This window comes from Lytechinus variegatus, chromosome 2 (genome assembly GCF_018143015.1).
Source record: "Lytechinus variegatus isolate NC3 chromosome 2, Lvar_3.0, whole genome shotgun sequence".
Classification (NCBI taxonomy): domain Eukaryota; kingdom Metazoa; phylum Echinodermata; class Echinoidea; order Temnopleuroida; family Toxopneustidae; genus Lytechinus; species Lytechinus variegatus.
In genome coordinates this window covers 35,623,278-35,767,456 of record NC_054741.1, presented here as the reverse complement: position 1 = coordinate 35,767,456, position 144,179 = coordinate 35,623,278, and the positions used below count along the sequence as shown (strand labels likewise).

General features: G+C 36.5%; 6 protein-coding genes across 9 annotated transcripts; 1 reads left to right on the top strand and 5 right to left on the bottom strand.

Moving 5' to 3' along the window:
- Nucleotides 1-4,723: 4,723 nt before the first annotated feature.
- Nucleotides 4,724-6,573, bottom strand: LOC121409444 (histamine H1 receptor-like). Its single transcript, XM_041601376.1, has one exon. The coding sequence runs from the start codon at nucleotides 6,569-6,571 to the stop codon at nucleotides 5,675-5,677; it is 897 nt and encodes a 298-aa protein (XP_041457310.1). The 5' UTR covers nucleotides 6,572-6,573; the 3' UTR covers nucleotides 4,724-5,674.
- A 19,118-nt stretch (nucleotides 6,574-25,691) lies between these two features.
- LOC121406790 (muscarinic acetylcholine receptor M5-like) lies at nucleotides 25,692-26,804 on the bottom strand. Its single transcript, XM_041597661.1, has one exon. The coding sequence runs from the start codon at nucleotides 26,802-26,804 to the stop codon at nucleotides 25,692-25,694; it is 1,113 nt and encodes a 370-aa protein (XP_041453595.1).
- Nucleotides 26,805-35,422: 8,618 nt separating this feature from the next.
- LOC121407965 lies at nucleotides 35,423-80,071 on the bottom strand. Its single transcript, XM_041599243.1, has 14 exons — nucleotides 79,612-80,071; nucleotides 72,350-72,583; nucleotides 47,955-48,061; nucleotides 46,754-46,845; nucleotides 46,247-46,276; nucleotides 44,654-44,743; nucleotides 44,045-44,158; nucleotides 43,694-43,720; nucleotides 43,252-43,533; nucleotides 42,852-42,910; nucleotides 39,623-39,735; nucleotides 37,767-37,996; nucleotides 37,131-37,341; nucleotides 35,423-36,084 (listed from the first exon to the last, which is right to left on the bottom strand). Exons 1-14 carry the CDS (start codon nucleotides 79,807-79,809, stop codon nucleotides 36,012-36,014), a joined length of 1,860 nt encoding a protein of 619 aa, XP_041455177.1. The 5' UTR covers nucleotides 79,810-80,071; the 3' UTR covers nucleotides 35,423-36,011.
- On the top strand, nucleotides 49,252-66,518 carry LOC121407966 (endoglucanase E-4-like). 4 transcript variants are annotated; one of them, XM_041599246.1, is made up of 9 exons: nucleotides 49,252-49,342; nucleotides 53,625-53,685; nucleotides 56,119-56,292; nucleotides 57,429-57,776; nucleotides 58,299-58,410; nucleotides 59,778-59,928; nucleotides 63,974-64,124; nucleotides 65,248-65,416; nucleotides 66,211-66,518. In XM_041599246.1, the coding sequence occupies exons 2-9, from the start codon at nucleotides 53,643-53,645 to the stop codon at nucleotides 66,422-66,424; spliced, it is 1,362 nt and encodes a 453-aa protein (XP_041455180.1). In that variant the 5' UTR covers nucleotides 49,252-49,342; nucleotides 53,625-53,642; the 3' UTR covers nucleotides 66,425-66,518. The 4 variants fall into 4 exon arrangements, with proteins under 4 accessions (XP_041455180.1, XP_041455178.1, XP_041455181.1 ...); XM_041599244.1 differs by lacking the exon at nucleotides 49,252-49,342 and adding an exon at nucleotides 49,501-49,622; XM_041599247.1 differs by lacking the exon at nucleotides 49,252-49,342 and adding an exon at nucleotides 50,218-50,382.
- Nucleotides 80,072-83,380: 3,309 nt separating the features above from the next.
- Nucleotides 83,381-107,520, bottom strand: LOC121407964 (cathepsin Z-like). The gene is made up of 8 exons (XM_041599242.1): nucleotides 107,487-107,520; nucleotides 106,474-106,635; nucleotides 95,208-95,356; nucleotides 90,637-90,816; nucleotides 88,667-88,817; nucleotides 87,719-87,797; nucleotides 85,564-85,653; nucleotides 83,381-84,951 (listed from the first exon to the last, which is right to left on the bottom strand). Exons 2-8 carry the CDS (start codon nucleotides 106,593-106,595, stop codon nucleotides 84,838-84,840), a joined length of 885 nt encoding a protein of 294 aa, XP_041455176.1. The 5' UTR covers nucleotides 106,596-106,635; nucleotides 107,487-107,520; the 3' UTR covers nucleotides 83,381-84,837.
- Nucleotides 107,521-115,019: 7,499 nt separating this feature from the next.
- LOC121407963 (glycine receptor subunit alpha-4-like) lies at nucleotides 115,020-138,218 on the bottom strand. The gene is made up of 8 exons (XM_041599241.1): nucleotides 137,871-138,218; nucleotides 133,106-133,173; nucleotides 130,067-130,293; nucleotides 121,677-121,759; nucleotides 121,073-121,213; nucleotides 119,398-119,633; nucleotides 117,360-117,497; nucleotides 115,020-116,485 (listed from the first exon to the last, which is right to left on the bottom strand). The coding sequence occupies exons 1-8, from the start codon at nucleotides 138,136-138,138 to the stop codon at nucleotides 115,970-115,972; spliced, it is 1,677 nt and encodes a 558-aa protein (XP_041455175.1). The 5' UTR covers nucleotides 138,139-138,218; the 3' UTR covers nucleotides 115,020-115,969.
- Nucleotides 138,219-144,179: the final 5,961 nt, after the last annotated feature.

Sequence of the window (144,179 nt, the reverse complement as noted above, 5' to 3'; positions counted from 1 at the left end):
AATTTCAAACTGGCTTGTACAAATTTGGTTTCCGTTTCCCGGACAAGCCCCCAAAATTATTTGTTACGATACTGCAACAAATAACAATCAAGAAATTGATGTATAAAGTTTAATTTCCTCTCTTTTTTATTACAGGAAATAATTATACATAAATAAAACAAATAATGATCTTACATAAATCTCTTGAAGTGTCCGATGTAAAATCCCGAAGTGATGATACTATATCCAAGTAATAATTCCAAATGATAAAAATCCCAGTTGACTGGCGAAAATTCACAATGATGGCGATGATGAAACTGATGTTGAAGTCCGATGAATAATAAGAGTCACTGCAACGAGTTGAAATGTCCGTGAAGACGATGTTGATGATGATTAACAGTCAATTTCAGCAATCCATGGGTTGAAGCGTGTTCATTGAACAGGTTGATGATGTTGATGATCTCGATGAGAACTGATAATTTCTCAAAATAACTGCAAACAGTTCATTGATGCATAAACTGCTCTGATCTGATCTGGTGAAGTGATCTCATATGATGTGATATCCTGGTCTCATATGATGTGATGGTGTGATCTAATATGATGTGATGATAATCTTGAAGAATCCACCAGCTTTATATAGTTTGCAGCTATTCTTCTAGAACTCACTATTAAGGAAGGTTCTAGCATTTTCTTTAAAAAAACTTTCTTCTTTCAGGAGCAGTCAAAATCCAGAAGACTCTTGAATGACCTCATTGAAATCAACAGTGTGTCAATAACATAGCTAAGCCTATTGTTCCTAATCTCTATTCAGAAATAACAATACAACTCCTTGGCCTTTTAAATAGGCAAGGCCTGCATAATAAAAAGACATTCCTGAATGTTCTTTACAATTCTTGGCTATCCTTAAAGGGAAATAACTAATAGATGAATGTAATTGCTTTTAAAATTCTTTTACAATTATTCTTATATATAACACCTGCATCACGCGATTCAACATAGCAGCAGTGCTGACTTTGTAAACTACTATAACTCGCACAAGATGTTGAGTGATACTTGGTTACTCTTATTTCCACGTTTTATGAACTAGACCAATACACTTACAGAGATAGGATGGTAATTCAACAAATACCCCCGATGTGGCCAAAATTCATTGACCTCACATGACCTTTGACCTTGATCATGTGACCTGAAACTTGCACAGGATATTCAGTGATACTTTATTACTCTTATGTCCAAGTTTCAAAAGTCAGATCAATAAACTTGCAAAGTTATGAAGGTAATTCAACAGAAACCCCCATTATGACCTTTGACCTTGGTCATGTGACCTAAAATGCACACAAGATGTTCAGTGATACTTGATTACTCTTATGTCCAAGTTTTATGAACTAGACCAACACACTTTCAAAATTATGATGGTAATTCAACAACAAAAAAAAAACAATTAAGCCAAAGTTCATTGACCCTAAATGACCTTTGACCTTGACCATGTGACCTGAAACTTACCCAGGATGTTCAGTGATACTTGATTACTATTATGTCCAAGTTTCATGAATCAGATCCAAAACCTTTTTAAGTTTTGATTGTAATTCATCATATACCCCTAATCGGCCAAAGTTCATCGACCCTAAATGACCTTTGACCTTGGTCATTTCACGTAAAACTCATGCAGGATGTTTGGTAATACATGATTAACCTTATGTCCAAGTTTAATGAACTAGGTGTATATATTTCTTAAGTTATGATGATATTTCAAAATCTTAACCTCAGGTTAAGATTTTGATGTTGATTCCCCCAACATGGTATAAGTTCATTGACCCTAAATGACCTTTGACCTTGGTCATGTGACGTGAAACTCTGATAGGATGTTAAGTAATACTTGATTAACCTCATGATCAAGTTTCATGAACTAGGTTTATATACTTTCTAAGTTATGATGTCATTTCAAAAACTTAACCTTAGGTTAAGATTTGATGTTGACGCCGCCGTCGCCGTCGGAAAAGCAGCGCCTATAGTCTCACTCTGCTATGCAGGTGAGACAAAAAGAAGTAATAAAAATAATACTAAATAAAATTGTTACCCTACTTCTCATACAGTGGGTGGCAAAAATAGTCAATCATGACTTATTGCCAAATAAAAACATGGAATGGAATGGTTATCCCCTCTTGTTAGAATGTTTTTCTTTTATATAATATATCATAGATCGTCAATCAACAACTTTATCGTTTTCGGGAAGTAATCCCCTATTGTTTACTGATATCTTATTTCTCAGTTTTTTTTTTTCATATGTATTTTAATGTTTTGTTATTTAGGTTTTTTCAAAGAAAAAAGGAAGGAATATACAATAAATTACTTTTTTTAAGGACAAGTCCACCCCAACAAAAACTTGATATGAATAAAAAGAGAAAAATTCAACAAGCATAACACTGAAAATTTCATCAAAATCGGATGTAAAATAAGAAAGTTATGGCATTTTAATGTTTCGCTTCATTTCGCAAAACAGTTATATGCACATCTCGGTCGGTATGCAAATGAGGAACTGATGACATCACTCACTCACTATTTCTTTTGTATTTTCTTAAATGAAATATGAAATATTTTTATTTTCTCGTCATTGTCATGTGAAATGAAGTTTCATTCCTCCCTGCAACACGTGGAAATTTATCATTTTAACATTTTGTGCTTTAGGCAAGGAGGTCCTAATCGTCAAATTCGTTAAAATTGAAATAATGTATAATTCAAACAATGAAAACCAAAAGAAAGAGTGAGTGACATCATCGACTCTCTCATTTGGATGTAGCTGGCTCGTTCATATAACTATTTTGTTAAAAATAAACAAAACTTTGAAATGTCATAACTTTCTTATTTTACACCCGATTTTGATGAAATTTTCAGCATTGTGCTTGTCTGATTTTCCTCTATTGATTCAAATCAACATTTTTCTGAGGTGGACTTGACCTTTAATGGTTGCAGGGTCTTTGTTTTGTTGTTGTTGTTGTGTTTTTAATGACTTTTATAACTGGGTCTGACAGAAAGACTACGCTACATTTCCATGTTATTCAACATAAATAGGATCGTGGGTCTTTGTTTTTTTTATAATTATTATAATTTTTGAAATAAATGGGTCTGGAAAAAAGACTTTGGACTTATATTATAATTTTTTAATTAACCGGGTCAGGAAAAAAGATTTCGCATTTATGTGCCATATAAACACATTACTATAAAGTTTCAGCTTTTAGTTACCGGGTCTGGAGCAAAGACTATGCTTGATTTTCAATTTACCATTAGCGTCTGGAGAAAAGATTCTCATTTTTATTCCACTGGAATATCATTAATGTATCTCATTTGGGACTAAAATTATAATTTTTGAAACAACCGGGTCTGGAATAAAGACTTGGGCTCATATTATTATTTTCGAAACAACCGGGTCTGGAATAAAGACTTTGGATTTATATTATAATTTTTGAAACAACCGGGTCTGGAATAAAGACTTGGGCTCATATTATTATTTTTGAAACAACCGGGTCTGGAATAAAGACTTTGGATTTTTATTATAATTTGTTAACTAACCGGGTCGGGAAATGAGACTTTGCACGTTTGTGCTAAACGAACGAATTACTATACGATCTTAGCTTAGAACGGATTTGCCAAAAAATCCCTTCAAATTTATTACATTTGTGGGTAAAGTCATTATTACATTTGTGGGCGATCAAAAATTATTACATTTGTGGGTAAAGTGCATTATTACATTTGTGGGTGAAATTATTACATTTGTGGGTAAAGTGTTATTACATTTGTGGGCGTTATTACATTTGTGGGTAAAGTGTTATTACATTTGTGGGCGTTATTACATTTGTGGGCGATTATTACATTTGTGGGTGTAACAGGGGTAATGAAGTAAATTAGAAAGTAAAGGTCGTTTTTCTCGCAGGAAATTTGATAAGCAAAAAAAAAAGTTCCCTACAAAAAAATGAAGGTCTTTTGGGTCCCAAGAAATTTGACAAGCAAAAAAAAAAAAACAAAAGAAGTGTTTCAGCGCAAAATGTTGGTAATTTTCCTTACATTTCTTCAATTTCCCAAACCTAACATAATTCCAAGGCCATGTGAATGTGAAACACATCGCGGCCATCCATATATTTTAACTGGAAATGAGACATGTGGTACATGAGCTGCTCCTATCGAATGATTTAGATTTCTTTTATTTCCGTTCAAACAAATGATATAATCCAAGTAACAATGTAAATACATGTTTGAAATAATACATACACAAAATAATATAGTTCTATAACATTTCATAACAAATATTGAAGATAAATTATCTGAACGGAGGGACTTGCCAAGAAAAGCAGAGCTTGTAAAAAAAAGGCAAGTCCCTGAACTTAGTTCCAATACTAATTAACATAACTTTTATACAAATATGATTATTAGATGATTTGGTTGAAAAGCAAACTCGGATTAGAACATGTGGGATGAGACCAAACCGAAAGTAGACAAAGTGGGTGTAGACCAGATGGCATCTTACCAAATATAATCATCAATATTCTGATGATAAATGTACATTACATTGCATGCGCATATTAACATTTTCCAAAACGCTGTAAGTAAATGCCAATTTATAGATTTAATGTTGCCTTTTATAAGGCCACTAGGGATGTCACAATCACATTGATGTTATTCACTAAACGTTTATCATGTTCACTAATATAATTCAATTTTCTTATTTTTTTCATCCCAAACCTTTTCACGGTGGATATCTCCTCGAAGGAAATTTATGATAAAGATTATGGTTTTCCGAAAACACGATAGGCCTACCAGTCACCAAATATACAGTGGTTGCTAACATATAGGGGTTTATAGCTAAAGAAGCCCATCCCCATCATACGCCATCTAATTTAAGCATAAGAAAAGAAAATTGGATAACAGACACCCCCAAAACCAACATCAACAATTTCGAAAAGTATTTCTTAGCTTAAAAAAATACATCCTAAGCTTTAAAATAACTTGTCAAAATTGATCAACAACCTAATAGATATCTCTTAAAAAGCAAATACAAAAAGAAGGATGAAACAAGTTTTGACGTTCCGGGTTCTCTCAAGCGTGAGATGTGGACAATGCAGTTCGCAAATTATAGTGTCAAAAAAATCCACTATATCTTGTCTTTTATTCAACTTTCTAACTTTAAATTTTAACAGCATGAACAAGAAAAATCACACCCATAAGTAAAAATTTCCTAATTTGGCTTTTTGAAGACAAATTCATTATTTTTGCGATATAAAAAAAAACATTTCTTGAGATCTTGTTGGTTTTGATGTGGCTGGTCTTCTTTGTTATCGTCGAAATTTCAGAATCCTTAGAATGTTTTCACGAAAAATAGGCTGAGCCAAAGCATAGGAGATCGGGTTAATAAGGCTGTTGAGGTAAGTCACCCAGCGAGAAATTTCAGTAAAGACCACATTGTTGGACGCCACATAGATATAGATAACGTTAATACTGTTGGGTAGCCAAGTAATGAAAAAGGCAGCCGTGATGAAGGTCAGTGTCCGCATGATCTTGTGGTTGTCACGAGTGGAAAGGCGATCTTTTTGGCTTCTGGAGAAGCCCTTTGAACGTGATGGCATTGATGTGGCGTTGCCTGATTTTTCTAGTTGATTAACTGAACTCGAGTGGACATTGTTTTGTCGCAGAACGGCGGTATCATTTAACGTAAAAGGTTGTCTTCTTGAAGAAGCTTTCCGACTGTATATATCTTTGGCATCGTCGACTCCGTTGTCGTTTGCACTTTTGTGATCCTCATAGTCTGCCATGCAGTTTTTGCACTTTGTGAAAATTGTATCGTCGCAACAGTATTTCCTCTTGTTTCCCTTGTTTCCTCTTTTGCCTTTAACTCGAATCTATCTGACAGATACTTGCTTCCCGACCCTTTTACTCGGATATAAATCTTCAGATAAATGGTTGCGATGATGATAAATGGAATTGCCAATCTACAAACTGCAAGTGCCACAGCAGAGTAAATGTATTTACTGTAATTAGGAGCAAAGGGGTAATTTTCATCCTCCGCTGGAGGTGGTTGGACAAAGTCCCAGATCACCGCAATTGGTAACCAAAAGGCCAATGACACCATCCAGATAATGGCGTTAACCATGTATGCTACTCTATTTTTCTTACGTTGGAAGTGGCGAATTGGGTGATGTGTCGCAACGTAACGGTCCAAGCAAATAGCAATAATTCCCAGGACTGATACTCCAAGAACTATATTCTGGACACCAATAAATATGATTCCGAGGGCATCCCCAAAGATCCATGTGTCGTACAGGATAATTGAGCACCGAATGGCCATAACAAACCCCACTAGGAGATCAGAGATGGTGATGTTTAGGATGTACTGGTTGGAGTAGGTACGCAACCGTTTATCGATGTGAAACGCCCTCAGAATCAACAGGTTCATGCCGATGGTCATCACGGACAACAAAAGTTGGACGCAGAAAATAATAATGGAATTAAGGGATGGGTGAAAATGCCATAGTGTAGAAGCTGGCATAGTCGTATCATCGAACCAGCCATTATGGCCAAGAGAGATGTTCGTTGTTTCTTCCATGGCCACTTTTTTCCACGAAATTCTGCAAGTAAAGGAATGACGCGAAAACACAAGTTGTGTGACTATTAAATTAAACTACGATAGAGAGACACATTATTTATTATTATTTGAAAATATCTATTCAGGATAAAAACATGTATCAGCACAATGGCTTTTTTTTGTCATGGTCCTGAAGGACAAAATAAAATCAGTAAAATAAATTTAATATTCATGAGATGAACATAGTGTGTATTTGAGTTTTGTCAGACGTGTATCAATCAGATATGATTATTTACGTCTGGGACCGACCTTTAACGTCACCATCCGAAAGACGTGACCAGGGCTCGAACCTCGAACCTCTGCATCAATTTGTAACTTCCCACAGCTTGGATTACAGGCGCACGCCACAACGCCCAGTTGTAGTAGTAGCAACAAAGCGAATATAAAATACAAACAATGTAGCAAAAAGAAATAAGATTGCGACAAAAAAGTTTAAATCAAGATAAATGCGACAAGTGGAATTTGGAAGTACAAACAATCGTTCGAATGTCTGAGTAATAGAAACATATGATGAGAATAGGCCGTACGCAGTAAAATTCACCAAAAGTATGCACAAAATCCAATAATCATTATTGATCTTCGAGCACCGAATTGATGTTCGACACAGGGGGGCGCCGTATTGATGTTAAACCTAGAGGCATCGAATTGAAGTTCGACATGTGGGCGCCGAATTGATCTTCAACCTCGGGGCGCCGTATTGATGGTCGACATGGGGGACGCAGAATTGATATTCAACCGAGGGGGGGGGGCACAGAATTGATGTTTTACTTAGGGGCGCGGAATTGATGTTTGACAAAGGGGCGCCGTTTTCAGGTTCGGCACGGGGGTGGCGCCGAATCATTAACCCAGGGAGCCACCGAATTGATGTTCTCCCTCGGACATATAAGAGCGCCGTATTAATGTTCGACCTAGGGGTCGCCGAATTGAGGTTCGACATAGGGGCGCCGAATTGATTTTGAACATAGGGGACGCTGCATTGATGTACGGCCTACGGGGCACCGAATTTATGTTCGACATAGGGGCGCCAAATTGTTGTTCGACATAGGAGGCGCCAAATTGATGTTCGACATGTGGGCGCAAAATTGATGAATAACGTAGGGGCGCCGTATTGATGTTCGACATATATAGGGGGGGGGGGCAAATTGATGATCAACCAAGGGGCGCCATTGAAGTTCGACATAGGGGCGCCAAACTGATGTATAACGTAGGGGCGCCGTATTGATGTTCGACATATATAGGGGGGGCAAATTGATGATCAACCTAGGGGACACCGAATTTATGTTCGACATAGGGGCGCCGAGTCAACGTTTTACTCAGGGACGCCGAATTGATGTTCGGCATGGTGGGGGAGGGGGGGGGGCGCTGAATTCATGTTCAACCGAATGGGGCATCGAAGTGAAGTTCAACCTAAGGGAGGGGGCTCCAAATTCATCTTTGACCCTTTATACGACAATTTAATCTTTGTCCTGGGGCGCAAAGTTCATGTCCATACTAGGGAGGAGAGCCAAACTCATATTCGACCTTTGGGGCGTCACGGTCAATTCGATGTTTGTTCTAGGGCGCCAAATTCATGTTCAAACTAGCATACCTAGGTAAGGAGGCGCCAGATCCATATTCGACCTTTCGGGCGCCAATATGATGTCTGACTTGTGGCGCCAAATTTAAGTTTCACATGCGGGCGGGGGCTCCAAATTGGTGTTCGACCGGAGAGCACCAAATTGAAGTAAAATGAAGGGACACCAAAATTACCTTAATCTCATGGGGGGGGGGGTAAAATGACGTTTGACCGGGGGCGCCAAATTCCTGTTTCACATTAGTTTGGCGCTCGCGCTCGCATCATATGCATAGCAAAGGCCTCCGAATACCTTACTTCTCAGCCACGATTTGATTTTGAAATAAAACACATTTTGCTAATCTCCGGAAAATGTGAATGAGAAGTATTTTTTCAGTTGACATTTTGTAGCAAAGGCAGAAATAGTTTTAAATCGTAAGCCAATCGTGTGATTGCTACGATGTCATTACGACTTAATATTAAATTCGCTTTTATTCTAATAAGGATGATACCATAGTCACATATGTGAACATAGGAATTCGTATGATTATTTCGAACATCACACACGGGCAGATCCAGCCTTCACCAATAGGGGGGCCCGGAATTTTGTTTCAGCCATATGTTCTCCGATCGGCCGCTCGAAGATGATTTTTGTTTGTTTATTTGAAGGGGTAGTCTTAACAGTCACTTCTTAGCTTTTTCTTATAAATCAACATAATATATAATGTCATAATCCTTATTTATATGATGTGACCGCGAAACGCGACCTACATTTTTGGGAAATTTTGTGTATTTTTTCCTAAAATTTTAACATTCTGGGCAATGTTTGTTATCCTGAAAAAGATATGTATGCAGCAAAATAATTACTACGAACGCGATGCGCGAGCAGAAATGAACTCATGGAAATCGTACCTGTTAAAGACTGCTTGCTGTTAGCCATGATGGCGTTACATTCTTCAACAACTAAAAATGCGAGCGCGAAGCGCGAGCTGATTTTTTTAATTACTTCTCATAAAGAATGGAAATTCTAAGTTTTTTTTGTAACTTTCGAGATTTAGTCTTACTGAACGATACCTGCACACCTAGTCGACACACTCCCCAGTACTGGAATATTAGTATTAACTACAAAAGACTTAATACTCCTCCAGATGAACAGAAACTAAAGTTAATTTCAATGCCGGCCTGATGAAGGCCCCACTGGCCGAAAGCTAGCAATAAAAGAGATACTTGGAAGCTACGTTTAGCGTCAATGAATAAATTATTTACGCCGATACATAGAACATGACGCGCTACAATACACGTTGTGCAAAGGGCCCTCTTCCTTTAAATATATGCATGTATAGATAAATATATATATATATATATATATATATATATATATATATATATATATATATATATATATATATATATATATATATATATATATATGTATATATTATATATATATATATGGATATATATATTGTAAGAAATGGATGAAGAGAACAATGGTAGGCGTAGCTTAAATCAAGGTTCCCCAGAGCTATCTACCCTTTGGAAAAATTGGTGATGCCGAAAAAATGTCTCTGCCGGGAATCGAACCCGGGCCCCCAGCTTTGAACGCCGATGCCTTAACCACTAGACCACAGAGACGGTTAGTAGCTAGGGCGAGCCCGATCCGATTGACCGTCAGATAGACAGATTTTCGACACTATACCAATTATATATTCCTTTGTCGGGTGAAGGTGAGTTTTGAACAATGACAAGCCGCCATGCCTCAGCTGGATCAAAGCTATTGCTTCGATACAGTACACATATGGGAGAAGAAAATACAAATGTGTAAAGTTATACATGTACAACAGCTATCCAACACATATGGATATATATATTATAGATATAGATATAGATATAGATATATATATTGTAAAGAAATGGATGAAGAGAACAATGGTAGGCGTAGCTTAAATCAAGGTTCCCCAGAGCTATCTACCCTTTTAGTCGATTTGACATTTTCCAAACCTTGAAATGTTCTTTCCGATGAAGTTTTTTTTTTTGATTCGTGTTCCTATGGGGTCCTAGAACAAATTCAGCTTGGTTGCCAAAAGTTGCCGTTTGGGCAATTTTGCTAATTTGCATAAATCCAAAATGGCCGCCAGATGCCATCTTGAAAACCTAACTTTTGAACCCCTGTCCACAAAATGATCCCCTGTCCACAAAATGATGGGTAATGACTCGTTTTAGGGGTTTAGAGATGTGTAGAACCGATTTCTGTAATCATTTTTGCAATATAAGGTCATCTTCAGGTCAAATCCAAGATGGCCGCCAAATGCCATCTTGAAGAATTGACTTTTGTTCCCCTTGCCCCAAAATGACGAGTAATACTTCTATTTTGGGGTTTTGGGGTGTGTAGAATCCATTTATGCTTTCTATTTTGCAATATAATGTCATCTTCAGGTCAAATCCAAGATGGCGGCCATCTTGAAATATCAATTGTTGAACCCTTTGCCCCAAAATCATGAATAATAACTCTATTCATGAGTCATTCGGTATGTTGATTCAATTCATGCAGTTATTTTGCACAAAGGATAATCTTCAGATCAAATCCAAGATGGCCGCCGACCGCCAACTTGAAAAATTACTGTCCGAGGCTTATACGTGTTAGAACTAATGTAAAGGGATTTCAGTAAGAATACTGAATCTTTTATCAATTCTCAAGTTCAAGGTCAAGGTGAAGTTACATCATAGATGTCAGATTTCAACATTTATTGCTCAACTTAGAATGAATCCTCTTTAGGTTTGGGCTATGATCCATTTCGAGAGTATTTTTATTTTTTTAAGGTCCATCCATACCCTTGTACTGAAGAGGCTTTTAGGGTCTTATTTGAATTTGAAAGTGTTTTATCAATATTTTTTCTAAATCAATGTGTCCAATGACTGGTAGGCATCAGTTCGCCTTAAAAGACGATGGCGTAGCGCTAGACCTTACATTTTCGAGAGTGACTACAGAGCTACAGAGACCACAGAGTCTCTAGAGCAAATTTTTACAGATGAAGGAGGATGGCGCTGAGACACGTTTATATAGAGATGCTGTCCTAGCCTTCCTAGTAGGCCTTTGGTCTGCCAATTTAGCATTCCGATTATTTTCTGACGTCTTGACCCCTGTACTTAGTAGCTCTCCATAGAATGGCGACTATCATCTACACCTTCATAAGTGTTAGTGTCTATGCCGGCAAGTTTTATGTCACGTTTGCAGGGGTATTTATAACGGAGGTGTGATCTACCAATGGGGTGAGACCAATCACACAGCTCACCTTACCTTGGCGAATCCAAGAAGGGATTCGCCAACGTTTCATTCGGCAAACATGCCCCAACCACCTGAGGAGACTTTGGCTAAGGAGCGAGAATAAGCTTTTCAGCAGGTACGCTGAAGGGCCTCTGTATCTTTCACTTTGTCCTGCCATTTAACCTGCATGATACGTCCGAGGCAGCTGACATGGAAGGTGTTTAGCCACTTTTCTTGGTCGGCGTACGTTTTCCAGGACTTACTTCCGTGCAGGAGACTGTGGACAGATGTCTGATGCAGATTTTAATCCTGATGCTTATGTGCTGGTCCTGTGAAAGGGGGCAAGAGACATATAGTCGGGCCAAGGTAGGTGAGGAGTCCACAACACACCAGACAAATGTGTGCTGTTGATATACACATCTGGAAGACAGTCGGTGTCTTGAGTCTATCAGGATTTCTGACTGTCTCAAAGGCTGATGGATGATCCAAACCCCTTACATGCACAGGACAGGCAGCTTTTATGTATATTCCTCTTGGGAGGCAGGGGCGACATCGTTTCCGTAAAACATTTCACAAATGAAAACAATCCTGACCGTGGAACAGTCTTGGGGGAGCCTATCTCTGCAGGAGGCTAGAGAATGCACTCCTGCTGACCAAGTCAATGGCTCTTGTGAGGAGGAGAAAAGTCCAATAATAATTATAAAGGAAGTTAATAAGTTAACTAATTTTTTTGAAAAAAAATTAAGGAGAAATCACTTTTCAATTCAAATAATAAGTCATTTCACTGGAAAAGTATGGTTGCACAGAAATAAAAAAGGATCAAAACTCCCGAAATCATAGCCCAAACCTTGAATGGTTTCATTCTAAAGTAAGCGGTTGATGACGAAATCTATCAACCATCTGACCATCTTAGACATGACCTGACCTCGAACTAAAAAAGGAGTGATTAAAAGAAATGAATCATCTCACTGAAATCCCTTACATGAGCTCCAATACATAACAACCTTATTAGGGAGAGCACTTCTTCGAGGTTCAATAGTCTCGGAAGTAGTTTTTTTTCTTAATATGGCGTTTAGTTGGCATGTTGCATTATTTTGACCTGGAGATGATCCTATATTGCAAAATTATTAACAGAAATGGAATCAACATACCAAATAACTCACGAAAAGAGGGATTATTCATGATTCTGGGACAAAAACTTAAGAATTAATAAAAGAAATGAGTATTCTTACTGATATCCCTTTACATTAGTTCTAACACGTATAAGCCTCCGAAAGTAATTTTTCAAGATGGCGGTTGGCGGCCATCTTGGATTTGATCTGAAGATTATCCATTATTCAAAATTACAGCATGAATTGAATCAACATACCAAATGACTTACGAATAGAGTTATTATTCATGATTATGGGGCAAAGGGTTCAAAAGTTGATATTTCAAGATGGCGTCATATGGCGGCCATGTTGGATTTGACCTGAAGATAACATTATATTGCAAAATAGAAAGCAGAAAGAGATTCTGCACACCCCAAAACCCTAAACAGAGGTATTACTCGTCATTCTGGGGCAAGGGGATCAAAAGTCAATTTTTCAAGATGGCATCTGGCGGCCATCTTGGATTTGACCTGAAGATGACCTTATATTGCAAAAATGATTACAGAAATCGATTCTACACATCTCTAAACCCCTAAAACGAGTTATTACTCATCATTTTGTGGACAGGGGTTCAAAAATTATGTTTTCAAGATGTCATCTGGCGGCCATTTTGGATTTATGCAAATTAGCAAAATTGCCCAAACGGCAACTTTTGGCAACCAAGCTGAATTTGTTCTAGGACCCCATAGGAACACGAATCAGGAAAAAACTTCATCGGAAAGAACATTTCTAGGTTGGTGTATTGAGCCTATGAGACTGTCAAATCGACTATTTTGGAAAAATGGGTGATGCCGAAAAAATGTCTCTGCCGGGACTCGAACCCGGGCCCCCAGCTTTGAACGCCGGTGCTTTAACCACTAGACCACAGAGACGGGTTAATGGCTAGGGCGAACCCAATCCGATTGACCGTCAGACAGACTTTCGACACTATACCAATTATAATTTCCTTTGTCGGGTGAAGGTGGGCATCACCAATTTTTCCAAAAGGGTAGATACATGTAGCTCTGGGGAACCTTGAGTTAAGCTACGCCTACCATTGTTCTCTTCATCCATTTCATTACAATATTTAAATTAAAAAAAGAGTTGCCAAAAGCTGTTGTACATGTATAACTTTACACACTCGTATTTCTTCTCCCATATATGTACTGTATCGAAGCAATAGCTTTGATCCAGCTGAGGCATGGCGGCTTGTCATTGTTCTAAACCCACCTTCACCCGACAAAGGAAATTATAATTGGTAGTGTCGAAAATCTGTCTGACGGTCAATCGGATTGGGTTCGCCCTAGCCATTAACCCGTCTCTGTGGTCTAGTGGTTAAGGCGCCGGCGTTCAAAGCTCGGGGCCCGGGTTCAATTCCCGGCAGAGACATTTTTTCGGCATCACCAATTTTTCCAAATGGGTAGATAGCTCTGGGGAACCTTGATTTAAGCTACGCCTACCATTGAACTCTTCGTCCATTTCTTTACAATATTTAAATAAAAAAAAGAGTTGCCAAAAGCTGTTGTACATGTATAACTTTACACACACACACACACATATATATATATACATGTATATATATAGACGTAAAAATAATCCAGGCATGGACGCTTTCAATCGTATCTAATTTAATGGCTTGCTTTCGGCCAGTGCAGCCTTCATCAGGCCTATATAACAAAGAACAGCTTACCTTTTGATGCAGCACTATGGTTTATATTTTGAGGGGTTTCCTAATAATTATTAAATACTTATCACCGGAAAGCTATAGCAATACATGCGCCGAAATAGATGAAGTTTTAAGACCAGCACACGTGTTGACTCAAATTCTGGCTCGAGAGCTCAAGCAGAGGTATTATATACTAGTTATTAGTCCAAAAGTCGCAATGCCTTTTTGAAAAGGGCATAACCTTCTCGGATATGATTACAGGATTAACTTTGCAGAATATGATATCTGATTCGAATGTCCCCAACCCTCAGTCCCGACTACCATGATTTTGCGAGAAAGCAAGTATTCTATTGACACATCGGTATCATTAACCCATCTCGTGTTCATGCTAAAAAGTGAAAATGAATGAGCAAAAATCTAATATAATGAATCTGGAAGTATAAAAGTATCGAAAGACTGATGAAACTCAATCTAGCGAAGTCGAGGAGTTGTTGGTTGGCATTATGGTGAAATTTGAAATGGAAGAAGAATCGCTTTTTATTATTTTAGCTTGCTTTTAACTGACTGTTTGGTTTAGAAGTGCTGCGTCAAAACTGTAATCTTATACATCTCAAGTTTTTAATAAGCCTCAACAATATATGGTCTATCCGTGTTCTTCTTCTGTATGTATATGTGTATATATATATATATATATATATACATATATATATATATATATATATATATATATATATATATATATATATATATATATATATATATATATTTATATATATATATATATGTAAACTCCTCAAAAAAAGATTGGAAATCTGGTTTTGATCGATAATTCCTCTTTGGTTTTAGTAAATATCAATGTGTAATTAATATCAATAAATAACAACTAACCGGTCTCTGTGGTCTAGTGTTTAAGGCACCGGCGTTCAAAGCTGGGGGCTCGGGTTCGATTCCCGGCAGAGACATTTTTTCAGCATCACCATTTTTTTCCAAAGGGTAGATAGCTCTGGGGAACCTTGATTTAAGTTACGCCTACCATTGTTCTCTTCATCCATCTCTTTACACAATATTTAAAATAAAAGAGTTGCCAAAGCTGTTGTACATGTATAGCCTCACACACACACACACACATATATATATGTGTATACATATTATATATATAATATATATATATATATATATATATTTATATATATATATATATATATATATATATATGTATACACATATATACAGTGCGTCCAAGAAAAAACGAAATCGAGATTCAGCGACAATTTATCATAACTTAATCACAAATACAATAGACAAATGACCTTTCAATGTAAAGCTTAAAATCTCCTCTTTCATCTGATAATTTCTGTATTTTGATATCTAAAATAGCCGCCACTTGCGTACAATGCGTACAATGGCGATGGGGGCCAAAAATTCACAAGAGTGATCACTAAAATGCATATTATTAATATTAAACAAGTGGAATACTGACTAAAAACATAATTGAAATATATTATTAATATGCCATGTATGTGATGAATGTCTTATTTTGATATTCAAAATGGCTGCCAAAGGCCCTAAAAGTATTAGGCACAATGAGAAAGAGGAGCAAAAAAATCACAAGAGAGAGCACTAAAATGTATATATGTTATAAATTAATGGGATACTGTCTAAAAACATATTTTCTAACGAAATATATAATTCAGTTTTCAATTTTGTGTTAAATACTGTATTTTGACTTTCAAAATGGCCGCCATAGACATTAACAGTATTATGTAAAATGCAAAGTGGGAAACCAATATTCACAGGAGTGAGCACCATAAATGCACGTAATAGTGATTTATGTGTAAAATGATTGTCTGAAAGCAAAATTTCTATTAAGATATATCATTTATTCTGCCAGTTAGGTGATAAATACTGTCATTGTGAATTGTCAAAATGGCCGCTACAGGCCCTTATGGTATTATGCATAATGTGAGTGGGAACAAATTAGTTCAACAGAATTTGGCTTTGCTTGGCCAAAAGATGATGTATGAGTGAAATATTGTCTGAAAAGATGATTTATAACAAAATATATCATATCTTATGTAATTTAGGTGATAAAAAATGTATTTCAACATTCAAAATGGCTGCCATATGCCCACTTTGTGAACATTGCTTATCTCCACTCAAATTGTATATTGAACGATAAGGGCCTATGGTGGCCATTTTCAATTTAAAAATGCAGCGTTAATCAACTTTATTACACATGATATAATATATCTCGGTAGAAACCATGGTTTTAGACAATATTTTTAACCCTTTCACAATTCACAATTCACAATTTTATGCAATATTTAGAGTCAAGCAAAGCCAAGTTCTGGCCCAGTCGTCGATGATATACTGACAATTAAGCCTTGTTTTACACACTTTCTCAAGAAATCAGTGTTTACTGCAACTACTGGAATTTCTCTTTAATTTCAAAGGCAAAATTTAAACAATAAAGCGTTGGGGGAGTTTTGAATTTGGGCTACAGGCTAAAAAGTGCATGTCGCCGGTAATAATTTTTCATGTTTTTCAACTTTATTTGAATATATAAGCACAGAGAAGAAACTTAATCATTGCTTTATAAAGGCAGCTAAATGTTCCATGAAATATACCCATTTTTTTTAACTAACCGTTTTTTTTTTTCAAATACACCGCTTGAAAATGTGTCTCCGGATCTACTGAAACCTACGTTACCATTTTTGTACTCAACATTCGGCTATGATATTACAGTGAGAACTACACCACTACATTGTTTTTCTAACCACAAGGGGTAAGTATATATATATATATATATATATATATATATATATATATATATATATATATATATATATATATCCGCTACCATTTTTGTAAAAAGTATGAAGGTCCAGAGCTGTCAATCATTACTCATGAGTTGAGACTAACGGAGTATAATCTCCCTTCCCATGGGGGTCTTATTATGTTGCCAACTTAACCAATTTAATCCACAAATGTAACATACGTTACAACACAATCGGAAATATCTATATTAATCACTGATTCAATAAAAATAAACATAGTTGAGGCGCCACCTGCGAGTAGTCATTAGAAAGCTTAGCAGAAGCTTCCCAGGAGTATTGACTGTGCAAAATACAATTGAACCTGCAAACAAGACGTGTTAAAAAAGTTGGGTGAGTATTTCAAGTTGAAAATACATAATTGTTTTTGTTATATAATCATGTTTTTATGTAATTGTTGTGGATTTATTTGGTATATAGCTCCCAATTTATATAGAATCGTTACTTTGAAGTGCAGGTATATTATTTCCAAATAAATCACTGAATTATCAGGTAACGTAAGTTTCAAATTTTGGTAACGTAAGTTTCAAAATGTAGCCACATTAAAAATAGATAATCCACAGAAAAGTATGTTACTTTGGAGCAATTTGATTGTTGCAGCTAAGATGTAGAACAGTTTCTGTATCAAACCATGTTCAATTGTGTTATTTTATATTAATTGTTAGGGGGGTTCAGTGGAAGGTAAATAAACATAACTGTCTGTTAAATAATTTGATTTGTAAGTTTTGTTGTTGAATCTGGCTTAAATATTATCATACTTGAAGTATAAAGGGAAAATGTACATTATAAAAAGAAAAATTATTGAATAAGTGATGAATAAGATTATCAAGTTTTTCTTTAAACATTAATGGATCAGGCATCTGTAATGATGTGGTAACGTAAGTTTCAACAATCCTGTGTCATTTAAAAGACCGTTTCAGAGATTATGCATGGATAAGAACAGATTTTATTGTTCTAGTATAGTTGTTAGTTGGCTTCTCTAGGGGAAGAGTTGTATTGAATAATATATATCTTCTATGATCGAATACTAATTAGGGAATTTCTTACATGACCATTTGTAAACAAAAAATATCAATGGAATTAGTGTTGGGAATATCTTGTTATCTCATAGTGAAGAAGAAAACTATTTTAAATGAAGAAAATACAACAAATGCTATGAAAATACATGTTTCAACGATTATCCTTGCTCATCATGGACCAAACTAATAAACTCATAATATAAACCCTATAGTGACGTAAGTTTCAGTAAGTGACGTGGTTCATAAAACTAATTATTTTTTTGCATTCTTCTCTTAATTTTTATACAGTTGCAATGGGTAGAAGCAGAGTTGGGATACAGGCCGCTTATAGGGCACGTAAGCGCCAACATATTTTATTCTATATTAATCTGTCGGTTTACAAAGAAAGAAGCGAAGTCAAGGAATTCACAAACGCAAGAGTAAAAAGGCACAGGGAACGAGTTCGCCGAATAGCTGGTGTTATACATTCAATTGCATTGAAGACTGAAGTTATCATTCGCTATCATTGTTATTAATACATTGTATAACTTGTAATGTAGCAATTAGATTTTCACTAAATTTATGACAAAGTCGAAACATTAATCCAGGAGACAGATTCATGTGGGCATTAACGACTGATATTTTTTCTCACATATTTGCCATCAATTTCGTAATATGGGTTAAGATACATGTTTTAAAATGTTTTAGGCCCACTTGTATGTAAATAAAGACGTCTACTAAGTGTACACGAAAGGATTTCCTCCATCCTACTAGATTTTGTGAAACTTAGAAATGTGATGTTATTTCTTAGGCTATTGACAACCAGCTGAGGTGTCATTGATTAAAAGTGACAAATTTTTTTTATTGTTTACCTTTTCCTGTATAGTTCTTCTTCAGCAAGTTCATGATAAGATATTATATTGTGCATAGGGCGTTATTATTCATGTTTGAGAGCACATATAACCTAGTATCTCATTTGTTGCCATTTCTTGTTGTTCCATGCAAGGGTTTGGAATTTTTCGACTTCTTTGTACAATATTGCAATCGCTGTTCTCTAGAGTGTTCCTGCATCAAGTTTATTGTCGTTTTATTCAATCGTTTAAACAGCCTATGAAAGCGACTGGTACTAATGGATTCAGAACATTAAAGATAACAAATTGCAAGATGATTGATACGTATACTTTCATGCTGATAAAATCAACGTGAAATCTACGTTACCAATTTCTCAATTGAAATCAAACGCAAAACATGGCATACTTATCCCTTGAATAACGAAATAGCATTTTCCCAACTCTCGTGATTTTATTGGAATAATGAAGAGTGCCTCAAATTGTCTTTACATCTCACAGGTTATGGATTATTGTTCTTGTGTTGAGTATATACACTGACAAGTCAGAAAGTTTTAGAGTTTTATAGATATTCGAAGTGTAGTGTTTGATAATTTTATCTGCAATTCATTGGAACATGGGGTGTTATATACGTTCACTTACAATTTATGACAAATTAATGTATGAATATATACCAAAACAAAATCACGTATGATTATATTACCCATGTAACTTACGTTACTTATAATATGTAACTTACGTTACATGGAAACCATTGAATATAATTCTAAGTACACAGTGTCACTTGCGTCCGTGATGTTACTCAATAATTGTCTGGCACGTTGGTACTCCTAAATGATGAAAATAGTTTCTGTCGTAGATTCAGATGTCAAATAGAAAGAAAACTCATAAACCTAAAATTAAGTATGTTTATTAAAATATGACACGCTTATGTTTCGTATCTCAGGTAGGTCATTGGTCATGGTATAATCTGGCAGAAATGTTTACAAATATTACAGCCGATGGTTACTGCCCTTCTGGTTTATTATGTTCTCAATTCTTGACTGTAGTGACAGATTTAGAAGCATTTGTAATTTAATGATAGTGGTAACGTATGTTACAGAGGGAAATTTACATCCCTTGAAAGAAATTGTCCCACTTTGATAACGAAGTAACATTATGTGCTCATATTTTTCAGCTATAAAATTGAATATATGTCACTTTGAATGTTAATAAAATTAATCCTATTTCGTTCACTTTATTTTTGCATTTTAAGTACACCAATCAGATTACAGAATATTCTTGGGAGTTGTATAATAATTTTTCGATTGTCGTTTCATATTCAACATCATCGCAAAATGCTGAGAATATGTCTGGTCACATGATGCTATTTAATCCAATCAGAATACAGGATTTGATTTATGTAGGATATGATAGAAACTAAGTACAGTCGTCATTCTGTGCAATGCAAGTGATATACATGTATATTTAAAAAAATAAGGATACATGCCAAAATGTGCATGGTCTAAATAAATTTCGTCTAAATGACTAAATGTCAAGCAAATAATGATATTATTAAGATTAGATTGTGGTATTACTTTCACTCATCATCCATGACAATTTTCAAAACTATTTTTTCATGCTAATTAAAAATGAATTAGGCCCTACTTACTTATTCCTCCTTTTTTCTCTGTTTTCCTTTTTTTTTACCTCTCCTCTAGAATCCTTCAAAGCTCCCTGTCTCTCTTTGTAATTAAGTGCATCAATATACGCATAGTTGCGCGATGCCAGCAACTGTTTGGGGGATACGCCCTACCTGCCACGGGGCCTTCCTATTGGCTAGAAGGGCTCCCACCGGGAACTAACGATGATTTTTATTGGTTTGCTTCCAAAAAGATGGGCGGGAACTTTGATAGATAAGACAATGTTCAGAATACCGATTTGCGACAATCATAACGGTGTCACATCTCGGAGAGAAATGACAAAATTTATGACAGTGTTCCAGAATACCACCCCAGGCTTTAGCCCCGCAGCCTTTTTACAGCGCGGTGGCATTTCAAGGAATAAACTCCTGCCATGTACCCATTTACCTAACTTGGGTCGAGTGCAGCACAATGTGGCTAAACTTCTTGCTGAAGGAAATTACGCCATGGCTGGGATTCGAACCCAGTACCCTCTGTTTCAAAGTCCGAAGACTAATCCACTGGGGACTTAGATATTATTACCCTGGCTTTAGCCCAGCATCCTTTTCAGCGCGGTGGCATTTCAAGGAATAAATTCCTCACCTTGGTTGAGTGTAGCACAATGTGGATTAATTCCTTGTTGAAGGAAATTCGAACCCACGGCCCTCCGTTTAAAGTCAGAATACAAATCCACTTGGCCACAACGCTCCACAACGCGCCAGCGCCGATGTACATATACCTATGGAGGATACTGAACGTCTTTAAGACTCTGTACTCAGCTCTAATTCCTTCTCCTCTTTAGGTTGTCCGGATCATGTCCTAGTAGGTCGGCGTCATACTGGTTCACATCTCCAATACTTATTAAGTCCTTACTGCATGTTAAATGCTGTGGACACTAGGGTGCATTAACTAATTCATCACATTCCTTTCTTATGTAAAAAAAAGAAATTACGTTTGTTAGTGACTGACCTCGGAATGTACAATTATTTCATTATGACTTCTAGTAAGCCCGTGCACCTGAACCAAATCTGGGACTACCTCCTGGTCATACCTGTGAAATAACTTGTATCATAATCTCTTCTCGCGCGGCGATATGTCAACGTAGGAAGTATTAAGTGAATCAATCTTTGTTCGTATGGAAGTTTCTTTATCTCAGGTGCCAATTTAGTGGCCTTTTGCTAGTGTTTGAATAGTTTTTTTATTAAGTATGGACTCCACGCTGCATGAGCATACTCCAAATAAGGTCTAATCAATGCTTGGTACAGGAGTAAAACGTTCTTGTGAAGATAAGCAAATGTTCTACTTGTTAGATTCATTAGCCTATTGGCTTTATTTATCTTTGACTGACAGTGCTGGCAAAAACTAAGTTTTGTGTCAACTATTACTCCTAAATCTTTACTGGTATCAAATTATTTGTGTCATTACATGTATCATGTGTTAGTGTACAGTTATTAAAATCATCATTTTTTTCCAGTTGTGAGTACACATCATTTATCCGGGTGGAACTTTAATAGCCACTTGTCAGACCATGAAAGAAGACAATTTAAGTCTGCTTGTAATAAGTCAACATCATTGTCATTTTTACATGCTTGTATATATATCAGTGTCGTCTAGATAAATATTACTTGACGAAGTCTGGTCTGGCAAATAATTGATGTACATTACAAAAGTAGGGGTCCGAGGACGCTCCCTTGCGGTATTCCGCTGGTTACATCGGCCCAGTCAGAGAACACCATTTACTAGAATGTGTTCTGACAAGAATGGTGTTGTTGACCAACAAGAAATGACTTGACCCACTTACATATTCTCAGCTTAGATATGCCAAATTCCTCCATCCACTTAGGCTAAAATCCTCTGGTAAGGGACTTCATGAAATCTAGGGTAGATGACATCACCTGCGCCTCCAACATATTGTGCACCGTTATGGATCGGCCGGATACAAATCAAATTGTGTTGCACTGAGAAGTTTGTGATACTCGAATGCAGTGGCGGACCGTGACCCCGTGGAGACAAAGCATTTGGGGCACGGCATTGTTCACAAACAATGCAGTGCCCCCCCCCCCTCCCCAATGCTTTGTTTCTCCGGGTCACGGTCCGCTACTGCTCAAATGTTTTGCAAGACCTGGAGCCAATTCACGCAAGACACAGGGATGTGACCCATCTGGACCTGGTGATTTTGATACATTAAGATTTTCTAATTTCTTTAATACACATTCTTCAGTAATAATCATTGTGCCTAAAATAGAAACATCATGATTCAGAACAGATGGGAGAGGTCCATCAGGATCTATAGTAAAGACGCCAGAAAACTGTCTTAGTGCATATGATTTCCCTACATTTGATTCTGTCAATGTTTTACTACTTCCAGTACCATCCTGGTACATTGGTGGTTTTCCACTTTTTACTTTTGCCTTGAATTTTTCGTTCTGCCAGAATTTTTGGATGATACTTTACTTCTTTCGCAATGTTTGAATCATTTTTTTTACAATGTGTTGTCGCTGCATGCCTTCGCATTATTTCTGATTGTGTTAGCCGATAAGTTTTCTTCTGTTCTACAGTTTTGTCCTTAATAGGCTACGTATATCTTTCCCAGGCTCTGTGCTTTTCCTTAAAGGTAAAGTCCACGTCAGAAAAATGTTGATTTGAATCAATAGAGAAAATCAGACAAGCACAATGCTGAAAATTTCATCAAAATCGGATGTAAAATAAGAAAGTTATGACATTTCAAAGTTTAGCTTATTTTCAACAAAACAGTTATATGAACGAGCCAGTTACATCCAAATGAGAGAGTCGATGATGTCACTCACTCACTATTGCTTTTCTTTTTTATTGTTTGAATTATACAATATTTCAATTTACGAATTTGACGATTAGGACCATTTTGCCTGAAGCACAAAACGTTTAAATAATGGAATTCCACGTGTTTAGGGAGGAGTGAAAATTAATTTCACATGACAATGACGAGAAAATAAAAATATTTCATAATTCATATAATAAAATACAAAAGAAATAGTAGGTGAGTGATGTCATCAGTTCTTCATTTGCATACCGACCGTATAACTGTTTGGTGAAATGAAGCGAAACTTTAATATGCCATAACTTTCTTATTTTACATCCGATTTTCGATGAATCTTTCAGTGTTATGCTTGTGGAATTTTTCTCTTTTATTCAAATCAAGTTTTTGTTGGGGTGGACTTGTCCTTTTATCAATTTCAAGGTGTCACAATCCACTGGGAAATCAATTCCCTTGCCCAATGCATGTTTACCCCAATGTACTACAGAAGGAATAGACTCATAATCAGCTTCATCAATTATACCCAAAACATGAGACTGCTGCTGATCGACATCATTCATAGCTGAAAGTTTGTCTTCCCAATGTACGGTGCTTAGTTTCTCTCTCATACTGTTCCTCCATAGTTACCTTTATCATACACAAACCGTTTTTTTTTCTCAATTGAATTACAATCAGTATGACAAAGCAGATCAAATTCCAAGACAGAATTATCACTGAGTCCTAAAGGGCTACAATGTTCTAGATTGGCAACCATGCCTTCTTCACTCGTAAAGATCAAATCAAGGACATTTGGTCTAGAATTGAATCGAAATTTTGTAGGATTAGAAACATGACAAAAAAGGAAAACATCCCTAACACTTTCAATAAATCTAAATTCTTCACCAGCTTCACTCTTTAAAGTAGCTCGGGTACTGAAGTAAATTAGAATAAAGGTCGTTTTTCTCCCAGGAAATTTGATAAGCAAAAAAAAAGTCCCCTACAAAAAAATGAAGGTCTTTTGGGTCCCAAGAAATTTGACAAGCAAAAAAAAAAAAAAAGGGTTTCAGCGCAAAATGTTGGTAATTTTCCTTACATTTCTTCAATTTGCCAGACCTACCAGAATTCCAGGGCCATGTGAATTATTAAACACATCGCGGCCATCCAAATATTATAACTGCAAATGAGCCATGTGGTACATGGGCTGCTCCTATCGAATGATTTAAATTTCTTTATTTCTGTTCAAACAAATGATATAATCCAAGTAACAGTGTAATATACATGTTTGAAATAATACATACACAAAATAATATATACAGTTCTATAACATTTCATAACAAATATTGAAGATAAATTATCTGAACGGAGGGACTTGCCAAGAAAAGCAGAGCTTGTAAAAAAAAGCAAGTCCCTAAACCTAGTTCCAATACTATAACATAACCTATATACATATATGATTACCAGATGATTTGGTTGAAAAGCAAACTCGGATTAGAACATGTTGGATGAGACCAAACCGAAAGTAGACAAAGTGGGTGTAGACCAGATGGCATCTTACCAAATATAATCATAAATATTCTGATGATGCATGTACATTACATTGCATGCGCATATTAACATTTTCCCAAAACGCTTTAAGCGAATGCCAATTTATAAATTTAATGTTGCCTTTTATAAGGCGATTGGGGATGTCACAGTCACAATGATGTTATTCACTAAACGTTTATCATGTTCACTAATATAATTCAATTTTCTTATTTCTTTAATCCCAAACTTTTTTCATGGTGGATATCTCCTCGAAGGAAATTTGTGATAAAAATTATGGTTTTCAGAAAACACGATAGGCCTACCAGTCACCAAATATACAGTGTTTGCTAACATATAGGGGTATATAGCCGAAGAAGACCACCCCCATCATACGCCATCCAATTTAAGCATGCGGAAAGAAAATTGGATAACAGACACCCCCAAAACCAACATCAACGATTTTGAAAAATATTTTTAAGCTTAAAAAAAATACTTAAGCTTTGTCATAATTGATCAACAATAAACCTAAAAATATTTCTCAAAAAAAAATACAAAAAGAAGGATGAAACAAGTTTTGACGTTCAGGGTCCTCTCAAGTGTGAGATGTGGACAATGCAGTTCGCAAATTATAGTGTAAAAAAATCCACTATATCTTGTCTTTTATTCAACTTTACAACTTCAAATTTTAACAGCTTGAACAAGAAAAATCACACCCCTTCAGGTATGCTAATTCCCTAATTTGGCTGTTTGAAGATCAATTCAGTATTTTTGCTATATAATAATATTTCTTGAGAACTTATTGTTGGTTTTGATGTGGCTGATCTTATTTGCTATCGTCGAAATTTCAGAATCCTTAGAATGTTTTCACGAAAAATAGGCTGAGCCAAAGCATAGGAGATCGGGTTAATAAGGCTGTTGAGGTAAGTCACCCAGCGGGAAATTTCAGTAAAGACCAGATTGTTGGACGCCACATAGGTATAAACAACATTAATACTAATGGGTAGCCAAGTAATGAAAAAGGCAGCCGTGATGAAGGTGAGTGTCCGCATGATCTTGTGGTTGTCACGAGTGGAAAGGCGATCTTTTCGGCTTCTGGAGAAGCCTTTTGAACGCGATGGCATTGATATGGCGTCGCCTGGTTTTTCTAGTTGGTTAACTGAACTCGAGTGGACATTGTTTTGTCGCAGAACGGCGGTATCATTTAACGTAAAAGGTTGTCCTCTTGAAGAAGCTTTCCGGCTGTATATATCTTTGGCATCGTCGACTGCGTTGTCGTTCGCCACGTAGTTCTTTGCATTTATAGTTAGTGGACATTGTATCGTCGCCACGGTATTTCCTCTTGTTTCCCTTGTTTCCTCTTTTGTCTTTAACTCGAATCTATCTGACAGATACTTGCTTCCCGATCCTTTTACTCGGATATAAATCTTCAGATAAAGGGTTGCGATGACGATAAATGGAATTGCCAATCTACAAACTGCAAGCGCCACAGTAGAGTAAATGTAATAACAGTAATTAGGAGCAAAGGGATCATTTTCATCCTTCGGTGGAGGTGGTTGGACAAAGTCCCAGATCACCGAAATTGGTAACCAAAAGGCCAATGACACCATCCAGATAATGGCGTTAACCATGTATGCTATTCTCTTTTTCTTACGTTGGAAGTGGCGAATCGGGTGATGTGTCGCGACGTAACGGTCCAAGCAAATAGCAATAACTCCCAGGACTGATACTCCAAGAACTATATTCTGGACACCAACAAATATGATTCCGAGGGCGTCCCCAAAGATCCATGTGTCGTACAGGATAATTGAGCATCGAATGGCCATAACGAACCCCACTAGGAGATCAGAGATTGTGATGTTGAGGATGTATTGGTTGGAGTATGTACGTAACCGTTTGTCGATATAAAACGCCCTCATAATCAACAGGTTCATGCCGACGGTCATCACGGACAACAAAAGTTGGACGCAGAAAATAACAATCGAATTAGGGGATGGGTGAAAATGCCATAGTGTAGAAGCTGGCATAGTCGTATCACCGAACCAGCCAACTTGGCCAAGAGGGATGTTCGTTGTTTCTTCCATGGCCACTTTATTCACGAAATTCTGCAAGTAAAGGAATGACGCGAAAACACAAGTTGCGTGACTATTGAATTAAAATACGATGGTGAGAAACATAATTTATTATCATTTAAAAATATTTATTCAGGAAAAATACATGTATCAGCACAATGGCTGTTTTTATCGTGGTCCTGAAGGACAAAATAAAAGCTGCCATGCCTCAGCTGAACGCCAGTGCCTTAACCACTAGACCACAGAGACATGTTGTACATGTATATCTTCACACATTTGTATACTTTCTCCTATACGTGTACTGTATCAAAGCAACACCTTTGATCCAGCTGAGGCATGGCGGCTCGTCATTGTTCAAAACCCACCTTCACCCGACAAAGGAAATTATAATTGGTATGGTGTCGAAAATCTGTCTATCTGACGGTAAATCGGATCAGGGTCGCCCTAGCAACTAACCCGTCTCTGTGGTCTAGTGGTCAAGGCACTGGCGTTCAAATCTGGGGCCCGGGTTCGATTTCCGGCAGAGACATTTTTTCCAAAGGTAGATCGCTCTGGGGAACCTTGATTTAAGCTACGCCTACCATTGTTCTCTTCACCAATTTCTTTCACAATATATATATATATATATATACATATATATATATATATATAGGCGTAAATGAATCCAGGCATATACGCTAGACGTAGCTTTCAATTGTATCTCATTTAATGGCTAGCTTTGGGCCAGTACAGCCTTCATCAGGCCTATATAACAAAGAACAGCTTACCTTTTGATGCAGCACTATGCTTTATATTTTGAGGGGTTTCCTAATAATTCTTTAAAACTTATCACCGGAAAGCTATAGCAATACATGCGCCGAAATAGATAAAGTTTTAAGACCAGCACACGTTGACTCAAATTCTGGCTCGAGAGCTCAAGCAGAGGTTTATATACTACTTATTCGTCGAAAAGTCGCGATGCCTTTTTAAAAAGGGGCATAACTTTAACGGATATGATTACGGGATTAACTTTGCAGAATATGATGTCCAATTCTAATGTCCCCAACTCTAATTCCCGACTTCCATGATTTTGTGAGAAAGCAAATATTCTATTGACACATCGGTATCATCTCGTGTTCATGATGAAAAGTGAAAATGAATGAGCAAAAATCTAACATAATGAATCTGGGAGTATAAAAGTATCGAATGACTGATGAAACTCAATCTAGTGAAGTCGGGAGTTGTTGATTGGCATTATGGTGGTATCAAAAATGGAAGAAGAATCGCTTTTTATGTGAGCTTGCTTTAAACTGACTGTTTGGTTTAGAAGTGCTGCGTCAAGATTGTATTCTTATACATCTTAAGTTTTTGATAAGCCTCAACAATTTTTATATGGTCTATCTGTGTTTTTCTTCTGTATGTATATATATGTATATATATATATATATATATATATACATATATATATATATATATATATATATATATAAATATACATATATATATATATATATATATATAATATATATATATATATATATATATATATATATATATATAAACTCCTCAAAAAAGTTTGGAAATCTTGTTTTGATCGATAACTTTAGTAAATATCAATGTGTAATTAATATCAATGAATAGATCATTTGATTTTCTTAACAATGATGATGGAGGTGCAGTGCCTTGAAATGTGGGGCAAGGTCAAAATTCAAAAGTTGCAAAATGACACGATATTGAATGTCACTGTTCTTTTTCCGTGGTGATGAGTGAGATTCTCAGCGGTTTCTTTTAATTATTTTCATGCACCTTAATATCAACATTAACATTTAGATTTTAGATTTTATTCATTTTCCGTTCACAAAGCACAACAAAATCAAACAATACATAGTCAAATTCAAAGTACATCAATCGAAATAAGGTATAAACAATGAGAATTAATGCAAACTAAAGTAACTTTGACTATAATAACTATATAAAACAGAACGGAGGGGCTTGCCAAGAAAAGTGAAGCTTGTATGGGAGGCAAGCCCCCGTAACTTAGTTTCAATACGTATATTACAACATGGAATCAAACACACCTCTGCACAAGCAAAGACATAACAAACAAACCATCACTACATAAACTACAACAAAACATACAAAATGAAGAAGCAGGGGCTTGATTTGAATGGATTTTCATCTATATTAGCACAGACAAAAAAATCATGTTCTGTATTGGCCCTTGGAGAGAGAAAGTTAGATGCAGATAAAATTCACAGACATGATCTTCACTAATTTATTCTGACGTCATTTACGACGAGATTATCTCCTTCTTCTGACCAATCTACTAATCAAACCAGTCTTACTAATGGACGCATGCCCAAGGCAATTCACAAAATACAGGTAAAGGTTCATGGTTTTAAAAAGACTAATATACCCTCGCCTGCAATTTATTTTGTCCCATTTACAGCATGAATTGCACATAAGACACCTTTAAAATAGTGAGTTTTTTATAGAATTTATATGATTTTAAATCTTTTTATCAGGTACATTTTGATTAGCATGTTAAGAATATTTTATATACAAACTTTACCATGATGCAGAATAGAACGCCGCAGCAACAAATAATGACCCTGCCTAAAATCAACGAGTCGTGTAAATGGACCGTATATAGGCTAATTGTGGAAAGTGGAGGGGGGTATAGGATTCGAGGTGATGTTTCATTTTGTTTTACCCAAATGTGTACAAACACTGTCCAGCATTTACAACATAGCCTACTTGAGCATACATACATACATTTTAGCATTTGTATAGGTTTTTTTTCATATTAACATTGGCAAGCGCTTTATAAAGAATAGTTTTACTCTCCAAGTAATGACAATGATATAAATAGGATTTAGGAGAGGAAACAAATAGGTTTTTAATATGTTTATGTACAGAAGGACATTCTTGAGAGACTTTTCATAAATACTAGGAATACTGAACCGCGTATTAATTTTACAGACCTAAATGTATAGGGATTACAAAAATCAATAGAATCGTATTGTATTTATTTATTTATTCATTTATTTTTTTATTTATTCATTCAATCACGGTAATGCATTTTATTCAGGTATCCGTACAAAACAGGTAACAGTAAGATAATGCGAGCATATTTAAAAGTTAATTCATGCAACACATAAAATTAAACATAAAATAAGGACGAAAGAGAGAAAGAGATAGAGATGGAATATCAAAATTGTCGCCATGATCTGGATGTAATAAGAGTATTTTATAATTTTTTAGAGGCCTATACATTCAGATCTAACCCTAACCATATATGATTTTTTTACCTATCTGCATGTATTGACCTTTATGAAGGATAAAGTCCTATACCCGGAAATAATGCTTTATGGTATAGAATCTTGGGTGAAGTTATATCATTAGGGCAAAAATATTTAGTCACTGGCGTATGTAGCTATGTCTATATGTAAATCCTTAATTTCTTTTTTCAACTTAGAATGTCTGGATGAATGATGATCATCATAATATAGATCATATATCAATTGATGAGTATACTTTCCATAACGCGAAAGCCTCTGACCCCAAACTTTACAGGATATGTCAGAACTGCATGTCTCCACCCCTGCCTGTGATGAGGAGCAGAGCTAATTATTGTTCGAGTTTGATAATTGAGGAATCATGGTTTCTATACTAATCACGGGACAGATAATTGCTATCAAGTCAATCTCAATTTTGCTGGACCGTGAGAAAAGATCCATTATGACCAACCGTAAATATTGCCAACATGAGTCAACACATTTAATGGAGAGTCAATATAACATCTGATTTATTTCTGACGCAGAAAATGTAATTCGGTATACATTATTCAAGCCATAATGATGATTCATGAACTGCTTCATACTTAGATTATATTTTCTAATGTAATTCGGCTTTTTCTATTTTTCCTCTCCATTGCTATTGATTTGTTTTCTATTTGTTTTAACATTCATTTTCAGAACGAGAAAGAACAACGAATAACTATCAACGGATGGAAAAGTTGGTAAGTTGCAAATATGAAAAAAAAATGAATTGAAGGCAAATGATTAATTCATTATCCATCCGGTCAAGCCACTTCACCTCCAAATGTATATATATATATATATATATAATATAATATATATATATATATATATATATATATATATATATATATATATATATATATATATATATATATATAATGAGATGAGGCGAGGCCAACTCAACACATGACGCAGGACACCATTTATTTGCTTTAGCTTTCGTCTTTTAATTGAGACTTCTTCAGAAGCGTCTGAAAAATATAAGGAGATACAACATCCAAGTTTGTTTTGCATATCAATCTCCTTATATTTTTCAGACGCTTCTGAAGAAGTCTCAATTAAAAGACGAAAGCTAAAGCAAATAATTGGTGTCCTGCGTCATCTGTTGAGTTGGCCTCGCCTCATCTCATTATGTTTAATATTCACAACTTAACAGCTAGTGGTAATAGTAAACTTATCATATATATATATATATATATATATATATATATATATATATATGTATATATATGTATTATCCTTTCTCTCTGTAATACCTAGTCTGCTGTGCAAACCCTTCACTCGAGTAATGGGTCTGAATTGCAGCCTACTCATGCCTTGTGTACTGAAGGCCCTATCGCTCAGGAATAGCTGGTTTTGCATGTGCTAGTCTTTGCGTGGAGGCACACTTGTTGATCAAAGTTCCAATTAGGGTCTGTGCCTGCAGACTACTAAATACCTGTCACCTATTTCTCCTCTCATCTCAATCTGTATTCCCGTATCTCCGTATTCTTCTTATGCCAATTAAAAAATCTTTCTCGTACCATGCTCAATGTGCAAATTGCCCTAACAGTTCGCTTAACTCATTTTTCATATTTGATAGCTTTGACGTCTTTTCGATAGTTGGTTTTTATTTCATCACGTGATGAAATATCCATCTCTTCAATTAACGATCCTCATATTAATTTCTGTAATCTCGTAAACGTGTCAATCATGTATCACCGTTCTGTATCACGCATACACTACCATCTTCATCAATCTCTTTCATTTTCCTTTACTATGTCCATGATATTTACCTCTCTATATTATAACTCCTTTCATTTCCATTTCATTCTACTCGGTTTCCTTCCCTTCTATTTCGTTATTTCCATGAAGTTACACATTTTCCAACCCCTCCCTTTCTATCTCTCTTTCGCTTTTTATGCTCATCTAAAATACACTTATTAAATCATGATTTCTATTCTTTTCTTGTCTTTCTGTTATTCCTTCACACTTCATTCCATATATTTATGTACATGTATATGTATATTCCATATATTTATATAAATTATATGTCTTCTGCTTGGTTGTTTATTCCAAAATTAAATTTATTAGTGTAGGATGGTTATTCTGTCATTTTGCTATTTTGTTTATTTCCTTTGACTTTGTTTTCTTCAGGTGTTTTACATTTCTGTTCTGTCTAGACTTTAATTCATTTGCATTTCTTTTCAGCACTGCCCTTGCAGTCTGAACTTAGGTTATATGAGTTTAATTATATTCAGTTGTCATTCATTCATTCTTCTCTGAATGCCTTTCCTCCAACTCTCTTTTGTCATCTTCATTCCTTCTCTATTCTCTATTCAGGTGTTCCACTCATTCCATCCCTCACCTGACTCCTTAGTTTCTACTTCCATTATTACATAATCACCAGACATCTTTGTCATCTCATCTCATTCCTTATTGGTTTATCTTATGAATTGGGTTCTTACATTTTAGTTCGATCCTTCCATTTTCTTTAGTTTGATTGGTTGTTATTTCTAATTTAAATATTTATGTAAATTATAGAATGATTTGATTTTAGCTGAGGCAAAGCAGCCCAGATATTAAACAGTGCACTACCAGACTTCTTCGGTTACAGTTTTATTTATTTGCGTCTTAGTTTCACTATTTCTCCTTCAGTTTGATTATTGAGATGGCTGACTTGAACTTTATTTTCTACCTCCATACTTGTAATTTTCTCAACCTTACACTGTTAAAAAACCCTGATTTTACAGAAAAATAAAAGAAGATTTTGCAGAAAGCAATACCAGAATCATTCTTTAAATTCATGAAACAGGAATTTTTCTGCAATTTAACAGAACAGGTCTGTTAGAAAAAGGGGAAAAGAGTGTTTTATTTAAGGAAATTTGTAAGATTACAACACCAAATACCAATTTCCTGTAAGATTACGCAATCTGGTAAGATTACAGGTGTTCTCGAGACTCTGCTGCAGGAACTTCTTTTAGTTTAAGGATAAATTTTCTAACAGTGTACATTAGTACTGTTAATATATTGCCTTATGTTTTAACAATCACTCATCTTTTTTAATGTCTTTATCATAATAATCATAGAGCCTTGGGGAAGACCAGATTTTAATGTTTGTGTTGTGCATATTTATATTATGTATCTTGCCATTTGCATCTCGCAACATATTCTCGTATTTTTACCTTTTGTTCTTTTTTTCTGTATCTCATAATGTCCTGTTACCATGGTTACTATGTTTTTCATATATTGTATGTTTTTATGCTGATCAGGCCACCCTGTTTGAATATTCGAGAATAGCTATATTTATTAATTTCCTTTAATTTCCTTTCCTACCCATACACAAATAGCGATCGTGTATGTGTTGACGAGCTTTGATATTCTTGTACAAATGCATGAGTTTATTAGAATATATTTTGATTACTCTAATTTTCAAAATATCTAGAAAGCCACCATCTCTATTTTGTTTGATGCACTTATTTATTCTCTCGAATTAGCATTACGTCAATCCAGCCAGAGTTGTGCTTAAAAGTTGGTGAACCCTACCACAAAATGCACTCATTCATGTTGAGTGTTGAATGTAGACAGCGCTACTTGTACAATGTTTGGTGAGTCCAGAGGAACAAACCTTATTGAATGTAAGGTTTCACCTGACTTCACAATTAGATATGTAAAATATGGCAGAACTTGAACACTTTAAACATTTTAATGTTCTGGTGGGGTCCACTAATTTTTGAGCACCACTGTATGTCTCTGTTCACAAGGCGAGAGTCAGAACCATTACACCACGGCTCATCCATGCACGCCCCATAAACATGATAAATGTAATGAATACTAATATGGCACATCCACAAATGAGCGCTACACATTCAGCAAACAACTATAATGCTTTTAACATTATTTCAATCACGAATCATATCAAACACTTTTGTCCTGCGATTTCATATTACAAGAATCATTATGATAGACTCGGAAAGCGAGTCGATGTTTGAAAAAAGGGCAAAATCATCAATCATGATTAAAAAGCAGAGCAAATACATATCAGACGCGCGCATGACATCACTTTCACATGTAAATATATATAATAGAAGATATATTAAACTTCTCTTTTCATGGGATGATGGATAATAAAGAAACCGTCAAGTTTGGGATGTCAGGATCGATTTGTTAATAAAAGCAGCTAGAACTGTTCACGAAATGAATAGACTCGATACTTGGATTCAGGATGAAATGAGCTACGCATTAGTGTTATATTTATGTTATATTTGATCATCAATGGTAGAATATTGATCCAAAACATAGTTGCCTGATCACGAAAAAATCTTTCGTCTAAAAATGATTTAATAAAACATAAATATATCCTCGTATTAAGTCACCTCTGATCATTATTATTTTGGTAACGTTAATGATTGAAAAGTCTTTTTCAACTTGAATAGACAATATATAACAAATAAAACACTGTTTTCAAAATATGTCACAGTTGCACTCTAGGTGTGAGCAGATTTCCTTTCATTAGTGTCTAAATTCATTCACCATGTTAAATACTCTGGATTTTAAAGGACAAGTACACCCCCAACAAGATATTGATTTGAATAAAAAGAGAAAATTCAACAAGCATAACACCGAAAATTTCATCAAAATCGGATGTAAAATAAGAAAGTTATGGCATTTAAAAGTTTCGCTTCATTTCACAAAACAGTTAATATATGCACATCTCGTTCGTATGCAAATGAGGAACTGATGACATCACTCACAAACTATTTCTTTTGTATTTTATTATATGAAATATTAAATATTTTTGTTTTCTCGTCATTGTCATGTGAAATGAAGTTTCATTCCTCCCTGAACACGTGGAATTCCATTATTTTTACATTTTGTGCTTCAGGCAAGGAGGTCCTAATTTTCAAATTCGTAAATATTGAAATATTGTATAATCAAACCATAAAAAAAACCAAAGAAAAAGTGAGTGAGTGACATCATCGACCCTCTCATTTGGATGTAACTGGCTCGTTCATATAACTATTTTGTTCAAAATAAGCGAAACTTTGAAATTTCATAGCTTTCTTATAATACATCTGACTTTGATGAAATTTTCAGCATTGTGCTTGTCTGATTTTACTCTATTGATTCAAATCAACATTTTTCTGAAGTGGACTTGACCTTTAACCTACAGAACCTTACGAGGGTCTGACGGTGATTTTGCTCCATCCAAATATCAAGGGAGATTCAGATGGTAGAGTAATATAAATAAGTGAATGAAAAGAATCAAGAAAGGTGAAAAAACCGAGTAGTCAACTATTGAAGTTTATATTTCTTGAACAGGTTTAAAACCCATTTTCAGGTCTGGTAAGTACCCCCATAAACCATGCCACTATTCCCATAAATTACCATACTATATAAATGTGTCTGCCCTAAAATATGTCGCGTATGCATATTATATCCTATGTTAGCATTTAAGAGTTAAATATGACTGAGGTGTGAACACATCGGATCTATACCATGCAAACTTTTTCTTCGAATACACGGTGCACATTCTAAGGCGAATTATAATATTGAAAAAGAGTAAATGTTTATTAATCATACTAAAAGAATCTCTTTTCTCAAGTGCTCCCTGTGTTGACCTAAATCATTCACTTTCACTATTTTACTATTAAAATGAACTCCTATACATTGCAATACTTTCATGGTTTATAATAATAGAACGTGCTTTTCTTGATACGATGAGTCATTTACCTATACTTTTCAAAAGTTAATTTTAGTATTCTTATACTTGAAGGTGGGATATTATTATAGACTTATGCTAAAACTGTGAGCTAGATAGGGTGTGTGGTTTCCGTTTTCCTCCTGAATTCTTCTTCGCGGAGTCAGTATTCCTGAAGATAATGAAATCAAATAGATTGGGATTTATGTAATACAGAATATGAAAAAAATACCAGTTACAAGGTGTTATACACTTCTACATGCATCAATCTTCAAAATACACACACTAAAAATGTTGGGCAACATACTGTTAATTGAGTTGGGTAATGTACATGTATGTTGGTAATATATATGTATTTTCTGTGCAATTATTATCCAGTTGAGCAAATTCATTACCCAATTTCGTTTTATTACCCAATTTGGGCAGATTTTAACTAATAGGTTTGTGAACAGCATGTTGCCCAGGGTTGCTTAAATTTTGGGGCATTTTTCGCCTTACTATTTTAAGAGTGCACAGATAACAAAAGTCTAGTATATGACCCGACAAGTATGATTTGGTGGGACGTTTTCCGTACGAAATAAATGGTTATTTTCACTTAGTTCCGTACGCTGCTAAGTGAAAATGTCCTAATATGTAGCAAAGGCAGAAATTGTATCATTCATGTTGGCTAAAAAGTTCGGATCTCGAACCAATCATAATTTATGAACCTTTGAGTCGGTGAGGGGTTTACCCCCCCCCCCCCACAAAGGGGTTCCACCTAAAACCATTTCCCTTATCTGTTGACAAGGGTCGCGCAATCAGGATTGTGGGCCTTGATGGCGATCTACGGGGGGATGGGTAGGACGTAGTACGTCACAGCTCATAGCCATTAGGTCAGACTAAACTAGTCAAGCCCCCTTCTTAGTAAAAAGCTAGACTCACCACTGATTATTATACCAAAGTAAAGAGTTTGTGAAAATACCACGGGCGACATCTTAATGTGTGAAATGTCTTCATGGTCTTTAAGACCTGAATGATTGTGACCTTATTGGTATACACTTTAAATTCAACCTGCATTTATCAACCGTATGGTCGTTTTGCCTCAAATGATCGTTCGCACTCAATTAAATAATACATCTATAATGTGCAATAGATCAGTCCCAAAATTACCGTTTCATCTTCACTAATACGTGGTTGAATAATTGGTTTTCAAAAGTATGTTGCAAAAAGTAATATTACCTTCCCCAACAAATGGTGATGATTGCTAAGATGATGGCCAGGGCTACGATGATGGCAATGATGATGATGAGGACGTATTGGAGTTCTAACAGAACTTCACCTTCCTCGACGGCACCCCTGGTCACCTCCAAGACCGTCACATTGACTTCATTTGCAATGGTGTCGATGTTAGCAGAGACTGCTTCATACAGCGCTCCTTGGCCCAAGTAACCTAGAATGTGATCAAAGCAAAGGTAGACATGATTATTTTGTTCTTATTTTACCACGTAAATGAAACATGAATCTTTATATCAAATATAAAAGGTTTTTGTTAACTTACATTCAAATGGTGGATTAGTGAACGTACAAATCCAGGTTATTTTTTCAGGAGGCCTTCTGAACCTCAGTTCATGAGTACACTCGAAAAAGGAATAAAATAACCAATAGATTTGTGAATATGTGCCCGAACCATAGATAAAGACGGTCAGTATCATAAATTATAAATTGCTTGATATTTACCATTTTTGTCGGTCGGACACATATCAACCAAAGTATTGTTTATTTCCACTAACCCTAAAAGTGCGTATGTTGCTATTTTTTATTATTATTATCATTAATCCTAAGCATTTATCCAATATAAGAATGTTGTTAACATACCCTCCGAAGAAGTTTCTGTCTGCCTTTTGTCCCGTACTATCACTTGCGATTGGGCATCTCTTCTTTTTCGACCAAATGCCCAGTTCTCCATGCAAAGATCACTTGGTGTTGGGGGCGTTATGAGCAGCATGACCGCGAAGGCTTCTATTGGGTCGTATTGAGGGCGCTCTTCGGGGTAGCCATCTGCAACGGACACGTGGCTACTGTCGACATAATTCAATGTCAGGTCACTGTGATGTATGGAGGTTGTGGAAGAAGGAGGAAACGTTTAATGCCAACTATTTTTCATTCGTGTTATTTAGTTAGCCAATTGAATATTTTTTAATAAAATTATAATTAGAAATATTCAACATCATTGTCAAAGAAGAAATTTTTGGCACACAAGAGTCGAAGCATGTGTGTCGACTTCGGGACTGAGTGACATAGAGTGGTTGAGATTGCAACAAATGAGGTTCTTGTTTTTCACTAATGTGCCAAACATACTGACTGAAGCTTCAATATCTTAAAAGAATCATGGTCATCATCTTACCCTCTTAAGAAGACAGTCAAAGATAAAAACGTGGTTGGTGCTCAAGTTTATTTCCTAATGAACGCTCGCATTGATCCTAGTTTCCAGACGTACGGTTGCTAAATTTGTAGATGGATTGTGGTCTTAAATCCCTAAGCATTCCTTATGAGTGAGTAAGGTTTCTTTATTTGGTGTTGAAATAAGTACTACTTAACATCTACATTTTTGGCATCAGCTTGTACTTGCCGTTTCTAACTCCCCTTATGGATTCGGAATATCTCCAATGCTGTGGTACGAATATTTGAATTATTGTTACAGTGCAGTTTGTATAAAAGACCGATATACATATTATTGTTGCTACTGAACTGATATAGGCATAACCCCTACACCGAAATAATTATTTGAGAAATGAGCAGAACATGTTGATCTATCTCTTGGCCTGAATATTTGGAATGTCCTCAAAATCCAATTAATGGTTGACAACCACCTTGCATTTTTAAAGAGATATCAAAGTGCTCGGCATTGACAGTATTGATCATTGCGAAAATAGTGGATCTATCGCATATATTGACCCGAACTTTTGAAACGCTCGTAAGATAAATTCACATTATGAGTAGAAATCACTTCACGAGAATAGCCAAATATAATTATCTGCATTCTTGGTTGTTGCGTCCCTCTTCTGTTTAAGTCCCCAAAAAGAGTACTCAAAAGTCACTGGAACTTTATTTCTTAAAGAACTGTTATTATGGTCACCTTGACTTTGCCAATTATGGCACCATGCTAGCAGGGCCAAGCAGTCAATCAAAATCAAGGTTCCAGTAATATAAGTTAGTAGTTAACATAATAGAGTACCGAAGCGATGACGCCACTTGCCATGGTGTCATGGCGGTCTGGTTCTAAACAAAGGAACCCGGGGGCCGTTTCACAGAGCTGTTCGTGAGTTGGGAGCGACTGGTGATCCTTAAATACGCGTTAAACCATCGCCAATTTATTATACCATTTGCCACTAACAAGAAAGGATCACCAGTCGTTCTTGGAGTCGCTCTTGACTTGCGAACAGCTTTATGAAACGGCGCCTGTTATGACTCTCAGAATGATGGTAACAACCAGGGACAAAACACATCGCCATTTTTGCATATATAAATGTGTATAGACAATCGTGCAGCTGCGACTCAGTTTAGAACTAGCCGGTTGGTTGTCATGACATCGTGAAGTCACACCCGGGATCACACCTCGTATTCTGAGGCAAAGTTACCAGGAACACTGGTCTGTAACTAATCAAAGTGCCCCTGAACAATACGGGCTTTCTCAGCATCGGGGTAAACAATGATCATGATATAATACTTACGCATCTTTTCCGGTACTTCCTGGGCAACAAAGGGGGTAGAAGTTATCGCCATTACAGACGTCTGTGACCAGTCGGCTGACTACCGCAAAAAGTAGATCGCGAATTCGTGGGAACTGCAGCAAAGACAAGATGCATTTTTTGTTAATTTGAATCAGTGAGGAATTCGAAATTACTGTCTTCACACTGGCCACACGTCCGACTGTACCGGGACTGTCCCGAGATTGTAGCGGTGTTGCTTTAAGTGTGAATTCTCGGACCAGCAATAAACTACCCCGAGATAACGTCGCCTCGCTATAACTCCGCAACCTATCGCCAGGAAAGCCATAGCAGCGGGACTGCCCCGCGACTGTCGCGGTGTTCCTTCAGATTTGACAATAGGCACCTTTCGCAAACCTCTACAACGCGAGATTAGAGTCGGGTAACTCAAAATTTAACGATTAATCATAGAGTCGATTTTCTAGATTGATCGTACATAACAGTCAATACAATCAAACGTAGAAAACTGTTCTACAATCATTACTAAGCTTTGTGTTACAGGCCCTATAGATCTTGCTTTTCGTTTGCAAAGCTACGTTACCAGCATGCCATGCCATTTTCCTGCCTGAGCTCGCGGCGGGACTGTACCTGTATCATGGCTATGACTCCAGCTGGCTGGAGACATGCGAAATGTAGGTTATGACATGGATAAGAAAGTGGTTTTTCAAACAAATCGAGTACATATTGAGTAAGGAAAAACTTACCGAATTAGAGCTTAGATATAGATCATTACAGTCCATCGAATCGATATTGCATTTAATGTGCATTATTGGTGGATCACTGGCAATTGATATCATGGGTCAGATCAACTCTCAAGCCGAACCATTTCGCATGAGTTGACATGTACACAGCATCGGGGAAATGGGGGATTTCCCGGGGAGGGGGTACACTTCCATTGATGAGTGGATACCAGGCGCGACCATGGGGTTTCAAAAAGCACCCTAAACAAGGGATGTAAGTGTTTTCCAGATTTTGAAAATGCGTCTCTTAACAAGTATTTGGGTTGTGACACCCTACAAGTATTGGAAATATATCCCTTTTTTTCAGTATTTTAATCATTGTTTTTCAGAGCCTTATAACGCTACATAGGCCTGTACGTAACGTACTTACCCACTCTTTCCCTTTTTACGTGTGGTCGCGCATGGTATCCACCATTCAATGGAAGTGGGCCCCCGGGCGGCCTCTCGAGCTCTGGGAGGAAGCAAATTTGGATTTGGAAAGTCGTCCTAAATCGGATATATCGCTGTTACCATAGTAGCAACCAGAATTTTGCACAGGAAACGCAAATTGAATGTTTCTGTTCCAGATGCAAAACGGAAAAAAATCTCATGTCACACAATTTGCATTGCAGGACAGAGTTTTACGACCATGACGACGGGCCCAAAAGTCTCTTCCAAAATCAACTACCGTCGCAAATAAGCGTGCGCGTCCTTAAACGAAAGGTCGGGATTAAGGACGTTTGACATCAGCGCTCTGTTAGCGCCACTGGCGTAAATCCCGGGGGGATGGGGGGATATATCCCCTCCCCCACTTTTCGAGAAGGGGGGATGGCCTGTACAAACATCCCCCCACTTTTTACGGAAGAAATGAAAAAAAAATCACAAGAGATAATTGTTTTGTTGGTGAAAATTCTTCCTAAAATACCGCATAACAAATAAAACAATATTATTGGATCAAACTCCAGTTCACCATTTGCAAACGAAATACCCGGGGGGGGGCACTCAGTATATAATGCATAGTGGGTATGTGCCGCGGAGGGGACCCCCATTTTTACACCCAAATTTCCGTTCCAAGGCATAGCATTTTTGTCTTATCGAGAAAAAAAAACCAAAGAAAGCCGCTCCAAGGCATAGCATTTTGTTCTTATCGAGAAAAAAGAAAGAAATCCGCTCCAAAGCTTCGCATATTTTTCGTTCGTTACGCCGTTCCAGTCGCATTGATCTGCTGCAATTTTGGTGAAAAGCGGCCAGTGGATTGGTGAGATATGTCTGCTCTTCATGAATTCCTCCAAAATTCTTCCAAAATTCGCGCTCGCATCAAGTTGGTTAATGAAATTCCTATATGGTCCTAGTTAATTCCTACAAAGAAACCTTAGAATGCCCCACTTCAGGTCTGAATTACCTAAATTTTCAGCTCGCGCTTCGCGCTCGCAATATTTGATTGGTGAGATGCGTATGATAATCATGATTGCAAAGACTACAAAAAGTGTTTCATGTGTTCAGATGTAATTCTAATAAAATCAGCAAGCGCTTGGCACTCGCATTAGATGACTATGGTGAGATATGCATACTCTTAATGGATTCCTAAAATATATTCCTTAAAATCTTGCTGTTTGGGGTCAAAATATACGAAAATTTCAGCTCGTGCTTCGAGCTTGCATTGTTTAGCAAGACAGGTACCTATCATGATTACATAAATTTGTATCATAATGTCCCTTTTTAGGTGTGAATATAAAAATTCAGCTCGCGCTTCGCGCGCTCACTCAGTGATTCAAAAAATTTGCTGGTGCCCCCACAATGCCGTGACCCACGGAACGCCAGTGTGGACATATCAATGACAATTCCTTGCATATCTAAAAACATGATTGCAAAAAAATGCAAAAATATTTCAGTCATCCCCCCCACCCATCAACACGGATTTACGCCAGTGGTTTATAGCGCTAACAACGTTTCTGCGCCTCCGGTGTTGATTTCGTGCGACCGCCTGGAACAACTACGATCACTCTCAAGGCAATAATATTACCCAGTCACTTTCAAAATATAATGAATAAATATACAAAAGTCATTTTATAGAGTGCTCTTCATTAACGTTTCACGACGCTTTTCAACATAATGTTATTAATTATTAAAAAGGAATACATCACTTAAATCTGATATTCACAAAATAATATACATTTTTATCAATTCACATACAATATTTTGTCAGATATTATTTCAACATAATGTTATTAATTATTAAAAAGGAATACATCACTTAAATCTGATATTCACAAAATAATATACATTTTTATCAATTCACATACAATATTTTATCAGATATTATGATTATTACTTTATTCAAATTCAAGTCATTTCCTATGTCTTTGGTGAAAATGTTTCGCCTTATCATTGAATACACACGAATAAATAAAATGTATACTGTACATAAAATGTTATAATAATTAGAAATGAATGTGTTTCAAGCAATGACTTACAATGCTTATATCTGCAGCAATGGTGAGTTCTACCCCATACCGGACCTGAGACTTTAAATCTGCGAGAAAGTGAAAGCGAGAAGGGGGTTGGAAGGGTGTGAAAAAAGGGGTGGAGATAGAATTAGGAGGGTGATATTAACAAATTATTTTTCATGGAGTCTAGCGAATAAGGGGATTTAAGAATGGCAAGAAAACAAGTTCGTCGAGCATTCGGGTGGTGATCCAAAACCACTACCATAATCAGAAGGGCACTGGACAGCCACGCCCATTCTATACTCAATATCATCGTAAGTCATGTTGAGATTTCAGGTTAATTTAAAATGTTAATTGGTTTCGATAGGTACATAATTCTCCGGGATACGACCATTATGAATGATAATAAATCTTTGTCCAAACCTACTTTGGCACCGGCTTCCCTGGTATTGTGAAAGGCAGTTGCATGTACACTGACGTGAATCCAGTCTCCCGCCATGCAGACAAGTCAATGTGCATGGCGGTTCCGTTGTTGTAGCGACAGTACTAGGTGTCGAAGGTGCTTCTGTTGTGGGCATGCGTGTTGACATGGGCGATTGTGCAGCAGCAGTTGTTGCTTGTGGTGTATGTGTGGTAGTTGTGGGAACTTGTGTAACCCCTGGAGTTGTTTGCGGTAGTGGGGTGGTGGTTGAGGGGGTCGTGGTTGGTGCTATTCGCGTCGTTTGATGAAAAGAACAAACGAAATTCAATTAATTACCGTACATTTCATTCAGCATTTCTAACCAACAGTGATCTAGTAACTTTATAAATAGATATAACATGGAGATTAGTTGGTGGAAAAATGTATTTTGTTCATGAATCGTACTTACAACATATGAAATCCGGATCAGCTGGATCTGTTAAAGAGAAGATAATAAAAGAAAACGGTTTACATGGTTTCGGAAATAATGCCCATTAATACGTCATGTTGTTGTACAAACGGTTTACCATTTTCTCATATCTTTGAAATAATAGGGAAATGTACGTTTATGTCAAAATACTGTCAAGTTACTGCTCGACGGAAGTCGGGTAATTGTTTTATATTGTTTGATATTCACACAGGTTTTGTCTGAATTCGACCCGTATGATAGAAAACACAGGTGCAGCGCCAAAGGAATGGACTCTTCTGATTATTTTGAGTAGTGAAAATGAACAGCAGAAGACGAAGGAGGCTTACTTACTGCAATAGCCACATAGGAGATGACAAGCTGCATCAACAAATGGAAACAGACTGTCACCGCACCAACTTGTTGGCCATCCATTACCGCATCGGACGTCGGTGTTCTCACATTCTCCTAATTATGGAATATAGATGTAATGGTAGACACATCCATGAGTAAAATATCCAAGATAATGTTTTAGCAAGCCACAACTCCGAAATATCAAACATAATTCCTTAAATGTTTCCGATTGGTTTAAGAATGACTTTTATTTGATTTATGAACTTTCGTTAATTGAACTTAAAATGAAAATCGTGTATTGTCACTATGATTTATAAAAAAAAAAACAATGGTACTTACGTACTGCAAATAACATGACTAAAAGAAGGGGGATTGGTAAAGTTCTACAACGAAACAATAATATGGAACTCCTGCAACAGCTTTGCTGAAGACAAATTTCCCAAAGTTCTAAATCACTTGTTTTGTCTTTATTTGTGTATGGATTGATGAATCAATATTACACTCCAAAAAGATTGAGTAACACTTATGCTATTGTTGGGTCAAATGGGAACGTGCAGGTTATAAAACTGTTGTATAAATCGTGTTTCACGAGTAAATTTGTAGACTTACGAACACAGTTAGGTCCTCGCCATCCATCTCTGCAAGTGCATGAACAGTCGCTGTTCATTGTCCCACAGTTATGACACTCAGCCCTACATTCTGTGAAATTAAGGAAAATACATTATCAGAATAGACATGATAAAGTCATTTTCGACAACTATTTACTTCAGGTTTCTGAAGTGTATAATGTCAATAAATCCCGATGTTCTCAATGACATGAATACCAAATCATAACCCACGTAGTGTTCTAACTTAGCAATTTCAGCAGCATCTAGGTATTTTAATGAAAAACAGATTTATCATTCCTACCAAGACAGTGAGAAAAAAATATAAATGAATACAGCTCCCGAATTATTGATAGTATATAAATATACCAGGCTTTGAATAAGTAAAGCGGGAATTATTTGCTTAAGGGCAATATTATTGTTGTAGATAATGATCGGCCGCACCGCAAATCATCTACTATGCATCGTTTTACAAATTGGTTCCAACCAGAAAATTAGCAATCGAAATCGGCTCCTACTGCGCAAGCGCACAACGAAATATGGCCAAAGTTGCCATCCGTTTTTGTACAGTATTTCTATGTGCAAAGCCCGGAGCGGAGGGAGTAACATGCCAAATGTTTACCTGATTTCAGACTGAAAGTAGCGAGCGAAATATGGCAATTGTTTATTTGCTAAACTGCCTTGTATAGGTAATAAATGTTTTATATCCTACATTTAATAATTTAGAACAGCTTTGATAATATAGTTCTGTACACGTAGCACATCTTTTCTTTTTCTTTTTTTTAATCTGAACCAAAATATAGATAATCGCTGCCCTGACTGACCTACTTTTCCCAAAGGCGCTCAGCGAAACGCAGATTTGTGCTGTTGCCGTCCCTACGCGGGACGTGGCCGGTAGAATCACTTCGCTGACCGATGCGCCCGAGAAATTGCATGATCTGTGTCAATGATCTGTACACCAACGATGGAATAGTGCACTATTCCATCGTTGACGTCACGGAATAGTATTTTTTATGGTCGTTTCACATTCAACATCATTGCAAAAAATGAGAATATGTCTGGTCACATGATGCTAGTTATTCCAATCAGAATACAGGATTTAATTTGTGGAGGATATGATAGAAAAACTAAGTACAGTCGTCATTCTGTTCAATTGAAGTGATATTTATTTTTTGAAGAAAAAAAAATAAGGATACATGCCAAAATGTGCATGGTTTTGGTCAAAGGTTGGTTTATGTTCTGATATCTTTCTGCTGTATGATGAAAAAGCCCATCAATGAATGCACAATTTTAGCATTCTACATGAAAGAGGGCAGGCCTATAGCTATGAGAATGTGATGGTTAATTAACAAATGTGAAGATAAATATTTTTCCTTCAAATCTTTAAGAATACCGCCCTATGCAGATTGTGAACAACTGACAACTGAAACATTCAAATTCATGACTACACACTTCAGAAAATATAGCCAAAAAAGCTGGTAAAAAATGTAGACCCTTCTCCCGACTAAATAAGTCATTAAAAATACTCAAGTATTATCATGATTATTCAAATACTCAATATTCAAGACATTTAGTCCATCTTCATAAATATTCTTACCACATGGCTCAGAATGTTCCGAACAGGGTCCTGCAAAACAAGAAATTAAAACAAAATGATTTGACATGTTTTGATATCATAATAAGGAATTTTCGCCTTTGAAACGCAGGAAATTTATTATCAAAAGCCTTAAAAAGCAGTCTTTGTCGGAAATCGTGGTATTAAGACCGCAGTTTTGCCCTGGACTCAGGACAAACGTCCTATTTGCAATTTTTCGTCCAGTCCAAATCTTAGAGCGATCTGCTTTCCCGGTCCAAGACTTTTCCAAAATCAAAACTCAAATGGATATCTACTATTAGTAAATATTATAAACTTACTGTTTTAATGTTGGAAATCGAATTCAGGCTGATTAGCGGAGGAAATTCAGTTGGAGGGGATTGTAAATAACAAACCATTCAAAATGGAAAAAAGAAAAAGAAGAATAAGAAGTAGAAGAAGGAAAAGAAGAAGAAGAAGAAAATAAGGTGAAGAAGAAAAAGAAGAAACAAGAAAGAAACAGTAACTTACTACAAAGATTATTGTAGCATTCCCCGATGCCTGTTGAACATTCAGTACAGCTCGGACCGGAAAGATAAACGTCCTGCCCAACAATATTTCCACTGGTAGAGCAGGAAGAGATTTGGTAAATTGTATCAATGATAAAAAGAACCAAATTAATGAACATTTATGTAACGTTTATATGATATGAATTATTCGCATTGATTCTTGTGGTTTCGATCCAGGGGAACATGGACACACCTCCACCCCTTCTTCCTTTCCTTTCCCCCAAAAGGTAGGGATGACATGATAATGTATGTGCCACCTAATTCTTGAAGGTTCAACTTTATAAAACTGTACCAATAGTATTCTTGATTGTCAACATAAAGCAGATCGACTTTAATTTTGTTTCTTCTGGACATTCGGGAGTTTTTGCGAAGCGACGTATGGAGGATTCAAGAACTGAGAAGTTCATGACAAAGATCAACCAAGAAGTCTTTGCCGAAGATTGGTGAAAAAAAACAGCAGTTTGGTCCTTGTCTCTGGACAAACGACATACTTGACATTTTTCGTCAGCTCCGATTCTCGACAAAAACCTCCCAGCTTTACTTTGTCATTTGACGGGCAGTTTTCACTACATTTACTGTGTTTTTGAATCCTCCTAATGTCTTGATGTAACATCTGCAATCATCAGTAATATCAAAAGTTCTTGGACATTTTTCCACATAAATTCGGCTACTGACCAATGAAACGGATCGGTAGTGAAGACCGATATTGCACATGGTTACAATGTGGTTTATTCAATCGTTGAGGTAGATCTATAATTTCCTGAAAATTGTGCACATTTGATAATCATTGGTTTGTTTGTATCAGTCACAAATTTTATATGACCAAAAAACAATAAGCGCATGCCTGAAAAAAAAACTGTATTTTTACAGGGAATAATAACAATGAAATAATATATAAATAATGAAACAATATAATATTGTAAATTTTTCGACACTTGGCATGTACATCACCTACTCCCTTGAGGTTGGTCATCTGTAGCGTGGTAAGGGTCACCTTTTTTCTGTTAAATACCGTCGAAGCATACGTGATATTTTGCTGTTTCACTACCATTATTATAAATTTTATGCATGGTATATATTACGTATTTGTAACGAAGTCATTTTGGAAGAATGAATGGGAATTTGATTTAATATAAATGATTGGGTATAATATCAATACTTACCCTGGACCATAGTTGCAGGTTATTATGTACGAATTCGGAAAATAATTAACAAGGCTGCTGCAAAAGGTTCGTCCACACCCGACTGCGTAAGACTCGGCCCAAACCACCTGAAGGAAAAGAAAACAAACTTCCTTTTAGACGGATCGTAAAAGAAGATTTAGAAGGATCTTAACGTATATGAAGGGGATACAGATTCTGTGATGGAGGTAATTATGCTTGTCCTCGTATTTATTCCATGTATTCACTACACATAATCGTATAATTGGACTTGATATATCATATTTTTCAAACTGATCTTGAAACAAAATTATAATTACTAGAATTCAGCATTTACCTCTTTATTGAAAATGGATGCTGTATAGCTTCTAAATTAAATTTACTTTTTTACTTTACATTCATTCAAAACTATTTTATTCCTATGACTAATCAAACAATGATTGAAAATGAATTTTTTTTAAGTGACTGTATAGTAAATTTCATCTGCTAGGGATCAATAGTCATCTAGCTACTGGTATGCAACCATGATCCGATATCAAAATTATTAGGATTTGTACAAACCTATTTCTTAATATGAATTTTTACTAGCACACTATCATAGTTTTGCCTCAACGGTTGTGAATAATTTCAGATAAATATACAGAACGAGTTCAAACATGATTTTTAATCTTTGGCCTTTGATTGATTTACTTTCAGTTCTTAATAATTAGACTGATATCATGGATATAGAGTATTTATATTGCACAAAATTATGATTATGATATTAAACACCTTGTTGGCCTCGTACTCAATGCACTTCTTTACAATTTCGGTGCACGCTCTCATGATTTGTTTATTTAGATGGCCATTCTGTTCATGATTACAAATGTGCTCAAAACGGCCCCATTAGATCCACGTATGCCCCTTAAAAGGGGTTTCAGAGTGTATTCGATATAACGATCAAGGAACCACATTAGCGGTCAATTTCTCTGCATATTGAACAAGACTTAATATGACGGGCAATATTTTGCTTATTTGGTTGGTTGGTAGTTTTTAAAAAGTTACAAACATCAGTTCTAAATATATAAGACCTGGAAAAATATATTTAAAAAAAGAGACAATGCCCAGTTTTACTAAACTTTGTCCATCTCGATATTATTTCAAAACCAAAGGTTATTTGATACTCTATATTTGTGGCACCAATTTTGATGTTTCGAAAATAAATTCTGCTAGTTTTCTATAAGGTACGAGATCATTTGTTGTTTTTTTTTGTAAAATAGGGACCACATTCAGCTCGGATACACTATCGGACATTCAGTTTGGTCAACATAGGGTTTCTTTCAATGTGTTCCAATACTCGGATGGTGGTACTTCGTCAGTTTGATCAATAGCCATCTACCTACCTGACACTGGTATGCAAGCGTGGATTCATATTTGACATTAACCAATTGGCCTGAACCCCAAGGGGGTTTAAAATCGTTTGTGAAACGCAAATGAAAAACCCAGCTCGGGGTTTAAACCAGGAGGGGTTTAAACCACCAAAAACTAGGAGCTAGGTTTCTTTGTGAATTCGGGCCATTTTGTCTACACAGAAGACTAGACGACAAAGGCTCTGCATGTGTACGTCTGAGAGATCACAGTGAATCTAGTCTCACTACTTCAGACTCTGAATTATGCGAACTGCAAAAAATGGTATGTGAATGCAGACTACTAGTACAACCCTCACTGCGATGCTGCAATATACTTCTTCTTTTTTTCCTTTCACTTCAGTCTCATAATCAACATTATTTCACTAACACTGACTAAATAAAATATCGAAATTTCCTCTCCAAAGATGGGTTTATTATTATTTTTCAACATTAGGATGATATGCTAAGCTCAACATATTTTTTTAATTGGATGTCCTCTGTCAGCTTCTTAATCAAAATAATCTGCAGATAAATTTTAAAGAATTAACAGCTGTATGTGTTTAAGGGGTGTAATATTTACTCATTTGATACGAAAAATGATTGTTAGATGCTTTGCCCACAAGAGAAAATATGCTTAGCGTGCGTATTCCACGGGTACACTTTGGAACCTGTTTTGATGACGACAGTTGACAGTTGAAAATTAGAATGTCTGAAAAATGGATGACATCTGATAACAAATAACGAAGTTACTGCATATTTTTAAGTTTAGCATTACTTTGGGAGAACATAGAGGATTAATTCCTTGAATGCACCAAGCGCCTTTAGCAGCTGACGCCATTGCCGGGGTAATATAATGCCTTATTAATTAATTGATAGATAAATTAATCAATAATGTTGATTGAAGCTGGCATGCAGCAGTGATGGTCATTAACAAACTCTGTACCGTTCGGCTTATGTTTCAGCCAAAGCGGCAATGATTTTCGTTCGATTTCAAATTTCGTCTCTCAAGGGCTTTTCAAGTTTTCACTTTAGGTTATTAAAAGGTAATTTCATCAGTAATAATCAATCGACTCTGTTTACCTCAAATTAGACATTTCTGACGTCGATAATGATAAAGGTGCGTTTGATTGATTGCGACATTCACATATATACATTATTTTGATAGGTTGCTTCTGCCATTTATCATATTTACCATGTTTGATCACATGCTGAGGTTCTCACAAAGAAAAGAGATAATTTTTGTTGGTTTGCGAAAATTAATATTATATGCGCCACGCTGGCAAGATTGAAATCATTTTCTGCTTTGGCTTCTGAGCTGCAAAAACAGGTAAGTTTGTTCCGACATACTGCCGATATAGTGAGAAACAATGTATTGGTAAAATCTTCTTCTAGACTTGTATTTTTGAAGTCATAGTTGCACAAAACTTTCATTGATATCATGTAATGAGGTGGAGCATATTTTTATTCATAATTATGTTAATCCGTACAAGATACACCATTTATTATATTCAGTAGACCTATTAGAGAGAAAATTTTTAGGCACTTTTTTTTATTTTGAATTGATTCACATTGTGGATTCTTTGAGGTTATATGTAATTGAGAATAATAATCACTCTGATATTCCACTGAAAATTATTTTTGTTTAACACAATCTCTCCTTATAATGTACTAGAGCCTACTTTTCGATGTCCATTTACTTGGTTTGTTGGTAGGAGAAAATTTCACGCTTTACTCCATGTTGTTTTCAAACAGTGCATGACTATTTATTTTTCACATTTCGGTGACGACATTTCTTGACAACTTATCAAACCTTAGTCGTAAATATACATCATCACATGTTGTTAGCAGTCATGCCTTTGACTAAATATATACCTATATCATCCGCGGATCCAGGGGGGTGCGCAGGGTGCGCGCGCCCCCCCTAATATTTGAGCGGCGCCGAAGGCGCCGCTCAAAATAAAGAAAATAAAAAAAAGTAAAAGAAAGAAAAGGCGCCGCTTGAAAAATTAAAAATAAAGGAAAGAGAGGGAAAAGGCGCTGCTTAAAAAAAATTATACACAGATATAACATTAGCAACAGTAAAGGAAAGACTATCCCCAGCAAAGCGTAATCATCATCTTCCTTATTTTTTCTTTTAACTACCCTTTTCCCAACAACTTCGCCGGTAGCAGTGCGCTGCCTGCATATAACTGGCGCCAATCAAGAATAATCAGCGCCACCTTAATCTAAATCGACGCCGGACAAGAATAATCAGCGCTATTTAGTTATAAATCGGCGCCAGTCAAGAAAAATCGGCACTGCCAGAGTCTTAACCGGCGCCGATCAAGGATAATTAGCGCCACCTAAATCTAAATCGACGCTGGACAAGAACAATCGGCGTCATCTGGTTATAAATCGGCGCCGGTAAAGAAAAATCGGCGCTGCCTGAGTTCTTAACCGGCGCCGATCAAGGATAATCAGCGCTACCTATATCTAAATCGGGGCTGGTCAAGAATAATCAGTACCACCTGGTTAAAAATCGGCGCCAGTCAAGAATAATCGGCGCCTCCTGGTTCTAGATCGGCGCCAGTCGATTATGGATTGCCGCTGCCTGAATCTTACGTAACGTCGGTAAAAATAATCAGTACTACTTGTTTAAATCGGCGCCGGTCAAGACAAATCGGCGCTGCCTTTGTCTTAACCGGCGCCACCTAAATTGAAATCGGCGCCGGTCAAGAATGATCAGCGTCGCCTGATTTCAATAAATAAGCGCTGGTAGAATAATGAAGAAGGGCCTATTGCTAAACAAATCTAGATCGGCGCCGCGGTCAAGAATGATCGTTTTGCCCTCCCCCAATAATTCCGCATGTGCAAAAACAATAAGATGGTAATGTTACATAGAAATCAGCAAACGAGATTGAGCTACACAACTCGTTCTTTATTAAAAATCGTGCTCAAATTATCAGATTGGAACATAAAAATTTTCAGCTCGCGCTTCGCACTCGCATCATTTCTGTAGCAAAACCCCATACTTTTCATGATTAAATAGGTGAATAGAATGTCCCGTTTTTAGTTCTGAACCTCAAAAGAACACCCGCTTCGATTTGCAATAATCTTTTGTTGGATATAATCTTGTTCTTTATTAAAACGTACATTAAACTGTAATGTTTTCAGATCGAAATATCAAAATTTTAAGCTCGCGCTTCGCGCTCGCATTTCTTTTAGATACCCGTCTTAATCATTGGTACCAAGAATGCTTAGAATATCAAGCTTTCTGGTCAGAATATAAGTAAATTTCAGCTCGCCATCGGCACTCGCATTATCTGTGTAGCGAGATATGTATCCTCCTCATGAGTTACTACAAACAGTCCTAAACAGGCACCTTTTTCCTGTTTTCAGGTCAGTATACTTTAAAAATTTCAGCTCGCGCTTCGCGCTCGCATTAATTTGTCGGTGAAATATGTGTCTCTATCTCATGAGTCATGTATATCTATATGATATGAGTCATATATATATATATATATATATATATATATATATATAAATATATATATATGCATGTGTGTGTGTGTGTGTGCGTGCGTGTTTTGACAGGGTCAGGCATTACCCCTTTTCTTTTTCAACATTTTCTTTTATGGCGCCGGTGAAGTGCAAAAATATGTGCGCCGCTCGGCAGTGCGCCCCCCCTTTCGCCAAAAGCTGGATCCGCCTATGTATATTCATAAGAAAGAATGCATAAACCTATAAACTTGGCATGTGGTGGGTTTACCAATGTTCTACAATTAATGTAAGCGGTAGGTCCCTCTTGGGTAGGCTTTTATGTACGACAATTTTCAATATACATGTTCTTGGTCATAAATGAGACTGAAAATAGTGTTAGAAATATTATGCAAATATGATGTCACCGATTCATGAAATAAGAGATATCAGTTTCATGTGGGTTTTCATAATTTGTTGTTGATTTTGATGCTTGTGTCGCACACATTCCTTGGTAAGAGAGTATAGGTTTTTAATCTATAAAAAATGTAATGGTAGGAAATCACTTATGTATATATCCTTGAACATGTTTAAGGGTCTTTTTCTGCATGTTTTTTGCCTGTACCTAAGTATTTATTTTATAACGACAATACATGAATGGTTATTTTGTTAAAACCATTTTTGAAGCCCCAAATTAAAGCAAAAATAAAACGTATTCAGCTTGCAAGCGATGAAAATGGATAAACCTTGTATCGTTATTTTTTTGGTAGCGTAAAGTAAAGGCTTGTGATTTGTACACGATTTAGTGCTTTTGTACTTTCCTTTGCAGATTGTGAAAGCATCAATCATGTTACTGTTTCCATTGATAGCGATCTGCCTAATTTCACAAGGTAAGGAAAAACGAATAAAAACGGCTTATAATGAAATAGTTACCTCTGTATTGCTGAGAGTGATGGGATAAATTATCATAAATTTATGAAACATTTCCTCACTTGACCCGAGTATCATGAATCATGAGGCACGAATATAGTACTAGTAGTCCAGACATAAGTCATTTAAAATGTGTTAAATTCGCACGTTGCACTGTATATCAAATAATGTGGAACCCCTTTTGGTGCTATGTCGGTTACAAACACCATTCAAATTCCTTACAACCTGTTAAAAAAACGGAAAATCGATCTGTATAATTACTTTGTTGTAATTACGCTAATACAGGCCACTGAACCAACCCCAGATCGACACCCATTACCTTTTAATATGGTTTTACAGTATGAGCGTGGTTTTCACGGGATATACGTCAGCAATTTTTGAAGGACAGGACACAAATTTAGAAAAATGGCAAAATTCAAATTCTGAGGATTTTCTCCGAATGTTTCGTGGAAAACGTGTCGGCGTAAAACAATGCTTGCTTCCTTATAGTGCGAAATTCGCGCAACGTACGTAATCTGTAAACAACATGAACAATACAAGAACCGCATGCGAAATAATCTAGCGAGCTTCGCGACGTACACGAAACTTTCGCGATCTGGCTATCGTATTCCCGACCTTTCGTTTGAGGACGCGCATTCCCACGCTTATTTAGGACGTTAGTTAATGTTGGAAGAGACTTTTGGGCCCGTCGTCATGGTCGTAAAACTCCGTCCTGTAATGCAAATTGTGTGACATGAGATTTTTTTTTCGTTTCGCATCTGGAACAGAAACATTCAATTTGCGTTTCGTGTGCAAAAATCTGGTTGCTACTATGGTAACAGCGATATATCCGATTTAGGACGACTTTCCAAATCCAAATTCGGTTTCTCCCAGAGCTCGAGAGGCCGCCCGGGGGACCCACTTCAATTGAATGGTGGATACCAGGCGCGACAACACGTAAAAAGGGAAAGAGTGGGTAAGTACGTAATACAGTACGTATAGGCCTATGTAGCGTTATGAGGGTGTGAAAAACGATGATTAAGATAATGAAAAAGGGATATATTTCCACTACTTGTTGGGTATCACAACCCAAATACTTGTTGAGAGATGCATTTTCATAATCTGGAAAAGACCTTCCCTTGTTTAGGGTGCTTTTCGAAACTCCATGGTCGCGCCTGGTATCCACTCATCAATGAAAGTGTACCCCCCGGCAAACCCCCCATTTCTGCGGAAAAGTAAAACATACTGCCCATTACATTGTGTGCTAGAGGCATATTGTTTGTGTAGAAGGTACAGGCAAAAGAAAAAACTCCGCAAATTTAGACGGTTTATGGCCTGTTGCATGCTGTGTACATGTCAACGCATGCGAAATGATTCGGCTTGAGAGGTGATCTGACCCATGGAATTCATTGCCAGTGATTCACAAATAATGCACATTAAATGCAATATCGATTCGATGGACTGTAATGATCAATATCTAAGCCTTAATTCGGTAAGTTTTTCCTTACTCAATATGTACTCGATTTGTTTGAAAAACCACTTTCTTATCCATGTCATAATCTACATTTCGCATGTCTCAAGCCAGCTGGAGTCATAGCCATGATACAGGTACAGTCCCGCCGCGAGCTCAGGCAGTCAAATGGCATGGCATGGCATGCTGGTATCGTATGAAAGAGCTTTGCACACGAAAAGCAAGATCTATAGGGCCTTTAACACAAAACTTGACAATGATTGTATAACAGTTTTCAACGTTTGATTGTATTGACTGTAATGTACAATCAATCTACAAAAATCGAGTCTATGATTAATCGTTAACTTTTGAGTTACCCGACTCTAATCTCGCGTTGCAGAGGTCTGCGAAAGGTGCCTATCTACTCAGGATTTGCTGGGACTTTGTGTACACATTTGTCTTGAGAGATATCGCAACAAATTGCGCGTAAAAGAAAAAAGAAGAGAAGGAAACAAAAACGTCCAGGAAGGCGTTTTTTTATGTTTTTATAAATTTCCGACAAACTAACAACGACATCCTCAGGCGATCGGGGAAGCTACTCCTGCAGCCTTATACTTTGCAGGGGGCTGTTTATGTTTGATTGTTCTTTTTTGTTGCTTTTTTTTACATTCGTGTACAATGTGGCCATGAATAGGAAACGCAATCTGACGGGCTTGTTGTCTACATAGGTCATTTGACCCACAATCGAAAAGCTAGGGAAACACTTTTTTCTCCCGCCATTCGGAAAATTCTGAAGAAGTCATATGCTCTGCATCACTGATTCTTCCTATCGATGCTTGGTCATAGGCCAATGTGCTTGGTAAAATTGTTCTATCAAATTACTGACATTTATCACTTTTTTATACTCTTTTTTTACCCCCACTCTGCTTAATTTCATATTAATTTGATCTAATTATTTGACAAGGCCAAGCATTCGACTGGAGGGATTACGATGATGTGATTGGAAAGTCAATTTTGTTCTTTGAGGCCCAGAGGTCGGGTGAACTTCCAGGAGACAACAGGATCGATTGGCGTGGTGATTCTGCTCTTAATGACGGAAGCGACGTAGGAATGGACCTGACAGGGGGATGGTACGACGGTAAGTATAAAACTGCATTATTGAACACGTTAAATTGATGTTAAATCTTAAATTGAAAAATCAAATCTACCTACACTGTTAGAAAATTTATCCTTAAAATAAAAGAAGTTCCTGTAGCAGTGTCTCAAGAATAGCTGTAATCTTACCAAATTGCGTAATCTTACAGTATGGAACCTCACAAATTTCCTTTAATAAAACACCATTTTCCCCTTTTTAAACAGACCTGTTCTATTACATTGCAGAAAAATTCCTGTTTTATGAATTTACAGAATGATTCTGTTATTGCTTTTTGCAAATCTTCTTTCTTTTTTCTGTAAAATCAGGTTTTTTTAACAGTGTACATATTTATTTGATATCTAATAATTATGTACACGTAGGTGTAAGAAAAATCATGCATTAAAACCCCGCGCTTAATATACAAGGTGCCCCTCGGGCATTGAGCTCACTCTGAGTATTATGTATAATTATGACCATACCTTTGACAGACGGACAGAGTGAGACAACCGACATGACCTAAGTCTCGCCTTCACCTCTGGTGGGCGAGACAAAAAAACACTGTTAATCATTAAACAATTACTTAATTGTATGTTACATATATTGAATTACTATGATGTCGAGTTATTCGTTAAACTGCAGGGCACCTTTGGAAAGCAGTTTTGCATAACTGAATCGGCCTATATACATTGCAGTATAAAACAAAGAAAACAAATAAATAAATAGATTGACTGTACGTTATAAATGGCTAGTCTGACCTTTTGATATAATTGTAAGTTATACAAAGTTAAATTAGCCTATAAGTTTTGAGAGGAAATGTAGTAGTATAAATTTATTGCGATATGAATGGATTAAGTAATGAATAAGTGGGCCTATCTAAAAGATTACACTTCTCAGAATGTTGCATAAAGGTCAGATTTGAGAAGTTGGGGACTTGAGATTTAAAGGTTGCTAATTCATATGCCCTCTAGATGTAAAAAAAATCCTAATTTCCCGATAATGTTTGTCTTATTGAAAGGTTTCTCAGAAATCTAAGTTGGAAGAAAAGTTTTTCTTGTTTATTCGAATTCAAGAATGGAAACTTGAAATTTAAATTGAAATTCGAATTTTGACAGTCGACATAATTATTATTTGCATTTCAGCCGGAGATCATGTCAAATTCGGTCTTCCAATGGCATCATCGGCCACTTTACTTGCTTGGGGTATCATCGAGTTTAAAGACGCATACATGGCAGCGGGCCAGTACGAAAATGCCAAGAAGCAGTTAAGATGGGCCACAGATTACTTCATCAAGTGTCACGTGTCTGAAAGTGACGAACTTTTCGTCCAGGTAGGGGATGGGCATGCTGATCACTCTTCCTGGGGTCGTCCCGAAGACATGACCATGTATAGACCATCCATGAAGATCACACGTTCTAACCCTGGTTCTGACGTTGCAGGAGAAACTGCTGCTGCTCTGGCCGCTGCTTGTATTGTCTTCAGGGAGACTGGTAAGACGAACCCGACTATGTTACCATGGTTACTGCTTGAGTCAAATGCATGTTTTTATTTTCAGTCAATCATTTCCTCGTGTTTTTTATCCGTTTCTGTGTTGATTAATTGATTTATGATATGTTTGTTAAATGATCTTTTTAATGTTCACTAAGAAAAAACAATTAAAATAGTAATTATATTGATATAAATGATAATAGCAGTACATGTAATAATAATGATAATGACAATAATAATGATGATAATAATAGTTATCATGATAATAATGACCCAGTTTAAGGTCAGGTAATGTGTTATATTTTGACACAGAGCGGATGTTTATCTAATGACGGAATTGAGATAATTTTTATTTTAGCATTCGGCCTCCTTTTCATCATTTTGGGTCGGTTTTCTCTCAAATGTTTGCAACTTTAATGTTTTTTTTTTCTTAATCACTTTAATAAATTGGTTTACAAAGTTTCCGTAACTTGCCATTATCTTAATTGTTTTTTCTCAATAATACTTTCAAATGTTTCTCCTAGACTATTCATATTCGGAGACTCTACGGGTGAGAGCACAAGAGCTATTTGAGCTCGCCGACTCTTATCTGGGTATTTACTCCAACTCCGTTCCTGGAGCTAATGATTTCTACCGGTAATTTTAAAACACATTTATATTTCAATTCTTAACCCCCCCCCCCCCGGACAGAGCTGTGGGAACGATTTTTTTTCGCAAAGGGTGCTGAACAGGGGCGTCGATCAGATGGGGGGGCAAAATCATGAATCACCTTTCTAAAAGCGCTCGACCACACAAACAAACGCTCACATACTTACACGTAAACACACATTATGTATTCAGGGGCGGATCCAGCTTTCGTCAAAATGGGAGGCCCCTAAAAAAAATTACCCATATTTTCCCTGATCGGCGGCTCAAAGGTTTTGTTTCTTTCTTTGAAGGATAGTCCTAGCGCTCTCTTTTAGCTTTACTCTTATAAAACAACATACATATTTAATAATCTCATGGGCCCTATTTGAATAGTGCGAGCGCGAAGTGCGAGACATTTTTATTTTATTTTATGCATTTTGTCCTGATAATTGAATATTCTAGGCAGTGTTAAAGATCTTAAGCAAGATGCGTATGTAACTAGACAATATTACTGCGAGCGCGAAGCGCGAGCATAAGTTTTTAATAATACATTCTGGCCTGAAATATTAAGGACTGTTTGCAGTTAGCCATTAAGACGATACATATTTCTACAATTAAATAATGCGAGCGCGAAGTACGATCTGAAATTTTTTGACAATCTGATCTAAAATATGAACATTCTACGCACTTTTTGTAACTATTAACGGGATAGGTATATAGCTAAACCATGATTTCAGACCCCAAAACGGGGCACTCTATTCATGTTTTGTGAATCATGAAGTGAATTTTTAATCGGGTATATTCCTTCAATAATGCGAGTGAGAAGTGCGAGCAGTACATTTTTTATATTCTGATCTGAAACTTGATAATTTGATCACGTTTTAAATAAGAACAAGCTGCGTATCTCAGTCAACATGCGTGTGCGCGTTTTAGATTCAGACCTAATTCTGGGCATTTTTAAATACATTTCTTATTATTGAAAATCAATAATGCCAGATTTTGTTGGTGGCTTAAACATTCAACCACGAAATTTCTTTACATGAGCTCACCCCTTGACACGAAATTATGATTATACCATAATGACAAGGAGACATTAGTCAGTATTATTAGCTTATATCCCACCCCCTACCTTATAGAAGGGCATTCTTATTTCGTAAAACAGAAAAACAGTATAATGTAGAGCATAAATGGAAATGAGGGGGATCCACTAAAAAGCAAAGCTTGTAAAGTGTGGATCCCCCTGGAAATGAAGAAATTATAGTTGACTTATTCTTTTATGCGTACATGCATGTATTACTGGAAAGAAAAAGAGAACAAAATAAATCATATTGATGCAAACATAATTACTGAAATGATGCAAAGCTTTTCACACGCAGTTCCTCAGGCTATAATGATGAGCTAGCTTTTGCCGCTGCTTGGATCTATAGAGCTACAGGGTATAGTTTTTATCTCAACAAGGCTAGGGAATTCTACAGCTCTGGCACACCATGGGCACTATCCTGGGACGACAAAAACGCCGGTGTACAGGTAAAAATAAAATAAACGATGATAATTATAATTATCATAATAATGATAACAATAATGATAATAATAATAATAAATATGATGATAACAATAATAACAATAAACAAAGGTGGATACATGCAGGAAGCTTTTCTCAGCACCTCCCCTGCCTCCTTCCCCCTCTCCTCCACCTCTTTCCCTCTCTCTTTAAACCCAATGGCCCGTATTCTGATAGCAGGTTTAACTTAAACTCAGGTTTAAAGTTGTGGATTAAGTATGGGAAGCCAAATGTATCAATTTTTTATTAAGTTGTTTTTATGTTTAATGTGCTCTTTCCTGATCCATCGATGATGAAGGCAATTATTTATCTACCCTTCTTAGACAATTACAAATGATTTTAGAGCCGAATGGGCTGAAATAAATCTCTACTGTTAGTGATTTATGTAACAATTATAGCTGTCCATACTTAAACCACTACTTTAAACCTGAGTTTGAGTTAAAACCGACTTCAGAATACGGGCCTATAGCATTAACGGCAAATAAACAAATTGGAAATAAAAAAATATATATATCCCAAAACTTGCATGTAAGCATAATGTTGATTAGATTTCTGGAAAGGATTTAGCATAATATTAACTATTACTATAATACAGAATACAAACCATTATTTGTGTACCAATTAGGGCGATGGTTAGCCAAGAACATACAGGGGACGGTGTCAGCCCCCCCCCCCCCCTCATCCTCCTCCTCGTATATAGCATGATGTACATATGCACACTCACTAGTTAAGCACTAATTTACCTTTATCGTTGTAATTGATTGTCCTATCAAATACATTAAAGTTGTATGAATTGTTTTCCCAAAATACACGCATCTGTACACTCTAAAAAAATATTTGGTAAATGCGCTCCATGAGGGTAATTATGTGTCCACCCAACATTGGGCATTTCTTTGGGGCATTTTCAATTATCCAGTGTGATGAATATTTTGCCCATTCTAAAGTAATTGCTGCTTATTTTTTACTGGACAAAAATTAATATGCTTCCCGCATTGGGTAAAATACTGCCCTAAATTGGTTGGACACATAACAAAATGTTACCCAATAGATTTTTACAGTGATATAGGATATTAGAGTCCTCGTGAGAATGTCACCCATCCCCCCTCCCCCCCTCTACTTATGATCAATATTCTCAGTCTTGTTAGGCGTCAACCTAACTCAATATTTTAAGGGGCAACCAAGACATGTCAGCCATGGCGTAATTCCTTCAGCAAGAAATGTATCCACATTGTGCTGCACTCAACCCTGGTGAGGTGAATGGGTACCCGGCAGGATTAATTCCTTGAATGCACTGAGCGCTGAAAGGCAGTTCGATCTAAAACCAGGGTAATGATAATAATAATAATGATGATGATAATAAAACACTGCGCCTCGGAATATATTATTTCTAGATAGATGGCGCTATATAAATGCCTATTATCATTATTATTATTATTATCATCATCATCATCATTGTTGTATGCGGAATACCAAAATTCGCTGTATCTGATGAAATTAGGCGGCATGTAACAACAATCGATTTACAGTTTTATTTTGAAGAACATGAAATGGGCGAATATTTGTTTGTTTTTTCTAAATTGAAAAAATCGCTCTTAACATATACGGCGGACCAACATATGGAATTTTACACTAGCATCAGCAATGTCAGATTGCAAAAAAGCAAAGCCCCGTTACTTCTGATATTGTCAGGTGATTATGAAAAAGGTAATCTTTCTCAAGAAATGTTACTGTGATTTACTTCAGAAAAAGTGTTCTTAATTGTGGGTTTTTACCATTGAATGTTCGAAATATATGCATTAATTTTTACTACTTGTACTTCTCTTTTGGAAAAGAAGCTTATACGCCTATTACGACACATGAACCTTTCAATTTTTGTTTCACCTTTGGTAATTTGTAAATAGTAATTTACATAATACGGATATCGTTTATCTTATTATTTGTATATACTTGCCATTGGATTAGAAATGAAAATGTCAAAGGACAGCTAAAAGGTCTTTCTAGAAAACTTGGTGAACCGGTAGAGCTGTTCCGGCAAATATTCCATGCATACCAAAACGATGTTATTAATTCCTAAATTTGTCTGTTTGGGTCAAAAGCGCTACGTATCTCTGGCACTCCAGTGTTATTTGACTTTACTTTCTACAAAAACTCCATTGTTTCTACTGCGTTATGTGGGGGCGGCAGTCCCGGGGGTCATGTTCTTTTCACCATGATGATTTTCCAAATCAGGAATTTCAAAGCGTTTACAAAATTAAGTGCTCTATAGGGGGTGCCATAGACGTTAGAAACCCGACTCACATGCACCTTTCAATACCCTGCTTTTCATTATATTAAACCCAAACGTCTATGGAAAGTATAACTATACAAAATAGGAAATTGGAAAATAGGGGGGATATTGCTCATCCACGTCTAATAGAACCGCCTGGAGAAGATATCACAACACAGGCCATCTTCCAGATTGCCAGTTATCGGGGGCAAAATGCCATGTCCAGTTGTTTAGAAGAAATGGTTCTAAAATACATTCTAAAGCAGTTCATATGGTGTTTTCGCTTGGTCGCTACGCTCCCTAAATGTTGGAAATAATTTATGTCGGGGGGATGGGGGCTGGTATTACGGACAACACTCCCCGTCTGCTAGGTGTCCCATATCCATGCTGACCATCCATCGTTTTTACCTTGATTATATTACCGATGTCAAAAGTTTACTGTTACTTTAGCATTGATTTCAAATTATATCATTATGTATATGAATATAGCCATAAGTAAAAGTTACTCTTACGATATCTGCTTCATTGCAGTCCCCATCACAATAAAGTTCTTTTCTTAATTAGTCGAAAATTCACCCCTAACGATTGTAGTGATAAACTGATCACATCACTACTTTTAATATTAAACAATTACATATAAATTTTTGAATGAAATTTATCAATCTAATATTTTTAGATTTATTTCCAATTTAACAAAATATCACATAACCAGGGGTGTGATAACGAATATTTATTTCTCAAATATCTAAAATCGTTGTGATAATAACCTTTGTTAATTCAACTTATCATCAGCATGATTCATCCCGAATTGAAATAAAATCAGTATTGCTCACAAATGGGATGCTTGCAGTCGCCTTTCTTGTGTAACTCATAAGGTCGGGATTGTAGAACGTGAGAGCATATGTCTATATTGTGTTATGTTCATTATTATGATGATATGTCCATTTATATAGCGCAGTTACTATGTGCATATACTCAACTGCGCTTTTATACTTAGTGTCATATTATTACCCCGGCTGTAGCTGAGCCGCCATATTAATAGGCGCTAAAGCGTTCAAGAAATAAATCCTACCGGGTACCCATTCCCTCACCTGGGTCGAGTGCGGCACAACGTGGATAAATTTCTTGCCGAAGGAAATTACGCCATGACTGGGGTTCATTATTGCGATGTATGACATTGTATTTATTTCTTCGATGTGTTTTTTCATAGCCGAAATCAAGAATCAACAATATAACAATGATAATATTAATGATAATAAAAATAATTATGATAACACAATTATGATAATAGTATTAGTCGGGGCATGCATGATTTAGTGTTTTGGGGAGGGTAAAAAAAGGGTATTTTCCATGGTCAAAATGGGGAAATAGACAATAATTATAATCTGCTAGGTGTCCCATATCCATGCTGACCATCCATCGTTTTTACCTTGATTATATTACCGATGTCAAATTTCTCGAGCCCCCAGAAGCCCCCAAAATTTTAACTTACTGGCATCAGCGTCCGCTGTCCCCTGGAAGCAGCAGTGTACGGCATACAACAGCTGTCGCATTGAGAAAGCGGACATCCGCTCACGACGTAGTTGCAGCTCTTTATCACTTTTGCGTCACTGAATGCTCTGCAGTAAGTGACTTAGAGAGAATATTCTAGTTTTGCATCTGCATAATATACATTTTGGGGAATGTTTGCACAATATCATATTTCAACGAATACATGGATATATTTGCTTTTTTTTTTTGTTTAGATGATGATGTACCAAATTGACAAGTCCAACACATATCTGTATAAGGAAGATGTGAAAAGATTCTTAGACAGTTGGATGAGAGGTGGTAGTGTTCACTACACACCCAAGGGACTAGCGTGGCGATCTGAATGGGGACCGCTTCGCTATTCAGGTTAGTTTATCTTTATACATCCTATCGAAAAACATCGAAAGGGAAGGTTTACGCTTTATTATTTTGATTGTTCATTTATCTTAATTCAATTGATCATATCACAAGACGTCGGTAACTATGTGTGATTCTTTTGAATATGAGAATGAGGAGCAAATTATTTATGATTTTTAATCATTATTTTTTGTACTTATTTATTAATTTTATTTTATTTCTTCTTATCATTATTACATTACTTTTTATTATCTTTTATTTCATTTTTTTTTTTTTGGGGGGGGGGGGGTTCTTAACTCTAAACAAAGTTGAATGCAAGGCCCAAGTGATCGAAAGACAAACTGTAAATATACGCCCGTCTGTCACTATTTACCTGCAAGACTATCTCATGACGTATTACATGGCAACTGCTCTTATAATAATAACATCCAATTTGAATAGATGCATTTGGGACGTTATGGTGCATTTATGTAGGTTTGATTTGCCTTTGACGCTCATTATATGGGCAAAGGTCATTTCAGGTCAAACGTCAAGTTTACCTGTATGCAAGACTTAATGATGACAGGCAACCATCGCATCCATTTCAACCATAAACTTATGTTGAAGGTGTGGAATCGACCATATAGTCTGGGAGATAGAGAATACCAACGTTTTCTTCTATTTTTGAAATCCTTTTGGAGGTTCGGCCAAATTTAACAAAACATTGTAAACGTTGGAAATGGAAATAAACGAAATGAAATGAAAATAACGAAATGTTATCCTATGCTTGTGGTGTTGTTCACTGTTTGAAAGAAATACACAAATAATGTAAAAAAATCTGTGAATTATTAGAACAAGAAATTTTCTATTAAAAAGGACAGAAAAAAATCTTATTAAAGGAAATAAAATAATCCATATACCAATTTTCTGTAATTTTTACACAATGCAAGATTATTGGTGTTCTCGAGACTCTGCTCTAGGAACCTCTCTGCTTTTAATCAAGGAGAAATTTCGTTAACCACAGTGTAAAAAAATGTGCCCTCTTCAATTGTTGGACATAGCATGAGTCACTGGACATGCTGAATGTAATTGCGCTCATAAACCTTTGTCATGCCCTTTGTTCATATTACCATGATGATTTTTACCACTACAGCCAACACTGCTCTCATCGCCGCCATAGCATGTAAAGAGAAGATCGACAACTACCAAGAGTATTGTGATTTTGTAAGAACTCAAATAGACTATATGCTCGGTTCGTCAGGCCGAAGTTACGTCATCGGATTTGGAAATAACCCACCTCAGCGTCCCCATCACCGATCAAGGTTCGTTTCTTTATAAAGATTGTTCCTGATGATAGTCCTGTACTACATCCAGGGAGGTGCCACAGGGGGAGGGGAGGGGTCGCGACTCACCCCAAGATTGCCAAGTAGATTATATTTTTTTTTTCCGTTTAACAAGTTACAATACATATTCAATATAATCCAATACAGACTGATCAATGACATTTCGTAACAAATATTGAATATAAATTAAACAAAACTAAAGTGTGTTGCAATAATTTTATTTATGAAAAGAATGTAGAAATGAACTTGCCATAGGGAATTGCACTTATAGTGAAAAGGGGTAAATATAGAGAAAAAAGGAAAGGGTATATAAAAAGGAGAGGTCTGGACCGTGTAAACCTATAGCACCCCTAGAGGTTTTTTTTCATTTGTATGATACTCCTAGAGTTCATCTGAGACCGACCAGATAATTATATTTTAAAAAATATTATCAATGATATACCATTTGTGGGTTTGGAGTCGGTTTCGATGATGTTGCTCGGTCATGGGTCACTTTGACTAGGTTCAGATAAATCATTCTTCAAAAAGCACGATATAAAGTCTTATCATAGACCCAACTATGGTCTCACACAGAAAAGGCAAAAACAGAAAGGAAAATGTGACAGGCATGACAGGAGAGGCGTATTAACAACTTTTAACAAAGTCATTATACCTAGTTTTATTTTAGCATGCAGGAACAACACTTGTCTGTATACTATGCATGGATGTAATTCAGTATATAAAACAAAATAGTTAGGCCTATATGAAGCTTTATTGTATGTATCTACCGACAGTTCCTGTCCCGACCGTCCTGCGTCCTGTGACTGGAACAATTACAATTACGACGGACCAAACCCGCAGACTCTCACCGGAGCCCTGGTCGGCGGACCCGACAGCAATGACAACTACGAAGACAGGCGTGATGACTACAAGAGTAACGAGGTCGCTTGCGACTACAATGCCGGCTTCCAGTCCGCTGTGGCTGGCCTTAGGCATTATCTACTCTAGCTATAACTTGCATTTTACATGAAGGATAGTCGGATCCAGGATTTCATAATTAGGCGTACAGAAGTAAATTTATCAATTTCGTTTGCCAAATCTTTGACAAGCACAAATCTTCATTAAAGGGATGGTCAAGGCTAAGGATATTTATATTTCAATAAAAAGAGTAAAATTCACAAAGCAAATTGCTGAAAATTTCATTTTGCTCAATGAAATTTTACTCTATTTAGATAAATAACTTAAATATTTTCAGCCCGGATCATCCCTTTAAAAGGGTACGATGCATGTTTCGCTTTGAAAAGCAGGAACACAGTGAAAGACACATCACCTGATCACAGGGTCACGTGGTACAACGTAAGCATAACGGGGGGCTAGGCAGATGCCTGTCACCCCCCCCCCCCCCAATCCACTGGATCCGTCGCCTTCTGGAAAGCTGCAACGTTACGGTGTTTCAAAAATGACCATGGGCAATACTGCATGCATATGTCTTTTAAGATAATGTAGGCTAATATAATATAAGAAGAATTATCGTCGAGAATAGTTACAATCCACTGTGTATAATATAAAGGCTTAGAAATATCAATTAAATTGGTTACATTAGTTAATTTTATCATCGCCATAATTGTAAAAACTTGAGTTATTGGATAAAATCTTTATAAACGATTTGAACAACATTCTACCAAAACATCTGAAAAATGTTGTTGTTTTTTTCCTTTCGCATACATAAAAAGTTAAATGGTACCAAATACTTAGCAAACTTTACGCATTGTTGCGTTGAAATTTACTATTTAAACTTGCATTTTGCCAAATATTGCGGAAAAGATTACACAGCAAACACGCTTGTTTCCTTTCTTCCCAATATTTTCTGTACTTTTCTTTTTTAGAGTGGACTCACTCTTAATCGATGACGATATCAAGGTAATAGATTCCCCATTCTCTTATAGAATCAACTCCACTAGCATGTTTACTGTTACTTTAGCATTGATTTCAAATTATATCATTATGTATATGGATATAGCCATAAGTAAAAGTTACCTCTTACAATATCAGCTACATTGCAGTCTCCATCACAATAAAGTTCTTTTCATTATATAGAAAATTCACCCCTTACGATAACATTGTAGTGATAAAGTAATCATATCTCTACTTTTTAATATCAAACAATTACATATCAAACTTATTGATTGAAATTTATCAATCTAATATTTTGAGATTTATTTCCGATCTTAAAAATATTCCATAACCTGGGATGTCATGACGAATATTTATTTCTCAAATATCTAAAATCGTTGTGATAATAAACTTTGTTAATTCAACTTATCATCAGCATGTTTCATCCCGAATTGAAATAAAATCAGTATTGCTCACAAATAGGATGCTTACGGTCGCATTTTCTTGAGTAATTCATAAGGTCGAGATTGTAGAATGTGGGAGCATGCTTCTATATTGTGTTATGATCATTATTGCGATGTATGACATTGTATTGATTTCTTCGGTGTATTTTTTTTCATTGCCGAAATCAAGAATCAACAATATAACAATGATACACGTAATAGTAATGATAATAAAAATAATAATGATAACACAATGATGATAATAATAGTAATAGTCGGGGCATGTTTTCGTGGTATGGGAGAGGGTCAAAATAGGTAATGTCTATGTCAATATAGGGGCAAATAGACAATATCATCGGGGCAGTATACTGTATTAGCGGTAGTCTAAATGCCCCTTTTGAGCAAATAATGTTGCCCTTCATTGAACAAAGTATACTCTTTACTCTACGACTTGGGTAAAAATACTTAGAATATAAACAATTATTTTTAAAAAAAGTCACCAACAATGATTAATCTGCCTAATCAACACAGGTTTCGATTCAATTATTTTGCGTCCTCACTAAGAAAAAAAATGTCATTATTGGTCTTAAAGGTAACGGGGCAAATTGTAGAAGGGTTTAATTTTGCTACCCCGTGAGGACACGATGACATGGCCTTTATGGGCATTAGTGTTTATTAAAAATGTGTAATAAGAAAATTAATTTCAGAAGGAAAGAAATTATTCATAAGATGAAATACATGTCAAAAAGAGCGAATCTACTTTTTGGACGTAAATGCGCAGATTAAAGAAAAAAGTTACTTTACAAAAGGACATTTTTAAGGGTATTTTTCCGATATTTTTTTTTTTTTGGGGGGGGGGCAAGTGCCTCCACTGGTTCTGCCGCCCTTGATGTACATGAACATTCAGGTAATGTAGGAAGTGCCTATTTACCTTCACCCAAGATATACACGAAAATTGTTGCCTCGTTCTCCGCTATATCATCATCCTGGTGAAGCCATGAAAAAAAACAACTATTAGTGCCGTTGAGGCATGCATGCTGGAAGGGGAAGCGAGTAGGGAGTAGGAGTAGGGTTATAGACCGTGTTCCTATTGTATAATTCAACCTTCCTGGATTAATTGCCCCGATCCTACACATTGAGTTGACCTCAATTTCAATAGTTACGGAGCTGAAGATTCTTATAGCATTGACTAAACCTGGCTTAATAACAAAATTCACACTTTAATGACATTCCAGCTATTTTGCAGATTATTTTACTTTCAAAATGCAGTCGCAAGGAAACGTGTGAAAAAATGCAACAGAATAAGGAATATATACGCAGGGGTAATATACCACGCAATATAGTTTTTATTTCATGAATATTGCATGATGAAGAGATATGATCATAATAATAGGCATTTATATAGCGCCATCTATCTAGAAATATTCTATTCTGAGGCGCACAAGAAAAGAAAGTTTGGATGAGTGTCAAAGTGCCAATCCAATAACTAATACTGAAAGATAAGACTTCAGTTTAGATTATTTTGAAGGTCTCCAGTGATGGTATCATTCATAAATATAACGGCAAATTATTCCAGAGAGAAGGTGCTGAGGCAGAGAAAGCTCGCGCACCATATCTTGGGAGTCTTAAGAAGTTGCTGGTGTGATGATCTTAGGCTACGAGCTGATGTATAAGGCATGAAAAGGCCTTGTAGATATGTTGGTGCCAAACCATTTAACACTTTCCAAGTGAGAATGAGTATTTTAAATTCTATACGCTTCCGGATTGGCACCAATGTAACTCTTGGAGAATTTGTGAAATGTGTTGATATTTTGATGTACCGGTTAAAACCCTGGCAGCTGTATTTTGAGTATACTGAAGTTTATTGACATTGCGTGAGGAGAGAGCATTTCCAGCATCTAATTGAGATAGTACAAATGGGTGTATAAGCATAGCAGCAGACTTATGGCCATGACTTTCCTAATGCTTTTAACATTATGAATATCATAGTATACTGATTGACTTATTTTCTTTACATCGGCATCCATGGACATATTTTCCTCAAATGCGACACCGAAATTTCGAAGTGATGACAAGGCTTTAATTAAGGAGTCCCCAACCTGTATAGTGCGGTCCTTAATCAAATGACTTTATGATTTAGAACTTATAATGAACAACTCTGTTTTACTTTCATTTAATTTCAACTTATTATTTAGCATCCATGACTGCATATCATCTATTCTATTTTGTAAACGAAGCCTGGCAGACAATTCACTAGCAGGGTCAATTGGATCAAACGAAACATACAACTGTGTATCATCCGCATACATATTGTTTATGTCATGTTTATGCACAATTTTGGCTAGAGGACTAGAATAGATGGCAAAAAACAACGGCCCGAGGACTGAACCTTGGGGCACGCCGAAAGGAAGTTTAACAGGAGATGACATATTTTCACCAATCATGACAACCTGTGATCTTTCATGAAGATAAGATGAAAACCAATCAAGTACGACTCCTCCTATGCCACAATATTTCAAACGATCTAATAGCAAGTCATGGTCAACAGTATCAAATGCTGACGAAAGCACTGGCGTAAATCCGTGTTGATGGGTGGGGGATGACTGAAATATTTTGGCATTTTTTTTGCAATCATGTTTTAGATATGCAAGGAAATGTCATTGATATGTCCACACTGGCGTTCCGTGGGTCGCGGCACTGGGGGCACCAGCAAATTTTTTTAATCACTGAGTGAGCGCGCGAAGCGCGAGTTGATTTTTTTTATATTCACACCTAAAAAGGGACATTATAATCAAATTTATGTAATCATGATAGATACCTGTCTTGCTAAACAATGCGAGCGCGAAGCGCGAGCTGAAATTTTCTTATATTTTGACCACAAACAGCGAGATTTTAAGGAATATATTTTAGGAATCCATTAAGAGTATGCATATCTCACCATAGTCATCTAATGCGAGTGCCAAGCGCTTACTGATTTTATTAGAATTTACATCTGAACACATGAAACACTCTTCGTAGTCATTGCAATCATGATTATAATACGCATTTCACCAATCAAATATTGCGAGCGCGAAGCGCGAGCTGAAAATTTAGATAATTCAGACCTGAAGTGGGGCATTCTAAGGTTTCTTTGTAGGAATTAACTAGGACCATATAGGTATTTCATTAACCAAATGATGCGAGCGCGAAGCGCGAGCTGAAAATTTTTTATATTCAGATCAGAAGAAGGGACATTTTAAGGACTGATTTTAGGAATTCACGAAGAGCAGACATATCTCACCAATCCACTAATGCGAACGTAATCACGGACAGGAAATGTTTATATACGGATACCTTAACATGGGGCAATCACTTTTTGAGTCATGTAAAAGAAGCATATGTCAATATATGATAACTCAAGTGCTAAGAAATATATTTGGTTTATATTGACTTGAAAACGTGATGTTTTAGTACAACAGGATTATATATCTTGTTAAACAGACAATGCGAGCACCAGGAACAATGAAGACGTAGGCCCTGGGCAAATTATGTTTCATAAAGTTATGATAAAATGTTTCTTATGTAATGTAACATAAATAATTATAATATAACATTATAATGAATTATATTTCTTCTTTCCCAATACGTTTCTCTTCCTTTCTCCCTCATTTCTCCTTTTCCCCGTTTTTTTTTCTGGGGGTGCATGTGCCCCCATGCCCCTGGTAGTTACGCCACTGTATGTCCATATGGCAAATACCCCTCCGATATTGTTATCTTTTTTACCCCATGATGGTTTAACGGTTTTATTAGAGATTACATTCAAAATGTTTTGACATTCCATCTTAATCCCTCCCCCAAAACCCCAACATTGATGAATTGGAAGAAACGGGGGGGGGGGGGTTCTCTTCAATGTTATAATAAGGACAAAAGTATTTCGTTTGCAAATGGTGAACTGGCTCTTTATTTGCATTTTATGATCCAATGATATTGTTTTATTTATTAAGCGGTATTTTAGGAAGAATTTTCACCAACAAAACAATTATCTCTTGTGATTTTTTTCATTTCTTCCGTAAAAAGTGGGGGGATGTTTGTACAGGCCATCCCCCCTCCTCGAAAAGTGGGGGGATATATCCCCCCATCCCCCCCCCCCCGGGCGCCAGTGGACGAAAGATCAAGCAGGAGGAAAACAGCCTTCTTTGTCATCAACAGCCGCCATTTGATACACGAACCAAAGCAGTTTCTATCCCATGACATTTCTTATATGCAGATTGAAAAGGTTCAAACAATAATATTCATTATCCAAAAAATGGTAAATGAGACGCAGAGCCACAACCTTTATGAAAATAATTATTGTTGTTTTAAGTGTTGGGCTACTGGCAGCGCTTGTGTATAATCCTGGATTGAAGGTAGCATCTAACAGATGTGTTCTGAGCACGCTGAAGCTTTACGTTGGCTGAAATTCAGGAGAGAGTTCGCAAAAACACGTTATTATCAGGTGATAAGCAGCACTTTCATTACAGTACTAGTATTACACCAGCTAAACTAGGCTACTAATTTCGAAGCCGACATACAGTACATGATCAGGTCCAGTGTTCGAATATCGGTCATCTTCACTTACCTGGGTGTAATGCCCGCATACTTTCCCCGGTGCACAGGTTCCTGTGTTGTAGTCATAATAGACGGTCTCGTTGTACCAATTGGTCGTGGCTCCGAGGCCGTTATCGAAGATTGTCCCCGCCCACAGGTTCTGGCCTACGTATTGGAAGTCCGTCATGATGTCAGGATTACCGTGCGCAAAAACACAACCATCCGACCAGATCTGAGCCATCATTGCCAGGTTATCGTCCCACCTCTGCATTATAGAAGATTATGAAGTTTAACGCTATGGTTGTAAAAAAAAGTTTACATTAATGATAAAGATAATGATAATAACAATAATGATAATGATAATTAATATCTCCGTCATCGTTATCATAATAATAATGGTGATGATAGTATGTAACATTTATACATTTATAGAACTATATTTAATGTTTCTAAGCTCTTCATACTATTATCCCGGCTTTAGTAATGTTTGAAAGCATTTGATATAAATAACGAAATTCCAACCTGTAAAAGAGATGAGAAAGTTGAGGAAGAAAGAGAAAAATGGAAGGATACACATGATACATGTATATTCAAGCCATATATAAAAAAATAAGAATTTGAACATAGTAGAAGGCAAGTGATGAACAAGAAAAGGCTTCAACATTCAGAAATTAATATTTAATCATTCTACAGGCGGGTGTTTTATAAAGCTGTTTGTAGGTTACGAACGAATGGCGATCCTTTCTTGTGATGAATATTACATACCAGATTTCCATTGGAGTAGATGGACTTCCTAAGAAAGGAACACAAGTTGTTCGTATGTCGCTCGTAACATCAAAACCAGGTGCCGATGAACGGTTTGATATGCATGATAGGGGGGCAGACCATGCAAGAAAAAATCAGATGGTAATTTTTCGTTTTTGTACATGTATTGGGGGGAATAGGGGGACTGAATCCCCCCCCCCCCCCCCCCCGGTTCCGTGGACCCTGCGAACAGCTTTATGAAATCTTCAATGATCATAGACAGTGCCTTAATTATGATTATGAATTAGTTATCCTGGTGATTCCCCCTCCAATTTACTTTCATTTCTATGAAATGACACCATCTATAAATCACTCAGAGTCTTTTCAATTCATATTTCTATCTTTTGTGATTGTGACGAGGGGTGTTCCTATCAATTTATACAATTCTTACAATTTTGCAGAGAAAACAGCAGCAGAACTGTCTGTATATTTATTGGAAAATACAAGATTCAAATATGAGCATATCGTTTATCGTATTAATAGAGCTTTAGTAAATTAAGAGGCTTTTATAGGAGGAGATTATAATTTGTTTAACAAATTTTCGGCATTAATCCTATTTGTTTAAGATCAGTATGCTCGATCTGTAATGAAAATCATAAGATCAGTATGCTCGATCTGTATGAAAATCATAAATTATAAGTCAGAAAAAATTGGAACCAGTGGGATTCGAACCTGCCATCTACTGCTTTCCGGGCAGCGACTCAACCACCAGGCTATTCTGGTTCACGGTTAAGCCACGATGAACTGGAATTCAAATACCCTCGATCCTCTTCTTTCTGACTCATTACTATTCAAATGCCGTCCGCCGTGGACAATATATAGTAAATTAAGAGGCTTTTATAGGAGGAGATTATAATTTGTTTAACAAATTTTCGGCATTACTCCTATTTGTTTAAGATCAGTATGCTCGATCTGTAATGAAAATCATAAGATCAGTATGCTCGATCTGTATGAAAATCATAAATTATAAGTCAGAAAAAATTGGAACCAGTGGGATTCGAACCTGCCATCTACTGCTTTCCGGGCAGCGACTCAACCACCAGGCTATTCTGGTTCACGGTTAAGCCACGATGAACTGGAATTCAAATACCCTCGATCCTCTTCTTTCTGACTCATTACTATTCAAATGCCGTCCGCCGTGGACAATATATAGTAAATTAAGAGGCTTTTATAGGAGGAGATTATAATTTGTTTAACAAATTTTCGGCATTACTCCTATTTGTTTAAGATCAGTATGCTCGATCTGTAATGAAAATCATAAGATCAGTATGCTCGATCTGTATGAAAATCATAAATCATAAGTCAGAAAAAATTGGAATTTATGATTTTCATACAGATCGAGCATACTGATCTTATGATTTTCATTACAGATCGAGCATACTGATCTTAAACAAATAGGAGTAATGCCGAAAATTTGTTAAACAAATTAATAGAGCTTTGTTTTGCGTAATATTCAGCATTTACCCTTTTTGGGGGTGTTCTATAGTGTTTTCTTTTTGTTGTTGTATTGCCGTTGTTGTTGTTGTTGTTGTTGTTTTTTTGCTTTTGCTTTGGTAGGATATGCTATGGTCAATTGAAAGTCCATGGTTTGATCCTAGGTCACGGCACTTGGGCATGTGAGCAAGGCATTAATTGGGAACCAACAGTGCTCTTTAATTCTACATTTTGTGTGCACTTGTTCAAAAAAAGTTTTGAACATGTCTTTTATTTCAATTTTTAAACATTATTTAGTTAAGATGACCTTAGCAAGCGCTTCAACTTGACCTGACGCCTCTTGTACTGTTTGGAGGGGGGTTGGTCAAGTGGAAGATGGGAACGAATATTTGCTTTTGTTTGGCGTCCATTTTGACAAAAGAATTTGCAAAGAGAACAAAGAGAACGACTGGCGCTCGAGTGGCCTTCCGTTCCTCGCTTCATTTATACATGTGATGCGATGTGCCTTCTTCCATGAAATGTTATCAGATGATACATATTCCAATGTAGATCACCCTGAGTTTGACAATTTTAATTTCCACTTTGTAAACATCAGACTACATCATACAAAATTTGCAATTGTTTTGTTCCTTAGATAGAAGGCACCAGAGTCCTGTTTCTTTAAGCTTGTTATCAACGGCAAACTTATTTGCTACTGAAACCCTGGGGAAAGTTTCATCAGCATTTTCGTCCAAGTTGTCAGATCTGACATCTTTCCCTCATTTTGATTGGCTGAGTAGCCAATTTAATTCAATTCTTTATTTCATTTCCATTCAAAACATAATACAAAGTAATATAAAGTAATACAAATCAAATACAATTTTACTGAATGACATTCTTACTTCGTAAAACAGTATAATATAGAGCATAAATGGAAATGAGGGGGATCCACTAAAAATCAAAGCTTGTAAAAGCTTGTACAAGCTTATTCTAGAAAGTTCACGATTACAACAAACTGGAGCCGACACCATCTTTGATTTCAAATGGCATCAGATAACAGATTTGTTTTGCACGGTATAAAAATTATTTTAAACGCAAACTCTAATGAACGTAAATTTGAACTTTTTGTATTACAGCTTATTTCTTAAAGATACATCTAGACCCCAAACACACACACGCACGCTCCCACCCCCCCCCACACACACACACACATTGTGGCTTCCTCATATTGCTGTACATCACGCGCGTCAAGGGTTGAGGTTAGTGTATTCAAATTTCCTGCATGAAGACAATGATGGCGAAAAGAAAAATACGAAAACTGAAAAATAAAGATTGACCAAGACAGAAACTGAATCACGGAGACTGATCTAATAGAGATTATTGAAAGTAGCGATGAAAACAATCAATAATGATTATCAAAAATCGATATATATGAGTCACTTAAGATAAAGACTGTGCACTAGAGTTTGATCGATGAATTGAAGAAAAATATCGATATTTTGATCGTCCACTTACTTGCATATAGCCGTAGGGTGCCTTTTTTTCAAATACTCTGCGAAATTAGGATTTTTTTTTACTTCTGTCATGTACTTCTCGAGTTACCCTATTTGCATTTGATAATTATTTGTGTTCATTATTAAAATTTGAGGAATCCACACTTTACAAATGGGTAGAACTTTAATTCTCAACCAAGGACGAATCAAGGATTACTGAATTTTGAGGCACATCATTTTTTTTTGCATGCAAACAACCCCCAATTAGATAGAAATCATTATAGAAGTCATTAATACTAACCCCTCAGTCAATCTGAGCCTGTTATCCTGCATAAAGATATTTTAATTAATAGATAAATAATAAGGATCTAACGTTTTACTAACAATGCATTTTTGTCCTCACTTCTTAAATGCAAAACAACATACCACATGGCATTTTTTATTTGCATATGGGACAAGGGGTTATTTTTGTTATTTTGATATTTAGCAGTACTTTTAAAAATAACTTTTTTATTAGTGTGTCTCCAAAAAATGCATTTTTAATTGAATTTACTTGACCGTAAATGCCTGCATTCAATAATTAGTTTTCCCAGTGAATGGGTTTGTGTGTTTCGGTAATGTGAACCTGAATGGTAACCCCAAAAAATAATAAAAATAAGCTTCATATTTTCCGGATTAGGGTAAGAGAGCCGAATGAAGTCTTTTGTATTTTTATTCGCATGCAGAGATATACGAAAACATCTAAAACTGGCATTAGGAAACAAATCTGCGTGAACCGGATGATTTCATGAGGAATTTTCCAACTTTTAGACAATCCTAGCGAAGTATAAAACAAAATTAATGGCCTAATTGCCTCTTCACTGTTTCGTACTGCTGTAGACCATATAGGCAAAGTATGCTATACCAATCATACTACTTGTTTCACTCTCGGTTTTGGTTACTTTTGTTTTTGTTGGGTTTTTTTTGGGGGCGGGGATTGTCTGGAAAATCGAAGTCTGTTTGGCTTAAGAATATGATGTAAAATTTGTTATTCTAAATTTATTTGTGTTTATGTGACGTTTACAAGTTTTGTAACAGGTATAAAACCTACAAACATGTGTTTATTTCTTGGTTGGTTCGTTGGCAGTGGGGTTGGCTTATTACCTGAGAAGTGAAAATATGTAGGGGAAGGCGGGGTAAGTTGTGACACTTTTTGCATGTTAGAATTGATATGACTAATAATATTATAGAAATACATGTAAGTACCTTGCCTTTATATTTGATTCTTGGGAAAATAGTTTTCACCAATATATAACTTTCTACCCCCACACTGAAAATCGTTGTGACCTTTGAAAAAAACATGTCAAATGGCTCAACTTGCCTCATCTGTGGGGCAATGGCGGCGGAAGCCAATAAATTTAGGGGGTGTCCACCTGAAATTTTGGAATGGACACATGTAAAAAATAGGACAAGCGCCCCAAAAATTTTTAACAAGCAAAAAAAAAAAAAAAAAAAAAAAGGTCATCAACCTAAATTTAGAATTTTAAAATAGGGGGGACAACACACGTTTCAGGGGGGGCCACGTGAATTTAGGGGGGGACGCAGGAAAAAAAATTGACAAGCAAAAAAAAAAAAAAAAAAAAAGGTTATCAAAATTTTTTTTAGGGGGGGACCGTCCCCCCCATCTAAAATTTAGGGGGGGACACGTCCCCCCGTCCCCCCCGCTTCCGCCCCCTATGCTGTGGGGTAAGTTGTGCCACCTTCTCGGGTAAGTTGAGCCACAAAAACTATATACAGAATGTATGAGGGAAGAACCAGCATGTCAAAAGTTTTATTTAAAGTCTTTTCACTTGCTAATTCTCTGTAAATACTAGCATCCTCTAAAAGTAAAAGAACTGTTTCACCTTTCTGCCTGCATATCAATGGCTTTTAAGGTTTGTTTGTTATTTTATTGTACATTACAATAAGAATTACCATGGCTCAATTTGCCCCATGTTGGCTGGCTTATACTACCCCAGTCCGAACTTAATGCGATATCTTCACATCCACACATTTCTTTTGATCCATCATATAAAAAGACTATGACAAGAATGAGAATCCATACCTGGAGTAACAATATTGTTCTTATTATTTATTACATTTAAAGTAAAAAGCACTGATCTATTTCAGACCATTTTTTACTTTTTTGGATGAAATTTGTATTTTTCCCTCTAAAAGGTGCTTTTTTTAAATCAAAGTTGAAAACAATGTGATGGGGCTAAGGGTTATGCAATGGGTCATCAATACATGACACCACCACAATGTCTGACTCATTCATTATATTTGCCCGGGGGTGCTGGCTGAACTTGCCCCTATGCTCAACTTACCCCGCCTTCCCCTAAGCGAAAGGTAAGATTATTGAGACGCACTTTCTAAAACTGTCAAAATAACAGCTTCATTATCGTTGATCTGTTGATTGTATCGATTGTACGAAATTTTGCAATGATAGGGCCTATTTGAGATTACTTTATAAGAAAAAGATGATGATGATGATGATGATAACGAAAATAGAAATATTAATGAAAGTGAGAGTAAATTGATAATAAAAAAATAATGTTAGCAATGATAATAATGCTGCAAAGCTATGATCCTGATATGAGTGAAGAGGAGTTTTCCAGGTCCATTCCCAAATTGTTGTTCCTCCCATTAACCGGAACCGAAGTGGTTTAAGTTTAGTAATGTGCAACAAAATACTTTTTCCACCGTATTGAGTCCATTGGGCCTATAATCAGGTTTGTTGATTTGTCATTCATTGATTAAAGTCATACGTCTTTCTTTTGGAAGATTCCATACGTGTCGTAAGAGACATTTTGTTAACAATTTCTAGTCTCTTAGCTGATTGCTTGAGCAACGAGAAATTATTTTTGGTCAATAATAACTGATTACCAACAAAAAATATTTGATATAGCTGAATTAAGGGCGAAATATTGTGTGTCGTACGGGACTCAGAAATGTCCCGTACGACACGCAACATTTTCACCTCTAATTCACCCATGGACAGCATATTTTTGTTGGTTGTAAACTTTTTATATAGTGTCTACCCAGTAGTACTCAATTATTACCACAAAACAAGTCCTTTGTTTGTTTGGACAATAGGTTGAAAAATGTTGCGAAAATAGCTGATTTTTCTAGCATGGAATCGCCCTTTTATCATGTTTATAATATTTTGAATTTGGTCTTATTCAACCCTGCATTGAAAAGTGTTCTTACATATATATATATATATATATATATATATATATATATATATATATATATATATATATATATATATGTATGTATTTTGTGTGTTTGTGTGTGTATGTGTGTGAGGGTGTGTGTGATTGTGTAAGGGAGGTGTGTGTGTGTGTGTACGAAAAAAAAGTGTGTGGAGAGAAAAAAGAGAGTCCGGAGTTCGATCCCCGGCCGCGGCACATGCCCGTGAGCAAGGCGTTTAATCTTCAATGCTCTTTTATCCTGCTTTCAAATAAATGGAAATGCTATATGCATTATTGGTAACTAGGTGTGCACTTGTTTAAAAAAAAAAAAAATGTGTGTGGATTAGTGATTGAACCAATTAACTCACCATATGCTTCATGTTAGACGCCTCGGGTATCACCATACCCCTATACTCGTTATGCAGATTAACGATTCCCTCAATCTCCTCTTGGGAGAAGGCCGTCTCTGTCCTCTTCGCTCGATGCCGATGAACACCTGCCCCGACATCGATGTCCCCTTGAACAAGGGCCATGATAAAAGTAAGATAAATCAAAATTAACTTCATGTTGGAACGAAGAGGAGCCTTCTGCCCGCCCGATACTTATTACCGAGCTATAGGAAAAGCAACAGTCAAAATAATGAAGTCGGCTAAATAAAAGAACTTTGGCGCACCCCAATCTTCAACTCTTAAATGACGAACTTCATCGGAGGTGAATCGCGATTTAATCAGAAACTAAGCAATACTTTTGATGCCGATTTGCTGTTTTCATTGATATCAATTTATGGCTGGACTCGCTTTGTGTATATGACTTATCTGCTTATGGAGACAAAATCATTTACCGTGAATTATTGAATAAGCAGGATAATACACATTCACGAAGGAGGCAACCCTATTAGGGCGATTCCGGGAGTCAAACACAAAAACTCGTCGAACCGCTATACGGTTGATTCAACTTCACTGGCATTCCATCTATTATTCATATTCATATCGCAAGTTATTTAATATTGTAAGTAAACAATTCTTGGCTGAATGTACATGACTGTGAAATCAGAAGAAAAAAAACAGTGTGCCACTTTTGATAATTGAATATTCAGTGTTGTGCATCTTGGAAGGTCAAGAAATTCATAACATAGGAAGACGAAATTATTCTCTAAGGGAAATTACCGTTTTTTAAGGAGGGAAGAAATACCAACTGCAATAAAAGATGAAATCGTTTTTATCAAAATCAACTTTTTGTTAGGGTTGAATTGTCCTTTTATAGAGATCTGCTCGTCAGGGACGCAAACACACTCTCTCTCTGCCTCGCATCTCGGTCTCGTAGGTCGCGGGCTCTAACCGGGACATTCCGGAGTTTTTGCTTTATCATACACGTCAGAATTAAGAACACAGAAAATGTATTGCCAAACGCCATTCGTGACAATGAGCAACCAGGAGTCCTTGTCGAAATTTGATGAATCAAAACAGTAGTTTCGTCCCTGACTCTGGACAAACGACATAGTGCAGCTCCGGCTGTTTAGCGGTTTTCGACAAAGACCCTCCCGGCGACACGACGTATGCTCCAGCGAATATTGCTCCGGGCTTAATTTCGTCCAAGATGTAGGCAGGGGCGGATCCAGGATTTTTGAAAAAAAGGGGGGCACATTTTCCTGAGGAAAATTTTGACAAGCAAAAAAATGATAATAAGGGTATTTCGTCCACGAAAAAGGGAGGGGCATACTTCTGTTTTGACGGCATTTTTACATTCCACATTTTAATTGTGCCTCTCAAAGGGGGGGGGCACGGGCCGGCTGTGCCCCCCCCCCCTTGAATCCTCCAGTGGATGTAGTGTGATGATTGCAATAGGGTTTCATGTTAGATTTAGGGTAGGGTTTAGTGTTAAACCCAGGGTTGAAGTTGGTCATTCGATTAGTGTGTGGAATTAAGAGCGGAACAATTGTCGCCGAGCAAATGTCATGGAACCGACCTCCCAGCTGGTCTTTGTCATTTTATGGGCATTCTCAAGACGTTTACTATGTTCTTGAATCTGTCGTGCAGTGCGGTGCAAAAACTGCCTCATTTCAAGACACTGCAAAAACACAATTTCAATGGCTTTCTTCCATCATTTTAAATAGTTTCAAACGATACTAAACTTGAAAATGAGTATCATAACTATATGAATAATACAAAAACAGAAAAAAAACTTAAATTCTGCATGTGCACGCAACCACCACCCCATAACCTCAACTATTTAGATGAACACATGGGGTTCGAGCACTAAATAGAAACATTCCAAAATAGTCACTTTGTACAGAAAATGACAAGGGATTAGCTCTTAATTCTATATAAAAGAAATGAAAAATGATCGTTCCTATTTATACTTCGTCAATCAATGATTCATCATCCAAAAAGTCGATTACAACCCCAATCAGTTGTTTACATACATGTAGTTTGAATAGTTTGTGGGGAAAATCCTCAGAGATACTTTCAGAGCAAGTGATGAGTTAGTTCATTATTTTATTTTTTAATGAAAACATTCTTTTTTTGGGGGGGTCTATCAATGATCTTTTATCCTAGGATGCGAATTACAACCCCTAGAAATTGCTAGATTAGGTTTGGCGCGTTTTTTTTTTATTTAGAAAAATCCAAACTCGTCACTTTTAAAAGAAAATTACGAGGGGAATTTTAGTACATGATTTTATTTTAAAAAACACAAATATTTCTTCTATACTGGTTGGGCTCTCGTAACTGCAGAAAGGCAAAAGATGGAAATTTCATGATTTTTACCTTATATGCCTTTTCCTCTTGCCATTTAAAATAATGTGATCTTTAATATCGTTGTTCAAAATGCCACAAATACCGTTCCTTACAAAGAGCCATATATTATTTCTAAACCAAAACAAGAGTTTCTCCGAGCCATTTTAGGGGTAAAAATGCATGGTAACATTCTTAATTTAATTTAGTTTATCCAATGGTGTTTACAGGGGCGGCGGAACGTATTTTTGTTTGGGTGACAAAGCCAAAAAAATTGTGATATTCTAACCAGAAAACTGGAAATTCAAGGCATTTCATTTATCCACAAACAGAATGAATACCTTAATAAACAATAATTTGGTGAGAGCGCAAAACACAAGCGAAAAATGCGTGATATTCAGACCTTAAATGTATTAGGTTTTACTTCAAAAATGATTTTTCATTTTGAAAATTTGAAAAAAGCCACATTTCATTTTGAAAAAAAAAGCATTTTCCATTTTGCAAAAAAGGCATTTTCCCTACGAAGAATGGGGGACACTTGGCTCCCATGCTCCCCCCCCCCCCCCGTTCCACCGCCCCTGGGTGTTAATATTAATGTAATTTCTCTCCCCTTTCTTCACTTTACTCCTGCATGCGCGATATCCTCTCTTTCACGTCCCCACCCCCCACCAACAGTGGAGGAGGGGAGGAGTTCCAAAGAATGAATAATTCCAGGGTTTGTGGTATAGGAATGAACACACAAGTCCAACAATCTGACGAATACAATCAAGCATTATATAATATGTAGGAATTTAATTTTGAAAAATTTAAAAAATAGCAATTTGTACTCATTTATTATACATCGTCTCATAAAAAACATATAACATAGTCCACTATTCATGTCTTCAACAGAGTCTGAGTCACTTGGACTTAACTGATTTGAGACTAAGTCATAAGTTGGAATTGGCTTTGGTCAATCAAAATAATTTACAATACTAGTAACTACATACAGCTTTTCTAGAGCTCGGCCCCATCTTACAAAGAGTTACGATACTAATGATCTGATCATCTTAAACTATATGGCAATCCAAGAATGTCATAACATTTTTATTTTCTCAAGGAAATTTGCATGACGTCCTTTGTAAACCAAGAGAAGCATGCTGAATTTACAAGAAAACAATGAATGTATGTTTATACATCACATTTCGAAAATATTTCGAGTGAACATGCATTTTAGATGTTGACGTTGCTGGATTTCCATAGTTGTGGTTGATCGGATTAATCGTAAAAACTCTTGGTGAGACGGGGCCCAGATTTAGGACAGAGATTTAACATCTTTCCCTGAGCATACATATAAAATATACAGTCTGCAGGTTTCAGATATTTCTTTCCACGAACCTTTAGAACTAAAACCACCCCCAAAACATTGATTTTCATGATCTAAAATCTTTTTGTTACGCACCTCAATGTGTTTTTTTTTTAATGCCAAACATTGCACAGTCAAAAACATCTGAATAAAAGAGTATACAGCAGCAGCTAAGCCTCTGACAACCTCTTGCAGGTCTACCTAATATCAGCAACACAAGTGTTATTTCAGTATGGTTGAAGGTATTATGGCCATGACAGCCATGTTAAAGTTGTTGTGATCTCTGATAATAACATGATATAGTTGTATTTTCCCGTCTCAATAAATTAAATCAATTTTGTTCTCCTTTTCCTATTTTTTCTTATTTTCAGAATGTTCCTTGATTATAATATATATTGTCCATAAAGACTATTACATGCAGATATAAAGCAAGTGTGATGAATATCATACAGTATACTTGCAAAATCACATTCAAGTAGTGATTGACAGCTGGAATATTTTGCACAAAGTACTCAACACATATATTCACTTTTTTTCTTTAGGTTTTAGTTTGTGCATCATACTCTCATAAGAACAGTAGCTGAATATAAGACTTTGCCATACGTTTCAACAGGAATCCCATCCTTTGCCTTTCAAATTGGCTTTCCTGTATTCTCAATATTTTGTCTCGATCTTGGAGTATGATGACTGCAAGGAAAATACTATGCATGATTCCCGCTGAAACCCACGGTGTGCATTTATGTTAGTTACCTACACTACTCAAACTGGAGTACTACTCTGTCAATGCTGACAAACAACCTGCACATATGTGCTAAAACTACTCTGTAATATATTAACATCATGATGAAGATACGATATGCATAAATGTTCGAATTCTACAAGTACTATAAGTATTATTATCCACTTCTATTTGCAACACATAATTATACAGAATAAATATATTTCAATCATTATTCAACTAAACTATTATATTGCTTGCATAAAAATACTTATTAATAAAATATCCATATAATTTCCACACAATATCTAGTCAATCATAATTTTGTACAACTCTGATCTTAATAAAAATGAAAGATTTTGTTCAATAGACAATTGAGTTGCCACACATCAATATGCACATAAAAGAGACACCGACTATCATTACAAGCACAATTTCTGTAGGGCATTGGGGTAGATGTATTAAATTTCCTTAGTAGTTTAAAAAGTCTACACATTGACAAATATTGTTTTCCTTAATGGGTACATTGTTCAAAAAAATCCTTGGTAAAAGCTATATAACAAGTAAATCATTGAAACCGTAACAGACGAGGGTCATTTTGATCTGTATTGCTGAGATACATGAACAAGTAAGGTGCATGGAATGTCATATCACGACGTGCATCATCATCACCAACATGATTATTATTGTTATTTTAATATACCAGCAAAGTGATCATTGATCATGGTTGGCGATGGCTTGTTCTGGTAGAAAGGCTCTCTCCCAGCCATACATCCATGATCCTCTACCCACATTAATCTCAATTTACGATCGGGACAGCAAAGGCACACTGGGTCTCGATACCTAGGTTGTAGTAATTCCCTTGGCCGTTCTTGTAGGTACTTGTCACCATGCGGAACCATCCCTGTTCAGCCTGTAAGGTGGAGAAATATAATTATATGTTTTCAGGCTGTACATGTATTTCTTAATATTTAGTTCTAAAATAGAGCTCCAACATCATCAAGCATGCAGTGAATCTGGTGCAAAATAAGAGCACAAGTTGTTGTGCCAGTTTCGAACACTGAATTGGGGAAGAAATTCCCTTAATCAATGCGCTTTTCCATTCTGCTGAGGGCATTTTTGCGTGCATGGAATGCACAAAAGTATGGCGTTGATGGTGTTCTTACACTGACATGATAAAGTGGTTTAAGAAAGTTTTGATATAAACAATACTCACATGCATAAAGAGAAAATTAATAACACCATAACATCGGTACTCTATAGGGAAATTTATTCATATATGACATCACATATCTTGTTCCCATTGCCAAAGGGAGGACCTCCAAAGCATTAGTGAGCAATTCAAATTCTCTTTATTTTGGTATTGCTGTGGACTATATTGTTGTTTGCTTTGGATTATATTGTTGTTTGATTCTTCTGCTCTCACAACTTCAAACCATGGTTTCATTTAAACACGAGTTCAGAATGCGGGCCTCTGTTTCTTCAGTCTGGTTTATTTGACATCCATGAAGGCCTACATACTCACCCAGGGTTGACCCCAGGAATTCCTCACAATCCAGTATTCCACTCCACTGTCATCCACTCCCCAGCCAGCTACAGAAACAATATGGTTGATCTGTATGATTGCGATGGGTGTATGAGAAAGAAAGTATGTAAGTAAGAAAGAAAGAAAGTTAGTATTTGATTCTATTGTGGGCAATATATTTGATGTTCCCCTCCTGCAAGTCACTATCTCATTGTTCAATTTTATTACGGTACTTTTTTTGGGTATGCATACAAACTAAAGACCTTAATAAAATCTGGCCTTTAAAATACATAACATTTGAACCTACACCTCCATAAACTATTTAATTTTAGAATTTTATTGCTATACAAACCACTGATGTACTTTGTACATTGCCTTATTGCCTTTATTATACTTATCTACCTTGAAGGCAGATAAAGGTCAGTATATAACACCCCTACAAACACAGATAATGGAATTTGAACTGACTTTAAATGTTATTTTATTGACAATCAACAAATCTAAAATAATTACAATGCACGAGGAACAGAAATTGGGGTAGACCTAATAATGTAACGTATATAAAGCAGAAAAATGAGAGCAAAATATTAGTGAAGGTCTGATGGTTTGAATTTGAATTATAAATCCATAAAATTTTGACTTTGTGATATCAGATACGAGCATATGTTGTGTTATCAGTCACATCAATTCATGTCCACTTCTATATCAAGGAGTCGCTTTCAAAGTTGATTACATGGGCATCATTCCATTCCATCCAACGTTGTGACCTGTTTTAAGGGCATTTCCTGCTGCAGCTGAATTAGATGAATTGTTCAATATAACGACTCTGTCATGTCTCCTGTTATTTATTCAAGTTCTGTTCAAAGAAAAGCCCTCAGATTGAAAATCCATCCCATTCAACTGTAGCAGAACACGCCCTTAATGCAGGTCACCACATACTATGGGTTGATGCCAAAGTAATTGATTTTGATAGTTACTTTCAGAAAAGAGAGGTGAGACACTGACATAGGATAAAAGGATTAATCCTGTACTGAAGAGAATCTGGATTTCTATTGTCACCCATCCAGTGATTATGAGACACAGGGTTACATAGGTGCATACCTCTGGCAGCATTGTGTGTGACTGATCAACTGGCTTTGAGAAAGTCTATGGTAGTGGATGAAAGCTCACCCATCCAGTGATTATAAGACACAGGGTTTACATGTGCATTCCTCTGGCAGCATTGTGTCTGACAGTCTATGGTAGTGAATGAAAGCTCACCCATCCAGTGATTATAAGACACAGGGTTTACATGTGCATACCTCTGGCAGCATTGTGTCTGACTAATCAAATGGCTTTGAGAAAGTCTATGGTAGTGGATGAAAGCTCACCCATCCAGTGATTATGAGACACAGGGTTATATAGGTGCATACCTCTGGCAGCATTGTGTGTGACTGATCAAATGGCTTTGAGAAAATCTATGGTAGTGGATGAAAGCTCACCCATCCAGTGATTATAAGACACAGGGTTTACATTTGCATTCCTCTGGCAGCATTGTGTGTGACTGATCAAATGGCTTTGAGAAAATCTATGGTAGTGGATGAAAGCTCACCCATCCAGTGATTATAAGACACAGGGTTTACATTTGCATTCCTCTGGCAGCATTGTGTGTGACTGATCAACTGGCTTTGAGAAAGTCCATGGTAGTGGATGAAAGCTTGCCACAAATAGTTGATAAGGTTGTTAAATTTAAGAATTATTGAAAATCATATCACATGATAGATGGGAGAGCTGCTCGGGAATGATGTCACAAATTAAACATTTTAAACATTCAGAAATTTTCAACCTTTGATGATGAATTTTCATCAAAACTTTCACCAATATTTTTTCTCCTAATTTTCCTGCTTTTACGAAAATCAACCAACTGCCAGGGTAATCTTTCCCTTTATTCACAAATACACTTTGAGGTAAATTTGCATTCACTGGCTTTTGCAACATAAAGGATTTCAATACTCAGCATTTTCAATTTATTACCCACTAGTTTCACACCATAAAAGCTGGAGAGTGAGAAGGATGCTGACGGGCCCAGACTTTTTCAGTCGAAGGTACCCTTGTGGTTATCCAATTGATATATAATTAAAATCATCTAATTGAGAAACATTTGTCTTTGACTTACCCCGCTGCTTTCATGGTATTCAGCATAGATTTTTCCTCCCTGGAAAGCATCCAATGCAGGCGTTGCCATGATTCCACAGCTACAGGGTAATCCAAAATAGAAACACAAAATAATAATAAAAGTCAAGGGAAAACTTTGTTTCACTTGTTCAGACATAATATGGTAGTTTTATATTCACTTGGTCTGAGGGAACATGGCTAGCAAGGCTAGCATGCTCGCTTTGCAGAGCGTATACGTTCCCACACATCCAAGGGTGAGAAGCACGCTTGCAAATCAACTTCCTCATGAACACTTGCTTTGAACAAAATCAAAATATGTTTTCCTGGAGCAAATGCATACTCCATGTAACAGAAGAAAAGTTGCTAGTCACATGATCGGCTGGTAAACAATTATTTGATTATCATATATGAAGTAAATGTAACTAGTGCAGATGCAGGACCAATCAGATCCTTTAAATAATTAGAGAAAAATATTGAAGTTTTGCCCTGATTTGTAAGGACTGAATCATCAGTCATGTCACACATGCAATTATTTGAATGATCACAATTGCACTGTAGTACAAGCAATTTCACAATAAAATATGACGATATCAAAACAGAATTTAAAGAAGAATGATATTTTTTTTCCTGTTTGCAGAAATTCTGTGACCCTTAAAAAACCCAAGAATTCTTTTTTTAACAGCATTCCATAATAGTTATAATACATGCAGATCAATAAACTTTAACAATAACAAAATCAAATTGGTTTAACTTCTTTGTTATTGCAAATAAAAATCAGTCAAACGTATCTAGTATTCTCAGGCAATATAATTTGAAAATAATGACTAGCATTTCTGCATTTTTAAACACAGAATATAGATGATGAAGAACAGTCTCTTCTTTGCAGGGGGAGAGGGGGCACTTCGTGGAATGAATACTGAAGGTATAAGGTTATACATGCCATCATTACCTGATTGGTCCTCGACTGAAGATCTCAGACATCATATTTTCACGCCCTGCCACATTGCCGTATTCTGACACCTTGTGTAGTGTGTAATTCTTCAGAACGTGACACTGACCAAATGTTGTACAAGTACCACATGTATTGAATGGATCACAATCTGAAGGAAAAAAAAGGAGCAGTACCAGTGTAAGAAATCCTGGGGCCTGTTGCATAAAAATTTTGCTATCAAAAAAAACCTCTGACAAATAAACCAAATATCTGGCAAACAAACTATGCCATTGAAACTTAAGTTAACACATTAAAAAACTCAGGCGAAACACTGTCAAAGTTTTTTTTTCTTTTTATGGAACAAGCCACTGGGGTAGCAGAAGTACAACTAGTAAAAATAGTAATAGAAGTAGTATTAGTAGCCGCAATGGAATTAAATTGAATGCGTTACTATGTTTTTCCAGGTAGCAGCAACAGGAGTAGAATTAAATGTAGTAGTAGTCAGGGGCCAAGGAATGGTTTTCAAAGGGGGGTAGCTGAGCCAAATATGGGGGGTGACCATGTAAACAAGTGGAATGCCTCTGGCCGTCTCACCTGCATCACGCGGTTCAATATAGCAGCAGTGCTGACTATGAATACTACTCTAACTCGCACAAGATGTTCAGTGATACATGGTTACTCTTATGTCCAAGTTTAATGAACTAGACCACTTTTTATGAACTAGACCAATAAACTTACAGAGATATGATGGTTATTCAACAAAAAACCCCAACATGGCCAAAGTTCATTGACCTTACATGACCTTTGACCTTGATCATGTGACCTGAAACTCGCACAGGATTTTCAGTGATACTTGATTACTCTTATGTACAAGTTTCATGAATCAGATCCATAAACATTCAAAGTTATGATGGTAATTCAACAGATACACCCAATTCGGCCAAAGTTCATTGACCTTTGACCTTGGTCATGTGACCTGAAATGAGCACAGGATGTTCAGTGATACTTGATTACTCTAATGTCCAAGTTCAATGAACTAGACCAATAAACTTTCAAAGTTATGATGGTAATTCAACAGATACCCCCGATTCGGCCAAAGTTCATTGACCCTAAATGACCTTTGACCTTAATCATGAGACCTGAAACTTGCACAAAATGTTCAGTGATGCTTGATTACTATTATGTCCAAGTTTCATTAATCAGATCCATAAACTTTCAAAGTTATGATGGGAATTCAACAGATATCCCCAATACGGCCAAAGTTCATTGACCCTAAATGACCTTTGACCTTGGTCATGTGACGTGAAACTCATACAGGATGTTCAGTGATACTTGATTAACCTTATGTCAAAGTTTCATGAACTAGGTCCATATATTTTCTAAGTTATGATGACATTTCAAAAACTTAACCTCAGGTTAAGATTTCGATGTTGATTCCTCCAACATGGTCTAAGTTCATTGACCCTAAATGACCTTTGACCTTGGTCATGTGACATGAAACTCTAATAGGATGTTCAGTAATACTTGATTAACCTTATGGCCAAGTTTTATGAACTAGGTCCATATACTTTCTAAGTTATGACATCATTTCAAAAACCTATCCTCAGGTTAAGATTTGATGTTGACGCCGCCGTCGGAAAAGCGGCGCCTATAGTCTCACTTTGCTTCGCAGGTGAGACAAAAATCACAATCATATGGTCGTTTTTATGTTTTTGTACATGGTTTTAGAAAAAAGTGGGGGGCTGAAGCCCACCCCCTCCCCCCACATCCATGGCCCCTGGTAGTAGTAGTAGTAGTAGTAGTAGTGGTACCATAGTACTACTTCTACTACTACTACTATAGGCAAGTAGGCAAAACATGTATAAAATGCTTTGTAAATGAGAGAAATGACAAAACAAAGGAGATGAATGAGGAGGGGGGAACAAAAGAAACAAGAGGTGTTAAGAACAAAAGAGGAGGAGGAAATGGTGAAGAAGAAAAAGGAATACCTTGATCTTTGGCTTGGTAATTATTACAGGTCTCATCAGGGATGCCGGTGTCATGGGCATACTGATACACACCAAGCATACCACCACCGTGGCAAGTACCAGCCCCACCACAGTCCAGGACGTTCTGAACAGACAGGTAAGTAGAGGGCCATGCCCCACCTCGCATGATGTTGATACGATCTGAGATGAAGACAAAAAACAATGTTCAATGTTCAACAAAATACTTTAAAAACAGCACATATTGCTACATGTGTAACAATATGCAGTGAAATTCAGCAGCCACAAGCTATGCAGAACGAATTTTTTGCATCATTTAATGGTGATCACCAGTTCACTGGTATGCTGGACGATCAAGGAAATAGAGCAGTTCATGAAAATTCATTTAGGTATACATGTTGTAGCTTCACAGTCAAATTCTAATTTTTGCATAAAGTAGCACAATCAATTCATATGAAAGGAAAATGAGAAATACTCTAAACTTGAAATAAAATTTAGTTGTGCAACTCCACACATAATTTTTCTACCATAATGCATATAACGATCATGTAATCTGAAGCCGCAATATGAGGGGTACCATAATTCCTATCCCCCCACCAAGACGGCACCAGGTTACTATGACAAGGGGGGGCAAGAAGAGCTTAAGAATACGTCATGATGTTTCACAACTGAGTTACAGGAGTACTATAGATTTAAACAGCCCAGATATCTCCTTTTTATTATGGTTTATCTCTCCTTCTTTCTTTTCCTTTTTTCACCATTTTCTCTTTTTTCACTAAAATACGGGCCAGTCACCTTGTCCCCTGCCTAGGACAATCATTTATGGAGATCAGAATGTGGTTCTGCTCTGGCGACAATTGCTCCGCTCTAAATTCCACAAATGGAATGACCAATTTCAACCCTAAATTTAGCACTATACCCTATCCTAAACCTTTACTTTCTTTGTACAAAGGTGGTTATCTTGACCAACCTTGATAGGTTTTTATGACCAACCAATTCCAATATTGTACCTTTTTATTGTCATTTGTATCTGTTTATTCTCTTGTTTTACATATACCTTACATTTTTTGGGCCTAATTATTGTCCATTGTATCTGTGGAAGCGCCGTGGTGTAGCGGTTCTGACTCTCGCCTTGTAATCAGAGGGTCGTGTGTTCGAATCCCACCATGGCCTAGCGCCCTTTGGCAAGGCGCCAATCCACACTTTGCCACTCTCACCCAGGTGCTAATTCACGTACGTGAACCACCTATAGGCTATGTATCAACTCAGCGGAGCCCGCCATTATAAAAGCCCTCTCGCGGTAGGTCGCCTAGCAATCTTGTTAGCGACGCATGTGAGCACCGTCTTGCTCACTCTCCAAAATGTATGCGATATTAAAATCCTAAAAACTAATGGAATCGTTAAAATTTAGTAAGGCTATGAATACTTATCATTTACATTGACTATCAGTGTATCAACCTATATCAGATTTACAAGCAAGTGTGGATAAGATTTCGAATTACCAGTAATTTTGATGAGTGATACAATATGCCAAAATTTATGAAAATATAGCGTAAATTTCATATAGCATTTCAAAATCGTTATTTTCAATATCTTCACAATTTTTCATTGTTTTAAAAAACATCTTATTACTTTAATTATAATTTTCCCGAACTGATAACGTTGGTAGGCTATTTTCTCCATCGCTTAAAAGGAAATGTCGGGCTTTCGAAATCAGGTTAATTTTTGTTATATTTCTAAAAGAAAATCGTTAGATTCGAGCTACTATACCGTTGTTCTCCTGAAGAAGAGTTATCATCTCATAATGTTGTGTAAATGATACATAACAATACAAATTACGAGTGTAGCAATCCATGTTGGATAACAGTTTTCAGTATGAGTTTCGTAATGAAGAGAAAAATTAGGTTCATTCTTAGCATGCTAGCCGCAGAATAATAAATTTTAGCGTGTGCAGACAGGGCTGATCGCCCTGACTGTCCGTTCGGATTATCCAGTCCGATACCGCGTCGGGTTGTATATTCCACGTACCTTTTCCCCTTGCGATGACCACTGTACAGTTTTAGTGTTTAATTTTGATACTCAATCTGTGAAATTAATAGTTAACCGATATCTAAAAGAGCTTGGAATATACCTGACACATAAATTATTTCATTTTCGGTAATTATTATTTCTTTCCTGAATTACAAAAAGTCAAACTGCCTAGTGTCAAGAATGTGTAACATTGACTGTATAGTTAAAAATTACAACATTATCAAGGTTTGGGAAATATCTTGTCATCAGTATCTCACGGTATATGTTAAACAGAAAATATAGAAAAAGTGTATATTTTGTAAATTCCACGGCCACCTTTTACCATCATGCGACATATAAAACCGACCTGCATGGCCGCCGGGGGGGGGGAGGTACTCAAATTATTTTAAAATCAAAGTAATAGCAATTTTATAGATCTGCAATATTCCTATCCATGCTCTCGTGATAATGACTTAAAATCATGGTGAGTTGCAATGGGGAGGGGTCGATGAGGGATACTGAAAAGGGCCAAAATGAGATTGCAGGCCGGTAGAAATAAGAGGGGCAAATATTAATAGGTTAGTTTTATTGGAGGAGAACTTGACCATAACAGATGGGAAGGAATAATATGAGACGGTTGAAATTTAGATTGGGAGAGCTGATCTTTGAGATATAAAATGTCACAAACACAAAAACAAAAGGAAGAGAGAACAGGGAGATTATAGGAGGAAAAGAGAAGCCCTTGCAATAAAATATATCAAACAGGCACTTGTCTGGGGCGAAAGTGAGTGATGATAACTTATGCCCGCCCCCCCTCCCTCCACTCCCTAGTCAATCTTGGTAGCAGAGACACCGAGAAGATGATTGATGAAAAAGGGGCTAATGGGACCCACAGAAAAAAAATCAGTAATCTTGAACAGGACAGCTTGAAAACTTATAGTAGGATCCTCATATTGTATAGAATTATAATTATGATAAAAGGTAAAATTCCACGATAAACAACAGGAATAAATATAAGAAAATAAGGTTATTTGAAAGAGAGTGGGAAAAGGACCCCCCCCCCCCTTTCTCCCGATCCGCTTGAGACACCTGAACCCGGCTCCCGGCCCTTCCTCTTCTTCTGTATATACCATCTCTTTAAGGCGACCGTGGAATTTACAAAAAATACAGTTCTATATTGTCTGTTTAACATACAGTGAGATACTGATGACATTCGGCAAACTTATATTTTCCAAATCTTGACAATTTCTATCATGATTCTTGACCTATAAGATTGACGTTTTGTAATTCATGCAGGAAAGAAATAATAATTCTCGAAAATGAAATCATTAATATGTGTCAGGTTTATTCCGGGCATTTTTCGATATCGGTATTTCACGGATTGAGTATCAAAATGAAGCACTATATAACTCAACAGAGGTCACTGCATGGGGACAAGGTACGTGGAATATACCACCCGACACCAGTATGGGACTAGATAATCCCGCGGGACACACCAGGGGATCAGCCATGTCTGCGCGCGCTAAAAATTATCATTCTGCGGCTCGCGTGCTAAGAATGAACTTGATTTTTCTCTTCATTACGAAACTCATCCTTAAAAATGTTATCTAACATGGATAACTACACTCCTAAAATATATTGTAATGTATCATTTACACAACATTATGAGATGATAACCCTCCTTCGGGCAAACAGTTGGTATAGTAGTTCGAATCTAACAATTTTCTTTTAGAAATATAACAAAGATTAACCTGATTTTGAAGGCCTCCCATTTCCTCATAAAGCCGAGAAACAGTAATCTATCAACGTTATCAGTTCGGGAAAATTATACTAAATGTAATAAGATGTTTTTTAAAACAATGAAAAATTATGAAAATATTTGAATTAAGGATTTTGAAATGCTATACAAAATTTACACTATATTCTCATAAATTTTGGCACTTTGTATCACTCATTAAAAAGGCTGGTAATTCGTAATATAACCGTCACTTGCTGGTAAATTCGGTACGAGTTTGTACACCGATAGTCAATGTAAATGATAAACATTCACAGCCTTACTAAATTTTAACGATTCTATTGGTTTTTAGGATTTTAATATCGCAGACATTATGGAGAGTGAGCAGAACGATGCTTACAGGCGTTGCTAACGGGGTTGCTAGGCGCGAAAATCCGATTTAGCTCCGCCCACTTTTTACACTGAGTTGGAGGGATTCACGTACGTGAATTGGGTACCGGTAGGAAACAACCGTCATTGTGGTTGGTTTAGCAAGTTAGCCCCTAACAGGCTGCTTGGAATGCTATGAATCCAGTGACCGGGTAATAATAATTGTGAAGCGCTTTGAACAGTCGTAGATTGATAAAGCGCTATATAAATGCCAATTATTATTATTATCATTATTATCTGTCATTAATGTATTCTATACTTTGTATCGATTTTTATTGCAATTGAATAAAACATTGAATTGAAACCTAACATGAAACCCTATTGAAACGGTAACGCTATATCTTAGATGAAATAAAGCCGGGAGCAATTGTCCCCTGAGCAAAAGTCCAAAGTAACTCACCTGCTAGAGCACTTGTTGTTCCCATTGCCCAGCAAGACCCACAGTATTGAGGGATGTGCTGGTTGCGGGTAGTACTGGCAAAGTTGGTGCCGTTCACATTCCTCCAATCAAATGCACTTGGTACAGCCCGAACTGATACGTTGGTTTTCCTGCAAATCAAAATGTGTGATAAAATGAAATTTGATTGAAACATCATTGGAGGGTCATACATATACACATAAATTATGAAATTGCCAAATTAAATTTCAAACTACATTCTGCATCAAGTTGTTTAACTTGATTTAATGTTCATATGAATAGTGTATTTTTGACGGTATTAATGTATAATTCAATGAAGTCACTGCACTCATTGATGAAGCCAACAATACAATATTTGGGTTGTATTCTCTGTTAAAAGCAGTAATGGAAGCAAGCTTTAATTTTATTATCATCTAGAGATGTCCAGTGATTTTCCATTTACAGGAAAACCAAAATGAAAAAAATTCACCATGGTTCTTTACTTTTCATGCAAAATTTCATTGAATTTCCCTTTGTAAAGCAGAATTTCACGTTTTTTCCATGTACATTTTCAATGACGAAACAGAGTTTCCATTTAATAGTTTAATCAAGTTTGTAATGGAACTACTAGATTTCACAAGCAGAAAAGAATGTTTGCAAAAACAGAAAATCACTGTCACTTATAATATTGGAAGTCTGATTCAATTGTGCTATGATTTGTTTTGACATATCATGTTTTTGCCAAGGGCAGCAGAATTCTCTGGACCTGACATCCTAACTTGATTCATTCCATGAAAACATGAAATAAAGTGTTAGTTCTTTTTTTATATTAACCCACAATAGTATTGACAAAATTCGAAGTGCTGTAGCTCTTCATATAATGGAACATATAAGTGCTTTACAAGTGTACTATTATCCCAATCCGATCACTTCACGGATCTCAGGAATTTCATTACTTTTGTTCTTTAAAGGTCAAGTCCACCTCAGAAAAATGTTGATTTGAAAAAGTAGAGAAAAATCAGACAAGCATAATGCTGAAAATTTCATCTAAATCGGATGTAAAATAAGAAAGTTAAGACATTTCAAATTTTCGCTTATTTTCAACAAAATAATTATATGAACGAGCCAGTTACATCCAAATGAGAGAGTCGATGATGTCAGTCACTATTTCTTTCATTTTTTATTGTTTGAATTACACAATATTTCAACTTTTACGAATTTGACGATTAGGACCTCCTTGCCTGAAGCACAAAATGTTAAAATAATGGACTTCTACGTGTTCAGGGAGGAATAAAACTTCATTTCACATGACAATGATGAGAAAATAAAAAAATTTCATATAACAAAATAGAAAAGAAATAGTGAGTGATGTGATCAACTCTCTCATTTGGATGTAACTGGCTCATTCATATAACTATTTTGTTGAAAATAAGCGAAACTTTAAAATGCCATAACTTTTTTATTTTACATCCAATTTTTATGAAATTTTCAGTGTTATGCTTGTTGGATTTTTCTCTTTTTATTCAAATCAAGTTTTTGTTGGGGTGGACTTGTCCTTTAACTCTTCATGCGTTCACCTGTAAACCCCCTGTGTGTTGCATTATTTTAGCAGTGATCCCCTCTACGCATGGGAAATGTGTGGTTGTGCAAAAAATGCGAACGAAACACGCCTACGGATGTGCAATAATGCGAACGTAACGCATGAAGAGTTAATCGTTATATTTCAACATGCCTCAGGCACATCATCATCTTGAAAAGATAATTTATTCAAGTATTGTCATAATAATTATTACTAATTTTCTAATGATAATTACCTGTGCATCATACAATTTTCCCATCACACCAAGAGCTCATAATTACATATGTATATTTGGCATCCCACAGTCTTTATCTTTTCCTTTCTTCACCCGCTTTATTTAATGATGGTGCTTGAAATAATTCAGTTTCATTTTCACTTATTAATCATAATGGTAAGTGTTTCAATGATCGAAACTATTTATTTGTTGCAGATACCATAATATATGTTTATAGGTAAAAATCGGTTTCGGCCTAAAATTTCAGCTTCGAAACATGTCATAAAACATCGAGCAACAAGTTTCGACCGAGGGCCTGAAATTTCTCCGAAAAGTAGCAGATTCCGGCTAGGATGAAGCTTGTCCAAATAGTATTATGTAAACAAAGTTCTTAGTTCCTGCCAAAGAAGTAAGTGTGCTTAGATATTGTTTTAAAAGGTTTTCTGAACCAATTATCTAAAATGTAAAAATGAAAGTGAAGAAAACCTTCAGGTTCACGTGGTTAAATGTTCATTTGCATAAATTTTGCATATTGTGAGGTCGCTGTATAGATAACAGAACGCGACAAGACTTGTATGAAAAAGGGTATAAAATTCATTGTGTTATACTTGTCAAGGACAAGGAGAACGGAAAGAAATAATTGAGTTGAGGAGAAATTATTTTGATGATAATTATTTAAGAAATAACATTAGTTTCTTTGGATAAAGAGGGATATGTACATGATGTAAGCTACGTAGATTTGGGACATGAAACCAAAACTGAAGTTAGCACACTAAATTTGCATTGTTATATAAAGCAATGAGTAGCAATGTCCAGGGTTATGAAAGCTTATATATCTATGGAATATTATTGACAGAGATATTATACAAGCATTTCAGATTTATGAAATAATTGAGTGTATTACGAATCAAACTAGACCAAAGCAATTTAATGTGGTTAGTCAAAGGAATTTAAGCAAACTTTTAAAGAGTTGTTTTGAGTAGGATTACAATTTGTCAAGTGAAATTTTTATACTTAAATTCAAGTTGAATTTATTGTATTTTCCTGGATATTTATTTTCCAGAACAAACATCAAAAGGATTACTGGTGTAGCTTTTTCTTGAATATTTGCTAGGAAAATAATGCAGATATTTCTTGAAGATATTTATGATTACTACTGATAATTTTATGGTTCTTTTGCAAAAGTCAATAATCACACAAAGAGACATGGATTGATGTTTCATTCAGGTTCATCATTTATTTTGATAAAGTACAATTCAAAGTGTGATTTGATATAGACAAAATATGTCTAATTTCCGGTTCAATTGTTTGTTCTTTACAGATTGAATTTTTTTCTTCATAAACCATAAACCATACTATTCAATTTCTGGTGGAACTTCGCTGAGTTGTTACTACGATGGCGGAGGACAAGAAGTCGCTGAAACTCAAGAGAAGGGGAGCGAAGGCCAGGCTTACCAGGCACAGTAACGGTCTTCAGATCTTGCTTAACAATAACAGAGAAGTGCCAGAAATTTAGTCTGCATACAGCAAGTTTGAGCAAGCATATGGAGACCTACAAGAAGCCCATGAGAACTTTACTATGACTATTGATGATGATGCTGAGTTTGAGATAGAGGAACAGTGGATGGATGATTGCCAGAAAGAATTCCTGAAACTGCAGATAGAGGTTACAGATTACTGTTCTCAAACCAGCTCAGGAGTCAAGACGCCAACAGAACAAGTACTACCACAGTTAGAGATGCCGCCAATGCAGGGAGGGTCTCCTATACCTCCAGAATCGGCAATCTTGTATCCCCCTCCACTGCAGAACCCAGACACTTCTCCAGGTATGTCAGATGCTAGATGCAATTTTAAGGTGGAGAAGCCGAAGTTACCCAAGTTTGCTGGAGATGTTCGGGACTATGAGATATTCAAGTCAGACTTCGTTCACATGGTTGATTCGCGTTATGGAAAACGTGATGCAATGACAATCCTGAGAAGCTGTCTCGTTGGCCGTGCACACGAATTAATCCAAGGCATAGGTCAGGATTATGATGCTGCCTGGGATCTATTAGATTCCATGTATGGAGATGCTAGAATTGTTGCAGATACAATAATCAACGACCTGAGCAAATTCAAACCACTGAAAGAGAACGAAGACAACAAATTTTGTGAGTTTGTCAACCTTGTTAGAAGAAGCTATAACATCCTTAAGCTAGTAGGAAAGAAGGGTGACATGGACAACAGTCACATGTTAGCAACCATAGAGAGAAAAATGTGCGCTGTTGATAGGAAGAATTGGTTTAGATACCAAGAATCAGAGAAGCAAGCTGCAAGCTTTGAAACTTTGTTGACATGGCTGAACCTGGAAATGAAAGCTAGGATGAGAGCGTCAGCACCATTGAGATCACAGATGCAAAGTGAAGGAAAGTCAGCAAATGTTCATCATTTGTCATACAAAGAAAAGAGCAAACCAGACCATAGTGATAGATACCATGAAGAGCAGCCACGAGACAGAGCTCAGAGACAACATCGCTGCTGGCATTGCAAGACTGATGAACACTGGGTAGATCAGTGTAAGCGTATAATCTCTATGGCTGCCCCAGAAAGACTGAAGTTCTTCAAGGAGAATAGATGCTGCTTTAGCTGCCTAAAGAAAGCAGGGAAAAACCACTACATGGCAAACTGTAGGAGAAGGCAGAAATGTCCAGAGCAAGGGTGCACTTACTATCACCATCCTTTGTTGCACTTTGAAGCCAGTCAACAGATGGAAAATGAGAGCGGTAAAAATGACATTAACGTTGCGACTACAGTTGGAGCATCGTTGCTGCCAATCTTATCCATAGACGTTGACAGTGATACTAGAGCAAACGTCCTGTTAGATAGCGGCTCACAAGTTAGTTTGATCAAAAATTCACTCGCCGAGAGACTCCAGTTGAAAGGCACCAAAACGAGCATCACAATCAAAAAGCTTGGCGACGTTGAAGAAGAGTTGGAAACTTTCAGATATAGAGTGCCGATTAGAGAAGCAAACACAACCAAGAAACACCAGATTATTGAAGTTGTCGGAGTCCCTTCGATAACAGAGGAAGAAGCTGTTAATCTGAAAGACCTCGCAGATCAATTTAATATCCCTAACCTGAACAGAGATAGTGGGCCAGTGGAGATCTTGATTGGAATAGATCATCCAAAATACATAGTAGGTGGTAAACTAAAGAAGAGAGGTAACTTCATAGCAAGAAAGACTCCATTAGGATGGGTGATCTTTGGTGGCACAGAGAAGCGAACCACATGTGTCAATGTCCTTCATGTAGCAGTTCAGAGTCCAGACTTGTCAGAGTTTTGGCGAATGGAATCTCAAGGTGTAAGTTGTCAGTGCCAAGAGACTAAGTTAACCATTGATGAACAGAAAGAGGAAGAGATCATCAGAGCTTCTTCACAGAAGAAAGGAAAGCAGTGGGAAATTGGCTATCCATGGCAAAGGGATCCTAATGAACTACCAGATAATAAGAGTCAAGCAGTGAAAATCCTTGAGTCAACTGAAAAAAGACTATATAGAAACCCAGAGCACGCGGAAGCGTACAACAAGCAAATCCATGAACTGGAAGAAATGGGGTTTGCTAAGAAACTCACAGCAGCAGACATCGAGAAGTATGAAGGACCAGTTCATTACATATCACATCATGCTGTTGTAAGACCAGAAAAAAAGAGCACCCCTATCAGAATTGTTTTTAATTCTTCTGCATCTTACCAAGGTCATCGATTAAATGAATACTGGATGAAAGGTCCTGATCTCTTGAACAGTATGGTCGGAGTGCTCTTGAGATTCAGGGAAAATGAAGTGGCCTTGTGTGGGGATATCTCCAAGATGTACCATCGTGTGTCAATCCCTGAGAGAGATCAACATGTCCATAGGTTCTTATGGAGAGACATGGATGGAAACAGAGAACCTGATGTCTACATGATGAAGGTTGTCACTTTCGGTGACAAACCAGCCCCTGCAATCGCCCAGATTGCTCTGAAGCTTACAGCAGAACAAGGAGAGTGTACACATCCTCATGCTGCTTCTGTTTTGAAAAGGAATGTGTATATGGATGACATATGCGACTCTGTACAGACTGTAGATGAAGCCAGGAAACTAAGTGCAGAGATAGATGAAGTGTTAAATGACGGAGGCTTCAAAGTCAAAGGGTGGATTTCCAATGAATCTGATGTGGGAGACCTCACCCAAGGAAAGATGAAATTACTAGATGACATAGCTGAGGAGAAGGTCCTAGGAGTAGTTTGGGACAGAGAAAATGACACCTTCTCTTACAAAGTAAAGCTGAGAGACAGTGTACTGAATTCAAGATTAGATGGAGAGAGTCAAGAAAGATTAACCAAGAGGAAAATCCTAGGTCAAATCGCCCACATATATGACCCCCTAGGATTTGCTGCCCCAGGCCCAGTGATTGTAAGAGCCAAGATAGGGATGCAGAAATTGTGGCAAAGAGGCTACAACTGGGACGATCCTCTTACTGAAGAAGAAGATGCGGACTGGAGGCTTCTGTTCGAGGAAATGAAAGGACTGAATGAAGTATCTCTCGAAAGATGTCTAACACCTCCTGAAGCTCAAGGTAAACCAGTGTTGTGCATTTTCTCTGATGCATCAGAAAATGCTTATGGTGCATGTGCGTATCTAAGGTGGCAAACCGGAGATGGCAAGTTCGAGACTCGCTTTGTTGCATCCAAGTCAAAGGTAGCACCATTAAAGACATTGACAATACCCAGATTGGAGCTACAGGCTGCCGTGTTAGCTGCCAGACTGTACAAGTCGATCACTGAAGAGATGAGATTAGAAGTTGAGAAAGTAATGTTCTTCACGGACAGCATGATAACTCTACAGTGGATCAAGTCTTCGGCCAGGATATATAAGCCTTTTGTGTCAAGCAGAATAGGGGAGATTCAGACTCTCACTGACCCCTCAAGCTGGAAACATATACCTGGTGAAGATAACACAGCAGACAAAGTGTCAAGAGGAATCGCAGTAAACGACCTTATGAAAGAATGGAAGTGCGGTCCTAGATTCCTGCATCTCGACGAAACAGAGTGGCCAGTAGACAAGGTGAATATCGACCAGAGTCTTGAGAATCTAGAGAGACGAAAGATTAATCAGACAGTGTTAGTTGTCAACAGCACATCAATTGCCCCCATCGAATCTGAACATTTCTCAAGTTGGCGAAAGTTAGTCAGAGTGACTGCCTACGTTCTCAGATTTGTACGGATTCTCAAGTCAAAGCTCAAGAAAGAATCCATGCCAGAAGCTGATGTGACATTAGCCCCAGCAGAGTTGGAGAAAGCTGAGCTATATTGGACAAAGGAAGCGCAAAAGGGTCTGAAAAGCAGATTTGAGAGAGGAGAGTTCAGAACCCTTACTCCTTTCATTGATAACGAAGGAGTAATCAGAGTAGGAGGAAGAGTTGAGAACTTAGTGACATCATATGAATCTAGACATCCAGCTCTACTCCCAGGTTCCAATCACATAGCTCTACTTTTCACACGTCACGTTCATGAGATTGGACACCCAGGTGTTGAGACGACAACCGCCAAGGCGAGACGCAAGTTTTGGATATTACAAGGACATCGTTTGGCAAAAACCATCAAGCATCGCTGTGTTAAATGCAGGTCAACAGAATGCAAGCGTGAGACCCAGAAGATGGCTGATTTACCTAGTAATCGTGTCGCACCTCACACTCCACCATTTCATTACACCTCCTGTGACTATTTTACCTCCTGTGACTATTTTGGCCCCTTTCAAGTAAAGGTTGGTCGTAATAAGAGGGCCAAGCATTATGGTGTAATCTTTACATGTCTAAATACGCGTGCCGTTCATCTGGAAATGGCAACTGACTGTTCAACAATGGAATTTCTCCAAGTCCTAAGGAGATTCTTATCAGTGAGGGGACGACCAACTCAGATCCTTAGCGACAATGGAACGCAATTTGTGGGAGCTCAACGCGAACTTCGCGAGATGATATCGGGATGGAGAGAAGATGAGCTCAAAGATTTCTGTGCAGATAAGGGGATACAGTGGAAGTTCATCACCCCTAATGCACCCCACCAAAATGGGTGCGCTGAATCTCTTGTTAAAAGTGCCAAAATATCAATCAAGAAAGCAATTGGTGAGCAAGTGCTCACACCATTTGAGTTGTATACATGCTTTCTTGAAGTAGCTAACCTTATGAATGAGAGACCGATAGGACGGAAATGCAATGACCCAGATGATGGAAATTATTTGTGTCCAAATGATATGTTGTTAGGCAGGTCTTCTAGAAATGTCCCACAGGGTCCATTTAAGCAAACCAAGAATCCTCGCGATCACGTAGAATTTGTTCAGCTAATAGTGGATTCTTTTTGGAAGCAGTGGTCTCAAAACGTCCTACCACTGTTAGTACCATGTAGAAAGTGGAACACAGATCGAAGGAACGTTAGAGTTGGTGACGTTGTAATGACTGCAGAGAGCAATGCAATCCGTGGAAAGTGGACTATAGCAAGAATAATTCAGGTTTATCCGGGACCTGATGGTAAAGTTCGAAATGTGAAGCTAAAAACTGTTTCCGGAGAGTATCGTAGACCCATTACAAAACTAGCGGTCATCTACCCAACAGAAGGTTATAGTGACTAAATTAAAGACTTTGAGACTGAACTTTCATTTGAGCTCAATTCATTGAAAATTATTGATATGATATACATGTATTTATTCATTTGCATGTCATGTGATAGATATTTGTTTGAGAAATTTCAAGTTTTCAAAAAGTCTCCTCATCCGGTGGGGCGGGAGGATTTTTTTGGTGATCGAAACTATTTATTTGTTGCAGATACCATAATATATGTTTATAGGTAAAAATCGGTTTCGGCCTAAAATTTCAGCTTCGAAACATGTCATAAAACATCGAGCAACAAGTTTCGACCGAGGGCCTGAAATTTCTCCGAAAAGTAGCAGATTCCGGCTAGGATGAAGCTTGTCCAAATAGTATTATGTAAACAAAGTTCTTAGTTCCTGCCAAAGAAGTAAGTGTGCTTAGATATTGTTTTAAAAGGTTTTCTGAACCAATTATCTAAAATGTAAAAATGAAAGTGAAGAAAACCTTCAGGTTCACGTGGTTAAATGTTCATTTGCATAAATTTTGCATATTGTGAGGTCGCTGTATAGATAACAAAACGCTACAAGACTTGTATGAAAAAAGGGTATAAAATTCATTGTGTTATACTTGTCAAGGACAAGGAGAACGGAAAGAAATAATTGAGTTGAGGAGAAATTATTTTGATGATAATTATTTAAGAAATAACATTAGTTTCTTTGGATAAAGAGGGATATGTTCATGATGTAAGCTACGTAGATTTGGGACATGAAACCAAAACTGAAGTTAGCACACTAAATTTGCATTGTTACATAAAGCAATGAGTAGCAATGTCCAGGGTTATGAAAGCTTATATATCTATGGAATATTATTGACAGAGATATTATACAAGCATTTCAGATTTATGAAATAATTGAGTGTATTACGAATCAAACTAGACCAAAGCAATTTAATGTGGTTAGTCAAAGGAATTTAAGCAAACTTTTAAAGAGTTGTTTTGAGTAGGATTACAATTTGTCAAGTGAAATTTTTATACTTAAATTCAAGTTGAATTTATTGTATTTTCCTGGATATTTATTTTCCAGAACAAACATCAAAAGGATTACTGGTGTAGCTTTTTCTTGAATATTTGCTAGGAAAATAATGCAGATATTTCTTGAAGATATTTATGATTACTACTGATAATTTTATGGTTCTTTTGCAAAAGTCAATAATCACACAAAGAGACATGGATTGATGTTTCATTCAGGTTCATCATTTATTTTGATAAAGTACAATTCAAAGTGTGATTTAATATAGACAAAATATGTCTAATTTCCGGTTCAATTGTTTGTTCTTTACAGATTGAATTTTTTCTTCATAAACCATAAACCAGTAAGTATTAATATGTCAATTTGTCAAAGTGTCTTCTAGGTTCCAGAAAGGGAAACATCGCTAGAATTTCACTTTGGCAGGCAGTCATGTAAAGATGGTCTGAAACTACATGTACATGTAAACAATAACAAAAATTACAACAATTCAGTTGCTTCATGTTAGAGTCCACAGGGACAAGAGTGCAAGGTTTGTTTGTTTTTTTTCGTCTCCTAGATTGTTTCTTTTCATAAGCATTTATATTACATGTTAAAAGATTCTTTTTTTCTGTACTAAATTATGGCCTACCCAATCTTCCAGTCAGGGCACTGGTGGGTGTTTCATAAAGCTGTTCGTAAGTTAAGAGTGACTTTAAGAACGGCTGGTGAACCTTTCTTCCGCGCTAAACAATTAATGATGAATACCATTTAACACAAGAAAGGATCGCCAGTCGTACTTTATCGTTCTTAACTTACAAACATCTTTATGAAACACACACCAGGCATGTCTGCAGTCTGTCAAGGCCCTGGGTACAAGTTTTAATGAGGGGATGCTGGATGTTTTGTTCATTGGGTTGTCTTCAGAAAGAAATATCAGTATTGCCCCCAAATCTCCATCAATGGGGAGCAATAACCTTTTTCGTTTTATGCTTGTCTCCCCGATTTCCAGGGAGTGCTGCATGTGGTAAATAACATACACAGCACTCCTTGACAAATCATATTTTGGGGGGTGCTTCAGCACTCATTTACCAGGGCCATGCAGTCTATGCATGTCCAGCCATGTGGAGGAGAGCTCCATGGCCATTTCTTGTCCTAACTATACAGGCCATAACTTAATACAAAACTTGGAAGGAGAGGTTCTGTGATATGTAATGAAAACATGCTCATAAATCTTTGATTATTGGACCACATCATATGAGAATCCGAGTTGTAGAAATTGAATTTTAGTTTACAGGTATAAAGATATTAAGAATGTAATGTTGCAATTTTAATATTATACCTATATCTAGATTGCCATTGACATTTTTTTGGGGGACATGCTGTATAACTGCACTTCCAACGATTTTGAATAAAATTTTTACATACATTCACTTTGTATCAATTACAAGACTTTCCTGAACAAAAATCATTATCTTCATTCTTCTTTGAAGCTGTTGCAATAATGAACTATGTAAAGGTCTAAAATAGATGACAGTAGTATGAAATCTATAATATAAGCCTTTTTTAAACATTCAAAACAAATACTATCTTCCATCAGCTACAAACATGCAAATTTACTCCATTCTATTAGCATTACTCCCAGGTTCTTCGTTCATCAGCTCTTCATTAAGACTTTTCATAACAAAAAAGTGTGAAACCATTTGGTGTGATGAAATGACAAACTGATCTTTTCCTCACGGCCTTGAGAAAAAAATGATTGCAAAATGAATGTTTTCTCATGTGATGATACAACACATAACTCGCCTCAATTTGCAAGCTGTCAAACCAAAAGGCCTACGCTAGCTATAGTATTAAGTATCAAACTTACCGGACTTCCTTGATTCCTTCATCATAAGATGGATCGTAGCAAGGCTCCTTCTTGTCAAAACGGAGATGGGTACCACTAGTCCAACTCACCAACGTCACAAGGAAAATTATCAATCCCTTCATCTTGTCGCCAAAGGTGAACTCACTTTTGTTTTGAATCTTCCTATACATTGCAGATCAGATTAAGAAATATGCCAGACTGTAATTATTTGAATAGTAAACATTTTCCATAAGAAAATGAATTCCTTGAACTTGAACCATTAAAGTCATAAAAAAGGATTCAGTGTTTATATGGAGTGGGTCAGCTTCCTCCCCCCCCCACGTCACGAGTACACCCTCTGGCTCTAGTCTAGAAAAAGTAGAATATGTCGTTAGATCGCATAGGGCTAGGCCTAGGCTGGCTATGTCACATACGGTACACGTATGTGAAGGGGTCTAGATAAAATATTTTTCAACAGTTACAGCCTAGTAGTACAGGTAGTACAGGTGCAAAACCGCACTAGCTCTATTATACATCAATATTCCGGCATTATCGTGATATAGGGAACCACCGTCCACTTCGTAAGGGCTACAGCAGCGCTTTATTCAGTCACACGCACAGTTCCCTATTTCCACCTCCATTCACTTTGTACAAAAGTGCGCATACACAAATCCACAAGTGGTCCCCAAAACCACGATTTGGCCGGTATTCCTCATTATTACAATACACACAAAATTAGATTTAACAGCAACTGCACTAAAAGACTTTGTCACAACAAGCGAACCAGCGCGCGCCAGCAGCAGGCAAGAGACTCCACCGCCGGAGGCGGAGCCTTGGCCCGAGTTACGTGGACATGGTGGTTTTGGAGAAGAGATTGCAAGTGTGATGTGATAAACATGATGACAACATTTTAATTTGGATTAATACCTCTATTGCTAAAATACTCACCGATGAAGTCACTTGGTTTTGAGTTACCGATGAAATGAATATTCAGTAATTAAAGACTAAATTGAATGGCTTCGCTAATACCGTACCGGTACCGTACTTCGTTCGAGATTCGCTGCGATCGATGATGCATATTATGTGATCTTGTGACCGTAAGTCAGGTGACCTCCTGTAAAGTCTAGTCTATAATTTGAGACATAAAATTAGATAATGATGTATGTTCACAAAATAAAAATTCGAAAGCATTACATTCATATAAAGATGCATGAAATTATATTAACAATACCATTTTAGACCGAAATATTTTACTAAGGTAAGCTACCTGACTAAAGCCCAGCCATTTATTATATTTTCTTTAATTAAAAAGTGCATATGCATAGACTAATTTTATTTGAAGGTTGTGTAACTAAAAACTTATCTTGAAAATTACGATGTGTATATGAATCAACAACTATACACCGGAGGTGCCGTGGCCGAGTGGTCTAAGGTGCTTGGCTAAAATGGAAAGTCCTAGGTTCGATTCCCGACCACGGCACCGTGAGCAAGGCATTTAATCTACAATGCTCTTTTATCCTGCTTTCAAATAAAATGAAAATGCTATACGCATTATTGGTAACTATGTGTGCACTGTTTAAAAAAAATAATAATATATCGTATTCAGGAAGTACTCCCCCTATAGTTTGCTGATAACACATTCATCGCTAGTGTTTTGTTTCGCTTGTAAGTTGGTGTTGATTTTTTTTTCTCCCATTATTAATGTTGATAAGAATAGTATTATTTCATCACAGAAAATAAAATGAATAAAAAAAAGAAATTTTTTATCCTACTTTACATATAGTGTGTGGCAAAATAGTCAATCACTATTTATTGCCAAATAAGAAAAAAAGCAATGAAATGTGTAAAGTTCTATTGGGTCATAATTATTAGACAGATATACAAGTCCGGGTCAAAGTGATCGCTGTTTGATATTATAATTGAAAAGGGGTTCAATCAGTTAAAAACTTTTTTGTAATCATTAATACCTGAATAGGCTCAAGCGAGCGCGAAGCGCGAGCCGAAATTTTAGTTGATGTCTTGCACTCACCATGCCATCCATAATCACTTTGTCAAAAACTGTTAAAATGTATTACCAAACTGCAGTTTACCGGAAGTGGGGAGGGGGAGGGCTCTTGACCACCCATGAAACTTTCAAACCCTGCTTCTTATTTCAACTTTTTTCACAAATTTTCGCCACCAATTTTCAATAGTACTGAGGAGGAAAAATCTGCGCTCAATGTTGGTCACTCCTCTTGTTAACCCTTACTTGTACTATGTTCTTGAGTACGTTATTATTTTCACAATATTAATATTTGAAAATCATAAGACAAATAGGCATATCACCCTGCACCCCCCCCCCCTCGCTTCCAAAAACATATGAAATAAAAGACGTGTAGATATATTCAAAGATCGACAGAATAAAAATATAAGGGTTTGTGATCCTAAACGTCTCACTTCTGAATATGAAATGACGTCACCGTTAGTCGTATTAACCCTCGACCCTCGGGTAGCATTCGTCATCAAGATTTTTCGTCCGACAAGTTGTCAGATCTGACAACTTTTCTTGATTTTGATTGGCCGAGGAGCACGGTTTAATGGTAACTGTCGGATAAAACAAGACTCAGTTAAAATATCCGACCAGTCCTCCTCCACGCTATCTTCCCCATCCCCCCTCTCCCCACCCGAAATATAAGAGGCTTTTGCATGTTTTCGGAGCTTTTTAGGCGATTTTCAAGCCAACTTGCAACACTTGGGACACCAATAGTTTAAAAACGAGCACATATGGACCCCATATTTTTTATATTTTAATGTCTTCAGAATATATTCTTCTATAAATCCGGAGAGTATGATGAAAATGACATGGATTTTGAATGTTTGGGGGCAAAACTACGGAACCATTCGCATTTTAGACGGTATTATTAGACTTTTGCACGTTTTGGGCGCATTTTCGGCGATTTTCATGCCAACTCGCATCACTTTGGACACTCATAGTTAAAAAAAACGTGCACTGACATGGACCCCATACTTTTAACTCCCCTACACCTTTGATATACATTCCTCTACAATTTAGCCAAATTTGATGAAAATGATATGGATTTTAGAAAAAAAAAAGTGCAGCTTAAAAAATACTTTTTTAATTTTTGAGTACATTCACGTCTTTGAAGATTTGTTTTTCAGAGTTTTTGCACCACTCTTGCCAAATGAGGGCGCTGCTGACTCCAAATAGATATAGTTTTACCAATTAAAGACTTTTTTTCTTACTTTGGTATACACTTTATTATACTAGTATATCTTGAAAATTTGATGCGGTATCCACTGAGTAAAGATGATTTAAACTAATTTGGTGAATTCGTGAGGTCTAAGGGAGGCATAATTCTCTTGTTTGCGCAATAGTGCATATCATTCAAATACGGCGACATTGAAGACCCGGAGAAAAAAAAATAAGCACATGAACCTATATTATATTTGCATTTTTCATAATGCATAGATACCAAAGTAACTCTCTGCAAAATTTGGTGAAAATGACATGGACTTCATTTTAACTGTGGAACGTCCTTAACACAATACATGTACATATTTTTTATTTCTAAATCAACATTATCTTGAAAATTTAAAATCTCCTTTTTTGTGAAAATTGGTGTTGTTGATGATTTACCATAGATATCAGTCTATTGACCCTATATAGTTGACATTTTAACATTATCATATGACCTTCAATCGCATTAATTTACCCATTTTATACTAAATCATTATAAAAATCTAATATCTTAAACTCGGTTAATCGTTTGGTATATACTGCAACATAGTCGAAGTTCATTAACCCTAAATGGCCTCTGACCTTCATGTCATCTAGTATGTTGTCCAAGTATCATGAAATGGGTTAAAACTTCACCTTGGTCGAGATGTTGAGAAAGCGTCTCTTAAAGTATATCTCGCTTCTTTTATTCACTCAACATAAAGTGTTGAGGATAAGTCTCAACAAGAAACTTTAATTATTTTATTTAATTTATTTTGTTCTTTTTATTTGTTCAACATTCTTTTCATTTCAATGCAATTCATCAATGGAATGCTCTTGACATGAATATCAAGGGCAGTGCCACACTTTCTCGCTTTAAGTCCCTTTGCCGTAATAGTCTTATTGTCTGATTGTAGAGCTTAGCCTTAGTATTCACTGTATACCTACTTCATACTATACTCCTTCTTTCTCCTTCGTCATATCTCTTTCCATTTTTCTCTTCACTCTTTCCTCTCTTTTCCCTCTCTCTTTCCCCATTTACTGTTGTCCCCCCCCCTCCTCTCTCCCTATACTTTCTCTCATCTTGCAGCGCAGGTGTGTATGAGTGTGGTGTGTGTGTGGATTATTACTTGCAGGGAGCCCTATCAACAAGCTTTTGCTTCTTCTGGGTTCCCTAACCATTTTACTTTTGTACTATGTTTTATTGTAATCATATTTGTATCTTTGAATATCTACTTTGTATTTAATTCTCTTGCTGCATTTGTATTTTTTGAACATTGTAATTTTGTTGTTTTTTAAAATGGTTAAATCAATAAATGAAATGAAATGAAATGAAAATAATTCTTATTATTATTATCATTAATATTATTATTGTTATCACTCCTATCATAATCATTATTAGCAATCATTAATTCATTTCTTTTTCTGGGGGGAGGGGGCTTCCAAGCTATATTCCTTCCTACCCCCCCCCCTATTTCCAGAGTGTTGAAGGAGTTTGAAAACCGTTTTCGTGCTAACTATATCAGGTTAATGGAAACCGAACCCAAAAACTGTTTCTCGAATTTATATATATTTTTCATAATATTTGATTTTACTTTTTCGCCAACGTGTTATCACAATTAAGGTACTAAAATTCATTAATCCCACAGCATGCCCGCCCCCTTCTACACACCCTCACACACATACACACCCTTTCACCTACACTCCATTACTGTCGCAATCATATGCTTCAATACAGAATTACAGAAAAATACATATCACTTGTAGTTGCAAGATTTTTGGTTTTTATTAAAACTCAGCACTCCTGCAAGAATTTGGAACAATATTGAAATGAGATAATATTAAAAGAAAGTACACTATTACATGCTTTAATACAGGGGTATAAACCAGATGATAATACAAATCAAATACAATAACATAATATAATCAAGATAAAACAAATATACACATACTTTATACAGCATTTTCCCAGTAATTGTGACTTGAGCCCATCAAATGCATGAATATTACAGGGAACCAATTAATGGTCAGCTGAAAGTTATACACACAATTTTTTTTTTATCATTCATTCAATTTTGATAGAATTATTTTTGCAAGGTTTCTTTATGATTTTGATTACGTAGACTATTAAACGCTACGATCCTTTGCGATTGCATTTCCAATTTCACAATTTTCATGATTACCTCCTGATGTGAAAGATAAAACCCAAACAAATGTTTGGTTTGAGTAATAGCAAACAATGATTTATAAAGGTGGAAAGGCCGTCAAATATTTCACAGATTTTGAAAGTTTTGTATAGATTTGTAAAGGTGTTTTTGCATGCAAGCACCTACCCCATATGTCATTTAATATATATTCCATGACATGCTAATTTCTCAGAAAATCGGAAATTGTTTTACCTGCGTACTATTGAACATAATCATTGCATAAGAGAGAAACAAATCGACCATTTTAGGCAAATAATATTAGAAATCTGTAGAATTTATATATATTTATATGATACATTTCTTTAAAGTTTTCTGCTTTCATTAATAACCAACTTCTCATCATTGGTGATTATTGTACATGTTGTAATATCACGGGAAGGAAAATATAATGTATATAATTACTTTGTGAATTGGCATTTGCATTTCCTTAGTTTAGCATAAAAACCCTCCTAATTATTTTAAAATCATGTCCATCGTTAAAAAAGCCCCCCCCCCCCCCCCCGATCAAAATGGTTTTATCTGATGATGAACTACACGAAGAGAACTAATTCATCAATGCTTAAAGGACAAGTCCACCCCAACAAAAACTTGATTTGAATAAAAAGAGAAAAATTCAACAAGCATAACACTGAAAATTTCATCATCCAAATGAGAGAGTTGATCACATCACTTATGAAATATTGTTATTTTCTCGTCATTGTCATGTGAAATGAAGTTTCATTTCTCCCTGAACACGTGGAATTCCATTATTTTAACATTTTGGGATTCAGGCAAAGAGGTCCTAATCGTCAAATTCGTAGAAATTGAAATATTGTATAATTCAAACAATAAAAAACAAAAGAAATAGTGAGTGAGTGACATCATCGACTCTCTCACTTGGATGTAACTGGCTCGTTCATGTAACTTTTTTGTTGAAAATAAGCAAACTTTGAAATGTCATAACTTTCTTATTTTACATCCGATTTTGATGAAATTTTCAGCATTGTGCTTGTCTGATTTTTCTCTATTGATTCAAATCAACATTTTTCTGAGGTGGACTTGACCTTTAAATGTTTTCAGGGGCGGGTCTACAAAGGCAGTGGCGATCGCCCTCCCTTTTGAATTTTGAAGGAGTCTAAAAAAGGAGGAAGAGGAACAGGCACACACACAAAAAAAGAAAAGGGAATATCGAAAAGATAGGTTGTGTAACTCTATTATTACCCTTATAATAATAATAATAATAATACCCAATTTTTATAAAGCGCGTTACAGCATATTATTACCCCGGTCATTGGATTCATTTCAATCCCGCACGAAAAGTGCACAATTTCCACTCCCTGGGGAGCATTCCTTGCATTCATCGCAGCCTCATTATGGCGCTGGCAAAATCAAACATACAATATCTTTCGCATCCTACCGGGTACCCATTTAGCTTATAATCGGGGGGGGGGGACAGGCCGTCTTTCCCGCCCCCTCTTCCCTTCAAAATACTCTGGTGCCGCCCCTAATCGTGTTAAACATAACTTCATTCTATTTGGTTTATTTTCAAATTTATGTAAGCCATGAGCATGGTGAGAATGCATAGAATGTGTAATAATGCAGGAGGAAGAATATAGAAAACATCAATATGATTTACAGCATAAAAATAATATCATCGCAATAATGATACAATGTACATATTTACAAGAATATCTCATATATAGTTACAACTTACTTATCATGTCAATTATGATTTAATCACCGACAATCAGTATGGTCAATAAACAACATTGATCAAGAGATATTGTTGCGTTTGTCTTTATAACTCTGTATATTTTTGTTTCCACAATTTTTATATTAACAAATTTATATAATAGGATTCCTACCAAAGCGGGGTTATCAATAAGACAAAGACAATTTGGATATCGCAAAATAATTTGAAGGTGCCATGTTCGAGTGGTCCAAGGCGCCTGAATAAGCATCTGAAAGTCTGGGGTGTGATCCCCTCCACGACACCTATGCCGGTAAGCAAGGCGATTAATCAGTAAATTGCCAATTCGTCTACTGCCAACTCGTCCACGCGCCACATGGTCTACTTTCATTTAGTCATATGCCATTCCGCCCATCCACATTTCGTCTAACAACCATTTCATCCAATAATCATTTTTTTGTCCATTAATCACTTTGTCTAATCAACATTTCGTCTATGACCATTTCGTCTCATAACCAGTTGGGCTAATATCCATTTTATTTGCATTTATTTTGCACAATTAACACTTAGTCCAATTAAACCGAATGGTATATGGACTATTGGACCACCTGGTCGTTAGACGAAATGGTGAGTGGACGAATTGGAAATTAGACCAATAATAATAATAATGTAGTTCTTATATAGCGCATTTCAGACCTGAAAGGACTCTCAATGCACTTTACAAAAAATAAGAATTATACAATATAAGGAATTACTTAGAATAATAATTGGCAACATCAACATTAATCAGTTACATACATGTGGATAGTGGAAAAACTAATGGTAGACCACGCGATAGTAGACGAGTTGGCAATTGGACGAATTGGCATTAGACGAATTGGAAATAAACCGATTAATCGACAGTGCTCTTTTATCCTACATTCAAGTAAATGGAAATGCTATATGCATTCTTGGCAACTAGGTGTGCACTTGTTTTTAATGATATTTTTATTTGAAAAAGGAATGAGGTTTAATTCAGAAATGGACGGTATTACTGTGCAAGCTCTGTGACAAAATGCAGTCTATTATTTTCTATGTCGATATATGGTTTGCTGCATTTCAAACGACGCATAAAATATATCCTAAAGAGATTTTATTCAGTAAAGCCTAAAGGAAACAATCTCCATGGTATTAATGTACGTATTATCAGAGGACCAGTGTCACTGAAGACATTTTAAAGGGCTAGAAAGGGTTACAGTAATGGTGACAATGCCATTCACGGTGGAATATTTTAAAAGCATGCGTGCTTTAGAGGACACTGAATTTATTGTTTGATGAAACTGAGCAAATGAAATCAAACCTCGGTTAGCAATTCATTGGAGAAAATGTACCTCTATAGATGCACCTGGGGACCGTTTCATCAACATTTTTGTCCGACAAGTTGTCAGATCTGACATCTTTCTCTGATGTTGATTGGCTGAGAGGTACTGTTACTATGGCGACTGTCGGATAAAATGGGACATGTCGGATAAAACGTCCGACAAGTCCTTTCATGAAACGCTCCCCTGTTTACTGGTTTTGCCGGTCCAGTCACTACAATATCTAACTTTTTCAAACAATATCCGACTACAAGATATTTATATGACCCACTTTACACTAATTTAACCGTCAAAACCAAAATAAGTGTAAACAAGGTGGTAGAATCTTAAGAACTTTATTCTATTCAGTAATCACTCTCCCCTTCTACTAGTATGATCATTTTGGCTAACCATTTCATGTGTAATGGTATAAATTTCTCGACAAAATAAAAGAATCAAACTGGTTACAGTTAAATACAACAGATTCTTCGAGTTCAGGTTACGAATTCACATGGACATTTTCCTCTTGATGACATACTCAGGAAAATCATAGTGGTATAACTGGAATAATAAGATCGGGGAGTAAAACAACTTGGATATTCCGAGATTTAGAACATCAAATTCGCAGCGCATGCCTAGGTCATCCCATCGTTTGTGAAGTTTTCCTCAGAGTACCAAAGTCCTATCATTCAGTTGATTCCATTACGTAGTGTCGACTATTATTTTGATTATCCTTTCCCATCCTTCATCTGTATCTCTTTGAGAGACAATAGCCACAGTTAATGACACTTTATGCTTGTTATCATTCATTATAATATCTCAATTGCGATTCCACATAACTTCTTGGTGGGTACAACAGCCATCAACATTAACTTTTGTTAACATCATCGTTCCTATGTCCTCGACTGTGGGAGAGATGTGCGCTGTCAGGTGCTGGAACACATCTGATAGAAGGCGTCTTGAAAGGTTGTACTATTATGCTCACAATGGTCTAAATACCATCGGACCGAATCCTTAAGCATTAGTCCAGGAACTTTTGCCAGCGCTTAATATAAGTTTGAGCAGCAAACGCACCTATCATACGTCATCATTGTAAAGTAGACACTGAACGCCTGTTTAGATAATACGACCAGTACGCGACGGAAAGGAGGAGGAACGTCAAGGGGAAGAAGACGCGAGCCGTTTGGTCGATTCGCAGTGCCAGCAGTTTGGAACTCCGATGCGAGCCCTGAGAAGGCGAAGATGATGAAGAAGAAGACTTGAAGAGCCCAAAGAAAACAGGGTGTTCTTTTTCTCCTGGGACGTGGCAGTCTCTGCGGTTGTTCGAGGAGTACGATACTCCATTCTCCACGTCCTCATCGAGAGAATCCATTCTGGCGGTGTCGCCATCGTAGTTGGCGCGGTATTGGTTATTTCGGACGGGTCGGTAGGTCGGTCCGTAGTTGTACTTGGCGAATCGTGGGTCCGGGTAGGGCTTGTTTTCGTCGATGGCGACGATGTAGTCGGTAGATCGACCACTCGGGGCCGAATGATACTGGTGACGATGATGGTGGTTGGGAGACTCGTTTTCTTGAGCGCCCAAACAGCTGCTTGGAAAATTAAACTGCATGGATTGCAAAAACAAGAAGAAACCAGAACAAAATCAGAAGATCGTAACGACCACTACAAATGTATTATTTTGTATATTCAAAGTGTGCAATTTTGATAGAATGAGCAAAAGAATTCCTCAAATTACTGATGTGCTTTATACTTTGTGGTTGAAATGCCTTTGTTTAGTAACATCATCTTGATACTGAGAATGTCTAGTTGCACATGCTGAATGAATATGTTCTGCTTTTAAAAAGAGGTGTAATTTATAATAGATACACTTTGTCACTATCTATAACAAGTTTACAATTAGCAAATCACATTGAAAGACGTCAGTAGCTTTAAACTTGTTATTTCTGTATTTTTTTATTACAGTTCTTTTATCGAAACAAATTTTATGAAACGGATTCCATTGCAATTGGCATGATTGAGTGAAGACTTTTAAAGTACAAACGGTCGTCATTTACAGATATTTACGAACGGGTTTATTCCCTGCACTCTTAAAACAAATCAGTCAAATTGACTAGACCAGTAGTCAGCTGGGAGCAACTGATATGGCAATCACTGATATTCACATTTCTGACATATATTCTAGTCAGAAATAACTTTGTTCTAGTAAAATATGACTAGGAAATAGTCAAATATTACTAGAATAACAGTTGCTCCCAGCTTACCCTATCAATCAGTCATTTTTGACTGATTTGTTTTTTGGGTGTGAAGTGTGTAACACATACTATTTCTAGATAATAGGTGAAACCCTCTAACACATATGGCTCTTCTGCTGTGCCCAAATCCCTATCACCATCAACCCTCCCCCCCCCCTGCTTGGTATGACTTATTAGAGTCATGATAATTATCCACTACTTAATGACCACAAACTATATTCGTACCTTTTTGTTACTTTTTCTCAATACTTTTTGTCTTTGTCTCTCTGTTCTGTCCTTTGTCCATAGATAGTGAACGACGGAGTATTCAAATAAGCTGGCTATGGCGAAAGCTAAACAAGCATCAAACCAAATATCGATAGCCTAGAAAAGAAACAGAGAGAGAGAAAATAAGCACACAGCATGTTATTCACCATTTACTGCCTATTATACACGGCGCACTAAAGTACAATTCTTTACGTTTACATTGAATGGGAATCCAACCCAAATAAAAACTTATTTTTAGAGGAAAAGGAAAAATCAGACAAGGTGATAGGTGAAAGTTTGAACAATATCGGACAAACAATGAGAAAGTATAATGAATTTTTAAAAGTTGTAAACATATGGTAGTCACTTTACCCATGGAGACTACAAATTGGGTCGCGTATGTGATATCATGGTGATGTAAGGCAAGGACTACTCTTCCATGTTCTCCAGTATATCAACTGGCTAGAATTTTATTTTTTTTTCTTCAAAATGTTTACTTCAAATTATATTTTTTTTTCATGAGGACAAGAAACAATATACTCCCTGGGTAATATTTATATTACTGCCCTAGGGGAAGGGGTACTTAGGAGAAAACCACAAATCTCTGATAATCAAGTACATGGCATGTAGGATAGATTTCCTTACCCAGTTGCAAATTTAAAATCTACGTAATAGTCTGAGGGATCTCAATATCAAAGCAGCCATAACTTTCGCTTGCTTGTCCGATTTATTTCAAACTTTCACCATTCTGTTTTATTTATTTTTCTCCTTCCATGACAACATTTTATGACCAAGGTTGGATTGCCCTTTAAATTCCATTCAGGCAATACGCATTTTTGTCTAATATCCACTTTATCCAACACAGTATGCATGATTGGATGGATATTTCTTTAATTGTTCAGTTGAAAATGTGCAAAATATACAGAATAGTGAATGAGAATTAGAATAATTCGATATTAGACCAAGTGTTATATAGACCAAATTGATAGTAGACTAAAATGGGTTTATCCCAAGTGGTATTAGACTATCTCAGGAGTAGACCAACTGATTGTAGACTAAGTTTAATAGCCCCAAGACATTTCCTCCGGCGACAATAGTGCTCTTATGATATGGAAAATATGCATATTAAGCGAACAAGACACCATGCCACCTCAAGCATTGCATTGACATATATCATAATCCTTGCACTATACTACACCAATAATTAGGCCTTCCTTATCACTACCGTAACCTTATATCTAAGAATATTAGAGGCGGGAGAAACTATGACATGTGCAAAATGAAGAAGGATCGCCGTCATCTTGACGTCGTGCTGAACTTGACCGTAGTCAGTTCATATCTACCTTAGAAAGCGCCATTCAAACACTATCCGTATAATACTTAGCCAATATAAATTCGCTCTTCTTACTAGTGTCTCTACACTTAATTTCAAGACAGGTGAACAAAAAGCTTCAAAGTTTTCTGTATCATGCCAAACTCATGTCCTTTCGAGACGCTGTCAATCGTGTTGCAAGGATGTGTGCGGTTGTAACACGATGCGAAAGCATCTTTCCTATTCAATCTGCCCTAAACCATCAACGCATGGCAGACATTGAAGATTTTCATAGAAAATAAGAAAGAGAAGGTTCAACTATGCTACCTTTATTATGCAACCCAATACCATACAAGAAGCACATTTAAAAGGTACGACATTGTACCTTTCTGGCCTTAGATCACCTTCATACTGGTGCATCTTTGCACCTTTCATACCAAAAAGGTGCCAAATATGCACCTGAGGAAGCTGCTCCAAGTGTGAAATTGATAACTGTAACAATTTAAACTTTGACTTTATTTTGCAATGATACCGAAATGAAAACCGGGAAAGGTGTGATGGTGTAGTCTGACCAGACGCCGAGCAGAGCGAAAGCGTTCGTCTACACTACAAGACTTCCTCAAATTTTTATCAATATTTAACTTTCTTCTTCTTACACACCAACGTTTCATGCCAGTACGGGAAAAGTAAATCCGATTCACAAACCTTCGTATAAGAAACTTTAGGCAGACCGGCGAAGCCCGCGTAACCTGTCGTGGTGGTGGTCATCGTCAGGATGGTAGTGACGCCGAGAGAGACCCGGGCGGCAGCCTGACTGATGTCGATCCAGAAGGATACCCAGGAGATGATGACGAGGAGAGCGGTAGGCATGTAGGCCTGCACCACGTAGAAGGTGAGTTCCCGGATGAGCACGAAAGAGAACTCGATACAGGAATAGTTGCCTGCATAGTAAGACGTGTAAGAGGGAGAGAAGGATGTCTTGACGTGATCGTATTTACAATATCAATGGCAATGATTTCATTGGATCAGGGGCAATAGTCCTCTCAGCCATTGATACATTGTAATCGCGAAAGTATGTTATACATTAAAAGCAATTTATTAAAATTTGAAAAGATGACTATTACACTGTAAAAAAATATTGGGTAAAATTTTTAAGCAACACGGGGGTAATTATTTGTCCAACCAATTTGGGGCAGTATTATACCGAATGCAGGAAGCATATTGTCCAGTAAGGTTAAAAAATAAGCAGCAATTACTTTAGAATGGGCAAAATTTTCATCACACTGGATAAATGCCAAAAAGAAATGCCCAATGTTGGTTGGACATTACCCTCTTGGAGCAATTTTACCCAACATTTTCTTTCGAGTGTAGGCCTATCCCGTATGGAAAGAACACAGTGCCTAATAGTGTGTCTATTATTTGATCACAGTGTGGAACACTATGCGAAATCAACTTCACACTGTAAGATCATTGTAGATTTGAACACTTTAACAGTGCGAGTACACTGAGAATACCCACACTGTCGAGATGTCCACAGGGTGCATCGTGAAAGTGAACACACTATGAACATATAGTGTATTTATATCAGGCCTACTTTAAATCGCCCAAAACAAAGTAGATACTTGCCAAAATGACAAGAATCTGGAATATTTCTCCTAAATGAGTATGACACTCTCTTTTGCCTTTTGGAAAGAACACGTGTGACACAGTGTGAACACAAACTGACGATGTGGAAGTCCTGTGAGTGACATCGAACAGGTGCATTCTCACGTAGCGAGTATTGACCTATTCTTAATTCGGGTTTAATTTAAAACCTGGTGGGAGTTTCATAAAGCTATTCCTAAGTTAAGAGCCACTTTAAGAAGGATTGGTGGTCCTTTCTTGTGGTAAATGGTATATTCATTGGCGATGGTTTAGCGCGTAAGAATGGTTCACTAGTCGCTCTTAACTTACGAACAGCTTTATGAAACGACCCCTGGTCTAATGATGTGGTTCATCTATGGATAGCCCATTGTGAAACATTTTTGTTAACTGTACAGGTTCATTTTATCAGCCCATTCGACAATAAAATCATTCATAGCAGTACTGTCTATAGGAATGATAACTTGATAACAATAGTTTTCTTCATCATTAGAGCCAGGGGGAAAATGCAAAGTAACATTAGAAACCTACAAAATTATAAACATTTTGACATTTTAGGCCATTTTGGGCTTCCCATTACTTTATACCATGGCCTAGGACCAGATTTCCGAACACGTTCGATTGTCACACATCTGCACATTGTGTACTTCCAAGCAGGGCTGTGCAGCCTTTGCGCAGGGGAGGGGTCACGGTCCTGCCCACGTTTCTCCTTCCCATCATGTGCGCCCCTTCCCCTTACCTGTGGTGTAAAATAGATCGGTGCAAGGTCCATGACTGAGTTCAGGTATAACACTGAACTGAGGCAACATAATGCCTGTGTTGAGGACGACTGCTTCGGGCTCCTTCCATTCGAGCGTTAATTCATTATCTGTACTCTGATCTGGAAGAAGGAAATAAAACGAAAACAAATAACGAAAAGCGTCTCTTTTTTATCACGTCATCACATCCAGGCGTAGCCACGTTACTTTAAATATCATTACAAACATAATCCCATATGTTTTACTTTTTTTCAAAAGTGTGGGGATTTCCCCTCTTTTAATTTAGTAAATCCCCTTGGATATTCTGTCTGAAAGCAAGCGTCTAAATCGGAAATGAAATAACCTTATCAGATAAAAACTGAAAAAAATTCTTTACATTGAAAAGATTAACTTGATACATTAGAGGTAAACTCACCAAAGAAAGTCGAATTAACTTTGTGTTTTGAGCTCCTTTAATATCTTTTTTCTTGTTGTCTAGATGTCTGTTAATACTCGGCTAAGCTGTAAAGCTTATTATTAAAATATAAGTAATCAAACCATCTGGAAACGATCATAAATCTAGCCAAAAAATATATATATACTCACAACTTTCCACGACAGTTTTGCATCGTTGCATGTCCATGGGAAAAGCTTCAAAATTCATTCGACACGACAGGACCAACGTCAACCTGGAGAAGATATTATTGAATAGCTTATAAATCTTTGATTAAATATCGTCAAAATATACATGCCAATGCTGTGTACAACTGCTCATAAAGGGATGGACCGGGCTGAAAACATTTGTATCTTAATAAATAGAATAAAATTTCACAGAGCAAAACGTTGAAAATTTCATCAAAATCGGATAACAAATAACGAAGTTATTGAATTTTAAAGTTCATCAAAATTGTGTGAAAACAGTTATATGCACATAGTCATAAATATTAATTAGGTGGGCTGATGATGTCACATCCCTACTTTCCTTTTTCTTATGTTATTACATGAAATCATTATTGTTTAATTTTGTTCATACATGTGTAAACAATATTTCTCCATTATGATGAAATAATTTGCGGCAATAAGTAACTAATGCACTTAATCAGTTGCCAATCCAATTGTTTTAGTTCTTGGTAGAAAGAAAATTTAATAAACCTAATTTCATATAATAAAATACAAAAGAACAAGTGGGGATATGACATCATCAGCCCACCTAATGAATATTAATAAAGACATGCCTAAACATGTTTCAGCGAAATAATGCAAATCTTTAAATTTCAATAACGAAGTTATTGAATTTGAAGTTTATATCCGACTTTGATGAAATTTTCAGCATTTTGCTTTGTGAATTTTACTCTATTAACTGAGATATAAATATCTCTAGCCTGGACCATCCCTTTAATGAGTTCTAAAGTTGAACAATTTGTCAAATTTACTTTGGATAAATGATAATTTTTCGTCAAGGTAGTCGGTGTTTCAGAAATATAATTTTCATAATGCAAGGGAGAATGCAAGCCCGGTCTATGTTGGCGAAATTTGCACCGGGGATGGAGAATGCATATAAAGTGTTCAGAATTTATGAAGGCCTGTTTGTACTTGAGCCTTGAAATAGAAGGATCTTTTAATTTTGGGGGTAGAATCTTCTAAATGTCAAGTCTACCCCAGGAAATGTTTATTTTAATCAATAGAGTAAAATCAAATTAGCGTAACGCTGAAAATTTTATCAAAATCAGATGTAAATTAAGAACGTTTCGCTTCATTTCACAATATAGTTATAGGCACAACTCAGACATGCAATGAGAGAGTGGATGATTTCCCTGACTCACTAATTATTTTGTTTTTATTGTTTGAATCATACAATATTTTATTCATTACAGGTTTGACATTACGGACAATTTTGACTAAACCATTAAATAATAATTGGGAAAAAATAAAATGCAAATTACAATGAAATTTTCACATTTTACGAAGGAATAATACTTTATTCCACATCAGGACAACGATAAAAAGTTGGAATAAAATCATATTTCATATAATAAAATACAAACGAAATAGCAAGTTGATGATGTCATCAGTCCTCTCACTTGCATTCCGACCAGGAAGTGCATATATAACTGTTTTGTTAAATTAAGCGAAACTTTAAAATCTCATAACTTTTATTAGTGTGATTTTAATAAAGTTTTCAGTATTGTGCTTGTTCGATTTTTCTCCTATTTAATCAAATCACTTGGGGTGGAATTGTCCTTTAAAATACTTGCGATAAAAAGTAGGAAGAATAGAAAGGGGGAAGGGTAGGATATAATATCGCTCGATCGCATATTTTTCAAAAATTGCCCATACGACACTTCTGGTTATCTCAAAATGTTTGGCTCAATACGCCACTGGCACACAAGCTTGCGTTCTCACAAAACTAAGCTAGTCCAAAATTGAAAGTTATTTCGGTGTAGAGGTGTTGTGACTCAGTGGATAGGTCTCCAGACTTTGCACCACAAGGTCCGGGGTTCAAATCCCACCGCAGCACTAGCGTCCTTTTCGCAAGGCGTTTATCCCAATTTACCACTCTTCGTCCAGATGTAGTAAATGGGTACCCGGTAGAAAGGAATTCATTGAATGCTCGAGCGGCCGATCAGGGTAGCCATGCTAAAGCCAGAGTAATAGTATGCAGCGCTTTGAAAAAAAATTGTATAAAGCGCAATATATTGCATATTATCATTATTATTATTGCAAATGCGGTTTGATAATTAACCGTCTTAACTTCATTAGCTAATATCGTTCCCCATTATAATGATTTTAGTATACTTTGAAAGTTTTTTCAGTGTTCACTTTAGGATAGATCATCCTGAAAAAAAGATATAGCTTCCAACAATAACAGGTGGAATCCAATCGGACGCCAGTGAAAGCAAAAACCATTCCAACCAATGCCAAGTCCTCCCCAAATAGCCTGATAATTTCTTGGGGCACGTAACGAGTCGTACTCAATTATTGATTATTCGCTGCACCTTTTACTCAAGAGGGGCACATGAGAAGAAACGTCTCCCAACCCCACAGGGCAGTCAATTTAGTGGGACTACCAAGTTACTGGTTAATCAAAAGAGTTTCTTTTAAACTTCCCCCATCTTAAAGGAATGAAATGCAAAAGGTCGTTCGGGGTTAGTTTGTTTCATTTTATTTTGTTTAATGATAACGTGTCCCAATGATTTGGAATGATGAACGTTATAAAATAACGATGTCTAGCTTGATGATATGATGATGACGATAGTAGTAATAATAATAATAAACCATTATTCGAAAAAAATAATAACGGCCTTCCACACGTCACAATGAACAGATGAAACTTTCAAAGAAAATCAAACCATGGTGGAAATGATTTAAACACAATATCTTACATCCGCAACCTAATAAAATATTTCAAAAGAATCGGTAATGAAATTCTAATTAGCATCTCATTTAATGAACCTTAATACTCGGATAGCTTTTGAGAAAAATTGGGGGGTGGGGGGCAATGACTGCAAAATAACAAAATCCCACTAAATAAAAGTTTTAACCTACATCTTTAAAGAAAGAGCAAACAATTTCAATGATTTCAATGAAGACGCCTATGTATGCACCATTAAATTGGGCGCCATTAATGCCGTCTCCAAGCAGCTAGGATATCGATTACAAGTCGTCCAAAATTCATCGAAATATAAAGAAACCAAACTATCAGCTGAACGTGATATTAAAGTGAAATACTCCCAAGATTTATGTGATGTGTGGAAGTAAATATAAATTAATTTCAATCAGTAATTGTAGAATAAATTCTTATAAAAAAACAGTTTTCGATACGTCTGAAACAGTTGGAGGTGTCTCCAATCAAAGCAAGCGACCAAAATGTAGCTATGGTCTTTGTATTGAAAACAAGATAGATTTCGCCCACTTAACTTCATGCGACATTAAAAGTGACGTATGAAAGAAAATCAATCTTCTTCCAAAATCTATTTTGAAGTAATAGATCAAATATCTGTATCAGATAAAACAAAAAACAGATGCCGACATTCCCCAAAACCTTTCTTCGTGCTATTACGTTCACTTGAACACGACTGCCGCCACAAGAATATTGATCTTCCGCAATTGGTGGGACGTTGAATGTCGCTGGTTTTTAAAGTTTAATCTCACGCCCAAGATTGCGAAGAACCAACGCTAGTACAAGATTTGTTTGGATTTGCTCGAAATGTTACATTAATCGAGGCAATTTGCAAGATCAATGACTGTCTTCTTTCGAAAAAGGGAAGAAGTTATAGATTTCGTAATATCGATCGTATTTCTGCATGTGGTCGCTACCCACAGCTATATAAACTACGGATTTTTTTCGGTCGGATTGCCAAAACAGCGTGAAAAGCTGAATCAATGGATTCACAGAGACTGATGTTTGATCATAATCTGGCCAGACAAAACTACTGGAAAAATACTAAACCCATTAAGGGCAAAATGTTTTACAATTTCGTATTCAGAAGAAGAGCAGTGGCTTCATATAGGCGTCCCCGTTTGAAACAAGAAACATAGGGCCTATATAATTATATTTATATGTCCCGTCTTTCTCTCTGGAGAAACTTCATAATTTTTCTTAATCCGTTTACTTATTACCAATCATTCCACGGACCCCATGGAAGAACAGTATAGAGTCATGTCGACTAAACTGAATATGGGCTATCCATCCGTTTTGCAAATTTTGTGTGTGTTTTATACGGAAAATAAATATTATACTATACTATATTATATTATATACTTTACTATACTATAGCCCACTATTAATCATGTTTACTGTTCTGTAGTCGAATAATTTGTAGCCTTTGAACTTGTGGTCTTAAAGCCAATGGCCACTGAAAATTAAATCCCCAAAGAACTTGTTTAATTTCTCTGGCTCGATTTATTTGGTTTACAAGACGATTGCTTTATCACTGTGCATGCTATGGATCTTGATTGGTGTTAAAACTCCTCGGGGCTTTCAGCGCCACATACTATACTATTCCTTTAAAGGGGCACTCCGGGCTGAAAATAATGTCTGAATAAGATAGGGCAAGTTCATCGATTAAAACGCTGAAAATTAAAACATTTATATGCATTCCGTCATGATATTCAATAGATGGGCTGATGGTGCCGTGTCTTTTTTTTAATTAGAAGAAATCACAATTATTTCATAAATGTGCGTGTGTGATATGTATCCCTAATTGTAACAAAAAATAGGTTTTACATGTGGTAGGGGTAGTAAATCACCAGCTTGCTCATAACATATTGATGAAGGCATACATAACTCTTTCTCCGAAATAATACAAAACATCCGATTTGGATGAAGTATTCGGTGGCAGTATCTTGTTTGTCTTATTTTACTTAATAATCTATTTAAATCCTATTATTTTCAGCCTGGAGTACCCTTTTAAAGATGCTACTTAAGTTTAAACACTCCCGGGGACGATGATGCCAAAGGAGATTTGCTATCTCAGACGACACGAGGTGCTTGGTATCGCGATTTTAATCAACTTTCGCGACGGTAATGATCGATCGTTCAGTCGAGATTTAGATACATCAAAGTGCAAAAACCCGACACTAAATTGGTTGCCCGCTTCATCACCTCCTCCACTGAAACGAATTAGACTGCAGATATCGTCTGATCTTGAACTGATTTCATACTTTCGAGAAATTTCCGCGAACTTCGGCACTCAAAACCCAAAGTCATTCCATCATGGATTTTTGACAGAAACAATATACAATTATGAGAGTTCTGGCATACTAGTACGAAAGGCATTTCAGGTTTCATTGATGCAGGCTTCACACTCATGGCCATAAGCAGTGGCGATGGGCACGGTTGCCCCCCCCCTCCCAAACCTAATTTTAGAGCATACCTTTCTCCAAAATTTCACGAAAATGGACGTGAAGTGCGAACCAAATCCTTCCTTTTCCAACCTATAACTATTTTCTGACCACAACTTTCTGATAAATTCTGTAGTTTTAACTGTCTCACTTTATAGTTAAAAACTTTTACGACGCCCCCCCCCCCCCCCATTCCTCCTTGGACACATACAAACACGGTAGGGTAGACCAATATTTGTCTCCAAATGGACACAAGAATACGAAGAATTGCATATCATATAGCAATTTGGTCGTTAGTGATCAATCGTACCGCCACCAAAGGGGGCTTTAAGGCTTCAACATGTTCAAGGGTACCTTGGTGAATTGTGGCTAGGTCATTTGTTTGTGAGAAAAATCAATCGAAGGTTATGGAAAATGTAAATTTCATCGCATTCAAGTGCCACGACATCGACATGGGAGCACTATATCGCTGACGACAACTAAATATTATGAATTTCTCCTTCTTGATTTCTTCATAAGATCATTCTATACTTGTTACATTTACCCAACAATAAAAAAAGGAGTGGAGCGCCTCTGACAGTCTCACCTGCATTACGCGATTCAATATAGCAGCAGTGCTGATTTTGAAAACTACTATTAAATAATTATTCACAAAAAACACATTTCATATAATGATACAATGTTACGTTCATTGACCCTAAATGACATTTGACCTTGATCATGTGACCAAAGACTTGTCAGGGATACTTGATTACTTCTATGTCCACATTTCATAAACTATATAGATCCATAAACTTTGAAAGTTATGACAGCAATTTAATGATTACCTCCAAAATGGCCAAAGTTCAATGACCTTAAATGACCTTTGACTTTGGTCATGTGACCTGAAACTCGCACAGGATGTTCAATGATACTTGATAACTCTTATGTCTAAGTTTTATGAATCAGATCTAGAAACTGTCAAAGTTATGATGGTAATTCAACAAATACTCCCAACTTGGCCAAGTTCATTGACCTTAAATGATCTTTGACCTCGGTCATGTGACCTGAAACTCGCACAGGATGTTAAGTGATACTTGATAACTCTTGTGTTCAAGTTACATGAATCAGATCCATAAACTTCAGAGTCAAGATGGCAATTAAACTAATACCCCCAACTTGGCCAATGTCCAATGACCATAAATGACCTTTGACCTTAGTCATGGGACTTGAAACTCAAGCAGGATATTAAGTACTATTAGATTAACCTTATGGCCAAGTTTATGATTTAGGGCCATATACTTTTGAAGTTATGATGACATTTCAAAAACTTAACCTTAGGTTAAAATTTTGATGTTGACGCCGCTGCCGCCGCCGTCGGAAAAGCGGCACCTACATGTATAGTCTCACTCTGCTATGCAGGTGAGACCAAAAAAAATATTATTTTACATCGACTAGTTCTGAGATGACTGTTTTATATTCCGAACTTTTTGCATTTACTACGGGGAAACTCTTTACAACGCATCAATTCTTTTGAAAATGCAACTCCAATCACAATGGACAGCTGAAGAGGCTTTTGTCTAAATTGAGTGGACCGGGACAGCATCGGAATCTCTTAATTCTGGACAACGACATATTTGCAATTGTTCGTCCGGTGCAAATCTTCAGATGACCTGCTGTCCCAGTCCACCAACTTTCGACAAGGCCTCTCAGCTCTCCAACGTGATTTTAATTGCATTTTCAAAGGAATCGATGCTTCCCCCCCCCCCCCCGGTAGTAAATGCGAGAACTCTCTAATGACATCGAAGGGTAACGCCAATAGGCACCATGAACTAAAAACGTGTATAAAATACTTGGTGTAGTCTTCATAAAACATTGTTTTCGCAGTGTGGAGAACTGCGGAGGCAGACTTTTAAATGCTTTCTTTGCCAGCTATATCGTTCCAGCTTGGGAACCATGACCCGGGGCCGATAAGGGTAATCATGTATTCAACCCCTTTTTCCGATTTACGTGATCCAAAGAAACTGAATCTCACATTCACTGCAGGCGACAGTTTGCTTCAAAGCACGATCCCCTGATAGTAATCGGTTGCCGCATAATAAGCAATAGAGTGGGCAACATTTCCCGCCAAAATCTAAGAGCGCGCCGAGCGGCAGAAGGGGACCTGACGTCGGAAGGACCTGTTATTCTATCAGGGGCTTCAAATTAAGATAAATGGGCCGAATAAGACAGATTGAAACATTATTAAATGGGAGATATGGACACAAATTATTATAATTAGAAAAATAATGAATAAATGTACATGAGTTTAAAAAAAGGCAACTAAAGAATTAGAGAATATATGTACATGGGTAAAAAAAAACACAGGCAACTCAAGAATTAGTGAAAGTAGAAAGCACATTATGAGGAGAAATAATGTACTAATGTGTTTTAGCAATAAAATAATGATTTTTTTTAAGCTGGAGAGAAGTTAAGATAGATGATTGCAGAGAGTGAAAACGATTGAAAGTGAGAATAAAGAGAAAAAACAGGCGTATGGGGGACGGGAATGCGGAATGTGGGTGCGGTGTGGTCTAGTGGTTCTGACTCCATGGCGTATTTTCCTTCAGCAAGAAATTTATCCACACTGTGCTGCACTCGACCCAGGTGAGGTGAATGGGTACCCGGTAGGAGCAATTCCTTGCATGCACTGAGCGCCGGAAATGATAGCTCGAGCCAAAGCCGGGGTGATAATAGCAGCGCTTTGTATCCTCTGGCAAAAAGTGCTTTATAAATCTAGCTATTATTATTATTAATGAATTTAGTGAAATATCATTTTCAGCGTCAACAGTTACGGGCGGTAATGTGAAAGATCCGATTTTACGAACTCATGTTCCAATTTCACGAATAGATAAATGTTAATGTTGGTACAATAAAGTTTGATTTCCTTATTTTGTGCATTTTCTTTCCTCATTTCGATATCTTTCAATTCGGTCTTCATCGGAAGTATATATTTGAACAAATAGCACAAAATAAACAATTTGTAAGTAATGATATGAGCATTGCAAGAATATTTTACTTTTGTTCTCGTTCCTCTGAATTTCATGTCTCTTAGATGGAAAAAAAATCAAATGGTGGCCTTTACCAATTAATGTTGTACATCTTTCCTATAGAAAGCTAAAGACTCCACTTACTTCATACTATAATAGACGTCCCCATTTGGATAGATGCGAACGAGCCTGTTTGGTTGCGTGACGTCATGATAATTCGCCTGTTTCTCGTTGGCGAAAAATAGATCCGGAGCCCAGATCTGTTCTATCATGTCTTTCCCGGATCCTAGGTAGGGCAAGTCAGATTTATTTCCGTAGGCCAGTCTTGGGTCGTTCCAGTATTCTTTCAATAAGATGGTCATTCCGAAATCCTGGAAGAGAAAAAGGAAAACACATTGCTATTTTTAATTGTTTTCTCTATTTTGGTCGATTGTGAACCTATCACAACCTAACGCATACTTATAGTATTCATCGCCGCTTCTTCTTCAAGCACTAAATGAAAAGATGAATGTTAATTCCGTTTTCGTTAATTTTCACTTTTAAATTTTATGAGCTATATCATACGATAAATATTATTCGTTAAGCGTATATAAGCATATACCTATCATAATTACAAACGGACATGTCGTATAAACAATTAACACCTTTTCAATAGCGGAATTTCCTCATTGCAGTCTCAAGGTGTGAAAACTTGAAGAGCGAAATAAAATGAGTTCAAACAAGATGAGGCATGTCCTTCCATATTAAAATTCAAACATTCTCTTGTTTAATAACGCCAAATGCTGTAATAAGCTATAAAAAAAATAAGGGGCCAACAGTCGTGTTGGGGTCATAAATTTTAACCTTTTTGATACAAAAGTCTAATTTTGAGATAGATTTTGACATAATATTCAGAAAATAATATCACATTCCACCCTTTTCTCTTTTTTTTCTTGGTCTCAAATTTTTTGGGGGTTCCATGGCCCCACGCCCTTTCCCCCTTCCATCTGTATGCCAGTGATAACCCCCAACCCAGTTGAGGTTCAGATCCCAAAGGGAGGGAAGATGGTAAAATAAAAGTTATAGATTACATCTCCCTCTCCCATCTTTGCACACAGAATGGGGTGAGGGCAAATATAATTATGTACACACGAGAAAGAGGAGTGGCCGAGCTTATTCAGAGAGCAGATTTGATTTTATTTCATTTTTATTTTTACTTTATATTGTTTTGGAGGGTATCTTTAAGTTTTTATCTGGTTGACATGTGGAAAAATCCCCTTGTTACCCCCTCCGTCTTCCCACGCTGCCCATGTTATAATTTGTGAGGAAAAAACGAATCCTTGTGTTTAGATTAGTTTTCATAGTGCCCTAACATTCGGAAACTTATAAATTGATGAGAAAAATCAAATCCGACATTTCTTTTTAATTCAAATGGGACTCCAATACCATGAACATACACATACACACCCTCCCTCACACACAGACTCCAACATCTTAATCACATAAAGTTCATCAATAAAACAATCTCTGTGGAGGTTTTTGCATTATTAAAGACAGGTACAACGGAAAGGGCAAATGGGGGTAAGATTAATGAAGGATCGGGACAGATGGTTCTAAAGGATAGGGGAATAACGAAGAAAATGGTTGAGGTTTTGCTTCATGCTCTGCCGGACCTCGTCACGGCTAGATGCGGCGTCCAACGTAGAACAACAACCTCAGCCAAACGGTCATGACATTCAACTCTACAGCAAAATGACGCCACTATACTGTGTAGTGTGCATGTACATGCTTAAAGCCAATTCCTTCCGCCTTAACAAAATCTGAGGCTTGTAATGAACAGAGGGACATTAGAACCGTTGTTTTGGAGCATAAACAAACCAAATAATTTGTACATTGTAATTGTTCCTTCGTTGGTATCATTGTTATCCGAATGGATAACTCGCGAATACGGAGGAAGAATTGGGGTCACTGTGACTTTGGTCGTAACAAACGCTCAGACTATCAAGGAAAAGTTATAAAACAAGATACTCGCACATCTTGTGCATTGCCTTATGGTAACTTTCCTTGTTTAGTCATGGCAGGCAGACAAGGGGATGAGACGCCCCCCCCCCATTATATATACACAATTCGAATATTGAGGGGATGAGGGGGGACAGGTCACACCAACAGCCCCTCCCCTCTCTCCTCTTTCCAGAATCACCACCCATGTCTTGTACATACCATGAAAATCCTCGAAATACTGAATGACATTTAAATTCACGCAGGGAACTAACCATGCGTAATTTGACGTCATATCGAACATGGATTTCATAAACTTCTCCGCTATGGGGGCGCTTAATATATTCTGGAAATTGATATTACATCATGAACATAATACTATATGATTGATAACTTAACTATGCTCAACACAAACTACAAGTCCTACAAGAATGCGTATATTTATTAATTCTAAATTCTCGATACTGCTCTAACTTGAATATCAACTATGTCAAATAATGGTTTTTTCATCAGTTGGAGAAAACGCCGAGTCGGGTTCGGTTTATTTGTGCAATGAAATATAAGCTAAAAAGTGACCACACTGGAGATCCCAATATAAGCACATTGTGTAAGAGTGTACTCGGAAACAACCCGATATTTGGGTAATATGCCCTGCTTGTGTCAATTTATCAGCAATGACACAATTTCTACAAGAATAATATTCTTGAATACATAATTATAAGTGGAGGAGCCGTGGTGTAGTGGTTCTGACTCTCGCTTTGTAAACAGAGGGTCGTGTGTTCGAATCCCACCACGGTCTGGCGTCCTTTGGCAAGGCGTTAATCCACACTTTGCCACTCTCGACCCAGGTGCTAAATGGGTACCCGGTAGGATGTGAAAGTCATTGTAGCTTGTCCAGTATCTGTGTGCGCCTCACCGGCGACTGACTGGAATACTCCCCATGCAGGGAGTGGAGGATGTGCACTCGTTGTGTGCGGGAATGGCTCATTAAATCCGATGACCAGGGTAATAATATATCTGTAAAGTGCTTAGACACGTCGTTCCGATGCATTAAGCGCTACATAAAAGCGAATTATTATTATTAAGCACTTGTATTGGATTCTGATCAAATTACATTTAGATCGTTACCAAAAATGGCATTTACCTGGACTACATGAAATGAGAAAGATAAAAATCGATTGGTAGATGGTGTAAATAGATTCTTACCATCGTAATTTCTGTGACGGAATCCAAACTGATGATGTTGATACTGCAGGCGACATTCGTAGCTGCTCCTGTACAAAGAAAATAAAAGCAAACATAATCGATGATGATCGACCATCCAATTAAAAATAGAAGCCACTCGATTTCAGAAAATATTGTATTATAATGAATTATGAACGTTGAACCTTTATTCATTCATTCAATTTCATCATGACTTGTGTTCGATAAATATCAACACATATTTACACTAACCATTTATGTGACTGCGAATTCAAAGTAGGCCTACTTCATTTTATTATTTTTTTTTTTTCATTTTCAATTCCATATTCCATTTAGTTCAACCATCAATTTTTTTTCAAACTCTAAAGGCATAACATAAAAGTAAAATTGTTTGGCACATACTAGAAGGAGAGACTTGAGTAAGGAGCCAGTAAAAACACAACATTTTGGTGGTTACGCTTCAAAAGCCCACAAATTTGGTCTTATTTATTATAAATTTGAACAGTTTTGACGGGGATTGCTCTGGAGCCTCCAAGTCCCGTGAATCAGTAAAGATATATACTTTTATTGTGTCGCTTGTGTCTCGATAAAAGTCAGAACATGTAGAATGGGCTTCATTTTAATTATAGGCTTACCTATGCATGTTTGCAGTGTGTCCAAGTAATATCATCAGATATAAGTAGATTTTCTTCTAACTGGGATGCTTATTTACAAACATTATGTATTCTTAAAACTGCGATACACACTTGAAATTCAGCAAATTTCTTACCCAATTATTAGGGGTTTTATACCCAATTTGGGCAGATTTTAACCAATAGTTGTGTGGACAGTATGTTTCCCAGGGTTGGTTGAAAGTTGACCATTTTTGCCCAACTATTTTAAGAGTGTAAAGTCCCTAACCTAAGATTCTTAAAACCTTTAAACATACACAGCAAAAACTGTGGTGTTAACCGGTGTACATAGAGGACCAAACCAGTCATTTAACACCGGTGTTAAATTGGTTGTGTTAGTTTTACACTTATAGGTGTTATTACAACACCTTTGATTGTTACCTTTACACTCTTTGGTGTTATGTTCAATCTCTAGGGTGTAATTTTAATCCCTCAGGGTGTGGTCCTCTATTAACACCAATTGGTGTCAGTTTTAACACCACAGTTTTTACAGTGTAACATGTAGCCCAATTGGGATTAAATCACTTCAAGCAAATAAAAAGCCTTCGAAATCGTCAAGATGAATTCCGATCCAGCGATCACCACGTCGTAATGATCACTATATCATAATCATCTTATTTAAGGATTATGCGGAAATTTTATATTTCTTGAGAATAATAAGAATCAAGTGAACGGAAAATGAACACCGTTAAACAGATACGGAATCTTCTCTCTCTCTCTCTCTTAATTCTTCCGTTTAAAGTAGAAAAAAATAGCCGTTTAAATTCAATAAGAAAAGTGGACTTCATTCGAGACAATCATTGCTAGACTCATAGAAGGGAAAAGGGAAGTATCTATTTCATATTTTCGAATATTTTTGTAATTAATTTTTACGGACACCACACTGTAAGTGATATGCGTAAAGAGAGTTCAAATATTCAAGCACAAAAGAAAAATCAATCGTCTTTTATTATTTTGTTCTTGGATAAAAATGATATAACCAAGCCAGTAATCAATAATTTAGAGAAAAGAAATAACGTTTTAAAAAAGTATATAACGCAATATACTTTTCAATTGCATAAACTAAACAAAACATGAGATAAAATTTATATTTCAAGGATGAAGCCTTGGTACAATCAATCTCTGAAAAGTTCAACAACAAAAATGAGCTCGATCAATAATATCGATTGAATCTTTATCTTTCAATGTTTAAGTGTGATCCTTTTAGAATTGAGAAAAAAGGGAAAAAGTATTTATCTGTACACTGTTAAAAATAATTTTAACAACGCTGTTTACTATGAGAATCGAACAGTAGTTGTTTATACAGTTTAAAGAAGTGTTTAAAATCTTAAACAAATTAACCATGCTTAGATTATTGATAATTAAAATATTTGATTTAAACTTTGTTGTTAAAGATTTTTAACACTCGATAAGAATGAATTTGAGTAATCATTATCTTAAAGCTGCTGCGCAGTATAATATTACTTCCAGTAAACATAATAAAGATTCCTTACTTTCAATGATATTAAACATTCAACTTCTGCAAATGCTTAATATCATTTTCTTTTGAATAAAATTTTGATTTGGAAATATGAATTTTACCCTTAGTTCAGATTTATTGCTCTTCCGTTTTATTATTCCCCGTATTGATTATGTAGGTCGTCCAAATGTTTATTTGGTATATACCTGTATAAAACTTCCATCTGAAAGTGTTACTCATTTTTAACAGGTAACTATACCTTCGAAACTGAAGCTAGCATCATCTCTGATCAATGTCGACAGTATTTTGTCTATAAACTTCGATGTGTGATTTTAAAAAAGTTCAAATGACAAATTAGAGTTACTCATATACTAAACCAATTAAAATTGAACCATGGTTGTGACGTCATGATACCCTATAGTCAATTTGCACCCCCCTCCTCCTACCCGAGTCTGATACATGCAGTTCCGAATTGGAATAAGAAAAATATCAGCAGATTTTTCCTAGCTACCTACAGCCCCTTCAAACTCATTATTATGTTTATTACTATAATTTCAAATCCTATCAAGAGGGTGCCAGCAATAATTTGATTGTTACGGAACATTAGATTTCAAAATTGGGTTAAGGGTTGTGACGTCTTTACGTTTTATTTCATTACTTACGCTAATCCAGGCAGCGAGAAAATATAATTTGCTTTCATTTCAATATTTTTTCACGTCTTCCCATGTTTTATCAAGGAGGTGATCGTATTAGGCGAAAAGAATGGTTCGAAAGGGAATTAAGCCAAGTAGGTTGAATATGTTTTGATGGATGATTTGTAAGTCATCCAAAAACTTTGAAGTTAAAAAAATTATGATAATATGAATTACTGACGCGTAGAGGCAGATCCAGATTTCCATAATGGACTTCCAAAACAGGTGACCCAGAAAGAAGGAATTCTTTCGCTCTACGTCATTTTCTCGTTCCATGAAATCTCACAAGCAAAAAAAAGAAAAGAAAAAGATGAATAAATGGATTCAAGTTTATTTGTGTTGGCAGAAGACGGGGGTGGGAGACAAGGTAAAATTATCGAATGTTTATCAGTTTATTTCACCTGCTTGGGATGAAGTCATTAGTGTTTGTTGATCGACAGCATTGAGACATGGTTGTTGGGAAATAAATCAATGAAAACTCAAGTAGTCTTGACATTTTGTAGAATCTGAATGCCTCATTATTGATCAAAAGGGACCGAAAGGGGCCATCTATAGTACAAATTGATCAGTTGATGATGTGGCGTTTATTGATCTGAAGCTGCTGTCGTTGTCCATGCTGTTATCTGCGGCGATGGTGGTTGTGTGGTGGTTTTGCTGCTGATGATGATGATGTTGACGAGGATGATGAGGATGATGAGGATGATGAGGATGATGATGATGATGATGATGATGACGATAGTGCTGATGCTGGCGACGATGATGGTGATCATGACGACGATGTTGATGATGATGATCATGACTGATCATGATGATGGTGGTAGTAGTGGTGATTATGATAATGATGATGATGATGATGACGATGATGATGTAATTTTATCGTAACTTGTATAACTCAAACTTTGGTGAATTGAATTTGATTGAATTTATTAAAACGTCACTGGCATCTGCAAATATTTTGTTCGAAACAATAATATAAAGTCGTACAAAACAAATATACAATTTGAGGAATATAAAAAATACATAATAACACAATATTCATCAAAACTTAGGCCTAATTTTAGTAAATATCTCATGGCATAAATATTAGAAAATATGGATAAGCATGCACCACTGCCCCCTTCTTTAAAGCCACTACCCCTCATCTTTTTGCTTAATATTATTTCTTCTCTTTATTCTTCCCTCATTCTTAAAGTTATTTCACCTTATTTGTCCCGTCTCTTGGGAGTTAAACACGAGACGCCGTGGTTGATTTATTTAATTGTATTCTCACCCATGATAAAGGATTTTGTATTTGTAGTTGTCGATAGTATTTTCTTTGTCCCCAAGAGCGTAGGAAATTATTTCCCTAGTGCCTCTTACTCTTTCTTTGTAAATGTTACGGTATTCTATTAGTTTTTATTGATTATTTTTTTATAAAACATGCTGTATAACAAATTTTTACACACATATGACAAAAACTTATATCGGTCTTTGGACCTTCGAGTCTCCTTGTTCGTTTTTTATTTTATTTATTTGAACAAAATCTGGTCGTGATAAGACGACGATAGAAAGTTCTCCTTTTGGACGACAAATGCTTCCACGATGATTCACAACTAATTTTGTGCCGTCTGGTGCAACAGTGTTTCCATTCTGCGAATGAGTCGTTTGGGGTTTTCTTTTCTTTCTCTTTTTTTTCTTTTTCTTTTTTCCCTTTTTTTATTTGTAGAGGACATACTCGGAGTGGCGTATTTAAAAAAAACGAATCACGTAACCGAAATTCTCTTAATATCACGTCGTTGTTTTCATCAAAACACATTCACGACAGTCGTAAGATCTAGAGGACCGACGAAACTTGACGCATGCGCAGATGGTTCAAACGTCAATGTCATCGTCGTAGAAGCATGATCGTGCAAAAAGAAGCTTCTTACTAACATCGATATCAAGAACACCTTTACATGGGCACTTACCCCCATAGTTTGGTCTGACTCTGCTATCATAGGTTTGAAGTATCTCGTGCAAGATGGCGGATGGTCCGCTGAGACCAGGAACGCCACCGGAAGGAGGATCGCTCTGCGATGACATCTCGGACATACAATCTAACCCACCACCAGGCTCGCTCATAGACACTGATGAAGGCTGCGAGTCAGGCGATCTCGCCGTGGCTGATTCCATCTTACTGCAGAAAATAAAACAGCAAAGATATACAATCAAGAAAGTTAAATGGTTGATATTCATTTCATTTCGAATAATTTAACGAATTTTTATTTTAAAAAAAGTTTATTATGTTCATTGCCAAAGTGGAAGTTATCATATTTTTATCACAAATCTGCATGTTTGAAATTCGGTAAGCTTATATATTCCAGCATAATAGACATAGCTACGTTTAAGCACAATAAATGTTGTAATGTTAAAATTCAAATAAATCTTATTGTATTTTTATGAAATGCGATATAAAAGTACAATAATTTCACATTAAAATAACAAAAGTATAATATCAACAAAAATAATTCGCGGAAGCATTTGGCATGTTACAGGGTATTACACCATTAATCTACGAACGCTACTTGAATACGGTTGATTTCAGCCCCACTTTGGACCTTTAAAATAAAAAAAAAGAATATTGAACTGTGTTATAATATGCATCGGAATGACCGCTTTATAATGTTTACTTGATTGGGAACGCATACAACGGGGAAAGAAATTACGATGATTTTGTCCGCATTGGCAAACAACACGTGGCTATCTTCCATGTTCGGCACACATACTGTGTTACCGCAATACAAGGCAACGAGATCAGAGGCGGCGGAAGCGGGGGGGACGTGGGGGGACATTCATTTCACTCATTTAGGTTTTATTTCCACAAATCGGTTATGTTACAAAACTCTGATAACTTACACAACTAAGCTGAACAAACATTACACACGTAGACTATTTAAGTATAAATAGCAAACATTCTTATATATTAATACATGTTTAAGTACATAAAACGGAAAAGTGGAGGAAACCTTAGAATCAGAATGCTTGTAGATAAGGTTCCCTTTTTTATAACTTACTATGATATAACTATTTAATAATAATACACGTGACAGCATTTTATCAATCGAATAATACCCACAAAAACAACACAACACAGAGACGTGACAAAAAACAAAGAAAGAAATAAACGAAGAAATAAAAAACAAAAGAAAGAAAGTAAGCAGCTGCCATCCAGCAAATTTTAATTCAGCAATTACAGTTTTCATAACTGTTTAATCTCATTAATAAATTGTAACAAAATATGGAAGTAAGACATTGTTGGCTAGCTGCATAACACGAAACAAAATCAGACAAAAAACATAAAAAGGTAAAATGAAAACAAGACATGATAACAAGAACATGGAACAAAACAACCATGTTTGGCAGCGATAACATTTTGTGGAATAACCTGCGCTAGGTCCTGAATTCAGGATTAAAAAAAACACATGGTATGCCTAAAAACGAAATTTTGCAAGAGTTGGGCTCGTAACTGTTAGGATTAACTGATGTTAAAAGCATCCAGCCCTATTATTAATATCCAATTATAAAACTAGCTGCTGTACAAACGTACTTTAAGATTTAACTGAATAATGTTGAAGTAAAATGAAGTGTAGTCTGTATACATTAAATCCCATCCTACTTGCTACTCACATTGACAATGAAAAACCTTACTAAAAATACAAAGACATTTAACCAAGAAGGCATTTGAATTACGTAGAATATTGTACATTGCTGCGTAAATGCTACAGACTATCGTCATTGCGTAAGTTACACTTGGGAATGTTTATCACCTGTGAATAAGAGACCAGTCGAGTTTGAGTGCTTTATGGAAGTTGCAATGGTACATCATATTATGTCATGGGTTGAAGCAAAAACACCCAGAGATAAACATAATAACAATTTATCTTTTACTTTCCCATAACACGTTCAATCTTCAAATAGATATTTTTTATCAAAGATTGGAGTAACAAAATCAGATTACTAAGCCATAGTACAAAATATAAATACTAATTAAATGTATTGAGGTCTTAGAATAATTATTTTGATTATATGCCTTGTTTTGTGCCCTTTACAATGTACATGTACAGTATGATTACACCCAAAAAAATTCAGTCATATAAATAGAGCTATTTTAGCATTCATGAAGAACAGTAAGCATAATAATGAGGAATAAAATATGATTTTACTTAATTGTGATGGTTTGACCATCATAATTCTCAAATACAATAAACTCGTTTGTTTGAAATTAAATATTCATGCCATGCCAACAGACCAAAACTTAAATATAAGCATTTGTCTCTGAGACAAGGTTAAAACGAAGAGTGATAATTGATATCACTCCATTGCTAAGTACATATAAGACCATTCTTTTTAAATGAAAGTAAAATTTTAGATACATTGTATATAAAATATATGTACATATACATATATGTGTGTGTGTGTGAAGCTATACATGTACAACAGCTTTGGTAACTCTTTTTATTTTAAATACTGTGTAAAAAAATGGATGAAGAGAACAATGGTAGGCGTAGCTTAAATCAAGGTTCCCCAGAGCTATCTACCCTTTGGAAAAATTGGTGATGCTGAAAAAAATGTCTCTGCCCGGGAATCGAACCCATGCATGGCGGCTTGTCATTGTTCAAAACCCAACTTCACCCGACAAAGGAAATTATAATTGGTATGGTGTCGAAAATCTGTCTATCTGACGGTCAAATAGATCAGGGTCGCCTAGCCACTAACCCGTCTCTGTGGTCTAGTGGTTAAGGCACCGGCGTTCAAAGCTGGGGGCCCGCGTTCGATTCCCGGCAGAGACATTTTTTCGGCATCACCAATTTTTCCAAAGGGTAGATAGCTCTGGGGAACCTTGATTTAAGCTACGCCTACTATTGTTCTCTTTATCCATTTCTTTACACAGTATATATATATATATATATATATATATATATATATATATATATATATATATATATATACATATATATATACATATATATATATATATATACATATATATGACAGAGACAAAGGGACATCTTTGAGTGGTAATTCATTCAGTTCCAACAAAATTTGATATTCAAGTATTATCCAGATTTTCGACGCAAACCTCGAGCCTTCGTCCGGGAAACAAAACTCACAATGAAAAGACCCCGGAAAAGACATTGTAATAATATGAAATCATTAAGCAATATTTGGTTATAATTTCCATCATATTATTTAATCTTGTCGATATGTCTGCTAATACACACTGTTTTCCAAACAATATATTTTTAAAAACCTCATATTTTTCACCATTAATAAAACGCATCTTTCCCTTTTAAATGAAGAGTTTCGAAGGCAGATTTCTGCTCGATTAATTGGCGGTAGAATCAACTATAACGAGAAAGAAGATTCTGTGTATCTCAACGCGTGCTTGCTTGCATCCAGAGGGAACCTTGCAGTGTTTGTCTATCTAGAGAAATAGGATTGGGAATAAGATAAGTTGATCGGCCCGAGGTTTAATGATACAAGGCAGAGCAAGCTCAGATCAGAAAGAAACTAGAAAAGGGAAACCTATAGAGAATTAGACACACGAGATAATGAAGGAAATTCAGAAGAGAGAGATTGCGGTCGAAACGAAGAAGCGGAGAAAGATACACGAGAAGCCCAGAAAATAAATTTCAAACGTATAATTATGGGCAAGTGAAGCTAAGGAAGATATAACCTGTATTCCATTAACATAAAGACTAGGATAAGGTGGGTTGAAAGAGGGTATCACAGACTTAACCAAGAAAAAATTGAATCAAAGTATTTTTTGGAATATTAATATCAAATTTTGCATTTGATTTAAGGAACAGATTATGGGTAGGCAAATCCTTCGACATGTTTAAGATCCCGTCGGATAATGTCTGTAGTTTTTAGGGGGATAGAAAATCAACTACTTATGCATATAGGAGCAGCTGGCGATCTTTCTATCGACGAATCGATTAGCGAGTGCATGGACGATGACAAGCTTGGATATTCGAATCGCACTGAGAGAATTGTGGATATATTTGGATGTAGAAGGATGAAAGCGTGAATGATGTTGATAATGAAGGGGGGTGAGAAGACGAAAAGCCGGAAAAGGAAGAGGAAAGGGGGTGGTAAGAGAAATGGGGGATGACTGAGATCAGGTACATTTGGAATAGGTAAGGTGTAAGGATCGAGAAAAGATAGATTAAACCGAATCTATCAGCGGGGTTGAGTTCTTTATATATTTTGTAAATTACTGTCGACAGTGGCCTATGTTTTTAACGCTAAAAGTGCCAAACCCTCTCTCTCGTTTGTCAGAGGATCTTAAAGGGGTGAAAATAATATGATCTAAACAAATAGTGGAAAATCAGACAAACAAAACACTGACAATTTGATCAAAATCGGACAAGGAATAACAAATATGGCATTATAAAGATTCTAATTATTCCGGTGAAACAGTTCTAGGCATGTCATCATGAATATTCAATTGGCAAATTGATGATGCCATATCCCCACTTGTTCTTTTGAACTAAAGGTTGAAATTAAGTTTATTCTTTTTTTTTAACAAGAACTTAAAACAATTGGATTGACAACTGATTTAGTGCATTAGATGTTCATTATAAAGGAGATACATTATTCTTGCATGTATGAAAACTGAAATAAATATGATTTCATGTAATGACATAAGATAGAAAAGGAAAGTAGGGATGTGACATCATCAGCCCACCTAATGAATATTCATGATGATGTGCATATAAATATTTTCACAAAATATTGCTCAACTTAAAAAAATCAATAACTTCGTTATTTGTTATCCGATTTTGATGAAATTTTCAGGATTTTGCTTTGTGAATTTTACTCTATTTATTCAAATATAAATATTCTCAGCCCGGACATCCCTTTAAGGCATAGCAACAGATGCATTTGATTTTCATAGCTTATGGCATACTAGACCCCTTTCTATCATTCCAGATCATAATATGCATTTAAGAGCAAAACTTTAACCCCAAATCAAATCGATTTAGCTGTACCCTACATCATTGTACACCTTCCGGTCGTTTTGGGGCAGAGAGTCAATTTGCAGACACTCGAAAGATGTTACTTCGTCGTGGCTAGAAGATCGATCTCCCGAGTCAGGTAGGAAATTGCCCTGATTATCGAGGCACGGTAAGTGATATCCATACGATGCATGGTAAACATCACAGAGGAAATGGGGTGGGACTGAGGGGGGGGGAGACCGAAAAAAAAAAACAGGGGGCCGATCAACTATTTTTCCACAAAAGTCCAGGTATTGAATTTATCAACGTTGGTAAGAAATATTCATAAAAAAAACACTCACTAAAAGTCGTTTAGCAACATTACTTCCGAGTGAACGCATGCATTTGTCTCTGCATTCAGATTCAAATCCGTTTCTTCTCTAGGTTTGTTGGATGATATTTATTTTGAAAAGGTGATATATTGGGGAGGAAAAGGAAGAGAGGACATTTCCAATGTCATTTTAAGAAGAAATGAGCATCTACCATCGCAGCTAAGTGAAGAAACGTTAAGCATGTAGTCAAGTCGAACGCATGACAACTTTCGTCTAATTTTGTTCTGCTATGGAAGTAATTGCTCCTTGTTTGTGCACTGGGTCGACTATATCTTCTACATCCATGACTGATGTCGCCACACCTGATCTTCTTGCCGATGGCAGGGTGAATCGAGAAAGGATCGTTTCTCCAATCAGGAAAAAATAATAATTCGCAATTTTTTTTCTCCCATATAAATTCCTCTCCATATTTCATCGAGCCTTTGATAACCTTGGTATTTCATCAGTACATGGCAAAACGAAAGGTCAAATAAAGGGGAATGCTGCATTCACGGGTTATTAACCGCCACTTTTCGGCGCATGCGTGAAAATGTGTTGAGGAAGGATTTTTTTAAAAATCAGAATTCTGTCATACGTTTGGAGCAACGAGAAAAAAATGGATAAAAAAATAAAAGCATGAACCGAGTACAAGCTCTGGAGTCTTTTTGCAGAATTACGGCGATGTTTAAATGAAAATTATAATAAACCAAACGGAAATTATCAATGCGTGCTTCTGAGTGCTTGAAAGTGAAGTTTTAATTGATTTCGAGGGTGGTTCAGACAGAAATAGTTTTTTTTTGTTATATTTTGTTTGTTCAATTAATTATATTTGCTTCTTTGGCATACGTTTGAGTTGGAAGCCATTTTTTTAGTGATCAAAAATTATATTGTTCTAATTCATTTTCACACTCAAAATAATGCAATT

What these genes read in the sequence shown, in the direction of transcription:
- LOC121406790 (XM_041597661.1), bottom strand. Translation starts at nt 26,804, where the DNA reads ATGACCGTCGGCATGAACCTGTTGATTATGAGGGCGTTTTATATCGAC.
- LOC121407966 (XM_041599244.1), top strand. An exon ending in TATTGTCTTCAGGGAGACTG is followed by an intron (nt 57,777 to 58,298) that starts GTAAGACGAACC and finishes TGTTTCTCCTAG; the next exon opens with ACTATTCATATTCGGAGACT. An exon ending in CGTCCCCATCACCGATCAAG is followed by an intron (nt 65,417 to 66,210) that starts GTTCGTTTCTTT and finishes ATCTACCGACAG; the next exon opens with TTCCTGTCCCGACCGTCCTG.
- LOC121407964 (XM_041599242.1), bottom strand. Translation starts at nt 106,595, where the DNA reads ATGAAGGGATTGATAATTTTCCTTGTGACGTTGGTGAGTTGGACTAGT. An exon ending in AACAACAAGTGCTCTAGCAG is followed by an intron (nt 90,817 to 95,207) that starts GTGAGTTACTTT and finishes TCTTCATCTCAG; the next exon opens with ATCGTATCAACATCATGCGA. An exon ending in AATACCATGAAAGCAGCGGG is followed by an intron (nt 85,654 to 87,718) that starts GTAAGTCAAAGA and finishes GCAATCATACAG; the next exon opens with ATCAACCATATTGTTTCTGT.
- LOC121407965 (XM_041599243.1), bottom strand. Translation starts at nt 79,809, where the DNA reads ATGAAGTTAATTTTGATTTATCTTACTTTTATCATGGCCCTTGTTCAA. An exon ending in TATGCGGGCATTACACCCAG is followed by an intron (nt 48,062 to 72,349) that starts GTAAGTGAAGAT and finishes CTTTTCCTTCAG; the next exon opens with GTGGTTTGGGCCGAGTCTTA. An exon ending in TGATCCGGATTTCATATGTT is followed by an intron (nt 43,534 to 43,693) that starts GTAAGTACGATT and finishes CGACGCGAATAG; the next exon opens with CACCAACCACGACCCCCTCA.
- LOC121407963 (XM_041599241.1), bottom strand. Translation starts at nt 138,138, where the DNA reads ATGAATATCAACCATTTAACTTTCTTGATTGTATATCTTTGCTGTTTT. An exon ending in AGTCAGACCAAACTATGGGG is followed by an intron (nt 133,174 to 137,870) that starts GTAAGTGCCCAT and finishes TTCTTTGTACAG; the next exon opens with GAGCAGCTACGAATGTCGCC. An exon ending in TGAGAAAAAGTAACAAAAAG is followed by an intron (nt 116,486 to 117,359) that starts GTACGAATATAG and finishes CAATCCATGCAG; the next exon opens with TTTAATTTTCCAAGCAGCTG.
- LOC121409444 (XM_041601376.1), bottom strand. Translation starts at nt 6,571, where the DNA reads ATGGAAGAAACAACGAACATCTCTCTTGGCCATAATGGCTGGTTCGAT.